Raw genomic sequence first — 144179 nt, 5'->3', positions numbered from 1 at the left:
ATAAATGTAAAAAAAATTCAATATGTTCTTTTGGATTTGCCTCTATTAAAAAAATATCAGTTTTGCTGTCAGTGAAAACGATGCTTTGCAAGCGTTTGTCAGCCACATGGCTGAGTCTTTTCTTGTTACATTTTGAAGTACGGAGCGTGTTCCTTGTCACCTTCAATTTGACATTTCACAGGAACTAGAAACATGAGTCAGGTAGGGAAACATGTTACACATTGTTTTTTCCTCTCTAGCTGACTACCAGTAATCTTAAAAGTCAACAACGTCAGATTTCAATTTTGTTGTTCACTGAATTACCATGCTGTGGATTGAAAAACTGATTTCTACTGCTTTTACTGTTCTAAATCTTTCCTATGTGATGACTAAAAGAAAAAAAAAAACACTTGACTTGCTTCACAGCTGGTTTTTATTTTACCTCTGTTTAAACACAATACATTAAACTTACTGAATTGGGCAAACGGAGCGATCGTCTGCCTAATACAATGTGTATAAACGAAGAAGGAGATCAGCCCTCTTGACTGGCCTTCAACAATTATTTAGCGATTTTTTTGTTAGGTGCCTACTATGTGACATGTAATATGTGAGTCATGGGTTGGTTACAAAAATCAATGACACAAATGTCTGTTCTGAAGGATTTCAATGGACCCCATTGTTTTGAAAATATTAACTATATTATTGCTCATGGTAAAAGAATAAGAATTTCTTCCCCCAAACGTGCTCATTTTTATGTGGGAACTTATTTCTATCTATAAGTTTGTAGGACAAAATACAGGATGTCTTTTTCCAGGTATTTAGTTTGCAAGCTTTAACTTAACCATGTTTGATCAAATCTTTGCTAATATCAACAGCAATGACTTAGTCTCTATAAATGCTCACATGTTCTATCCAATTAACTAAATGCATAATTTGATTTAGATGTGATGTGATTTCTTGTTAATTCATTAGAGCAGAGATGGGAAATTTTCTAGAGAGAGATTATTATGGCCCAAGCCCCCACCAAGAACTTTCGCCTGCAATTCATTGTATAACCACCAGCCAGCAGTAGAGTCAGAAATGCTGAGAAAAACTGAATGCTTGTGTTGGAAATAGTAGTTAATAACGGGAATAGCTAGATTAACAAATTTGAGAAACAAACTGCTAAACTGCTCTACAAAGTAATTGATGTTAAAATAGAAAAATATTCTGAAAGTATTTCATTCATTTAGTTATTCAATAAGTATGTGTTGAACCCCTAATGGGTTTTCCACCACCATCCTAAGGCCTGGGGAGAATGAAGAGCAAGACAGAGACAGTTCCTATTCTCCTGGGGCTTACATTTCAGAGTGTGTGTGTGTGTGTGGGGGGGGGTGCGTTAATTTATGATTATTAAAATAATTAGTAATCGTAAGTAATACAGCAAAGGAAATAAGCAGAGTACTCCAATAGAGCATAGGAGTGGGAGGCCCTCAACTCAGAGGGTGATGTTTAATCTGAGACCTGAACGAAGAGAAAGAGACAACCAGAAATTGGTGATGGAGAGCATCCCACCAGGAATGTCTCATGGAACAGGAAGCAACAGGCGTGTACCCAAAAATCACTTACTATTTATTCAGAGAGCTGCTTGCTTTGCACAAATCTCATCATTTTCCATTATGAGACTACCCCCAACTAATCTTAGCCTTCAGAGAGTTTCTTTACAAAGGTGAGAAAAAGCAGTTTCAAAATTGATAATAGAGGGTATGAAATGATTTATCCAGCATTGGGTGTGATGTTTCTGGTTGTCTTTGCCTCCTGGAAATGTATAATTAGCCTGTGCCCTAAGCAAAGGGCTATCTGTCACCAGTCATTTCAGAGCCCACAGAGTATGACGAGCCACTTCATCATTTTAAAGAGTCGTATTTATACGTCACTGCTAGCCTCTTGCTCAACCAGACACATTACATACAAACTACAGCAGTTCCCATACACAAGCTTCTCTCTGAGTGGACTGTCTTCCTTTCCTACTTGAGAATCTGTTGACTGTCCTGCACAGTGAGGAGAAGGCATTTCTCCAGAACTGGAGCTAAGGCATCTCAACATGGAAACTCCTCTGTTTGTTTTGCATTGCAGCAGTCTAACAACGCTTGATAACTGGATTAGAGAATGTCGTGTTTTATTAATAAAGTACTAAAAAGCAGCAACAGCTAAATGCTCCATTTTGGGTTAAAAATAAAATTTTAGAAACTATTTTACTTCCAGATGACAATACCAAAATATGAAAATTTAATCAGGAATAAAATTAAGAAAAAAAAAAGGACAAGAAAATGAAAGTATATGTTAATTCATGAGATCAAAGCTTTACAGTCAGCAGCGTACAGATTGCAAAAAAGCTGTGTAACTTGTATCACTAGTTCATTGCCTTGTTACCTGTGAGCAGGTATGTTTCCATGGTATTAACATCCACATGAGTTAAAATATCAGCATTTTTCATGCCACCACACAGTGCCCTGGGCCACTGGAGAGATCAAAGTGGGACTAACATAATTAGGTTTAAGAGCTATCCCACAGGGCATCTGAAGATACAGGTATATGTGTCTTATGTGTGCCATTTGTCCTTCAGTTGGCTAGAGACATTATTATAAGAGAGGAACAAAAAATGTGTGTGTATATATATATACTCTCTCTATATACACACACACTCTGGATACACGCACACAATTATACACATACATATGTGTGTGTGTATATTTTTTCCTTAACAAATCTATGCATTGGTTGAATTGAATGGTTTTACCAACATTTTATAAAGAAAAATCGTCCGCTTATTTAAGAAAGACCAAAGAAGGAACTAGTGACACCAACCACCCAAACTTTTAATTTTCTACCTTTGGTTCCAGTTTCAGTGTTGTACTTTAAGAACTGATAAAATGCTAGTAACGTCTCCAAAATCAAGGCTTTGATGGTTATCAAAAATGGAAAAGATAAATAGTTTGTTATCAGTCTCATACAAACCAGCAGGGTGTTCACGGCAGCAAATGTCACTCTATGTCATCACCCATCCCCTCCCCACACCAGTCTTATTTTCAGAGCCACCTGCTAAACCTCATTGTTACATCTCCAAGTAGTTTTACAACAGAAACGGGCGTACAAGTTCTCATTAACTTATTTACTCCTAAAATTCTCATTTTAGAAACACGACACTAATTAGACTCAACAGTGTTATCTACCCTAGGGAGATGAAGTTTAATAACATTGAGAACAAAACAATTTGTGATTAGCTTCTAAATGATTTGGACTGGGCTGTAACTATTCCTTTTCTATTATCGTTGAAATTCATGCTCAGATTCTAATTTTTACTTCTTACATTGTTTATTAGACGAAGATAACACAAACAGAACTTGAAGAAATCCCTAATGTGTCATTTATGAACTTTTGGTTAAAAGCAGTTTAAAATCACTGTGGTCAAATTAAAGAAAAAAAGCATGAGGAAAGGGACAGCTGGTATTTACTGGAATAATAATAGAGTTACCTTACTGAAAAAAGAAAGATGATCAGGCAAGTCACAGAAAGGCCAGGAATGAAGAAATTATTCTAGATTTACATTTGGCATCAGGAACAATTTCTAAGGAACAATAGGTAATTAATTCCTTCAAGAGGGCATCATCCAAATGAATTGGTGTTCGTTCTTGAATCAGTGAGCTGATGATATAAATTCCAGAAAGATAATCTGATGAACATTTCTACCAAAATTAAAAGCAATGTGAAGAAAAAAGAAAGGCATCATGAAGACAAACCGAGCTGTTAGCCAAGATGCTAATGAAAAATCAACATAACTGTCTGCTCTTAGCCAGAGTCAATGCCTTAAATCTTTGTTACATGCATCCCAATGTGATAGTTGTATCCTAAACTTTAAGAACTAAACTTTGTTTAAGTCATGTTTAATCATGTCCTTTTTGTAAATATATTAAATTTAAGGTGGGGAAAAAAGAAAGCAATTTATGCATACTCAATTTGTTTCTTTTTAAGACTCGTATAACAGAATACTAATAATAGTAGACGGGATTCAACAGGCATTATTGACATCCAAATTCAAGAATATCAGGATTTAAGAATCTATGCCACATTGTCAAAAGCTGTGAAGGGTCTGAGGTGTTTCCCTACTCTCAACCTAACAAGTTAGACTGCCACGGGTCCACGGATGCTGACAGAAGACACGTGATACCAGGGTCAGAGATGAGGGATAGTATAATGCTAACAGCAATAACAATAGCGAGATTATCAGCATTTGCACTATTGCCCTGAGTTTCAATTCTGAGAAAGTGAAACAAATAGGGCCAGATGATTCCTGCACATGCGCTGAGCTGTGTTACAGGACAATAACCCTGAGCTTAGAGACCCCACATCTTTTATAATCAGCCATAAGCATGCCCAACCTTCACCCTGGAGAGAAACAATATCTTTATGATGCTGGACATCAACAGCCTGCCCTTTACTCCAGAGGGAGACATTATCTCTAATTTCCGAGGTTATTTGTTGTACAAATATCCTTGAAAGGGCAGTCCAGAGCAAAGGCAGTCAATGCCTGTGTTTCCAAGATGTGCAAAAATTTAAGACACCCACAGAGAATGGGTTCCAACATCCATTCTCCCAAACGTCTCCAATCTTGAAAGTGTTCTCCTCCTCTCTCTTCATATAGCATCCTGTGAATATCCCAGTCAAGTAAACCTTATATGCTGTGTGACAATTTTCTGTTTATTTGGCTTTGTTACCTTCAACTACCACCTATATCTGTCTTCCTCATTTTCAGTAAAAACCCTGACAGCAAGTGGCCCTGATAAATATTTTGAATAAGTTAATTAAAAATGAGTGATGGATTAATAATTGGCAGAAAAAAACCCACAATGGCTAAACTTGCATTCTCCACAGGGGAGGAAATCAATAATTTTTTAAAAAGAAATCCAGGTTATTGATAAGAAATTTAAACTATGAATTGCGTATAGTCTCAATAAAAGTAATTTTTAGTAGAAAGTCTCCAGCGATGAAAGGCAACCAGTACTTTCAATCTGTTTTGATTACAAATATATTAGCAAGGGCTGTGTTCAAAGATGTGAAAGTCTTCAAAGGCAAAATTCAACTTCAAAGCAGCATCCAATGCACGCATAGAGGTGTCTGCTTTAAGCATCTTTCAAGTCTTGGATGAGTTTCATAATATAGTTTCATAATAATAGTCTTTTAAAGTTACTGAATAAAAAAGACAAAGTCTTAAAAATGAATACGTGCTTTGAAATGCCCCACAATGGTATCACAATACAATACAAGTAAAGTACAAAATGGGACATTCCTGCAAAATTTATTAAATAAAAAATACTGAATGATTTGATGAAGGTCAGGAACATCATTTATGTTTTTCCTTCCTTTTATTTTTTAATACCTCAGCAGAAATAACAAGGCAAGTAACCCTAGACAGTTTCTACCCTATAAGACTTTGTTAGTGGTAGCCAATTTACTGCCAAATCCAAGAGTTTTCAACATATACTCCATTGCATAAGAGCAAGCTAAGCCATCTGTTTATAAGCAAACATTACCATCAGTATATTGGCCCAGTTTTGAAGATCGATTAATTTAATTTTCTATGGTTAAACATATCCATTCCATGAAGTTCTTTATTTCTTTATCAGTGACAGTTTTTAGAATGCCACTCCCATTATGGTCAAAGGTAGATCAATGACTTTGGGCTGGGGTTAGGGAGGGTAGTTATTTTCAAGTGTCATTTGCTGTTGGAATGTATTAAAATTGGGCATAATAATTTAAAGAATGATCCTCATAAAACTGTATCCTCTAATGTACAGTACAGAAAATGGAAGAGAGCCCATTTTAAAGACGCCCATGCTAATGTACATAAGTGGTTAGAGACGACATCCCTGACTTGCTCATTATATACTCATCCTCGTCACAGGACCATCGCGTGTATACGTATATCTCTGATTGGAGAGAACTAGGGAAGAGGCTTCACTTTTCCATTTTCTCTTAAAGAAAAAACAAGCAGCATAAAAACAACCCTCCACACCCTAAAAATGATATTTTGTTCATTGTGTGTATTCTGGTGCCCGATTTGGTCCATCTTCAGGAAGAGCTATGGAGAGTGAGATCTGAGCTATTTTAAAAGAACAATCATATTGTCCAAATGGCTCCTAACCAAGTTTAAGTCTTAATTTATGATAAAATTTCCTGAGGAGTCAAAGGACACAACTGCAGGAGAATCCTGGTCCCCACAGACATACTCATCCTTGGATTAGTATCAAGCGCTCCAGGTCTGGACTTATCCAACACTGATGGTGTGGCTCTTCCAGAGACTTTCACAGTCTGTCCTCATGGTCCATTAGACATGTCCTTCTCTTTAACCTAGTCTCCACAGATTGAGTAACTCCTGCCACTCTCCTCTCTACTCTCCAAGGACTATCTGTCAAAGCATATTCAGCTAAATGTGCCTCATCATTCCTCTAGGCTCTTCCCTGCTAGTGTTCAGCGAGAACCAATATTCAGGTGTTTTGATGCTGTGTTGTGCCTCAGAGCCAGGTATGAGGGTAGACTTCGTTTTCCCTTTGCCTTCGTGTTAGAGTACAAGCGATTTGAATGGTGTCTGCCAGTTCTTCTGTACTAATGTGTCAAGCTTTAGAAAATCTAATACTGAATATTGACAGTCATTGCATAAGATAGGCTTGATTTTTGTTCGGGTACAAATATGTGTCATTTTTTCACAGTTATCTATTGAGATTACCAGCAGCTTAATGATAAGAAATAAAATACAAATATTGAAAATGGCCAGTTGATGGAATATCATTCTCATTCCTTGAGTTGAGGGATTAAAGCCTTGGCCTTGTTAAATTCTCTCTGTAAACGCTCCAATACAGTTGGAAGCTTTCGTCCCACCTAGAGTCATTATAATTATCACTACTGTCACACAGTCAGGGCAACAGCCACTTTATTTGCCAAGGCATTTGATTCAGTAAGTACTTCGTCCAAATTAACTTGATGCTTGTTAACCACGATGCCACTGCATTCCACAAATTACCAGCAGCCCATTGCCAATTAGCAAGGATCCTCGTGTTCTCGTCCAAAGGCAAAACCTAATCAATCCCAGAATCCCATCTTTTAGGATTGAATTTCTTGGATAATTCTTGGTGATAAGTACTGCATCAGTTGGCATCAAGTCAGGAAAACAGAATCTACATCAGTTATTTAATCAGAATAAATTTAATATATGGAATTTCTAAACAGATATTGAAGGACTGAAAAAGGAAAAAGGGAATATTGAAAATAAAAGAGACAGTAACTGTAGGAAGCTACATTTAGGAATAAGGAAACCAGAGGAGAGGCTAAAACTATTACTGTCTAGAAGCTTTGAGGATGAGGGGCCTCAAAGTATTAGAACTCAGACCTCTAAGTGGAGATGCAGCCAAGACTTCCAGGATCTCAGAGGTTCCGAGGAGATAACAAATAGAGCTGAGACTCACACCTCTAAGGAGAGGGAACTACTCATCTGGCACTAGTGCCTCTGAGAGGAAAATGTGAGGACAATTCTGTTAGTGCAAATGAAAACCTGGAAACTGGAACTACTTGTTACTAAACAACTGTTGCTCCTGAGAATGGGGTTCGGGGATGGAGCTGCTAGGAGAATTATGCAGAGAAATAGCACAAAAAACAGTAAGGGACAAGTCCCTTCTCCATCCTCCTGCCTTCCTGTCTCCCTTTAGCAACCCCTATTGGCAGATCCTAACAGGGAGTCTGGCTGGCGTTTGCAGAGTTCCAGCACCAATGTCACAGTAAAGAAGTGCAGAATCTAGAAAAGTGGGGTCTTAAAGTGCACATCTTTTTTCTCTTATTTTCTTTTTTTTGCTGAGGAAGATTTGCCCTGAGATAACATCTGCTGCCAATTTTCCTCTATTTTGTATGTGGGCCACTGCCACAACATGGCCGCTGAGTAGTGTAGGTCCTTACCCAAGAACTGAACCCAGGCTGCCAAAGTGGAACATGCTGAATTTAACCACTAGGCCATGGGGGCTGGCCCTAAAGTGGGAATCTTTTTAGATTAAGATAATCTATGGTTTTGATGGAAGAAGGGAAATTTAATGGTGTAAGCCATAACCAAAGTTTTTTGCTCCTTTTAATTTCCTTTAATTTTATGTGCCATAATTGACTCTGCGTATTTATCTCAGCAAAACACATGGAAGAGATGCACTAGAATGAGACCAATAAATGTAGAAACAAAAACATTCTGAGCAGGCTGCAGTAGTCTGCAGTGGCTGGGAGTGTCTTCAGGGAAAGGCGATTCCATATAAGCTAATGATCATCATAAAGATGTTAGAAACAACTGGGATCTCCTGGCTGGGATTTCTAGTATTTGATACAATATGCTTCATATTTTAATAATGCTTCATATTTCAAAAAGAATTTTAATTTATTCAAATCTACAATGTCATTGTTTATTGAGTAAGGAAGTTTAATGTTTGACAGCAAAGAAGTTTGACAACAGAGAAGAAAAAAACATGTTATCAATTTTTCACATGAGCCTCAGTATTTAACCCAGTGCAGAAAAAGGTGAGGACAAAATCAGTCATAACTGGCTTCATCTTTCCCAACCTTAAGTTTGACTGCTTTTCAACATCAAACAGTATTTTTATGTATATTTGACCTTTTTAAATAATAGATTAACATACATAAAGTTTATTATGCAAATGGACTATCTATCTCTTTCATATTCACAGCTCAGGAAATTTCAAAATATTTCAATTAATGAGGAAGTCCCTTCCACTCTGTCAGATTTGTTCAATGCTTTTCTCTGGGATTCTGCCTTACTAAACAAGAAAGACAGTTATGAAATGAAACAATTTTTGAACTAGAGAATACTGCCCCCCCAACTCTCTTGAATGAAATTCCACATATTAAACAGAAAAACAACACTAGGCTGATGGAGAGAACTATAAGTACATTATAATTATTTCAAGTAGCAAAAACTAATAATACATTAAAAGTTACTTTCAAGTTTCAGACTTGAATTTTTACTATTTTAAGTTCTTTTGTGAGTTATTCTCACCCGCTTATTTGGGGGAGGTGTCTCATTCGAGTACTGAGTAAATAATGAGCCAAAATTCTGAGGTATAAGGTTGTATTCTTTGGTCTACACCTATTGACTTTTCCTATCAGCAGGCATTAGCAAAAAATCTGAGACTGAGAAAGCTGGAGAGAGTGAGACGTAAAAATAAATGAACAACATGTGTCAGTTCTATTACGTGAAAAGTACTATCCCAGGAGTTTAAAGCAATAAAAAAAAGTTAAATATTCCTTCTGCTAAAGCCCTTTATCAGAGGGAAAATATGGAATAGACATATTAAAAGGAAGATGAACATGACAGCCATTGAATCATTAAATAGCACTTACCCCACCTTGTAGTGGTCAGATTTGGCAGTTAATTCAATCATAAGCATGTCTATATCTAGGTTAGCACTTATACTATTTAATATAAAATTGAATACAGACCAGTGGCACTTCTTACCAGCCTGCTCCCAACGATAGCTGTGAATTAGATTCTAACCTCAAGGCTAACCAAGTGGGCAGAGAAGCGTTATCATCTGCCACTTGGTGTTAAGTGGTGAGTTTTGAGTGGAGACTGTGCTCTCTTAACTCAGTGGTCAATTACACGTTGAAATAGCTGCAGTGCATTTGCCGGGACCTGCGGATACACCTGTGGCAGACTGGACGCTTCTTCAGAGTGACACACTACAGTGCTACACAGCTAGAAAAACTACCTTAGTAACCAGGAAATCGATCCGCAGTTGCTATGTCATTACCTTTTACATTCAGTGGAAGAAATGATAACCTAATCCTTAAGCTTTAGCTGCTCAGCAAATTATCTTCCTTCTCTGGGCCAACTCTCCTCATCTATAAAAGCAGGTATATGATATTGATGGAGTTAATTAAATCAGTTAAAACATAAAATGTACACTGTGCCTGCTCACCCAAAAAGTATGCAATATATGTTATTTATAAAAACTATTATGTAATAGTAGTTTTTGTTAAGGGATGCTGGTTTTCCATTACCATTTAAAAATTTTTCAATATAAGTTAAAAAGTAAATCAATTTAAATAAAAATATGAATAGTAGTACAAATGGTATGTGGATTTGGCGATTAGGAATTTTCAAGGATAACACATCGATTTCAGTGTTATCCAATGCCACTGTCATTAATGCTATTGAGCATGTATATCCAGGAAGAGATATATGTCATGTTCATCATGAGATGAACCCATGGCCACACAAAAGAGAATATCCAGTAAATTCTCATAAACAGAAGAAAAGCACAGGTACTTTTTAGGCGTCTAAAATATGCCCAGTGTGAGCTAGAAACTTTTCATTGACTATATCTCTTAAACCTAACAACATTCTCACGAGTGTGTAATTGTCACTATTTTAATATAGATATAAAGTGAGGATGATTAAATTGTTGGTTCAAGATTAATCTAAACCACCTTCTTTATGAGACTCCAAAAGTCCATACCTTTCTCATGATTATATTGAATCCCACAATTTACCAAGAAAGGTGTATGCAACATCTCTACTTCTTGAGCCATAAATCCTTATTTAAATTAGTAGTAGCAGTTAGTCAAACAATATGACATTTAAAAATATGCATTATAGCCAAGGTATAGAAACAACCTAAGTGTCTATCAATAGCTGAATGGATAAAGATGTGGTATGTGTGTGTGTGTATATATACACATATGTACATATATGTATATGCATGTACGTGTATGAATATGCATATAGACATGCATACTCACACAATGGAATAGCATTCAGCCATGAGAAAGAACAAAATCCTGCCATTTGCGACAACATGGATGGAGCAGGGCACTTTGCTAAGTAAATTGTCACAAAAGACAAATACTTGTATGTTATCACTTATATGTGGAATCTTTAAAAAGAAAATTCTAACTCATAGAAACAGAGAGTAGAAAAGTGGTTGCGGGGGGCTGGGAGGTGGGGGAAATGGGGAGATGTTAGTCAAAGAGTACAAACTTCTAGTTAAAAGATGAAAACATTCTAGAGATCTAATGCACAGCATCATAATTATAGATAACTGCACTGTTCTATATAATCAAAAGTTGATAAGAGGGTAAATCTTAAATGTTCTTACCACACAAAAGAAACAGTAATTATGTGACGTGCTGGGGGTGTTAGCTAACTCTCCTGTGGGAATCACATTGCAGTATATAAGTGTATCAAATCAACAGGTTGTACATGTTAAACTTACACAATGTTATACATCAACTACATTTCAATAAAGCTGGAAAAAACATGCATTATCTCATTTGGTTTGCATGAGTGCCTAAGTTTAGAGATTCTAGATAATAACTGCCAAGTTATACAATTTTTTTTAAAGCAGAGTAGCAAAGAAGGTGTATATTTATGTTATTTCCCCACTCCTCATAAGTTTTTTTAATCATTCAGGGAATATGATGTTGCGTTTTAAATCTAAATGTTGTATGTTTCCTAGGGATAGATATAGGGAGATTTCAGTATTGAAAACGCATTGAAATAAAACCAGGTCTATGAAGAAAGTTTCTTTCACCTTCAAAATGTGCCGGCTCAAGTCTGTGCTGGAAGCAAGATTGCATTCCGGGACACTTCACCCCGAGGCTCGGAACTGGCGTCAGGACCTGAGCTCCATGTGCTCTCAGAGCTGCGAACGACCTCTGATGAGCAGCTCTCAGATCTTCCAGATGGATTGGGAGCACCTTTGCTTTGGCATGAGGCTCCTTGGCCGCTCCAGAGTGCCAGTGTTAGGGATAAATTGAAGATCTCTAGCCTTGTGATTCACCAGAAGGAATCAAACTAGACCCAAAACTTTTATTAAGTTTTGCGCTCCAAGTGGTTGCCGGCTAATCTTACAGAGAGACTCAGAATCTAATGAGGACCTGGTGGTAGAAATAAATGCTTTTACTGGAAATACTGGTTCTATGTAGTAATAAGAAAGAATAAGAAAAATACAAAGAAATAGTAAGAAAAATTCTTTATTTCCTTTTGCTTATTTTGGTTTCTGTGGCTTTAAATTAGAATACATACAATATGCCTAACATTTTTTGGAGACTCTGCTGCTGGAAGAGATTGAAGAAAAACAAAACTTGTGCCTAATTTTCACGAAAATGATAATGAGATTTTTCCAAAGTATGGAAAATGCTTATATTTTTGGGGCAATAATTAAAAACTAGGACGTAAAAAACTATAAATATCTTATGCAGAACTCTAAGTTTCTCTTGAAATACAATCTGAACATAAGCAAATCAAAAATAATAGATGTTTTAATAAAACAATACTACAGGCAACTAATTCGTGAAGCTGCTGTATTTAATTATTGTTGGTTTCATTTAGAGAAATATATGTTTTCCCAATGTAGAAAAACAGAACACATACAAACACACACACGTGTGCAAACTAGCACCTAAAATCATCTTATTGTCTTTCTCTCACACACATACATACTTTTAAGATAGCGTATAAATAAATACTTAAAAACAGACAGACATACACAAAAGAGGTAATTCATGAAAAAAGTTGACCTCAATTCTTATGGTCCTGTAAAAAATTTGATAAGCCAACAGACTCACAGCCCCCCAGAGGAACAGATAGGTAAACAAAATTAGCAATGTAAGGCCAGAGCTGTAATTGGGACACACTTGTGAAAATGGAGGAGAGAGTGACAGAAGCCAGATTTCAAGACAGATTTTATTATAAAGCAAGAAATTGGCTACAATGGAGCAAGATTCAGCAATAAAACTGTGGAGCACAGGACAGCCTGGTATTTTGACAACCTGGCCACTGCTGTTTGGACCCTTTCCAACACTGCCACCCCAGAGGGAAGAATAGATGAACGCAAGTCTGAAAGAACTGCCTCACTATGTTGAGTGACAGACACCGTGCACCCTTTCAACAAGGAGACACAGAAGGAGAATGATTCTCCTCCTCAATTTACCGTGTCTCCGGTCAATCTCAGCATCGAAAGTCTTGGGAGGTATAAGAATCAGCAGGAATCTGAACCTGCATTTTATATTTTTTGCTCAGAACTGGGGAATCAAAGATTAGCCTGGTGTGGGGAATTAAACAGCAGACTGGCAGCTGTGGGGACTAGCCCACGCCGGTTCTAAAGCTCATATTGGATTCCTGGCGGTGCTAGTGTGGAGAACCTTGAAAATGGCGGCTATCCAATGCAATCTGTTTATTAATTTTAATTGGATTGCATTAGTTCCTGGAGACTAGTAAAGCGTGAGTTTCTATGAAGACATATTTCTAATAGTGCAAAAAACCACAAGTTCCATCCAAACCTTCATGATTTCCCCTCAGGAATTAATATCTTAAGATTGCCTTGCTAAAATAAAAAGGCATTACCGCGGCATGAATGTGGAATTCTCCAAAGTTTAATCTGTATTACTTTGATGTGTAAGATTTAGTAAATTTTCGTAGTTTAGATTGAACTATTATTTTGAAAATACAAAACAAAATAGATTAGGAAGTTATGTAGGAATGTAGGCAAATGATAGATGGGGATCTTCTAGAAAGAGTCCTGTTACTAAAGACTCACTGTTAATGGAACTGTGCTCTAATAATCCTTCATATTTTGATAAAAATACTACTTAAATACTAGAACTTTGAAAAGAATAAATTATGAAACTTTATAACTTAGCCAAAAAAGTTAAGATGATCATAGGATTTAAATAGGCATCAAAAAGTTCTCTAATAAAAAAATAAACCTTCTTTTTTTTGAGGGAGACTCTCCCTGAGCTAACATTCGTTGCCAATCTCCCTCTTTTTCGCTTGAGCAAGATTAGCCCTGAGCTAACATCTGTGCCACTCTTCCCCTGCTTCATGTGTGGCATACCACCACAGCATGGCTGATGAGTGGTGTGGGTCGGTGCCTGGGATTGGAACCCCCAAACCTGGGCCACTGAAGTGCAGCATGTCGAACTTAACCAGTAGTCCATGGGGCTGGCCTCAAGAAATAAACCACTTTTAATGCATGTTTTCCTTTCTTCTTTTTTTCTAAGATCTCAAAAGTCAAGAATCATAGAAACTCCCTGAAAAAGTGTGTATATCTAAGGAGACTGAAAAACTCTGTTTGTGGAAGAATGTAAACCAAAAAAGAACACAGCAACTTTCATACAAAAGCACAGGCACACCCATCAACCCAGACACTCACTCCTTTTCCATCTGTGCATTTTGACTAGGGAATAGGACTGAGAACAGAACAATTTCAAGAACAAATTTAAATAGAGAAAAGATTTACTTTAATGTTCAGAAAAATACATTTCCTTAAAAATAATAAATATGTAAGCAAGGATATGTCAATGGTTTGCTTCTTTCTTTCATAGTATAAGATTGATTTAATCAAAGGGCTATACGCTAATGATGTGCTCATGGCAACTAAAACAGAAGTAACTGAGTGAACAGCAGCTCTCTCACCCAAGCCAATCAAAGGACGTGGGTGGGACCATTTGGGATTATCCTCAACAGACCGACATTCTTTCTTTACCATATAGAAGATAAGATGTGCTCTTCACTTGGCTAGGGGGATAGGAATTGTGTCAGAAGGTGGAAAAGAGGTCACAGAGATGCACTTTGGCAAACAGAAGGGCAGTGAACTCTCCAGGGAGCTGTCCTGTTCCTGGGAAGGAAGGAAGAACATAGACTAGAGGCTTTCAATCTCTTTCCAACTACAGAAAAGTCCAGAAAGCTCTTCAAAAACTATTACAAAATTACCTAGAGGTCATAAAGTATTTCTTTTCACAGAAGTAACTAATATGCCTATAACAGTGTCTAGTGCACAAGAAGGGTTTAATTTATATTTGTTAATTAATGAATAAGTGATTATTGTAAGTCTATATATAGTCTATAGCACATATGTTATTGGTATATATACAACATATACTGTATAGCATGTATGTGGTATTTAAAAAGCATGTCAAGTTGACTTTCTTTAAATCAAATCTATTTAAATTAGATTTATGTCTGGAAGGAACTGCCTTGTCTGAAAAACTACATTAATATGCTCATTATAAATTAGTAATGCAGAGGGGCCAGCCCAGTGGCACAGCGGTTAAATGTGCACGTTCCACTTTGGCAGCCCAAGGTTTGCTGGTTCGGATCCCGGGGGCGGACATTGCACTGCTCGTCAAGCCATGTTGTGGTAGGCATCCCACATATAAAGTAGAGGAAGATGGGCATGGATGTTAGCTCAGGGCCAGTCTTCCTCAGCAAAAAAAGAGGAGGATTGGCAGCAGATGTTAGCTCTGGGTTGATCTTCCTCAAAGTAAATAAATAAATAAATAAATAATAAATTAGTAATGCAGAGGAGGAGGAGTAATAATTTCCATTATAGCCTAAATATCTTAGAGAAATATTTTTCCTAATTATTGCTTATGATAATATTAACATATTTTCTCACAATTTTAGATATGGAGCATAAAATAATAGAATTTCAGAACTAGAAGTGTACACGAAGATCAACTGGTCCAAATCTTTAATTTATAATTAAGAAACAGTTACAGGCCTAAAAGGACAAAATCACATAATTAAAATAAAGATATTAGTAATAAGAATGAGTAAAAAAGGAGGAAGAAAAGGAGGGAAAATTGTGGTTTTCCTTTGTGGACGTTACATGCTATACATAACAGAGCAAGATTTGTTAAGTTCTCTTAATTTTTCAACTACACCAGAACACTGAATGAAGATTTCAAAAAATATTCAGACATATTTCATTCATAGTCTTCAAAAAAAACACTTCCTTTAGAAAAGAGGCCCTCATTTCACTAAGGAAAGCAGAGATTGCATTTCTTTGCTTTTATTTGCATTTCACAACAATATTCTCATCCACAGAAAAAGAAGCGTAACTGAAATATTCCCAAATGCAGACTCTTTTGTGTATTTTGTTAGGATGCATTTTTTTCTCACTCTCTCAGGCAATTCCACCACTAGATATGAAGCAAACTGAAAGATTTCTCCTTTTCTTTCTCATGTCTGCTACCTAAAGTATTTCTGTTTTGTGGCTGTTGCTGTTTTCTTTTGCTTTCAACCTATTAACCGGCCATTCTTGCTTACATTCACTTTATGTTTACTTATATTTACTTTAAACTTTTGTATTAGTTGGAATTCAGATTCAACTGCTAGTGAATGGGACCCAATTATAGTGACTTCAGAAATCAGGTTTATTCTTTCATGCAAAGGAAATCCAAAGGAAGCTGGTCAAAGGCTGTCATTGCAGGTAACTCTGTGAGGTCATTAACTTCGGATTTTTCTATTTTTCTTCCCTGGTATCTTTAGTATGTGGCTCAAAAGCCAAAGGTTACCTCATGCTATAAAATGGCTGCTGGAACTCAGGGCATCAAATCAAATTAAGGACTATAATTACAAATTTTCCTAAGCTACAGGAAGAAATACAGAATTTTGTTGCAGAATTCAGGATTTTATAAGTTATGTATTATCTTGTATCACAGGTATGTAGTAACTAGTCTAGTTAATGAGACTCAGAAAAAAATGTTAAAAAGCAGCATGGTAGAAATAAGATTTAAATAATCTAATTATGCAAAATTATTTTTTCCATTGAACGGGCAAAAAAAAATCACTACATAACATAATTTAAGAAGCTTTTCTTTTTTTGCAAAGACCAACCAATGATTCAAAAATATAAACTAAATAAAAATGAGAAATAGGCTTTAGGCAGACTCAAAGTTCAGGTAGACCCAACAGCTTAAAAAGAAGCAGTCATGTACTCTCTTTTCACAAATGGATTCAAGTGTGAAAAAAGAAATTTAGTCAGAAAAATATAAATTGACATATGAAATTTAGAAATTGGAAAATTTTAGATATCCTTATAAAAAATTAAACAACTTTTAACTCTGGAGAAAACAACCAACTCATGAAAGAAATATAAGAACAAATTTCCTTTGTTCTCTAAGAATTAAGAGCCAATAGATGAGGACACATATAAATTTATTGCAAGCAACGGGCTGTTGGAAGGTTTAGTTTACCATCGTGTTAGGAAACATAAGAACAACCATCAAAAACTGTTCATTATGTCCCTTTGAGGGAAAAATTAGTACGCCAAAAACTCCTTGTCATTTTCCTTAACTGCCAAGTGGCATTGTCTACAAATATAGATAAATGACATACACTCACAAATTTAGAGCCACTCTATACACGGTTAAATCAAGCTTTGTAGAACGGTGTATTCCTTAGAGAAAATGTTAAGATTGTTTGAAAAAACTAAGAATAAAGACAAATTGTAATAATTATAAAAGGAGAGAAGAGAGTAATTTTACTTTAAAGTAAAACATCTGGTTGTATCAGAAAATATAATAAAACAGAAAATGACAAAATTTTGTGTGTGGTCAGCCGCAGAAAACTTGAAGGGAAATCACCTTTATTTTCTCTGTTTTACTAGAACCACTCAAGTAATGGAATTTTATCACAATCCTAAATTCTTTTCAATTTCTAACATGGATCTTCAATTTGAGGACTATTATCAAAAGAGTATTCCTTTCCTCTTTTTGATATAACCTGTAAAAATTTAATAAGCAGGATTTACTCTGCTAATAGAACTGCCAGATAAAATATATTTGAACTTCCTTTAATTTATCTGCACATAATCAGATTATAGCTGATCTAGAAATTAGAATACTTACATTATGTATGAGACAAGAAATGAACAAGGAACTCTCCAAGGTCCCAGAATCCCTATGGGGAAAAGACTAATGGGGCATAGATAGAACAATTGGAGCAAAATCTGTAAGAATCCAGATTGATTCCTCTTACATTAATGTGAATCTTTATTTTTGTATGAATATGAAGAGCTTTAGAATACATTCTCAGGACATTAACTCAGGGCCCACATCAAAGATCCATTGTCTATGAAAACTGATCCCATGTCCAGTAGCCAAAACTTACCCTTCTTGCCTTAGAGCAGTTAAGGTCCTCAACTAAATTAGTCAAAGCATCTTCATGTCTTGTACTAGGAGCATCTTTAAATCCAGCGCTACTATACTTAATGAATCCCTGTGGCTAATGAAAAACACACAACATTTGTTTTTGTTAATTAAGTATAAATGATTATTACTTTTTTCTTCTTGCATCACCATTCTTTTTTGCAATACCCTTAATCAAGCCACTCTATAATCCTTACACAATGAAGAAGAATCTCAGGATTATAATTTCATAGTTCGGGAAGTATTCATGCCCAGGAAAGATTTTTGTTCCTTCCCATACCGAAATCAGTCTTAATGTTTTTCTTCATGGCAATTATGTTAAAAATAAAAAGAATTAATACCAGCCTGGTCAGCATAGTTACTTTTTTGTAGAATTCCATTCCTAACCAGGAACAAAATTGATTCAAATGGTCAAACGTTGGCCCTTTCTAGGATATGTCGACTTGCCATAAATAAAAGGCTAAGTACATACTCTGAAAGTAAACATATTTGGAGTAATAATCATGTGAGACCTTTTGTCATTAACGTAAAGTCAATAATAAAAAAGATGTTATAGAGTCTAGAGGAAATATTTTTAGCAGATTTTCATGCTAAATAGGCTGCTCTGGCTAAATCCTTATGCAAGAAACTTGTGTAGAACATAAACAAATAATAATCAAGAAATCCATCATCGATATGTAAAATGGAGACCCGAAATTCAAAAAATGAACACTGGAAATGATCGGGTTGTAAAAGTCGTGGGGATGTGATCTGGAAAGTTTACAGTAGTCATCTGATTGGGCCAGATAAAACCTCAAATGAACACTTGCCAAAACCCCCCCCGGGAGCAACACAGTAGAGACTAATTGTGCACCCTAAGTAAACACTGTGAGATCATTGCTCACGGGGAATTCATGACTTTTCTGTAACTGACATAATTCAGGAAAAACTAAAGGTGAGACTGAACTGGAACCATGTCCTAAAAGATCCTTTCAGCTTCTTCAAACGGATGTTATATAATTTCTTTCCTCCATGGTTTTGGCAATATCTTCATAAAGGTTTATTACCTAGACTGGCTGGACTGTTTTCCTGTTGAACTACAACCCTCACAAAGGCGAAAACAAAAGTAGATTCTGTGTTTCTTGGCTGGGACATTCAAATTTATCTACCCAGTGATAGAGGAACATATTTTACTGGGACAGTTGTTTATGAACTATGGAAAAACTTGTCACTTACTCCAAAACTTTATTGTCCTTATCGCCCCCAATACTCTGGGAAAGTGGGAAAATTTAAACTAAAATTAGCTCACTGATCAGATGCCATTGAATTCCCACAGCTTAAAATACTACCCTTAGCTCATACAGCTCTGTGGTCTTGCCTCTCAGATATTCCTAGCTTGTCTCTTTATGAATCTGTCACAAGCAGGGCCCTGCAACTAGAAATGCTGCCACTCATACTGAATTCCAACAATTTATCTAATCATTGTAGAGGGATAATCAAATTTAATCAGTCCTACAATTAACAGTTATAGATTGCCTTTCTTCTAAAACCACTAACTGGCCCTCACAGGACCTAAAAACAGGTGAACTAGTGTCCTGCAGGAGACATCAGAGAAGGATTACCCTCAAACCTGCTGGAAACAAGACCTTATCAAGGACTCTTATCTCCAATGCAGAAGTTAAGTGACAAGGGATTAACCCTTGGATACATATTTCTCAACTAAAATGACCACACATTCAACAAGAATTGGAAATCACACACATTAAACATCTTAAAGTGTTGTTCTTTAGAGAACTTTCAGGAACAATCTGTGGGGAGAAGTGAACTCCCAACACAAGACATTTGAAAAACACAGACAAGCACCATGTAGAGCTCCACCCTAGACCATGGAAAAATATTCTTTTGTGTGTCACCCTCTCATTTACTATGCTTTAAAAAAATTATTCGGGGCAGGCCCGGTGGCGCAGTGATTAAGTTCCCTTGTTCCACTTCCACGGCCCAGGGTTCGCTGGTTCAGATCCCGGGTGCAGACCTATGCACCACTTGTCAAGCCATACTGTGGCAGGCATCCCACATATAAAAGTAGAGGAATATGGGCACGGATGTTAGCTCTGGGCCAGTCCTCCTCAGCAAAAAGAGGGGGGTTGGCAGCAGATGTTAGCTCAGGGCTAAGCTTCCTCAAAAAAATTTTTAAAAATTATTCCTTTGGTCATACACGTCCTCTTTACTGTTTTAAGAGTATATGCTTCTGGCTTTGCCTTTTTCTCACATTATCAATAATAATATCTTCCTTAGGTTTAAGCTTTACTAGAAAAAATCACTACCCTAATTTAACTTTCCTGAGCTATTGCTAGTCACCAATATTAAAAATAGTATAAAGTTACGCTTCAGTAACTTTACCAATAATAATATTTTTGACTTAACACACAAATAAATTCTCTATGTAAGGAGAATACACTGATTTATGGCTGCAACAATGACTGTCATGATGACACCAAGAAACAATACATTACAGCTTCAACAAAGGTAATTGCATCTCTTTTGCAGCTTCTGGATTATCTGTGTGGAAGATAAGGCTCTTCAATACCAACTTGGCATTAAAATAATTGTTTTGTGGAGCTAGTAGTTAGATCACTCCAGCACCCTCACAAGGAATCCAAAGGGATAACAAATTTGGGGTGAAATAAACAATAACTGGTGGAACAGATTTCTAAGTATACCAATTTCATCCATACTAATGACCATGGGACCTCAAGCATTTAAAAGGAAAAGGGGATATACAAATGAGTAGGAAAATCGAGATCTTCTTAGTGTCCAGAACTACCTCAGAGGATGAGCAAGAACTTGTTTTTCTAAAAATTGTTAGCGTAGTAAGACTCATAGACAGCGTGCTCCGTGGACCTGCTCTGATGCTGCGGGTTAGGTTGTAGAAATGCTGCATCATAGCTCAGATCTTGTGTCTGTAGTAAACAGAGATCCCCTGACTTCTAATTACCTACCCAATCTTTTTACCCATCAGAGCAAACGGCTGTGTCCTGGAGACTACCTGATTGACAGGAGAATCTTCAAAGAAGTCAATTATTTCCTCTAAAACAAATTTCTTACTCCGTTTGGTAAGAGTTATCCAGGTGGGCTCCCGATTTACCAAATAAAATCTTGCCTCTTGCCTCGCACTAGACTTTTAACATTTGCGTTTGTGAAAAAAAAATGAAGTCACAAATGAGAACCCACAAGTTTAACTTTTACAGAGAGTCAGAATGTCACTGGGAAAAGAAAATTGTTTAATTACTTCATTAAATTTCATAGTTTAAATACTTACATAGCAGATTCTATTTTAAAGTATGCTAAAGTTCTCTCCTGGTACAGTTTCTCCTACTGATCATTATTTTCCTGTGTGAAAAACAGCAATTATAATGAAAGAAAATTTAGTTATCTTTGTGGAAGGATTTTATTGTTACTAGTTTCATGTGAAGTTTTCTCTAGACGGTGTTAAACTTTTAAAGTGGAAAATGATTGCTAATAAACTATAATAATATCCTTCTACATGTTTTATAACAGGAAAGAGATCTGGAGGAACAGAACGGTCACCATTTCAATGGTAACAATTATCCATTCATGGCGGTTAGTGCATATTAAAAGTTGAATTGTGACATTCACTGTAGGGCTTCATGGGAATACGAGCAGCTTAGATATAGGGCTTGGAAACAATCGACTGCATCATGATTACCTATAAAATAGAAGTTAAAGAAATGTAAAAGAAATTGTCTCTTTTTCTTTTATGGAAAATGCCTTTAAAGACTTTTGATATGGTTTGTAAGTTATTTTGTCCTTGAATGAAAGTCAATAATATATTTCAAAATTTGGAGTATGTCTCATGGTCAAAAATCCCTGACCCTTCCAGAGTCCGGTAGCATGCCAACAACTATTTTTTCAAGAGGTATACAATTCTCTAATGCAGATGACACGTTCTAGATCAAAAAACTCTCGTGGTCAACGTGGTGATTATCCCATTAGGTCTTACTACATAGGGCATCCTTTCCCATCATTGATAGCATTAATAACATGGAGTCAGCCATATGGTGCAAGCAGCTGTCCAGACCTGCTGTGCAGTACATCTGGGTCTCTGCTCCACTGAAAACCGGCAGCCTTTCATGTCAGCCACCACATAGGTCGGGGCATACTTCTAAGTGTGAAACATGCTGTCTCCAGAACTCGAAGAAGCCTTCAAGTAGTGGGCTTCCTCCTTTACTGTGGGACTTTCAAGACACAACCATTTGTCCTTTACTCTCCTTGGCTCAAATGGTCAGGTTATCTATAAGTTTCACCACCTATTTATTTATTTTTTTTTTTGAGGAAGATTAGCCCAGAGCTAACTACTGCCAATCCTCCTCTTTTTGCTGAGGAAGACTGGCCCTGAGCTAACATCCATGCCCATCTTCCTCTACTTTACACGTGGGATACCTTCCACAGCATGGCTTTTCACCACCTATTTTTTTAATTAATAGAACTTTTGGATTCATAATGCTTTTATTGACTTGATAAATTTCCTTCTGATATTAAAACAGTAAAATGTATTTCAATGAAAATAAAGGTAGAAAGTTTCTCTATAAAATTGTAAGTGTACATTTCTGCCTTTCATCAGGTTGTTAAGTGTAACCACTTGAACTTTCTTGAAGCCAGTGTGAAACTGATAAACTTGATGTGTGTTAGTTCTCGTTGACACGATAAGAGGAAAGCAAAGAAAATTTTGAAGATGATCAAAATACTTTAGATAAGAAACTGAGTCTAAACTCCAAAGCCTGAGGCGTATTAAAATATTTTTGTTGTGAAATTAGACAATGAAAACAATGAGGTATATAATCTGTAATCACTAAGATTCTGCATTAAACTGCTGATGATTAATGGTGAAAAATAAACTGAGAGAAATTGTATCTTTTGTTAATTACGGTGAACTTGATTGCCTGATGTAGATTCTGAAAATGATTGTGAAGACAAAATATTTGGATAATCTGCAGTAAATTTAATGGTATATTAAATTCATTGATGATTAATGAAAATACTAACTTTTTTAGTAATAATAAAAAAATCAAGACTTTAGCAAGTTTAGTCTACTGGGTTTATGCCACAATTAAGCAGAAACAGTATGAGAATCATTTCTTTGGAAGGAATGATTTGTTCCATATTGCAGTTAAGAAAATGATTAAAGCTCTTTCATTCAGTTGGCAAAGAGATTCTGAAAGCTTTTCAAATTTATTCAACTGCGTTTTGAAACTCCATAGCTACTTCCTGTAATTGCTGACTAGATTTGCATACTAACATGAGAAAACAGTAACAAATTTTAAGTCAAATCATTCAGACTTTAGCTCTAACACTGCTGAATTTCCTATCAAACTTTTTAATAAACTATATATTACATTAAATATAATGTATATAAATATAAAAATATATATAATGTATATATGTATGTATATATGTTTATAAATATATGTAATATAAAAATATATATCATATAATCTATATAAATATAGGATTAAATATATATTTAATATAAAATTTTTAGTGATCACTCAACATCAACAACAATGTTGCTGCCTTTTCCTTAAGATAACATCACTCTTGGGGCTGGCCTCGTGGCCGAGTGGTTAAGTTCGCGCGCTCCGCTGCAGGCGGCCCAGTGTTTCGTCGGTTCGAATCCTGGGCGCGGACATGGCACTGCTCGTCAGACCACGCTGAGGCAGCGTCCCACATGCCACAACTAGAGGAACCCACAACGAAGAATACACAACTATGTACCGGGGGGCTTTGGGGAGAAAAAGGAAAAAATAAAATCTTTAAAAAAAAAAAAAAAAAAAAAAAAAGATAACATCACTCTTTATTTCAGCAGACTGGTCTCCTCCTCCTCCTCATCTGCATCTTTCTTCTTCTTCTAAAATACGCTTGGAGGCATATTATTAACAATAATTCTAGTTTCATGACACTGCCATTATTAGTTCATGCATGGCCTCTTTCCCCTTTCTTTCTTTTTCTTTCTCTCTCTCCCTTTTTCTCTCATTCTTAGAATTTAACACAATGAACATCTGAAACCCACTACCTTACCCAGTACTGGAACATTAACGTTAAATTACGTTTGGTTTCCTACCTTCTCCCATTCTTTTTACTCCAATTTTTGAGGATTATTTAAAGAGAAGAGGGGACAAAAATACAATGCTAAATTTGAAAAAGTATCATAAGAGAGAACATTTAGGAGAAAAGGATGAGAGTGAGATGGGCAGATGAAGAAGAAGAAATGAGAGAGCGTCAGAAAGATAGAACAGGACAGACAGAGCAAATACAAGAAGGCAGAGAGAGGAGCATCTCTTTTCTCCATGCTCCCATTTCCCTCTCAGCAAGTGTTTATTAGAGTGTGAGCCTGAGAAGGAGTGATAGCTGACAAGCCATTTAATCTCCTGGGCCTGGGGATTGGTCATTTTAAAGATCTCTTTCAGCTAAGGTAATCTAACTCTTATCACTTCTAAATTTCTACACCTCATGGAAGGGATTATTTTGCCTGTGTGACCAGCTAACCTGAAAATATTAGTGAAAGGACTTTAAAGTAAACCTTCCCCAAATGTCAGTCTGGTATTTACTAGGTTCACTGAGAAACGATGATATCTTTTAAGGCTCTTCCTAACTTGAATCTTAAGACAGAATTCATTCCTGAAGTAACACCATGTAGTACCCAGCTAGGCTTAGAGATATTTAAACTTAAAATTAATTTTCTTGATTCATGAATACTGAGTGAAATGGAGAGTAAAATGTGTACTCTTTTCTTCATCATTCCTTAATGACAATTATTAATGTATGTTGAAAACTATTAATTGGTGCTGCCACTGAGTGACACTGGTACAGCACTCTTACTCAAGCCATAGGCAAATTCCATACCCTTACTTTCAAACGCTCTTACCTTATTTTTCATCACCTTCTAACATACAATGTAATTTATTAGTTGGTCTATTGTTTATTTCCCACCCTTTTAGAATGAAGGCAGAAATCTTTGTCTGATTACTAATATAGATATTCCAAGCACTTAATAACTTCTCACACGTAGTACGTGCTCCCTATTTATTTATAAAATGAGTGAATGGATTTCATTTAGAAACTATATATATTTCCACTTTATCAAAACCTAATATTTTAATAAAATAATTCCTTTGGATTTTTCTCCATGAAAGAAATAATGTTCTCAACTATATTTTAAGGAGTAAATTCTTCCAGCCTTTCATTACTCATCCTTCATTAACACCTGTTCAAATAAATATCAGGTAGCAATTTATGTTTTTTTTTATTTTTTTTAATTATTTTTATTTAATTATTTATAAATTTAAGTGTTTTTGACTACTATATTCCTTATTCTGTTTCTCTAATCTTGTAAACCATGCTTGGATGTCAAATTTTTATACCCGAATTTGCTCTGCAATGCAATATCTGAGCATGTATTACTTTCTATTTTGCAAGACAGAATCCTTGGAGAGGCAGAGAGGAGGGAAGGAACAGAGGAAAGGAGAGAGAGAAGAAGGGCGGGGGAAGATTTCTTTTAAGAGCAACACCAAGAACTACACAATGAGAACAGGGGTACTATCCTTGGAGTGAGAAATGGATACAGGCTCACAACCCTTCCTTGTCCAAATTCTTTGGAGCCAGATTTATTTCAGAAGTGCAAACGTTTTACTCATTAGGAAAGTAATCCAGTGCATATATTGCTGTTTCGTCACAACTTCAGCTAAGTCTAAGGTAGCTCCCTGTAATCAAGCACATTGATATATCCACAGCAAGATATACTATTACTCCCTTTTAGTGGGGTCAACATTCTATAATATGCAATAAGTACAAATCCATTGTGTATATGCTAATTACAAGTACAGAATTCATTACACTTTATATATATAATATATATATCAAACATTGTTAATTATTTCTTATTATCTCTATGGATGTGTATTGTTTTGTAAAAATCTGCTCAATGATTAAACAGTTCCTCAAAGTTTATTCAATTCAGTGAGAGCAAGAATACTAAAGTAGAAGTTGGAATGACCTGAATTGTTCAGAGCTATGAAAAAGTTAGAGAGCCTCAAGGATTTTGGAATTGATTGGGGAAGATACAATATATACGTTACTGTAATTAAGCAAGGAGGCTTTTAGACTGACGTCGCTCTGATGTCTTGACAGCTTAAGGAGGCAAACTGAAACCGAAGCCAGAATCAATGCACTCAAATCCGAGAAAGCGACGATGAAGAGCAATCAATCGGAAATAGCCAGCCAGCCTTTCCCAAATAAGGCAACGGCTTAACCCACAGCCAATCACATCATCTCCTGGCTTTGCTCCAGCATCTGCTCTGTAAAAACCTCTCCACCAGCTCCAGTTGGTGGAGCGCCCCATCCACTTTCAGTTTGGTGCTGCCTGATTCCACGGTTGCTCAAAAACACTCTTCAAAATTCTAATGTGCCTCAGTTTACCTTTAACATATACATATAGGTGAGTTTAAAAATAAAAGATACTAGGGAATTAAATGCAAAAATGAATGGTACAGATTATAAATGGTATTATTTTCATAGAAGTTGTTTAAGCAATTAAGGAAGTATGATACGGAGAATGTACAAATTGAATTGGATACAGATATTGGGCAACAAATGGAGAGGCAGTGAGAGCAGCACAAAGGGACCGCGTGGTGTGAGTTAGACTGGGCCGGTGTGTTACGTAAAACCAGGACATTTTATCCCAGGTACGTTTATGCTGCTATTTGGACACAGCTGGGTCAAAAAGACCCGGCCGAAATGAAATCACTTGGGGATTTTATGAACAATAATGTATGAAAAAGACATTTTGATCCTCATTCCACACTAACTCATCCCACCACAGGAGACTCTTGCTTCACACAAAATTCTTATTTTTTTTTTGCTTTTATGAAGATGTTACTTTTATAATTACAAAAGACCCAGTTACTAAGTTTATCATTTCTCTTGCACCTAAATTCCATTACTAATCTACCAAATGTATTATTAATTAAAAGAGCATTAACATAATGAATTGTAACAAAAAAAATCAGAAAATATGGGTTATTGAAAACATTCATATGCGCAGAGAACGAGCATTTCTTTTTCAGATAATCAGTTATGGTAAGCAGGGAAGTTATGATCTGTTTTACCTGACAGATATTGCCAAACCTCATAATACTTCTCACTCCAACATCCTCACCCCATAGGTGACCCCTTACTAGCTCATACCCAGGGATAGTATTCAACATATTACTAGTATAAGTTTACAAATTAATATATATATTTTTTACAAAGAGATTTTTAAGATATACTGCACATTACTAAGCCTCTTACTAGGTGGTAAGTTGTAATACAAATTGCCTATCATTAACTTTTAAGTCATTTAATGATTTTTAAAAGATTTTTAAGGTAATCTTTTGTGTGATGGCTGTCACTATCTGAGGTGTGGGGTCGGTGTAGGTAAACACATTAAATTTTTCCAAAGACTTTCCCATTACATTGATAATGATCAGAAAACATGAAGTCTTAATGCAGAGGACAGTTCCCTCATCATCTATGAAATTCTGTTTTTTATTATGTTGAAGCCTCTCTTAGATTCTGCTGAAATAACAGCACTGATACACAAAACATTGTGTATACAGTGTATAAATATACTTGAGAATTTATTATCGCTATTTACCAAGTTACAAAAATCACATCTGTGAGAGCCATTTATAAATAATTGTCTTAATTTTAATAATTTACGTTCCTATTTATATGCATCATTTTGTTAGTTTCAGGACTAAGTAAAATGAAAGAAGCTAAGCATTTGTTATAATGTATATGTTTCTCATTAGGCAATGAATGCATGCATATTCACATAATATTAGTCAGTCTAACAGCTTTTTGTTCAGAATTGTTTTGGCTTTTTGCAAGCATATTGTATTTTTCCACTTTCATATCTTCCAATTTGCTTATAGTTTTCTCTAATTAGTTGTATACATATTCAGCCACTGACTGGATCAAATTGATTTTGAATAACTGAAACATTATGTTTTGTAAAGCAAAATAAAGTGACTTTTTTTGAATGACAGTTGTTAAAGCTTAATTTCTAAAATATATATAACTTTAGAAATTAAGCTTTCTTACATATATAATATATATAATTATATATTATATATATTGTTTCCCCAAAGTTTATTACTCTGATTTCACATTTTGTATTAAAATACAAGGTAAAAAAATTATTTTCAAACCAATTTTGTATCCCTTGATTACATAATTCCCTTTGAGGTACAAACAGTTTTCTACTTTCATTATTTTAATTCTCAGCTCTTTAGATTTATTATTTAATAACCTCTGGCATTTACTTAAGGTGTTATAGAAAATGTATAATTTATCAAGACAGGACTTATGTAATTTTCTTGTTTTACATCTCTTATTGAATGAGCCTAGTTCATTGAACATGGTGTGGGAGCTAGTGCCAAATTAAAAGATTCATTTTTTTATGAAATGTTGGTTAAAACTATAAACTCTCTTCTGTCATTTCATCAGCACAATCTATAAAAATGTAATAATGTTTTCATATGAAAAGTTCTTATTGAAACATTTCTCTTAAGCACCAATAATACAGTTTCATATATTATTTCGGTTATTGTTTATTCTTGCCACAGGAGTTCAAGAAAAATATACGTAGCTTCTGTTCTTCCATTGATTCAAAAGATTTACTTTTATGATACTTTAAAGCAATGCTAATAATCTTACACAAGCTTTACTGTTTTTTTATTCTGTTTTAGTTTTTAATATTTTAATAGAATTCTTGAATTTATAAATTCACAAGAATGCATAAATTGTATTCACACAAGAATCACAACATTTTGTCAGAAAAAAATTAAAATTCCAATAGTTTAGAAGTGGCAGCAACAAGCTGTTTTATGAATAGTAATATACTGATGATTCTCCTAAAGCAGTGTTGCTAGAGAACAAACACCAAAATGATACTGTGCATGGCGACACCACAAACACTCTTGAGATGTAGAACAGAACACGAACACGTACTCTGATGTAGCTATGACAGAAGGACCTTTGTCATGAGCTCTGTGATATCCACATCTGTTACCTTAAGCTACCGTGTTCACATGAGAACGTATGTCATTAATTTTTCTGCTTACTATAGGTTGATATGATTGTATTTAAGCATATGGGTGGATTTATTTCAGCATGAAAGAGCTATGTCAATGGGTAACAACTCTGTTTGTAAATTATTTCCCTAAAGGAAAGGGAGTAGGCTAGTGTATAAGGCTCAGGGATGATTCAACAATGGGGTGACAATGTCTCTTTTGCTCATTAACTGGTAACTTAAAAGGAGAGAAAGGCATATAAATATAGTGGTTTATTTTCCAGCAAAACCAAATTTTCTCCTCAAAATAGCAATATCAAAGTGAATATGTTAAAATGGGCTTGGTGTTAAAATGGCTGTGTCAAAATGTCATATACCCCTAGGAAGTATTAAAAGATAAGATCCAACAGGTAGGTCAGAGCCAAATAGTATATGTCCTTGGAGTGCATTATAATTAAACGGATGGGATAAGAGTAATTACTGGGATTTTGTCAGGGGAATCCTATGGTGGATGTGGTGTCTTGGGAGGATTAATTTAATCAATCCATAGCCAGGATAGTTTAGAGTTTGGAGAGTATAAAGGAAAAGGTCAGTTAATAACCTATTATCATTATCCAGGATTAGAATAAAAAATCATACAGGAGTGGAAATGAGAAGAGCTGTTTCAAAGATTGAAAACATGGGATTAGGAGAATCATCACACATGGGAGACAAAAAATAGCAAGGAATATTAAACACAAAGTTCCAGTTTGTTTTTTCTCATATAAAAAGATATTCAAAGTAGGCAACCCAAGGCTGGTGAAGTGCCTAATGTTCCTGCCAGGGATTTTGGTTCACATCTGCTTTCCGGACAGAAAGAAGACAGAAGGGGAAAGAGTTGGAACAAGGAGCATTGGTACCATTTGTCAGGAAAGGAAAATAATTATACAAATGTTTTCTCAGATTTTCCCCTTAGGTCTCATTTCTTAGAACTATGTCACATGGCCACTGATTGCTGACAACTATGGCCACTGACGACATCAGCTGGCTCCCTTGTCTCTTGGCATCTGTTGGATGCAGCAAGGGCAAGTACCAGCAGGAGACTGAAAGATTTTGGAATACTTATTTCCCAGACTCTCTCAGGTGGGCCACAGTCTGGCAGTGATGAATTCTGCCTGCAGAGGCCACAGCTCATGTCAGGTGGCTCTCTGCTGCAGTGCCAGCTCCCACAAGGATATGTGGCAGTCACTCTCCCCTCTTGACCCCATGGTTTCTTTCATTGGTTTCTCTTACCCCAGCCTACACCTCTGTAAACAGTTCCTTCATTTCTTCAATTATTCCTTTTGTGTGTGCTACTTGTTTCCTATTGAAACTGAGACTAACATATGGGAAAAATAAATAATTTGGATTTCAAAACTGTCTCTAATAGAATTGTGGAAAAAGAAGTCAATAGATATTGGTAGGAAGTCAGCAAATAAAAAACCAGTTGGTAATACAAAAATGAAACAAATTATCAGATTTGTATGAAAAATATGACATAAGAAAAATTTTAAACAGCCAATAAATAATTCTTACATGAAGCTGAATGGCAGGTTTTATGATTTCAAGGAGGTAGATATAAAAGGGATCAGAAAATCCACCATCAATGTGTTTGTTCATGCTTTAAAAAATATTTAAAAGCATATTCTTATCAAATGGACATATTGTGGGCTTTGAAATCAGTTAAAATATGTATAATTGACAATAAGGAAAATAGGATTTCTAAACTGATTAAAATATCAAAATTTTTCTGAAAAACATACTATTGTTCAAATAATATTTCAAAACCATAATCAAGATTTCAAGTTTGGAATTATGATAAAAGGGAGAAATGAGACGAAGGTCATTTTTGAAGAATTTTACAGAATTTATTTGCTATATTGCTTATGACAAATGGCTTAGAGTTTGACTCTCACTCCTGAATATGATAACTAATGAATAATAAAAAAGAATCACCTTGAAAAAGGAAAAGATAACCACAAATAGAATTTAAAACAAAATACACACCCTCCAAGACATTGGAGGAAAAAAAAAGTAATGGAAACAAAGTGTATACATCGTAGGGGAGGAAGAGAATTCCTCTATCCTCAAGGTCCTTCTGGTTGGTCTACAAATTGAACTGACATGAGACGAATTAACAGGAGAAAACCAAAGTTTTATAATATACATACATGGGAGAAGCCCAGGAAAACTGAGCAATTTTCCAGAATGGCCAAAGCCACCACCTTAAATACTATCTGCAGCTAAAGACAAAGGAGGAGGTTGGGGGTGGGGGGAGTCAGTTATGGTAGATCACCAGAAGAAGCACACTAAACAAGAATAAGGTTATTATGCAGATTTAAGTCCTTGCCTTCTGCATTGATAGAGTTTCTGGAGATAAGGTCATCCCCCTCTTCCTGGTACAAAGAGGGAGACATCTGTAGAAATGGAGAGTTCCCTTATAAATGTAAATGTCTCTTACAAAGGGTCACTTCTACTTGGTTTTCAAAACTTTTCCCATTTCTGCAGTTGTTTTAAAAAATAATCAGCCAAGGACCAGGCCCTGTGACCAAGTGGTTAAAGTTCTGCACGCTCTGCTTTGGCGGCCAGGGTTAGTGGGTTGGGATCCTGGGCATGGACCTGCTCCACTTACCAGCCATGCTGTGAGGTATCCCACATACAAAAAATAGAGGAAGCTTGGCACAGATGTTAGCTCAGAGCTAATCTTCCCCAGCAAAAAATAAATAAATAAAAATAAAAATAACCAGCCAAAAATAGTCCTCATGCCAAAGGGACACATCCTGAGGTGGCAAATTCTGCTCCTCTACAACATCAAAAGACAAAAAAAAGGAAACAGAGAAATAAATTGTAAGTGACAGAACTGAGCCCGATAGTCAAGTTATAACAATAGTTGTAAATAAAATAAAACCTCCTAATCAAACAACAAATGAATAAAAAACTCTGACTCTGATGGGATCAAACAGAAAATCCTAGATCATGCAACCACCAAGAGACCCGCTTTAACAGAGTGATGCTAAATAGCAGAGGTAACATTGTAGGCAAATAATATAAGGCAAATGCAAATAAAATTCAAGGCAAAAATCATTAAGTGGCACAAAGTTAGTCATTTCCTCTAAGTAGAAAGAAATGTCTTAATATAATCAGATTTATAGTGAAACTCAGTGATAAATGAAAACAAAAGAAATATATAAATCCTAAACTGTTTAAAATTTGAAGAAGGCATTGACACAAAATCAGAATTTGTATGAAATAAAGTGACTTCTATCATATAGGTTAACATGTAAAATAGTATAGAAATCCGAATATTAAATTTTATGTAATATGAATTATGTCTGTAATATATGAGGATATATGTGTTAACAAAATGCATTCTTGAACTCTTATAAGAAAAGACTAAAAGGAAATACTTGTATTAAGTGACCTCTAGCAACTTTAGAGTTCTAAAAGTGAATCAATTTTTTGCTGCTGTATTCCAAAACTGATACCTTAGTTGGTAAGCTACTCCCTGGCTGCTCATGAATGTTTTTCTTTTTTCCTTTTTTTTGAACCTGCATTATGTCTTTCAAGCCACTAGGGTAACATCTGAAAAATTATCACTTCAGTAACTCCACTTAGAACATACTTTTGGGTCTTACATCTTATATTATACTCTGGGCAACTGCCAGAAAATTACAAGATGTTTTCTTTGTAGTATTTTGTCATTTTAACCATCTAGCCTTGGCTAAAAATCCAAAGAGAAAATGAGAAAAGGGCCAAATCTCTTAACACTGAGGAATTTGTAAAACTCCAGGTAAAAGTTAATTCCCAAAGTTCTCAAAAGAGAGAAAGCACAACAGTTATGTCTTGATATTCAGGTTGTTGAAGAAATAAATGTCTATTGTAAGTTGATTTTATTTTTAATTAGTCAACCAGGTTTGGTTGACTTAAACTGTCCATGAAATAAGATGCATTAGAAAAACTACTGGAAGGCCGAACAAAAATTGCTTTATAAAAATGCACATTTTCATTTTCCGCAAAACTTCTCTCAACTCTTACTTCCTGGGCAGATTTCCTATTTCTTAGCTTTGAAATATTAGGATGAAAATATGCTAGAGCAATGTATCTAAGTCTGGAAATTACTGTGATCCTATAAGAAAACCCAATAAAAAATAAATCAAAAGTTTACATTAAACTTTTATGGCATTAAAAATATATTACATCATATAGGAAAGAAAATTTAGTTAAAACCAATTACGGATTCACTATTTCACTTGATACTTCTCATGACATCACATCTTAAAACAATTTCACTCTCAAATTTCCTAAGGGAGGCTTCAGATTTATTTTCGTGTCATGCTGTCTGGCTCCAGGCACAGAGTAGACCTTGGCTCCTAGATATGCAGCACAACTATGGAGGAAAGCCTTAAAATCTGGTGAAAACTGATGGAAATGGGAAAGAAGATAAAAGGCCAATATTCCACCCATTCAGAACACAGAAGGCCCCAGGAAGGTAAGATAGAAATCAATAGTCATTATAATAGTTAAAAAATATTGAGTATTACATTGAACAAAGTTCTATTACAAGGACTTTGATGTATTAAGGCATTTAATCCCCAGCTCCACCCTTTGAAGTAGGGGCTATGAAATTGAATTCCTACCTTACAGCACACACAAAAGTCCACCAGTGATGGATCCAAATATGAAAACAAAACTATCCAACATTTCAAAGACAATATCAGAGAATACGTTAGTGAGGTACTTTTTACACAAAACACAAAAAGGGCGAAAAAGAATGATAAATTCAAATGCACTGAAATTAAAGATCTAACATTCAGGAAATGTCCCCTTAAAGAGTATGAAAACACCAGACAAAAACTCAGATAGGTTATTTGCAACCCTTAAACTGACAAAAGATTCATATCCAAAATACACAAAAAACTTTCATGCTTCAATAATAAGACAAACAACAAAATTGTTCAAGAACTTAGAGGTTCTTGACAAAAGAGTAAATCCAAACAACCAATGAACATATGAAAGAAAAGAGAGTTACACATCTCATCAGGAAAGCGCAAATTAAACACCCATGAAATACCCTTTAATACCGTCAGTCTGCAAATATGAAAACACTGCAACATCGAGTACTGTGAGGAAATGGGACGAGGCATACTCTTGTCTATTGGTGGTGAGAATACAAATTGCTGCGAGCATTTTGGGCCAACAGTTTTATATTAGCTGGTATAGTTGAATACGCTTGAATGTCCTACAGTCCAGATATTGCATGCATAAACGCCCTAGAGAAATGACACGGTGCATAGGGAGACAGGTTAAATAATCATAATAATAACATTAACAACAACAAAACCACAAATAACACTTGTACAGTATTTATATATACAGAAGCTATTTAAGTGCATCATAAAAGTCATTTAGTCCTCAAAATAATCTTATGAAATAGGAAATTATATATTTCCCATTCTTAATAAGCCACATACATAGGTGACAAAATGCAAAAAAATAAAATAACATAAAATAAAGGGAAAATTTAACACAAACCAAGATAATGGTCATATCTTTAATGGTCGATGTGTGTGTTTTGGAATGGTGGTGTAATGGAACTTCTAACATACCGGAAAATTCTTTTATTCTAGGCAGTGGCTACTTTTACTACTTTATGACTTAATATATACATTTATTTTATACATATGTCCATATAGAATATATACCACATTAAAAAAAAGCATTTTCCATTAACCAGCACTTTCACTTCTGGGTATATACCCTAAAAAACATGCAGAAATGAATACAAGGCTCTTTGTGGCATCATTATTGCAACATTTCCCCAGAAAACAAACGAACAAGCAAACAAAAAACTTGGATATATTTAACATGCTTAACAACATGTATTAGGTCAATCATGGTATAAACAGGTGAAACCTTACAGTTGTTAAAAATGGATCGATACACAGAGCTCCGGTAATGAACTAGATCTTCAGGCATTAATAGAGATAAATATCTGTAATATTGTGATTCATAAGAAATATGTATTTGGTCATTCAGGCACCAAAATATATTTCTCATATATTTAGGCTTCATCCAGAGTTCCTGGCTCACCGTTCCCAAAACGCTTGGAATTTCCTCAGCCATAGAGCAATGGGAGCATCTGTTTTTATAATATTTGCTCTCTTGTCCTCAGTTACGGAAATCACTTCAGAGCCATAAAGGTGAAATGGATGTTATTCATAAAAAGCCCATTTCAGTCACAACTGAGCTGATGTTAATGAGGCAACTTTTGGAAAGCACCTAAAGTTGGAGGCTGGTTGCCAGGGGAACCAACCGTGAATAGAGGATTGGAAGTTTCAGTCCCACCCTCCGATTTCCAGGGGGCGAAGAGGGGCTGGAGATTGAATCAATCATCAATGGCCAATGATTTAATCAATCATGCTCACGTAATGAAGCTTCCATAAAAACCCAAAAGGAGAGGGTTTGCAGAGCTTCCAGACTGGAGAACCAGAACCCACCTACGTACCACTGTGCTGGGCCCAAACTTCCCTAGGACAGAAGCTCCTTTACTTGAGACCTTGCCCTCGGTATCTCTTTATCTGGCTGTTGATTTGTATCCTTTAATATCCTATGTAACAAACCATAACCTAGTGAATAAATAGATATCTGGAGTTCTATGAACACCTTTAGCAAATTAATGGAACTTAAAGAGAGGGTCATAGGAGCCTCTGATTTACAGCCAGTCAGTCAAAAGCAGAGGTAACAACCTGGGTTTGCAATTGGCCTCTGAAGTGGAGGGCAATCTGGTGGGGCTGAGCCCTTCTCAGTGGAATCTGAGGTTATCTCTGGCAGATGATGTCCGAACTGAGTTGAAGCAAGTTGCTTGGTATTTTGGGGGAAATCTCCCACATATACATTGGAAATTGGGTCCAGAACATAAATAATATCAGAAATACAGTATTGACTAAAAAAAGAAGAAGAAATAAAAATTTATATATCAATTCATAGTAGTAATTACCTCTGGAAAGATGCATAGGAGTTGAACAATGAGAGTGGTGTAATGTTTAAGAAAGACATTCATTTGTAAAATTTTATATCTTAAAAAAATCAGAAAGGGATAACAAACAAAGTTTAATTTTTAAACTTTAGGTGGGGAGAATATGAATGTTGGTTTATATGTATGTATTTAATTGCTTTTCTTTCTACACTTTGTTTCAATGTGATCCTGTGCCACCATGGGACTGGGAAAGATCCAAACTCTCATATGGGCTGCAAATAGGTTCAACAAATAAATTTAACAAATAAATTTACTTCATTCTGTATTCCAGGTTCCAGGGATACATGGAGACATCTTTGTCTGGCTGAAAGGCAGGCATAAATCATATAAGTAAGTATTAAGTGCTGAGAAGGCACATACAATTTATTTTAACAGCACAATGGAGGGAGCAGACAGCACTGCTTAAAGAAAATCAGGAATCAGAACTACTTCACACAGATGGTTGCAGTTACTCTGGGATTTAGAGAATAATTAGAAATCTCCAGGTGGTAGAAGAGGGGAAAGAACACTCGTCCTTTTAGCAAAATTCAAGAAGAAAAAGCAAACAAGCAAGCAACCTGGAAGGTCCAAGTATGGCATAAAGGTAGAAAACATTTGCCATGGAAGCATTCATCCTTTACTGGGACTGAACTACCCCTGAAGGAATCAGTTGCCATGGAAGAACTCAGCCTCTGTCAGGATTGGACCACCTCTAATGATAGGCTAAGTTTTTATCTGATTATCAGCCTTTAAATAATATTTACTTCTTGATTATGTCAGGACTGTGTTGTTAAATCTATTTGCAATTACCTGACACTCTACTATATTGTGTCTATTGTGGGTAAAGAGAGATTTTTTTACTTCCCTCTATAATTGAAAAAAAAATCTGTCTAATCTTGACTGTTCTCAAGTTATTTAAGAGGTTTGCCTGCCTACTTGTTAAATTGCAATCTCCTGAGGAGTCCTTATAAAGTCATTAATTATACCATAAAAGCTGTATTCAATTTTCATCACATCTGCAGATACTTCTTCCCCTGTCATTTTGCTGATAATAATCCCTGAACAAGAAATCACCAAGTTATCCACACATTCAGGAGAAACGAAATGTAAGAGCATCTCTCTTGTATTAAACAGCATAACACCAGCTGCTGGAACAAACACCCCGAGATCAGTGGCTTTTCTAGCTCATGTCACGGACGAATGCGAGTCAGTGGCTCTCCGCCAGTGATGGGGATTCAGTTGGTTTCAACTGTGGCTCTGCCACCTTGAAGTCCCTCACTTCCGGTCACAAAGATGAGAGAGAGAAAGAGAGAACATGGGGTTCGGGCAGGCCATTTTAGGGGCCGGGCCATTATTTCTTTCCATATTTTATGGTCCATAACCCAGTCACTTTGCTCGCACATTATTCTTAAGAATGTTGGGGATATTGGGAGATGTGGTCTGATCTGGGAAAGGAAATAGAATTGGTGAGCATCTAGCCAATCTCCACCACACCTGCATAAAGGATAAAAAGGAATAATCTCTCTCTCTCCTACACACACACACACACACACACACACACAGAATGATAGAGTGATTTTGACAGTGCAGGGAATGGAATAGGAGCATTAGTGACTCCTAAATTTATATTGGAAGGGCTTAGGGCTTAGAATATGCAATTTGGATGGAAACAGGTGCCAGAGCTTTTGTGTTCACAGTATGTTTACCCAACAAACACACTTATAAAAAAAAATGTGGATGTGTGTTGAGGTGGGGAGTGGGTGGTAGGGCAAACGTTGTTGGCTGGCTAACCTAATGTCTTTTCCTAATACTTTTTCCCCTTGCCTACCTCCCTAAAGAGATAAAAATGATAAATTCTCCTATATCCACACTCTCTCATAGCTAAGAATGGTCACAGATTACAGTTCTGTTCAATGAGACATAATGAAAATTCTACTAGAATTTTCTGGGGAAGATTTTGTTTGTTTGTTAAATAGTTTGAAGCATCTGTTGCCATCATTTCCTCTCTTCTTTCTGTCCTGAATGTGGATGTAATGTCTTAACACTGGCAGCTGTTTTATTACCATGAGAACGTCAGAGCTGCCACCCCTAACCTTACTGAACCACTGAATCAATACTAGCACCTGCCTTCCTCAAGACTTTTTATTGTCTTGGAAAAAATAAGTCTATGTTTGTTATAGCCATTGCTTGGAATTTTATTATTTGAAGCTCGCAGCATTGCTAGTCACTGGAAAGCTCATGCTTAGCTGAGAATGCAGAGCTCTAGTCCTTCAAGCACGCCTTGGTTCTCCCATCGGTTATGAAAAGAAGAGATGACATGGACTTGAGGCCTGATCCTGGGAAGCTGTGAGAGAACTGGCATGGTGTTAAAGGAAAATTTTTAAATAAAATAGAGAGGTATCTTCTTTTGATTTTCCTGTTTCTCTCTTCCTACACAAATGCATGCACATAACGTTGTGGTTTTGGATACTGTTTAAATGGCCTGAATTCTGGAGTATTAAACATTTAAGTTACAAATCATGAAACGATTAAAATTTAATTCATTTGTGATGAAAATGTTTCTGAAAAATAGTGCATGTATCGCGTTTTCTCCTATTCAATGCTGCTTTGCATGTGAAACTTAAAAACTTCCAAGTGCCCACTGGTTTGGATCTTAGGTAAACTATTGTATGTTTATCTCTAAATTGTCTTAATTGACTAACTTCCGAAAACAACTGTCAGGACATCTGTTGTTCCTCCATTCTGAGGTGCCACTGGGGGTCCCCCAAAAAGGGCAGGTGACGCAGGGATACTTTCTGCTGCATCCTAAGCCCCCACCTCCTCTGGTCCACGTGCTGCTCTCCCTGCTCCCCTTGGCGACTACCTGCTGCCATTTTTCTCATTGGTTTATAACCCCATAGCCATCAGTAAATAAGTCAAAACCACTCTGCTGAGGCCAGTCGTACTACGTCACTTGGTCCTCCTGGGATTGTTAATGCCCATTGGTGAATTTGCTTGTGTCACCATGTTGTCTCTAATTGATGTTGGTTATTTCTCTCAAACCTTCCAGCCTCTAGACTCCAGGTGTTTACTTCCTTTCAAAGTTAATAGGAAACATTTTTCCCTCCCCACACTCAACTCTTCTATGGAGAAAAACTCAGACCACAATGTTGGGCCTTAAGGATGTAGTTGTTCAGGGCCCTTTTGTCTCAGATAACTCAGAAAAAGTAAACTTTATTACAGGTTAAATTATACCCATAACTACTATTTCTCCCTCCCTGCTGTATCTGACACGCTGTGACCATGCTGATTCTTTTCTTTGGGCCCCATTGTCTTTTCTTGCGATATGACTTCCATCAGCAAATTTGTCTCTTCTCCATGGCAACCTTGCCCCTCAGGCTTTCAAGTATTTCTGTCATGTTGCTACCCTAACTGTGGAGAGCAACTAACATGTTTCTCATGACCTAGCTGGGGTCCATATTCCTTGTTCTGGTCCGGTATAGAGGAGATGTCACTGAATTCTGCCAGCGGTATACCTAATTCTTAGTTCTGATCTAGTGTGGAGAACCATTGTATCTATTCAACTTTTAGAATCTCAATATTGCAAAATTCATTATCTCCATTTTAGGATAATACTACTTAAATTCATAAAAGTTAGGTGATTATATCAAGATGATATAGCTGAGTGGAAGGCCCCATATCTGGCTTTCTGGCTCAGATCTCTGCTTTACCAGTCATATTCTCTTTTTCCTTCTGTCTCTCTCTCCATCCTTCTCTCTCTCTTTCTCTCTTCTTTCTACCTTTGCCTCTCTCTCTCCTTCATTACCTCTTCATACACACAAACTGGCTCCAAACTATTACTACCTAGCTGAAAATCTCCAGAGTAGATGCAGATGTACAGACATGCATTTATTCAATTCCAGAAATTTAATTGTCTTAGATTCTCAAGAGTATACATTTACCAAAAATTTAACCTTTCATCCTTAATAAATTGTTACTACTATGTTTGATTTCATTTCATTTGCTTAACCACAAATGTGGAAAAATTAAGAATTAACCTAGATAAAAAATAGTTGCCATTTCAAGAGAAATACAATTATCATTTCAGGAGCTACTTGATATAAGTTAAACAAAAAGAATTGCAATGTAGTTATTTCATTGTACAAAGGCTTTATCACATTAAATTGTGGTTATCTACTGGATATTGGATGATGTCTGTGACTACTCAGGCCATAGAGTATTATTAATCAGAAACAAATTTTATTAGCTCAGACTTAACTTCTTCAGAATATGTAATACAATACAAACCTAACCAGGAAAATTTAACTTATTGCCATGAGTAAATAAGAGCACGTATTGAGCTAGTGAAAACTGTGAAAAAATGATTTTTTAAGAACTATGTAAAATCAACCCCTAAGGCTTAGAATTTTAACATAAGCAAACACTGATTATACTTGTGATTTGAAATCCTCATTACAGATGTCTTCATCAAACATCAAAATTGTTTCACTTAGTTCCAGTTACTACCATCACTCCTACTTTTCCCTTCAAAACGTCCCTCCAAACAGCAGAGGAAAGCAGATGTTGAATGGGAGGGGGGAGAGGGAGGCGGGAGGAGCGCTTCCCTGCGTGTGCTCTGTGCGGTTTGGTTCTAAGGTTGACTGGTACCAGATGGTGCTCCTTTGTTCATGAAGGGAATTTGGAGGATGCAAGGAAATCACCACAGATGAGTGGATTAAGGAAGGAAAAGTGAACCGCAGGCTGCTCTAAAGGACTTTTACATTAGTACAATCGGCGTGAACGAAGTTACTTTCCGTGTGTCGTTCAAAACTGTCCCGCTACATGACCATCGTTATCCTGGAGGAAAGTTACCATGCTTTTGAAGACTTGTCTTGAAGAGAAAAAAAGGTCACCACACATAAAAAAAAAAAAAGTAAATATACTATGGGACCTAAATGTGTATTTGATTAAGAACTAGAATACTACCTACACTAAATTTTTAGACATTTAGAAATAGGGAAGATCAATAAGAAGAATACCTATAGAAGAGAGGGAGAGAACGAGTATGTTGGATGTTAGAAAGTGACTTTGTCGTCGAATAAAAACTAAGTTTTGAAAAGCCATAAGTACTTTGTACTTGAAATTGATAATACTAAGCTTAATTTAACATATTTTATATTTTTACTTTCTGACTTAGATTGGCCTTGCTTCACTATTTCCCCAAATAAAGCACAGGGAACATGTCATTTTTCTAAGAGGACTAGTATTGGCAAATTATGTTTTAAAAAATTAGGGGCTAGCTCCATGGTGCAGCGGTTAGGATTGCACATTTCTGCTTCGGCGGCCTAGGGTTTGCTGGTTCAGATTATAGGTGCAGACCTATGCACCGCTCATCAAGCCATGCTGTGGTGAGCATTTTACATATAAAATAGAGGAAGATTGGCACAGATGTTAGTTCAGGGCCAGTCTTCCTCAGCAAAAGAAAAAGAGGAGGATTGGCAGCAGATGTTAGCACAGGGCTAATCTTCCTCAACAAAACAAATTAGGTGTAATAGCAATTGCTTTATTGAACTGCACAGAAAAAGTAAATGCATATGATGAAAAGCATAAATAATTTATTTGTGGACTTCATTAAAATAAACTGTAGAGATACACATGTTCAAACACATGGAAACATATACACTCTTTAACCTGTCTTTTGTATCAGTCATCTTTAGAATAAAACTGCATGGTAGTGGTATTCTCACTTTACAGATGAGGGAAGTATGGCTGAGAATGGTTAGGTTGCCTGCCCCAAGTCATAGTACAAGTAAACAAACCAAGCATTAAAAGTTAGGAATGCTGATTCCTCAGACCTGGCTCTTTACACAGTGCTGAGCAAATCTGACCCACACTGACATGAATTGCATCACTCCTCTGTGTTGACCACAGCCTTTCTTTCTATACTTGGAGCCATTACATTATTATAACTCCCACTTTATCCCCATAGCCTCCCACCAATCTATGAATTCTTTGTTTCTTCTTAAAAGTTGGTGCCTAGTATATAATGTCTCAATAAATAATTCAATGATGGCTATTGAAAGGGTGAAGCCTCATGTTGTAGTGAATAGGTCTTGACTTCGTACCAGATCCACTTGGGCTTCTAGCCCTGCCAACCATTTATTGGCTTTACGACATGGTCTGAGCTGTTTAGATTTTCTGAGGCACTTTCCTAATTTCTGAAAACAGGATAACAACATATATCTCACTAAACCTATGAAGCTTAAACCATCTAATGTATGCAAAACACCATGCACACAAATGTACATGAGCACGACTTTACTGCTGTGACCCACATATCCAGAAAAGAACTGAGGTATGCAGGAGTGTTTAGACTGCATGAAAGTATCTACGAGAACTTTTATCTGGCTAGACCCCAAAAATATTATATTAACACGCAACTCAATGCAATCGTAAAAGAGTTTAAGGAAGCAATTTAGTTGCAACGTCTGCGTGTGTGTGTAAGTGTGCCTGTGGTGCAGTGACTCCACACTGGGTGTAGAATTTCTCCAACCCATACAAATAAAAAGAATTGGGAAAAGATAAGGTGGTTTATGGCAGAAACATTTATGGGAATTATAGTGTATTTCATATATTTTATAAATATATAGGTATAAGTTACATTCTCCTGTTCACACATACTTATTTAGAGACCTCAGTTTATCTATGTTGTAAGTCAAATTGCCCTGGACATAAGTTGCTCTCAGTTCAACATTTTGGCCTCAAGTTTCAGACAGATAACTATCTTCAGCTTGCTAGAGATGATAAAACAATTTCCTGGACATGTCTTTCAATCCTGGAAAGATTAATAATTAAATATAAGGAAGATAAAAGTAAATAAACTCATGGATTTAATTAACTAATGATAAAATTAGGGATATGATTTTAATCATTGGAACAACATGCATATATTTGGCATTGCAATGCCTGTAATGTTTAATAACAATTGTCATTCTAAATATTCTGTAAGACTGGTCTTGGGATTCCAATTTTAAAATGTCTAGTTAAGTAAACGACCCGAAGTTGTTAGTGCAAGTTAAATGGTCTCACAGTATCTTGACAATGTTTTAAAGAATACTCGCATGGTTAAAAAGAACTCCCAACTCCCTACACCTAAATTATTTTATTTATTAGATGTATAAAGATTCGTTTAAATTTTGAAAAAGTTTTGCTTTTAGTGTCAATATTTGAAATATTTAAAAACAAAATTGAATATATATCTGAAAACACAATTTAAAGTATCTGAAGGACTATAATTACTGTTATAAATGAAATGAATAGAATGAGATTTTGAGCTGAATTTAAACCTGGGCTAAAGGATTTTTCATGATGTGTCACTTTAATAAAACAATGGTAATTTATCTCCCAAATAACTGCAGACCGTCGTTTTATGTATATAAAAGTTTCTTTTAGAAAAAAATCACATTGCTGAAAAGACGCATTTGATAAATATTAGTTTCTTTCCATCTCTAGGTCCTATCACACTATCAAGCTTTGACTGTTTCATATTAAAATTGTTTCATATTATTTAGTAACTAGATGGATAAATGATCAATAACTACAAAAATTCATGAACAGTAAAAATAACATAAATTTTAAAATTAGTTTCCTACACAGAGACTGTGTCTATCAAGATTAGGTTTACAGCTTCAATATATAATTAAATTAATTAATATAAACTGACATTAAAAATTCTTTTCTCTACTGACCATGATGTGAAGTGTAGTTCTGAAGTTAGCTGATTTTGCCTTCTGTATGGCATGCAAAAGAGATTGGAATGTTAAGCTTGCTGCCATGCCAGGGAGAGCCGAGACGGGATGAAGTTTTCTGTAAGGAGACCGCAGGCTGGGGGCCAAGGGAATAATCTCATATTCAATTTTAATTTACCTGCACCATGCTAAAATTCCCCTGAAATACACCCAAAAACTTAGGACAATATTATATCACATCACGATCTTTTATTAATAGTGAACTAGAAAACTGAGAGAAAATTCTATTTTTCAAATAAAGCAGAGAGAAAATATAAGGCTGCAGACATGCAGATATCCCAATGGGATCCTGGGAAAATCCTGAGAAAACCATCAGAAATTCTGAGAGGTCACTGAGATCATAGACATTATATGGCATCAGAAGTCAAATTACATATTTGTGCCTTAAAAAATTAGTAACCCCAGAGAGCTGGATATCTTAAGAACATTTCATTATAGGAACATCCTCACGCAAGCCCAAACATCCAGCTTTAAAAGTGGAATATTTAAATCCTAGGAATATCCATCTTGAAGATAGTGCTGGCATATTAGACCTAGAGATGGAGATAAGAATCATAATACTGAGCTCAAGTCCTGGATTTTTCTAATTATGTGACCTGGGACAAATCTCTGAGCCTCTGCTTCTTTTACTATGAACATTTATCATAATAGCTGACAACATGTCAGCTGCTGTTCTAAGAGCGTTACATGTTCAACTCAACTGACCTTTACAATAACCTCATGGTAAGTTCCATCATTACAACCCTTTATGGTTTCAGGAAACTCGGGTACAGAGATATTAAGTAACTGGCCTGAAGTCACGCATTGTAGAGACTGGATTTGAACTCAGGAAGTTTGGCTCCAACCACATGGAAATTACTCCCTGCTCACCTTGTTGTGAAGATTCATTTATTCTTTACCTCAAACCTTTGCTGAGTTCCTGAGACATGAATGATATATTTTACAAAGGTTAGCATGATTCTATCCTGATCTCAAAAAGCATGTCATTCCAGAGGAGAAAGGTCTTCTGACACACACCTTATACACAGATGACATGTTTTATTGGGAATATACTGTGTAATTTATGGATTCTGGTGTCAAGGAAAACAGGTATTATTAACATATTTATAAATTTTCAAATAATTATGTTTTAATGGTTCCTCTCATCATTTTACATAGTTTAGAGCAACATTCTGTTTATTTATTCGAAAAAATATGTAAAGCAGCTTTAATCAAAATAAATAGTTTGGAACTAAAAGCTATTTGAACAAGTGGTGGAGCACATTATTTGGAAAATTACTTCTTACAGTTCAATTTCCTGGTATATGCCCTGTCTATTTCCTAACATATTTTGAGATAGTTAAAATACTATATAATGTTACCAAATTTTATAACTGACTTTAATAGATTTCTAAGAATTTGTATTTATATTCAAACATAAATTCTGGTTTGTCTTTACCACAACTGGTTTTGATGTTTTGAGTGAATTGGCTGGTTTGTATTTCTAAGGAAATGCCCAGTCTGTTAGGCGGCAGAGGGGAATGCTTCCAACCTACTCTGGTGGTTTCTAGCGGGAAGGGCTTTCACTGTGCACTGGGCACTTGCTCTACTCTTACTTCTCCAGGGGTGAAGTTACCTGATGGTGATCTGAGCGGAGAACTGGCATAGAGCCCACACTCTGTTGGCCCCAAGGGTAAATGCTCTAATCTATTCGTCCAAGCCCAGAGTACTATAAGGGCAGATTCTCATGTCGGTTTCCAGCACCAGCTGGGATTAGATGGGAAACTTTGCCTATATCTGGCCATAAGTATTAGAGAGCCCGTTTTTGCCACCGTCCTCCAACCTAATCGTGCTCAGTAATAAAGCTTCCATTTCAATCTCTAGCTGCCTATTTCTCTGTTCTCTGAATAGAATCAGAATTTAAGCAGACAAGTAGAAGTGCAATGTATTCCCCTCTTCAAAACTTACCAGTCTAGTCAATAATGCTGCCTCCGTGGAGATTAAACTTCAAAGTTTTCAGTATACTTATGTATGGACATCTATACATATGTCATATACATATATGTACATGTGTAAAATATGAAGTTGTGATGTGGAATACCAACGAACTGTCTAAAACATTTACAATACTACAAATTCGGCTACCTATCAGAACAAAATGATGAAAAGAGTCCCTACTATCAAGAATCTAATAATTCATCAGCAATGACAATATTTATGTAATGGTATTACATACAAGATGAAATGTGTGATGATAGACAAGATTACCTACAAGATGAAGTGTATGATGAAATGTATGATGAATGTCCACCTAAGATGTCCGTGTACTAACTCCAGAACCTGTGAATATGTTAGGCTACACAGCCAAGGAGAACTATGGTATCAGACAGAATTAATGCTGCTAATCAGCTGACTTTGAGATGGGGAGATTACTCTGGATTATGTGGGTGGGCCCAATGTAATCATAAGGATCCTTCAAAGTGGAAGAGGCTGACAGAGGAGGGAGAATTAGAGAGACGGCAGTGTGAGAATGACGTGGCCATCATGAAGAAATGGGGCTATGAGCCAAAGAATATGGGTGGCCTCTAGAAGCTTGAAAAGGCAAAGAAAAAGACTTTCCCCTAGAGACTCTAGGAAGAAACAAAGACCTAGAAACACCCTTATTTTAGCTCTGTGCGACCATGTCAGTCTTCTGACCTCTATAACTGACGGATGATAAATTTGTGTGGCTTCAAGTCACCAAGTTTACGATGACTTGTTACCACAGCAATAATAGCCTCATACACATGTGTTTGGTCAAAATTCTATGAAACACAGAAAAGGAAATACCTAGCTCTGCTTGGATGCTTAATGAATATTGGCCAGAATCAAAAGACATTCATGAGCAGAAATTTCCTATCATTTTAAGGTATGATTTTATTCAGATTTCCACAATTATAAGCCTCATTTCTCATTATATATTAAAAGATTTAAATTCAAGTGGTAACAATTTATAGATGGGTAATTTGTGTCACTCATGTATCCTCTGGTTTTCTACATGAGATGATTTTATGTGTAAACTACATGAAAATAAAAGCAATTTGGGAACATCTTTAAAAAAATGTTTAAATAAACATTATGATTTAGCAAACTTTGCCAAGAACTGTCAAAAGAAGCAAGAAACATGAACACTTTTTAATACCAGATGCGAAGCAGTTTCTCCTAGCGTGAAGTCAAAATACATTAGTGACTGTGCCCTGGGGATTATCTCTGTAAAGTGCAGAGACAGACTGAGGAAGTTAATGATGTGTTTGTGTGAGAGTCAACCTAAATGTCTGCATATAAAATACTGGAATAATATTTTCTCGCCGATAGTCACATTTTCAAATTTGGTAAGGTAATATAGTTAGGAGAGCAAATTGTACTTTCAAATCTCCTGTTCAGCACTGCCAACTGATCAGGGCACCAAGTCCAGTTTTGCCCCGTACCACAATGTTTGAATTGTTTACATCATCTATATACTTCCATGCCTAGAAGGAAACACACACACTTCATTCAATGAATCCCGATTTTACACATTTCTGAAAAATTATCACCAAACACAAACAGAGTATTTTGAATTTTATTTTCCCATTAAGGAGCTACACTAGAAAAAGACAAAATCCATTTCTTTTATCAACGTGTAACTTTAATTAAATTTCCAAGAGTAATGGTTGGAATTCACTACCATCAAGGACTGAAAGTAAATTTTAAAAATAAAAAAATCACTTGATGTTAAATAACAGTGAATTCCATGAGCTTACTGAATTTACTTCAAATTCCGTCTTCCAGTCCAGTCAGCCCACCTCTCCCTGACACTGGCCTCTCCGCTATAAGTGCTAGGAAATCAACAGACTGAGGTTGGATAGACGTTGACCTCTATGAGGGTTAGTGTCATCTACCTGATCTAACTTACATAAATCAACAAACAAAATGCAAGCTCATCTGTCACATTAAAAACGCGATCCACATACACAGAATTGATTCAAAACGTGCATACAGGAGTTTCGTATGGGGATTACTACCTCACTTGTAACATTTGGTTAAAGTTGGAGAGCAACAAAAAGTTACAACTGTAATAATATTTCCTATATTAAATACCTATGGGCACAATTTCAATGAAAAATGTATATAGTCTTTGCAGTCCTTTTTTCCTATTGTCTATTTGATCTGATTATTGAAAAGTGATTTTATGTCTGTTGAGTCTAATCATAAAATGGTTCCTGTTTTATCTTTTGTATTCATTTTTCTAGCAATTTTATTTTTTACATTTCATTTTTTATTGTATTTTACAAAAGCATAGATCACTGACAACTGGAAATTAAAAAGCAAAACTGTCCCTAACCACAGATGGTTTGAGAAACACTGCTATAACATTTGCCCTATGTTAAAGATAAGGAAAAGAAGCCAAAGGAAGATTAATAGTTTTTCACAGAAAAATCAAGGTGTATGGTAGCTAGATGCCCAAAGAATGTTAATAAATATCAAACTACAAAGTGGAGTAGTCCCTAGCAAAGTCACATAGTGTGGTGGTTCTTAGCCTTGTCTTGTTAAAAATTTAATTTATAACCAGGAGGAAGACAGACAAAGGGCATGGCTTTAAGATTTGTAGATGGCAGCAAGCTGGGAGTGATAACTAAAGCAATAGAAACAAAATCAAGATTAAAAAATGGTTGTGACCATCTGGTATGCCTTGTAGAAACCTAGACAAAAATTTACAGAAATTGAACAGAAGTCTGGTACCTTTCAAAACGCAGTGGTATAATTTCAGAAAACAGGAAGCTTCTTTTGTAGTAGTTCCTTTAAAAAACCTTGGAGACTTTAATTGGATATATATACACATTGTGATTAGGAGGATGAGTTCCCTAAAAATTCTAACACAGAAAGACACCTGGTTTGCAAAATAGAAAGTTAACACAGATTGTTATATTCTACCACTCTCCTGGCTCAAAGGGCAATTTCAAACTATATTTTTATTTCTGCCTTCGTCACATGTAGAGGCTATTTCTTCCCGTCAGGGTCAGTTCTGTTTGTCCAAGGCCTTAGGTGTGTCCCAGACCTTCAGTGGTGCATTGTCCAATCAGGAAGGGCCATGGGATTCCAGGTGCGAGGCAGAGCCTGGCGGCAAGTTCTTGGCACAGACGAGAGTGTGTCTCTGCAAACATGATGCTCCACCGCTGCGAGGCTGGCTCTGCGGCTCAGCTGCTCTCCAGCAGGAGAGCGAGAAGACGGCTTATTGCCAGATTGGCTTCCCCATCTTTCCCTAGTGGTGTGAATGAAAGTCTGCCTTTACCCACCAAGGAGCTCAGTCCCTCCATTCTTTTCTCTTGGCTTCTCCCCCTATTCTCTTTTCCTTCCCCTTTCCGTTAGAAACAAAACAAAAAACAACACGAAGCACATTCCACAGAGGTATACAGCAGTGGGAGGGAACGTTTGAAAGGGAGGGACAGCGGGTAAACCCTCGCAACAGAATGCTCCATATCTCGGCTTCTCAATTTTAAACGAAAATTTTTAAAGAAAAAAGGTTTCATGATTATATTAATATTAATAATAATTTCACTATTAAAACATCCGTCTATATTATGTAACAGTACGTGACATTGACTTCCTTTCTGAACGGGGCTTTGAAGAAACGTGGAGTGTGCAGCAGGCAACTCCAAGTAATGGCCTCTTCCATGTTTCCATTTCCACATTTCTCAAATGAGGATAATGATTGTAGCACATTCCCTTTGTATCTCCAGACAATTGGCTTAATTTGGATAGAGCTGTCCGAGGGCCCTAAATTAATCTCTACCTCAAAGTGAGTCCCAGTAAATTTGGAGAGCCTCAGACGGTGGCTTCATCTGTGCTCATTACTCATCCCTCAGTTCTGCCTGCTGGTGCTACGTCTGCTGCCGACCACCCGGGGGCATCGCCTCTGCCGTAGGGACACCGGGAGGCCCACGTCCTCCTCTGGTAGAGCACACGGCTACTACATCTGGAACACGGGCAGGCCCCCTTGGTCCCCAATGCATGACGGACGCCTGGATGGAATTTTAACAAGACTGTAGTGAACGCCTGTGGGAAACGGAAGCGAAGCCAGCCTCAGAGTCTCCGAGCTCCCTTAGAGCCACCTGACCTTAAGCGACACGACTCCTCCTTTCTGCTTAGGGAGTGTTCGGACATCTCCAAAGCCACATTACGGCCCAAGAGAATGAGGAAGGCGTTTCTACAACCTGAAGTGACCCAGGATTAACCTTGTCCCAGGATGATGAAAAATGCAAAGCAGTTCCTCCAGCAGAGAGCTTCGTCATGACACCATGCAGAACGGAGCGGCCCAAGGCCCTGAAACAGCCACGGAGTATCTGACAGAACATCTCTGCCAGGAAGGCCAGCGAAACCCTCACGCGTGCTTTTTACCAGAGACCTAAACTCCACATCACCTACAAAGAACTGTATGAAAACAAGGAGAAATATGTAGAAACGGGCATGTGTAAATGACGTTTTAGAAAAAGAAATTTCTCTATTGGAAATAATTTACAGTGTGATCTCTCTGCTGAAAAAACAACTGTAGGCTTGTTGCAGAGAAGACAACTTCACGGCTAGAAGTTTGTTTTTAAGGGCTATTTTCCTTCATTCAGGGCTCTTTTCAAATTCATGGTAGGTATTTATTTTTACTTTTAAGAAGAAAATACAAAACAGAATAGTTATGAAATTCTGATAATATAACTGTCTGTATGAAATGAGATGTATCTTCAGGGTAAATTCCTAGAATTTGGATTGCTGGATCAAAAGGTTTAAAAAGATAGTTTTGTTAGGAATTTCCAAATTCCCCTCACTAAGGATTTTGCTAATTTGCGTTTCTCCTGGATATGCAGCACTTCACATTTCTTTATACTCTTGTTGGCAGAGTGTATTATTATAGCTCCCAATTTTTGCCATTCTGATAGATACGATGATTTTTGTATGCATGTTTTGATTATGAGGAATTTTGAACATATTTCCTTATGTTCAAATTAGCTTTAAATGTGCTTATGGTAAATTGTTTTTTGTTCATTATTATGAGCATTTTGTCTCTTTTTCTGTCATTTTTGATTTCCTTATTGGGGTATTACTCGTTTGTCAGTGATATAGTGAAATACATTCTTTCCATTTTCCATTGTTTTAAATCTTGTTTTGGTGTTTTTGCTATGCATTTTTTTTTTTTTTTTAGTTTTATGCAGTCAAATGTATCAAATTTTCTTTTATTGCATCTGAATTTTTTCTCCCAGTGGATCAAGAAGGCAGATGCAATAGCATTTTTAATGGTTTCCATTCCTTCTTGAATATACAAGCTTTCATCTGTTTCATTTCTTTTCAACCTAAAAAACATCCTTCAGCATTTCCTATGGCTCCAATGGGTTGATCGCACATTTTCTGAGGTTTTGTTCATAACACAGTGTCTTTGATCCTTTTTTTCTGAGACATCTACTGATTATATATAGAATTCTGGGTTGACCTTTCTTTTTTTCCTTCAGCACTATAAAAATGTTGATCCAATATCCCCTAAACTGTATTATTTTTGAAGTCATGAGTCATTTGAAATATTCTTCCATATATATAGATGGTGCCATTTTCCTCTCACTGTTTTTAGATGTTCTCTTTATCTTTGATTTACAATATTTCGACTAGGGTGTGTGTAGGCATAGTTTTTTTCATATTTAACCTGCTTTGAAGTTTCCTGCAGGTCATTGAATATAAATTTATATTTTTTAATAAATTTGAGGAAACCAGTTATTCTTCTCATATTTTTTTCTGTCTCATTCTTTCTCTCCTTTCCTTTGGGACTCCAGATATGAGTATGTTATTGCCCTAAATATTACTAATATTCTGTTTAGTTTTTCAACTATTTCTATAGTCTATGTTCAAGTAAGTTCACAGTCTTCTGCAGTCTCCATTCTGCTGTAACAACATCAAGCATTTTTTATTTGTCTTTTTAAATTTCAAATGTTGCATTTTTCAGCTCTGGAATTCACATTTTTTTTTGTTTGTTGTTTTATTTATTTATTTTTAGTTTTTATTTCTTGACTGAAATTTTCTAATTTTTAGTTATTGCAAAGTAATGTTCCCTTATGTCTTGAAGCATGGTTATAACAGCTGGGATTTTACAATCCTCACCTGCTAATTGCAAAATCTAGATGTTCTCATAATCAGTCTCAAACAGTTATCTTTAATATCGAGATTCATCACATTCCCGTTTTTCTTTATCTATTGTATAAATTTAGATTGTATCCTGTACATGGTGGAAATTATGTTCTGGATAATCTAGATGCTGTTATTTTACCCTAAAGAGACATTTTGTTTAGTTTTTACTAGGCAAATAATTTAGCTGTTCTCAAACTGAAAACTGTCTTTGGAGTAGCAGGTCCAATCTTAGTTCAGTTACTTTATCCGTATGTAGACTGCCAAAACTCTGCCCTTAGCATTTGTGGTTCAGGGATAGGCTACATTTTTAGGCAGAGTTAATGCATAGAATCTGTGCCCCAATTCGTTCCCAATATGTACCCCAATCTGGCCCTCCCCTTTTCCCAGTTTCCTCTTCCACTTTGCAATGAGGTTTTCTATTGACATTTTTGGTACCCTGTGTGGTGCGGATCTGCCCTCAGGTGAGAAGTCGTGAAGATGAGAGAATCCCTAGTGCCATTCCCTTCCTCCAAGGGTGAACTTCTTTCAAGTTTCTGCTACCTTGGGATTATTCTCCAGTGCCTCCCAGTAGTTGTGTGTGTGTTTGTTCATTTATTATTCACTTTTGTATTTTCTCTTCAGAGCTAACAGCTGCTATCTGTGAGTGGGTTGACTCAGTCAGAGCTCACCTGCTCTCCCCACCAGAAGTGAAACAAGCATGTAAACACTGAGTCATAGAAAGCCTTTTCCTGTACCCAGGCTGAAGACAAGGTTCCAAAGTAATCAGATAATTCTACCTAGAAGAGATTTATCCTAATGCTTTCTCTACTATTCATTTTCTCCAAATTCTCACTACCTTTTTAAAAACACTTTTTTAGAATTTACAATCTGTGCTTTTACTTTTTTTCCGCAGGTTTATTGAGATACAATTGGCATATACCATTGTGTAAGTTTAAGGTGGATGAGATGAAGATTTGATATATGTATATACTGAAAAATGAGTACCACAATAAGGTTAGTTAATACATCCATCACCTCACATAGTTAACTTTTTTTCTTATGGTGAGAACTTTTAAGATCTACTCTCTTAGCAACTTTAAATATAGTATTGTTAACTATCGTCACCATACTGTATGTTAGATTCCCAGGACTTACTGAACTTATAACTGGAAGTTTGTACGCTTTGACCACCTTAGCCCATTCCTTCCACCCCCCGCCATTGGCAACCACCAATCTACTCTCTATGAGTTCAATTTTGTAGATTCCACATATAAGTGAGATCATACAGTATTTAAGTGTCTCTGACTTATTTCTCTTAGAATAATAACCTCACGTTTCATCCACGTTGTCACAAATGTCAGGATCTCCTTCTTTCTCATGGCTGAACAACATTCTATCATACATATATATATGTATATATGTATAATATATGTATAATATAATATGTATAAATGTGTATATATGTATAATAGAATGTTGAATCTATATATCTATAATAGAACATATATATACATATGCACACACACACGACATGACATTTTCTTTATCTATTCATCTGTTGAACGTTATGTTGGCTCCATGTGCTGGCTATTGTAAATAACTGTGATGAACCTGGAGGTGAAGCAATCTCTTCAAGATAGTGATTTCGTTTTTCTTTGGTTGTATACCCAGAAGTGGAAATACTGGATATTATGATAGTTCTACTTTTTATTTTTTGAGGAACCTCTATATTGTTTCCATAGCAGCTACACCAATTTACATTCCCATCAACAGTGTACAAGAGTTCTCTTTTCTCCACATCTTTGCCAGCACTTTTTATGTCTTGTCTTTCTGATGATACCCATTCTGACAAGTGTGAGGTGATATCTCGTTGTGGTTTTGATGTGCATTTCCCCGATGCTTAGTGACGTTGACCACCTTCTCACGTACCTGTTGGCCATCTGCATGTCTTCTTTGGAAAAATATCTATTCAGGTCCTTTGCCCATTTTAAAATCAGATTATTTTTCGCTACTGAGTTGTATGAGTTTCTTACATATTTTGGATACTAACCCTTTATCAAATATATAATTTGTAAATAACTTCTCCCATTCTGTAGGTTGCCTTTTCACTTTGCTGATTGTTTCTTTTGCTGTGCAGAAGCTTTTTACTTCGATGTAGTCCCACTTATTTTTTTCTTTTGTTGCTTGTGCTTTCAGCGTCATATTCAAAATATCACATTCAAGATCAATGTCAAGATTTTTCTCTACATTTTATGTTCTTCTTTGAGGAGTTTTATAGTTTCAGGTATTTCATTTAAGTCTCTCATCCATTTCAAGTTAAGTTTGGGGAGTGCTGTAAGATACGAGTCTTGTTTCATTCTTTGGCATGTGAACATCTAGTTTTCCCAGCACCATTTATTAAAGAGACTATCTTCCCCCATTGAGTATCCTTGACTCCCTTGTCAAATAATAGTTGCCCTTATATTCACGGGTTTACTTCCGGGCTCTCAATTCTGTTCCATTGTCTATGTATCTGTTTTTACACCAGTAATATTGTTTTCATTACTACAGCTTTGTAATCTAGTTTGAAATATGGAAGTGTCAGGCCTCCAGCTTTGTTTTTCTTTCTCAAGATTGCTTTGACTATTCAGGGTCTTTTGTGGTTGTATATGAATTTTAGGATTTTTTTTCTATTTCTGTGAAAGATGCCATTGGGATTCTGAAGGGGATTGCATGGAATCCATAAATGGCTTTGGGTATAATGGATATTTTAACAATATTAATTCTTCCAATCTATGAACATGATAAATCCTACCATTTGAGTCTTCTTCAATTTCTTTCATAAGCATTATAGTTTTCAGCGTTCAGATCTTTTACCTCCTTAGTTAAATTTATCCCTAAGTATTTTATTGTTTTAGATGCTATGGTGAGGGGTTGTTTTCTTTACTTCTTTTTCAGATATTTTATTCTTAATGTATAGAAATGCAACTGACTTCTATATGTTGATTTTGAATCCTGCAACTTTACTGAATTTGTTATTTCCAACAGTTTTTTTTGCTAGAGTCTTTCTGATTTTCTATGTAAAAGATCATGTCATCTGCAAACAGAGATAATTTTATTTCTTATTTTCTAATTGGGATGCCTTTTTTTTTTCTTTTTCTTTCTTTCTTTTTTTTTTTTTTTTGGTGAGGAAGATTGGCCCTGAGCTAACATCTGTTGCCAATCTTCCTCTTTTCGTTTGAGGAAGATTATCACAGAGCTAACAATCTGTGCCAATCTTCCTCTATTTTGTATGTGGCATGCCACCATAGATGGCTTGATGAGCAGTGTGTAGGTCCACACCCAGGATCCAGGCCCAAGGACCCTGGGCCACAGAGTGGAGTACACAAACTTAACCACTACACCACTGAGCCAGCCCCACTTTTTATTTATTTTTAATGGCTTATTGCTTCTAATTAATACTATGATGAATAGGAGTAATGAGAGTGGGCACCCTTGTCTTATTCCTGATCTTAGAAGAAAAGCTTTTAATTTTTCCACATTGAGTATGATGTTAGCTGTGGGCTTGTCATATATAGACTTTCTTATGTTGATGTACCTTCCTTCTATACCCAGTTTGTTTAGAGTTTTATCAAGAAAGGAATTGAATTTTGTCACTTGCTTTTTCTGCATCTATTGAGGTTATCATATTTTTATCCCTCATTTTATTAATGTGGCATATCACATTTATTGACTTTCATATGTTAAATGAGCCTTGCTTCTCAGGATGAATCCCAGTTGACCATGGTGTATGATTCTTGTAACGGGCTGTTGAATTTGGTTTGCCAGCATTTTGTTGAGAATTTTTGCATCTATATTCATCAGGGATATTGGCCTGTAGTTTTCTTTTCTTGTAATGTTCTTATCTGGCTTTGGTAATGCTGGCCTTAAAAAATGAATTTGGGAGTTTTCCCTCCTCTTCTATTTTTCAAAAGAGTTTGAGGATTGGTGTTAATTCTTCTTAGATGTTTGGTAGAATTCACTGGTGAAACTATTTGGTCCTGGGCTTTTCTTTGTTGAGAGGTTTTGGATTACTGATTTAATCTTTTTACTCATTAGTGGTCTGTTTAGATTTATATTTTTTTCATGATTCAGGCTTAGTATTTTTTATGTTTCCAGAAATGTATCTACTTCTTCCAAATTATTGGCATGTAATTGTTCATAGTAATTTCTTATAATCCTTTGTATTTTTGTTATCAGTTGTCATTTCTCCTCTTTCATTTCTGCTTTTATTTATTTGAGTCTTTTCTCTTTTTTTCTTGGTAAGTCTAGCTAGGTTTGTCAATTTTGTTTATCTTTTCTGAGAATGAACTCTTAGTTTTGTTAAATTTTTCTGTTGTTTTCCTATTCTCTGTTTCATTGATTTCTGTACTAATCTTTATTATTTGCTTCCTTCTGCTAAATTTGGGCTTAATTTATTCTTCTTTTTCTAGTTCCTTGAGATGTAATGTTAAGTTGTTTATTTGAGATCTTTCTTTTTTCTTAATGTAAGTATTTACATAACTATAATCTTTCCTCTTAGAACTGCATCCCATAAGTTTTGTATGTTGTGTTCCATTTCCACTTGTCTCAAGATAGTTTTTGATATCCTTTTTATTTGGCTGGGAAAGATTCACCTTGAGCTAACATCTGTTACCAATCTTCCTCTCTCTTTTTTTTTGTCCTCCTCAAAGCCCCAGTAAGTAGTTGTATATTCTAATTGTAGGTCCCTCTAGTTCTTCTCTGTGAGCTGCCACCACAGATGGCTACTGACAGACAGGTGGTGTGATTCCACCCCTGGGAACTGAACCCAGGGCGCCAAAGCAGAGCACGCAAAGCTTTAACCAGTGGGCCATCAGGACTGGCTCTTGATATCACTTCTGATTTCTTATTTGATCAATTGGTATTTCAGGGGTGTGTTGTTTAATTTTCATGTATTTGTGAATTTTCCAGCTTTCCTCCTGTTACTAGTTCAGCTCTGCAGATGGGCAGAGCCGCAGGCTGGAATCTCCACTCAGGTACTACTGCAAACAGGAATGCAGTCTTCCAAGATCTCAGTGCCGGTTGCTGTAAGCCGCACCCCTCTTCTCTATCTCTATTTGGTCCCCAGTTTTTGAGCCCCACAAGTTCTTCTAGCTATACCCGTGAGCTGAATATCCACCCTGGGCTCTCTGGGCTGTCTTTTCCCACTGGATAACCTGTAGGCTCAGGGTGCCCTCTTGGTGAGGCAATGTTCCAGCACTGGAGACAGGCAACGAGATGAGTTTCCTCTCTTCTCTTACTCTTCTAATGCTGTCCTTCTCAGTCTCTGGTGCCCAGGCGGGTGTGTCAGCCTCACCCCCAGGTTCTGGGATTTTCACAATGGTATCTTATCTACGGATCATTGCTAGTTGTTCTTCTTGTGAGAGGGACTGAAGTTGGCAATGACCTATGTCACCATTTGTTTTGAGGACTGACTTGTAATGCACTGTAGTTGAGGCTTGGGACACAAATCTGGGGGACTTCCTGTCCTAAGTGGCCTGCTGCCTTGCAGGCGCAAGTTGCCCAGCTGAATTCCGTGATGCAGAGGCTGGAGGCAGCTCTGTCGGCAGAGCCAAAGCTGGAGTCAGAGCCAGAAAGCCTGGTTCTGGCGTTGCAGCTGCCACCACAGGCCACCATATTCTCTCATTAATCTTTAGTACAAAACCAATTTTATTCAATTAAGAAAAAGCATGAATATTTCTGCTGGTAGTTGCAAAAATTCAATCTGGTTTTAACAGTTTCATGTTAATATCTAAAAAGTTACATACTACAATGCCTTATAAATATAATATTTCAGTGACTGTAAGAGATATCATAATTACCAATAGCAAGTAAGCTAGGTTCATCGTTATTCATGTTTATTTGGGCAAAATATTATTTGATCAGTAATAATCTGTGCTCAGGAAGGGATGCATACATCATGACGTCTCTAAATTACTCCATTTGGGAGTTACTTTTACAGTGCTATGAGTGATACAAAGAACTAGGGAACAAAAGTGGCGAAGGTAAGGATGAGACCTGGGATTCATTCTCTTTTGCATTAAGCGTCCCAGTTCTTTACTGAAAGTGAGGGAGTACCGCAAGGATGCTTGTTTCACTGGAGTCTCTTTGAACAGGTATGAATCTCCATGCTGGATGGTCCCTAAAAGCTGTGAATAGTTATCATTAGCATATCAAAAACCTTCCAAAATGTTTGGAAGTCTTTTTTTCTTTTATCTTCAGGTGTTTTCTGGAAAAGGCTGGTAAGGAGTGTATCCTGGGATCCAAGTTTATTTCAAGGTTATTGAAGTAACACAGAAGTGCAGTCAAATGGAAAACTGATAAATAACATCCAGAGGGCACTGCTCGCAAGATAACCCTATAGTTTAAAGAAACTTGAGAAGCGATGATAAAAAAAAAATAAGTTTAAATCTAGTTTGTTGTCAGTGAGAATAAAAATATATTTTGACAGACAACCAACACTTTTATCCAAGCTTAGATTTGTAACCTTCCAATTCACAATGAATATCTATCATTTTGCAGTAGTAAGCTCTCATGTTCAAGAGATATTTAGTCTTTAAGTACACACATTTGTCGCCCAAAATAAAATCATACAAAATAAAATACATTCAAGACCATTTAGGATACTCATGTGATTTTATTCAATAGGGGTAACTTCCAGGATGTCTTCATGTACCAATTTTGTCCTTAACAATATGCCAGTTGGAGAGATCACTTATGTTACGTAGGCATTATTTTCTGCACAGCCAGACTATGAGATCATAAAGAGTCCTTCCAACTCTAAAATTCTTTCTTTCTACTTAAAGACTGTCCACTATGACTGTTGTCTAGGAAATTGAAAACTCCTAACCAGATAAAGCAGCCTTAAGATATACTAATTAATAAACATACACAAAAGAATATAAATGAAACAGTGAACACACATGTTGTCACCATGCAGATTAAGTAAGTAAATATTATTTTATTTCTGGAAACCCCATGTGCCTCTAAGCAAGTTAGCCTTACAGTTAGCAGCTAAAACTTAGACACACACCTGCATACTTACTCTCCTGAAGAAACAGAAGACACACAGCAGGGCTACCACTGAAGTTAGAACCTCAGAGACGGGGGAAGCACAGAAAAGGAAACCATAGAAGGGCAGGGCCAAATTCCGCATATAAACTCCAGTCAGATTTCTGACAGAGACAGAAACTAGGATGGCAGGTAACAGACTCCAGGCAATCCAGATAAGGCTAAAAGGACTGAAGACACATGTCAGCCGCTGTTGACAACAAGAGGCAGAGTTTGTGGTTTGAGTTTAGCCAAGTTAACTTTTTATAACAAAAGGTTAAACATCCCTGTAATTTTAATCCTACAACAACAGGAAAGAAAATCTATGTGGAGAATTAATGGACAAATATGTCCTCTATTGGTGAAAGGCATACATTTACAGATTTAAAAAATTCATCAATCTCAGGGAGAATAAATACAAAGTAAACAGCAAGTAGGGGCATCATAATCAACTGTTCACAATCAAGCTTAAAGAGAAAATCTTCAAAGTAGAGAGAGAAAAAGAACACTTTAAAAGCACATGGGAGCAATGATAGGAATGTCTACTGACTTTTCCTCAAAAAAAACAATGGAAGCCAGAAGACAGCATAAGAACATTTCAAAAGCCTAGAATATTTTTCATCCTAGATTTTTGTTTTCAGTGAAAATATTCTTCAAACATTAAAGCAAAATGAATATATTTTCCAATGAGAGGGTGAGTGAGTGCGAGAGAGAGAAAATGCTTTATCAGTAGATTTGTACTAGAAGAAATTTTAAGGAAGTCCTTCAGGCTGAAGGGAAATTAGCAATGATATACATATTATGAGCTAACTTGGCCTAATTGACAATTATAAAATATTTCACCTAACAGAATCAGCATATTCATTCTTTCCAAGTGTGTAGAGTACATTTATCAAGATCAACAATATTTTAGGCATAAAAGACTTTTCATTAAATATAAAAGGACTGAAATCAAACAAAGCATCTCTAACCACAAATGAAAAAAAATAATAAAATAAAAAAATAGAAAGGAAAATTCTAAATATTTGAAAACTAAACATACACTTCTAAAATTCTCACCGTCACATAATGAATAATAAGGAAAGAATCAAAAAAAAATCTAAAAGCCTGAGAGCACTTAGTCTTAGCCATGTGTGGGTCTGGTGCTGTGTACACCTCTCTTACATGCAACTGACATAGAGCACTCAGAAGTAAACGAGCTATCCATGGAGTGAATTCATCACCATCAGATGCATTCATCACCATACAATCTAACTGGGAAGCTAGGACAGGAGCAGAATCCTCTGCTAAGAATAGAATATGAAACAGTAACTGACAATAGGAATGACAATGGTTGACAACTATATTCTTGACGTACTACTTCCTTTTTCCTCCACAATATCTTAAAAAACCACCGCCACACAGTTCATTTTCTAAGTTTGGTGCTGAGTGCTTACTTTGCTTACTTTTGGCCATTGGATGAGCTAAGAATTAGGTTGGGTTCTTCTCTGGCCATTTTCTTTCTCTGTTTCCTGAAATAATCAGGATCAATTTCCTTATTAATCTTTCACTTTATCTAGCCAAAACTGTCATTTCATATAAATGGTCACTGAAGGGAGAAAAAAACGAAAGGGGAAAAAAGAAGAAAGAAAAGAAGAAAAGAAATGTGTTTCGATTTCTGTAATTTATAAAAAGAAAACTTCACAAAATAAGTCAATTATCTAAGCTCTAAATTACTTCCTCTGACATACATGTTTTGAATTAATGAAATAGACTTACTTGGAACTTAATTTGAACTGGAAGTACTGAATGAAAGACTGTTCACATTTTTTAAGCTTTTAATATTTATTGCCATTTATTATTCATGAAAGTTCTGTGAATAGCAGCAGTGTTTCAAAGCACCTATTTTTAAAATAGAAAATATGCTATTTTTTGGCAAAAAATCCATTTCAACTTATTTTTATAATTTTGAGATTAGTTTTTCATTTGCTTAATAGTCATTTTAACTCAGTTTCTAAATTTTATATTAAATCCTGTGAGAATACTTTACTGATATGTTTTTCTTTGACTTTTCAATTTGTTTCTTCTATTATTTTAAAACAATTATTCTAATAATGAATATCACAGATAAGCATAAGGAAAAGAAAAAAAGCACTCATCTGAAATTTCAATACACAGTGATAACCACTGTTAACATTTGACCCATAATAATCCAGAACTCTGTGTGTGTGTACGAAATATAAGAGTATAGATAATTCACACATATAAACATAAGACTGAACCATCTGAAACTACTGATATCTGATTGTTGTCAGCCTATTAAAACAGCCATTTGACACACTTCAGCCTAAGAGATAGACATAACTTTTAACCAATATCAAAATGAGATAATTTAACAATTGTTTTGTAATCAATTAATTAAAAAATTGTCACAAGGATTTTTTTAATAAGCTACTACACATCTTCAATGATTTTTTGGCACCTTCAGCAAGTTTTCATGTCTTGATATTATAAATGATGCTCTTTTCCCCCGAGTTTTATTCATTTTTACATCGAGAGCAGATCTTTCTAGAGCCGTGGTATCACACTGGGATTCAGGCTTCTTGGATACCCAGTCACTTCAGCTCCCAAGTCCCAAGGTGACTGCAGTCATGTCTGACCCACTCCTTCCATCTCGGTTTGTTTCCCATCTTGGAGGACACATTATATATACATCTTTCCACATTTTTTCTTTTTTGTTTTCCTATGAGATAAGATGCTTGAAATGGAAATTCTGGGTCAGAAGGCAAGCTTTAGTATGGGAAGAGGGGATCTTTCAAATATCTGGCAAATAGAAAATTTATTTTAATGAAGAATATACACTTATATTCCCAAAGCAATAGCCAAGAATTTACTTTTCGCTATAGCCACCAAAATCGATTTTCTTTTTCTTGGCATTTACCAATACTGATTTCTTCTTGATTTCAATGTATGTAATTAATAATGAGATTGATGGTGTTTCTATTTCTTGAACAACTGTATTTTTTGACTTTCTGAATTCCTCTTTATGCACGTAGAAGCTGCTTTGTACTCCCATACTGCATAAACCATGAAATATACAAAAGAAACATAATTTTAACATAACCTCAGTGTTAACACAAGTTGGTGCCTAATGGCTTGAGAAAAGGAATCTTTTTTGGATTGAGAAAAGTTAACTCCTTTACCTATGGCTTGGGACACCAAGATGGTCACTGTGATAACTGTTGATTTGTTTATGGAAGGTGCCCAGGACATTTGTGAAAGTGAAGTGACCTGTAATCAATCCCTCTTTTTCAAAACTTGAAAGTAGAGAGGCTTTGAAAGTTGGTTCAGCATGACGTCAAAAACAATTATGTGTGCAAGAAAGGACAACACAAGTGCTTGGTTTTTGGAGGGGGGGTTGGGCAGGGGATGGGTTATTGCTACATAATATGTACCTAATGTAGACAGCTTTTCTAGACCTAGTAACAATGTTCCAGTAGGTTGTGCTTTTGAGAATGAAATTAAGCAAAAAAAAAAAAAAAGACAAACTAAAATGAACTGGCCTTTTGTGCATGAGTCACCAATGTGAACTGCACAGCAACAGTATAAGCCTGAGATTCTAGCCCCTGTAGACAAGTGCCATTTGTTGAGCTGGGCAGAACCACACATCTATAGTGACACTTTATCCTGGTGAGAAGCAGTGAAAGTTCTGGTCACACGGGGTTATAGCTCTTTCTCCGTTTTATGTCTGCAAGTAGTCCTGAAACCTTTTGATTAAATCCCAAGGATTTTATAACGTTTTTTGCTGTATTTCTTTTTTTCCCCATTTATTTAGTAGTAGGAGGACAGCCCTTAAAGAGAAATAACTTGGAGTTTAAGATATGAATTGTAAAATAAAAGGAAAGCAACAGTATTTGTAGTTTGAATTGGTGAGACATTATGTTTTATGCATGTTTATCACTTTTAACTTCTCTCTTTTGAAGTTGTAATATTCATTTTTTTACTTATAGACATAAAATGTTTTCTACATTACAGATATTAAATCTTTAGTTGTTTATAGTGAAATCGTGTTTTCTAATTTGGTGCTCTTTTTAAATGCTGTTATTGTGGGGTTTGTTGTTTTGTTTTGACATCGAGAAGAGTATAAAATACGCATGCAAATCTCTCAATCTTTTCTTATCCGGTTTCTGGCTTTGCTATAATGATTACTTAGTCCCACCTTCTTTACCCTCAATATTATAAGAGCAATCATTTCCTCACTGTAATTTGAACTGTCTGATTTATATCATTAATCCATTTGAAACCTATTTTATGGTATTAAGGAAAAAATAAACTTGGTTGGTATCATGTATGTCTCTCCCTCTAATTAATGAATTTGAGATTCTAAAAATAGCCACTTCAGAAAGTCATGCTTACCCACTGAAGGGTAAAGTTGAACTACATCTAAAGAAATTAGCAATTAGGTCAATATTTGTAGTTAGAACTAATATTCCTGAGTCTATATGTACCTTCTTAATCGAGACTTGGGTTACAGTTTGATTCCAGTTCAGATCACTTTATCTATTCATCATCTTTATAAACCTGAAAGTGAAAGGACGTGCAGTAAAATGCCAATAGTAGGTATTTCTCATGGGTGGATTTTTGAGTGCTCTTCATATTTTTTCTGTTTTCAAAACTTTCTTCAAATAATACACATAAGTTTAAAATCAGAAATCCCCTCTCCCTCACAATACTTTATTGAGAGTATACAATATCACTCTTAAAAAGTGTTGAAAATGAAGGAAAGAATAAGGACAAAAACTTCTGCAATAATTGAAAGACAGAGGCAGACAAAATAATTCTGGTTGTTAAAGTAAGGCAGAGAGTGCTCAGGTACAGATGGGGGAGTAGACGTGGAAGCTATTTTTCACGGCGGAAATACCTGAAAGATCAAAGAGCGAGATTAGAAGGAAAAATAACTCCAGATACAGTTGATCCTCATTATTTGCAGATCCTCTATTTTTGAATTTGTCTACTCACTAAAATTTATTTGTTCTCCCCAAATCAACAATCATGGCACATGGTTATTTGCAGATATGCACAGAGTGGCACAAAATCAGAGGCCCCCAGCACTCACATACCCAGCTGAGGTTGGGCAAGATGAGGCTGTGCCTTCTTGTCTCAGCTCTCCTACTGTAAGCAAGTGTGCTTTTCAGGGTCGATCGAGTGCCTTACTTTTCACATTCTGGGGGCTTTTCTTGGTGATTTCCCTGTTGGAAATCCTGAAGCATAATGATGAAGTGCTGCCTTGTGTTCCTAGGCATAAGAAGGCTGTGATGTACTTACAGAGGAAATGAGTTGTCGGCCATGAGTTCAATGTTGAAATGAATCATCAATATAAATTAAATAAGATGTCTTTAAACAGAAATATACATAAAAAAGGTTAGGCACTGATCAGTTGACAAAAATGTAGGGAACAGAAACATGAAGGGACCCAGCCGTGCACTTTCCCTAGGAGCAATGGTGCAGCACTCACTAGTTCAGTGTTTGCAGCAATTACATAGACCGTGACTACCACAAAAAACAAGAAACAACTGTAAGTGATTGGAATGTTATCTGCCTAATGCAGCAGATCTCAATCCGGGCCACACAACAGAATCCCCTGGAGAGAGAGCATTTTTAAAAATGCAGATACCTCGGACCACCCCAGGCCAAGGAGAAAGGAACCTGGGGAAGCTAATGCCTCTGCACTGCTGTTTTTAAATCTCTTGAGGTAATTCCAGAAATTTTTCTTTTCTACCAAAATTATAGCTCAGAAACGTGGAAGCTGTTGGATGGGAGGCTCTTTTTGGAAAGATCTTTTAAAATGAGTACATCAGCTGGGATGCTTGTCTTTCCTTTTTCCTGCTTCCTGGGATGCAGTAATGGTGGATGAGCCCTCCTAGCTGTCTTGGCTCATGAGGCAATCTTAGAAATGGCAAGCACATGCTGAGAATGATGGAGAAACATGCTAAGGGTGGAAGGAGCCGTGTCCCTTATCACGGGGGAGCTACATTGACAAGTCCTCGTATTATGTATCTCTGCACCTCTCTCATATGGGAGGTAGAGAAATCGTTATGTAGTAAGCCACTGTTGTCTGTTAGCTGTAGCCAAACTAAATCCTCAACCTTCCACCTCTAATCCTCACAGCCTCCTAACCGTTACCTGCCTTGAGACCATTATAACTAATTTCATTATGCCCTTAATACCTGTTTACTGCTAGTCACCCCAAGAATCCCAAGACTATGACATTATTCTGTTGTCCACACTCTAAAACCAAATGACACTGTTCCAAGCTATTTCTGTCCCTTCTCTGACTCCTGAAACCCTTGCACTGTGCCCCTGGGACGTCAGCCAGCAAAATCCCTTACAGCCTCAATCTCTTCTCTGCACATTCCTTTTCCTCGCTTGTTCCTGCTGCAAGTTGGCTCACACCAGAGGACATTTATTCCTTTGAGCTTCATTCAAGCACTGGCTGTGCTCTCTTCTACTCTCCTCCTGCCTGGTTCTGAAGGTGGAGCAGGTGTCCTTTGGCTTCTTTTTCACCTTCTAGATAATTATTATTCCTCCTCCCAAAAAGCACCCAGTGCTGAGTCTCTGGTCATTAGACTATGCCATTCATTCATTATCCTGCCTGGCATAGTCCTTCTCCAACTCCACCCCATTCCATAACTTTTCATCTCCCGGCTTACTGTTAACCTCTCAACACTTCTCCTGTTATTATTATTTGTAATTTCAATATCCATCAAATGTCCTAGTCTGCTTGCAACAATTCCAGAATTAACATATAGTTTAAGAAATTATTTTCAATGTTCTTTTAATCTCATAATTATACCAGGTTGGTGACATATTTTTTGATCACCTTACACATAGATGTTCCTTCCAAATCTCTGGGCTCTTAGTTCCTGGATGTTCTCATCTCAAATAATCAGATGTCTTTATTCCTTCACTCCTTCTGTCATACTCGAGACCAGTGACTCTCAGTCTGTGCTCCGTGGATCCCTGGGGTCCTTGAGACACTTTCAGACGGTGAGGGAAAACTCATTTTTACAATAATATAAAGAAATTATTTCTCTTTTTAACTCTCAGTTTTTCACAAGTCTACAGTGGAGTTTTCCAGAGCTAATCACATCATGTGATCCAGAAGCACATACGCAAATCCAGCTGTCTTCTAATAAGCCAAACATTCAAGAGATTTGTAAAAACATAAAACAATGACATTCTTCTATTTTTTTTCTTTTGGAAAATATAGTAATTTTTATCAAAGAATTTTGATATCATATATCATGCTATCATGGGTTTACTGCTGTTATTTTTAAATAAACCTATAAATGAATATTAAAAAAATCCTCAGTTCTAATTTTGAGTATGTTAAACATTTATATAAAACAGAGTTTTGTGAGCACTCAATTTTTAAGAGTGCAAAGCGTTTTCAAGCAAAAAAAGTTTTAGAACCACTGCCCTAGATTTTGTTATTAGCAATAATGTCAATGCCTCGATAATCTCAGTTTCAAGGATCCCACTCTTAGAGCATTGGGTCCGATCTTCCCAGCTAGAGCTCCACTCCAACAGTCTCTCACGCCATCAGAATCTAAAATCCTTTGTAACTATGTCTCCTAAGTCTCATTTCCTCATAAGCCTCTTTACTCTGCAATCAGTCCCCCGCATACAACCTCATCTCATATTCTCTTCCCCTGTCATCTCACAATGCAACAACCACAATCTGGTCAATCCAGCTTTCCATTTTTCCACACTTCGTTGTGTGCAGCTGAACCAAGCCGGGAGAAACCGAGTCTCTTACTTTAAATGCAGAGTCATGACGATCAAGGGGACCCTGCAGACTCTTTCTACAATTTCTCCTTCTACCCCTTTCTGCCCTCATTCTCCTAGATGAAAATTTCATACCCTCTTTTCTCTCCTCTAACTTCCAACACCCTCTTCATCCATATTTATTCTCAGCTGTTAACCTTGCTACCTATTTCACAAAGAAGGCAGAAGCAGCCAAAGAATCAGTAGAATAATATATTCAAAGTGCTGTTAACCCAGGACTGCATGTACAGCAAACTTATTTTGCAAGAATGAACGTCAAAAAAGACATATTTCAGGCAAACAAAAATTGAGAAAACATTAAGATATACCGAAAATAGGAAAAAAAAAAAACAGACAGACACAGAAGAAAGGCTTGAACAGCTTGATGGGCTAGAAAGGACAAAAAAAAAGTAAACATATGCATAAATATAAAGAAAAATTGGGTGTAGAAAACAGTAATCTTCAGTTTTAATTTTTCCATACTGTCTCAAAATAAGAGAAACAGGATGCATTGCTTCTAAATCAGTAAAAGAGAGGGAGGAACAATCAATTAAAAATAAATCAAGAAGGGAGAAAATTTAAAAGAAATATAATAGAGATATAAAGTACATACTAATTATTATAAACAAATCTGAACACTTCAATAATCACAATGAATATAAATAGATTAAAGACTTCAGATAATAAAAGACAATGATTCTTAGGCTATGAATAAAAATTCACTATATTCTACTTATAAGAAGTATTCGAAAAAATAAGGCCGCAAAATGTTTGAAAATATCAAGATGAAAAATTACATGCCAGGCTAGTATTAAACAAGAGAAACATTTATGTTATCGAGTATCATAAAAAAAATTCTGTTAGCCAAAAGCAATGCCAGAAATAAAGAGCCTTTACTATATAAAGGCTCAATTCATAAAATTTACAACAAACACTAGATTATATGCACCTAATAATGTGCATATGCATCTAATGACATATACCTTTTATAGTAATTGAAAGATTAGAAAAAACTCATATGGATACACGTTTTGAATATGAAAATTGTCAAGCTAGATACTGCAGGCATTTTTAGAACATCATACGCAAACAGTGAAGAGTATCCATTATTTTACATGACACATGCAGCATTTACGAAAATTTACCAGATACCAGTCCATATCCAGGCAGAGAGACGTACATTTCACAAAATGGGTGCCACACAGTCCATAGTTTCTGACTGCAATGTACTGAAGATAAAAAGTGACAAGAGATCACTTAGAGAAATCCTCTGAAGACAAGAATTAATACTCATGGTTGTATATGAGATCACACTGGAATTCAGAAAATACTTATAAGGGATAATGGAAAAACTACTTATTAAAATGTCTGGACACAAGCAATATGGTTTCAGAGGTAAATCAATTACCTTAAATTAACACGGTAAAAATAATAATATTTTTAAATGAGAATGAAAAACAAAACAAAGTAGCTCTTGACATCCAGGAGCTGGCCTGTCATCATTAGCCAGGCCTGGTGTCCTCCTGTTGAACATAAGTAATTTCAAAAGACAAAGCAACCCTGTGATTATAATGGATCAAGACAAAAACAAGACCACTCTGTAATCATGTCTTTCACAAAAAAATACATAAACACCTTCCAAACCATAGAATACTACACATTGCTCTCTCCCAGCTAAGAGAAGTGATGGCTACTTCTTTACCAATTACAGCTTCAGCCTCTCTCTACTCTTCCCTCCTTCTAGATAAGACTTATTCAGATATCCAATCATAGAATTACCCCCACTTCCTGATAGCAGCTAATTCAGAGCAAAGTTGTACTATTTAAATTCCTCTTACTGTAACAGCCAATAAATCCAGTTTGTTCCTGGTAGTTTTTGGCTGGCGGACATTGACAAAAAAATAATGGGGTATATAATTAAAGATACAAAACACAACAACAGCAAATTAGAGAAAATAAATAAAATAGAATGAAGGAAATATATAAGATCAGGAGCCAAAGTTATACAATAGCAAATAAGCATAAAATAGTAGGCAGGGACAAAAAAAGCTGAAAGTTATAGTCTTTGAAAGACCTCTATAAAAGGCGATTTAATTTATGGCCCATTATTTTTTGTCAATGTCTACCAGCCAAAAACCACCAGAAATAAGGCTCACAAACTCAATATTAACGATGAAAAAAAGGCGTAAGGTGTAAAGCAGAACGCATTATGAGCAAGTTTAGGTCAATAAATGTGAGAAATTAAAAGAAAAAGGCAAATCATTTAAAAATATAACTTGCCAAAATAGACTTCAAAATAAATACATGAGCTAAATAAAACAAGCATATAACCATCAAATAAATTGTACATCAAGTTAAAACGTTATCACAAATGAAACACAATGGCCAGTTATTTTACAGATGAGTTCTAATAAACATTCAATCTTACGCAAACTCTTCTAGAGAGTATAAAAATAGAACATCCTTAACTTATTTTATGTGACAAGTATACCGACTTTAAAATTAGACTAGTATGAAAAAATCACAATTACAAATGCTGATATAAATATCTTAAATTAATTATTAACAAACTCAATCCAGCAACGTATACAAATATAATGAATCATTGCCAGGCTGGTTTTATCATAGCAAATCAAGTTTGGTTTAATCTCAAAAGAAAAAAAAATACTTTTACATAATACACCATATTAACAGATAAGATAAAGAAATATAGGACTATTACAATAAATGCAGGAACAGCATTGAATAAATCTCAGCATGCACTGATGATAAAAAGTTACTTATCAAATATTCCAAATAGGAATAGAGGGAATACCACATCCTGATAAGGTCAATCTATGATACAGCATCCATCTGCTCAGTGGTGAAATGAAGAAGCAATCCATTCACATTAGGAACAGTACAACACTCACGATTACCAAATCCATTCAGTACTTTACAAGGAGGCCCTAACAAATGCAGTAAGAATATTAAACAGTTGTAAGATTAGAAGGAAGGAAATATAATTCTCATTAGTTACAGATTACAAAACCACCTACGTATTTTGAAAGAATTTACAGGCAAATTATTAAATTATTAAGAGGATTTAACAAGGTCCCTGATACAATATAAATATACAAAAGTCAATCACATTTTCTATAGACTAGTAACAGAACATATAATTAAAAATAAATATTATCTGCTGTAATAACAATATACAAAGTGCTCAGACTTAAATCTATCAAAGGATTAACAAGAATTATATAAAAAGAGAGACATATCATGCTCATGAATAGAGACTAATTAATGTAAAGAAGTCAATTCTCCCAAAATTGATGTAATGCACTTACAGTTAGCATGTATTGTTCTTTGTTTGCTTTGAGGAACTGTGCAAACTAATTCTAAAATGCATATGGAAGAACAAAGGCTTAAGAAGGTCTAAGACAAAATGAGGTAAAACAGAAGAAAAGAGATTTGCCTGGCCAGATTTCAAAAAAGACTATATCACAAAAAGACTATCACAAAAAGACTATAGTATTTAAGACAATGTGGTATTGTCATTGGCGTAAACAAATTTGCCAGAATACAGAGCTCAGAAAGAGACTCACACAAAATATAAGGACCTGATAGGCGGTAGAGACGGCATTGCAGGTTAGTGGGAAAGAAAAGGTTATTCAATCTTTTCAGTCTCGGACAACAGGTTATCCACACAGAAGAAACAACTATCTCAGAATAAATACAATTAATATAAGGCAGATTAAATATTTAAATATAAAAGACAAAATGTGTGGCAGACAGACTCTAAACTGACTCCCAATTCTTACATCTGCTGGTATTCATTCCCTTGTGTAATCCCTTCCCCTTGGGTGGGTGGGACCTGTGACCTGCTTCTAACCACAGTTGATCGGGTGTCACTTCCATGATATGCTACGTTGTTAGCAGTGTCTCTATCGATTGATTCTCTCTCATCCCGGCTTTCTGGAAATAAACTGCCACATAAAGAAGCCCACATGGCAAGTGACTGAGGGTGATCCTCAGCCACCAACCAGAAAAGAACTGAGGCTTTTAGTTCAACAACCCACAAGGAACCAAATCTTGCCAACAACCACAGAACTTGGAAGAGGATGCTTCTCCAGGTGAGTCTCAGGTGAGATCCCAGTCCTAGCCAGCAACTGATTGTAGCTATGCTTATGAAAGACCCTGACCAGAGGACCCAGGTAAGCCCTGCCTGGATTCCCAACCCACAGAAACTCTGAGATAACAAATGTGTGTTAAGTCATTAAGTTTGTGGTAATATTGTTATGCAGCAATAAATAACAAATACAAAAATTAAAATGCTTAGAAGAGAATAGAGGAGAACATTTTTAGTGCCAGGACTTTGGGAAAGATTCTTTAATAAGTTGCAAAAAAAAAAACCCATAAATAAAAGGAAAACACTGACATATTCACTTACATTCAAATTAAGAACATCTGTGTGTCAAAATATACCACAAAAGTCATAGTACAAAGACCATGTAAATATAAGCCAAAAACTATTCACAATACACATAACCAAAAAATGGTTAGTATTATTACTATATGGTAAACTTCAATGAATCAATTAAAAAATGAACCCGAGAAAAATGGATTAAAAAACATGAACATAGATTTCATTTCACAAAAGAAACACAAATGGAAAAAATACGGACTACTATATAAGTGTGTGTGTGCGCACACAGTTGTGTATATGCTATGTGTCATTAATAATCAGAGAACCGCAAATGAAAACAAAAATGTGACACTCTTCTACCCTACCAGACAGGAAAATATTAAAAAGTCTGAAAATGTCAAGTGCAGGAGAAAATCTGGAGCAACAGAAACTTTTCTATAACGGTTAGAATGTCAATTTGTAGAGGCAATCTAGAAAAATAGTAATTTGGCATTGTCTAAAATAGTTGAGGATGTGCTTTCTGCCCTAGATATACATACAAGGAAGGAGGGTCGTTGGGGATGGGTGGGAAGGTTCTGGGTACAAACAAAACACAGTAACAAAATTCTTGTATATGTGCATTACAGAACATATATAAGAATTTTTATATACAACGCTTGAATTTGCAAAAATTAGAAATATTCCCGAAATCCATTGACAGGATAACAGATAGATAATGGTATGTTCAGATAACGGCCTATTCATATAGCGGAACACAACAAGTTGAAAATAAGTGATCTTCACCTACAAATATCAACACGCAGTAGACAGACAAAAGAAAAGCAAGCTGCACAGAATATATGCAGTATGTTAAGGCTTACACAAAGTTGGAAAACATGCAAAAATACACAATATGTTGATAAGGAGAGAGACATATGTGGAGGAGCTATAAAGAAAAGTAAGAGAATAAAACACAAAATTCAGGAAGGATGTTTCCTCTGGGATGGCTGGTGGGAGAGGAGGATGTGACAATGGAAGGTCAGATGGGAGGCTTAACTATTAGTATTAATTGTGCATTTCTTAGAGTTGATGGTAGGTATACTCATGTTCATGTTATTAATATATTTTACATCATACATGCTTTGTACCATATTGTAGACTTTGTGAGTATATGAATTTGAAGTCCCAGCTCTAGCCACAGAAACTTATCAGTATCATAGAGGAGGGCTTCTGATTTCCCAGTTGGGCCAACACATCTCTTCAGTGTCAACATATTGCTGTAACTTATTTTGCATATCCACTGCACCTAGAGTCTGATAAGTGGGGGCAGTAGAGCTGGCATACTCAAAGATCAACACAATAGTGTTTTCTAATTCACATACGGTGAACCACAGCAAAGGAGTGGACAGCAACACGCAAGGGAAAACTAATCACAGAAAAGGAATTCCTCTCTATCAAGAGCATGAACCCTACTATCATAGGTCTATGGCACTTGGTCCCAACGCAGAGGTGCATGTTCTCTTGCACTCCTTGCTGGAAGGCTGAGTTTCTGGCTGGAGGCTCTGGAATTTGCTCCTAGGTCCCAATCTATAGTTGTGAAAGAGAGAAAGCATCCAAACTTACAAAGCACCAACCAGAGGATAATGTGCCCCAACGCAAAGAATATGTGTGAATGACAAGTGAAATAAAAGCAAAAGTTATTCTATGTAGACTAGGTAATTTTATATTAATATAATCCTTTGTTACGTATGGTGTCAAGGTGAATAATTATTATATATACACATATAAGTGTAATTTAGACATGCTACTTCTGATTGATTTCCACTTATTCCATCCTAGCCAGTGAAGTAAATGCAGTGTTCACACATAGTCTTAGAGACCCCCAACTTTTATGCATATTTCATGATAAATAAGTGGAAAACATTAAAATAGGTAAAACACAATAGTTACAATGTAGAAGATCACAATGACATATCTACTGAATGATGGTATGAACACAAAGTTATGCTTACTCTTATAAAAATGGCATTTGTAACATGGAATGAAATTTCGAGTAATAGCATCATACTTGAATTGAAAAAGTTTTATATCGCAATAAAAGTCAGAAGTCAATATGATATACTCTGGAAAAACTCAAAACATGGCTCTAGAAATGATGAAGACTGAAACTGAAGTAAGTGCAAGTTTGAATAAAATTTTTCTTGAAATATGAACATACAAAAGCATTTCCCAATTAATATATTAATTGTATAATTGTGATTTTACATGTTTGTGCAACTCAATTAACACATTAAATAGTAGAATAGACGTCTGGTCTATATGTCTTAACTATGTATGCTCAAGTTATCTGAAAATATTTTTAATATCTTGTCATTGAGAAAATGGTGCATCACATTATACATGGGTTTGCCTTTCCTTGGGGCACATACAATAAAAGGATCAAAGTTAGCATATCTCTGCACTCCCTCTCTCTCTCTGGGTATATATATCCAAGAAGACTAGAGAATTGGAGGTGAACACAAAGAGGAAACAAGTACTGTTCTATTCACTTTCACACGTGGTTTTATTTAATTCTTGCATCAACTTTGAGAATTTCACAGATGGGAAAATGGAGATTTAAAATGAAGAAACTTGCTTAAGACCTCACAGCAGGTCAGTATCTACTGACCTAGGGATTTTTATTATTCTATCTAATTTCAAAGCTCATATCAGATACAAAAATGTTGTAAATATAACATTTTTAATAGAAATCTCCTCTTTTGAATTAAGCCAGGAACTGGGGGGTACAAACAAGACTTGTGAAAAACCCACCAGTGCAGTCTGTTGGTTAGAGAAAACCTTATGCTCTTATGGTAATGGGATTCTGCGAAGTTTTTATGTGTGTATACAAGCATGTACCTTTCTGCTCGTGTTCCACAAATGCGGTATTTTAGATAGTCTTATAATGAATGTTGGATAAAAGATAACTGACTGTGTATAATTTCAGTTTATTTTGGTAAATCTACAGAAATAACCACCTGTTCATCAGCACACATAAACCAACTGTTAACTGTGCCATGTTTTGGTTAGCATTGAATTAGCCAGGGCGCTCAGGTTAGTGTTTGAAAATGAGAAGTAAAAACCATCTATTTTGCTTGTGTGGCGTTAATTTTTATTAACTGCATTCTTTATATGCATTTATCTTTTCATGGGTATCTTAGGAAAGCAATTGCACCACTTCTTGGCTGTATTATATGTTCTCATACAGATAAATAAATCCTCCTTCAAAGTTTTGTGAAGTATTGCATTAAGGCATCAAATTAAAATGGCTTGAGATAAGTTATAACAGCCATATTTTAAAATTCCAACAACTTTAAACAAATCTACAACAAAATTAATCTTTTGGAACAAGATAAAGGAATAAATGAATACATAATTAAAACAATAAATAAATAAATACCAATAAAATTGGGATGTAACCTCTCATTGCAGCACAACATGGTTTTAGAACATTATTTGCATTACACAAGGAATAAGATAAGTGTCTTATGCACTTTTCAGAGATAGGTGCCATGTTTTTTTTTTTGTAGGGAAGGATGTGCCAAGCTAATATCTATTGCCAATCTTATTCTTTTTTTTCCTTCTCCCCAGAGCCCCAGTACATGGTTGTATATCTTAATTGTAGTCCTTTTAGTTCTTCTATGTGAGCCACTGCCACAGCATGGCAACTGACAGGTGGATGGTGTAGTTCTGCAACTGGGGAGCAAACCTGGGCCATGGAAGCAGGGAGAGCACCAAACTTTAACCACCAGGCCAGTAGGGCAGGCTTGAAAGGTGCCAGATTTTAATGCAGGGATTAGAATACATTGCTCATTTACTAAATGAGGAAAGTGACAGTGATGGGAGCTGAGCTGACTTCCAAAAAGAGGAATGGAGAACTTCACGGATGTCAAATGAGCAAGAACATTTGCTTTCTTAAGTCATTAAAAATCTATATATCCTAAGTTTGGAAATAGAAAGACAACATATGGGAAAACACCACATATCTAGGACATTTGACAATTTGAGACACGTAGGTGAAATTCAATACCAGTGTTAATATGCTTCAAATAAAAATTACATTGCATCTCAAGAGAGTAAGAGTAATACAGAAATAGTTTAAAGAAATAAAATGGAAAGAGCAATTGCAATGTACTATGAAAAAGATTTGCTCAGATTATAATTTATCCTTTTTTTCCCTAAAGTTTTAACTACATCAGACTTCAAAGAGATTCTTAAATAGCCCATACAATAATTAACACAATTGTCAGAGGAATGATTTTCCTTGTGCACCTTAGTTTCTGTGTTCAGCTTTAGGTTCAGAGTACCTTCCTTCCTTCCTTCCATCCATCCATCCATCCTTCCTTCCTTCCCTCTTTGCTACCTTCCCTTCCTTCCTTCCGGTATTATTTACAAGGTAGAGAAAAGAAAAACAGATTGTTTTATTCCTAAAATGATTCTATTTGAATATATTTGACTGCTAGTCACAGATTTGACAAGAATATTCACTTCCCACTTGGTGCAGGCTCCTTTGTGCTAGGAACATCGTGAAATGCAGAGTATGTTTCTTTATAGTCCCCGTTAGACCGTCAGTTCCATGGAGGCAGGGCTCAAGTGTGTTTTATTCACCAGTGCATTCCCAGAATTGATAGCAGTGCCTGGTAATGTGGATGGAGGTACTTAGAGGGGGGAGGGAGAGGAAAAGAAGATGTCCTTGGCCAGGTGGAGTCCACAAGAAACATACCCAGTTATCCTCCTTACTGTTATTCCTGGCAATGATCAGCATGCACACCAGACCACAGTCACACATTCTTTCCTCTTCAGGCATCCTTTGATATTCAACTACAGAGCAAACTTCTTTGTTATAAATGTGCTGGGGTAGTTGAGTGACTGGAAATGGGGAGAGAGCAAGCATGTACTTTTGTTTTGTTCTGTTCTATTTGCACTTGCCTTTTGGAAAGGCTACTTATTAACGGATGTCCTATGACAACTAGTGAGTCAAAGACTAATTAAGGAAAACACAGGTGGTGATCTCTATCCAAATTTTCCAATAACTCCCTCTAACTTGATAAACTACTTCCTTTCCTCATAACCACCATTTCAGAAAGAAACCACATCTACCGCAGAACAGATAACAGTTCTCAGTGCCTTTCCCGGTTATCGCTACCTGGAACGCCCCTCCTCTCCTTCTCTTCTTCATGAATTCCTGGCTAGTTTTAAAGTCTGGAGAGCTTTTAGGGTCTCCAGTAGGGTCTCCAGAGTCTCTCCAAGTCAACTAGCTTTTGTGTCCTTCCTTCATGCTAATCAATACCTTGACAGCAGATACTCAAAAAGTATGGTGAATAAGTGAATTGACACATGAACTGTAAGTCCACTCAAAATTCCTTCACAAAAACATATTCCCTATAGAGGTAATATGGACTTCAAATTTATCTGTAAAATAAGTGTCATGTAGTGCTGTAGTGAGGATTGTAATGAATACACGAAAACCTTACGGTTCAATGTTTAGCACATATTAAATGACTAATTCATGATAGATCCTTAACCTTCTTTAACAAAAGTTTTCACTCCCAGCCCTGTGCATAATCTACTTAGAATGCCTTAAGTAACCTGCAAGAACCTTCTTTTTAGTGATGTCATGCTTGAATGAAGATCTTACCAGCGGCAGGAGGGGCAGCTGTCGAGCACTGATGCATAGGACAGGGACGTTCTTACCATTTAATAGGCTGGGATGATGCATGTAGAAGAGTAAAATGGACTGAGTCCAAGTCACAGACAGGACTTGGAATTAAGTTAGGGAAGCAGAGGCAAGGCTTGCCCATCACCAAAGGGTGCAAGACTAGTGGCTGAAATTGTGGGACTGTGTATCAATATTCAACTTATCCTGCATTTCCCAACTTCTGCCTTTCCAGCTCCACACAAAATCCCCACAGTTACTCGAAGACCTAAAGAGGGCTATTAAAAATTATCCCAACCATAGACAAGTTGCATTTTGCTTCTTATTTATTTATTAAAGACTTCTGTTACACATGGAGTTCCAATAAACTAGCTTATGATTTTCAGTCTGTTTTCTTTGCTGCATAACTAGATAGGGGTGAAAGAAAACAAAACAAAAAAATCCCATGGTTGGAAGCCTTAGCTGAACCAATCTTTGGAATTACCATCAATTAAACATGTATGTGTTACTTGGACTAAATAAAACATAAGTTCATATAAATTATAGCTCAAGCATCTACAAATCAATCAGAGAATATAAGAACCTATTGTTTGAAGTTTCTATCATCCTTTGCACAAAATTTCAGTCATTTTGTTCTTAAAATATTATTTGGATTTTTCTGCCAACATTAAGGGAAATAATGAAACCAGTTGAGTGCTGGAAAAATTAACGTAGCAGCTATTTTTAGATATATTATAGACCTACTTTGGTGAAGATTTGAATGAGCAGTAAAATAGCTCACATGTTAAATTCCTTGATAGATCTTAGACTGTCAGGTGCCCTTACCTCTGGAAGTGGTGTTATAACATATTGCCTTCTATTGCAATTTTTTCCTAAATTATCAGTGAATATTTTTCTAATTATGATACGAGCTAATCAAGCTAATCAAACATAGCAACTTCAAAACCATTGTTCATGTTTATTCACTTATAGATAACTGAATGTGATATACTTTATATATCAAGAATGGCTAGGATCCTTGATGATGTACCCAAAACTCTGCAGATAAATGATGCTAATCCAAAGTAAGTGACAGAGAGGAGGGGTGGCATTTCTACAGAAGAGGAATTTTTAAGACATGCTAGTGTGTGTGGGGGGGAGGTTGTTTTGAATGCGGTTGCTGAGGATGGTATGGCAGGTCCTCTGCCACATCTGGGAATTTGACATTCTTGCCAGGTATTCACTAATTCTTCTGTTTGTCTAAAAAGACAGCCAACCAAATGTCTAATATTTGGGGTCTAGGCCTAACATGTGCGAATTCTTGTGTCAGATCCTTAAAATTTGTGCCTCTTTGGGTTTCTATAAATTAAACTGAAGCATATTCATAGATTTACCTTCTTTTTCCTGAACAGATTCTCCCATTTCCTATCCTGAAATTTTCATTACAGTAATTTCAAGTCTCTGGTTATAGACTAATTCATCCTAAATGAGTAATTCGCTTTATTTCAAACTTTTGAAAACCAGATTAACTATTACCACTACATTTATTTATGTTACTTTTGTCAGCAAAATTAACACATTCTTTCAAAATTTCGGGATTTATATGCTATTACTTTAATAACAGCTTTTATCCCAATTAAGCCTAAGTTTGGGTAAGTTAATGAAGATAGAGATTGATTTTACAGAGAGGATGTTTTATAAGTGTTTCTTTTAGAAGTGTCACATAGTGATAATCGTTCTTTCATTTTCAAGATGATAAGAATAAAACTAAGTGTAGAGGCTATTTGAAGTTTTCCTAAGCTAACACCCTAAGAATGCAGGACCTGGATGTTGTGGGAGTCAGTCGGGTTAGGTATTGAGATTATAAGGTAGGAGGTCCGGAGCATGAAGATATGCATGCATATCCAATGGATGAGTCATCCTTCACCCATACATATCATTCTCACAGGGGAATCTGCAAATAGAAGTCTTCCCCCTCCAGGAACCTTTCCCTGGGGTTGAGAGTCGGGAAGTAGAGATGGAAACGCACCTTGGCATTGCTACGTAGTGGTGAAAGTTAGGATATACCGTGAAGATGATTTTGTTTGCGTGTCCCGTTATTTAGCTATCCATAACATGGTCCCATATTGTTCCCATATTCATTCACAGAATTCCTATCTCTCTTATTTTCCCCATCTCTCCCCCGATTCCTCCATATGCTCAACCTGGCTCCCTTCTGCCTGCGGGTGTTTCTGTACAACATTAAAAGAAAGGCAGTGGTAGTTCCTACTCTTTCTTGTTTCCTGCACACATCTGTAATTCTTACCTCGATCAGACCTAATGCTACTGCCAACCCTAAGCCTTTTTATTTGATCTAATTCAAGACCACACATCCTGGGAATTGAAAGCCAACACTGAGACTCTGCCCAATAATGGAAATAGTATAATCATCCATGAAGCGATCTTACATGCTTGTTGATAACCCTGAGATAGAAAGAACAATCTTCCTTGAGAAGAATAGTGTAGATTCAGGTCTTCAGTTGCCCTCTCAATCTATATTAACAGAATATGATTTTCATTAATTCTGACATCACAGGGAGGAAGCAGTGAGAGCTTTGGGAAGGAAGCAGATATTGGGGGGCAGAGGAGCAGCCTGCATTCACACTCTGATGGGAGAAAAATGACAACCAAGTGAGGTGCAGCTGCAATGTAACATATCCACAGCTTTATCACTTTGGAGGCACATTTTGACATAATAACAAACTGCTGAGAAAGAACCACTTTTATCTAGGTCAGCATGACAGACTCCCAAGTGTCAGAGAGTGTGGTAGAACCACAGTCTGAAGCATCAGAAAGAAGACTGCAATCTGTACCGGGATTTTCATCAAGTCTCAGCACTGCCTGATAGTTTTCATCCAATACATTGTAATTACTCCACTGGCTTATAATGGCATAGCATTTGGATTTCAGAGCCTACCAAAATAAAATGAACCACATTTTATGACTCCATTTATAATAAGATGCAGATGGTAAAGGAAACAGATGCCTCTGACATCATCTCCCATTTGCCTTCAACTTTTGCAGACACTGGCAGTCTGTAAACTCGTTCAAAGGGATGCAAGATAAGTCAGGCAGTTTTCCAACTCTGTTTCCAGTCTACAGAAACACTGGCAGCAGTGGCACTGCTTTCTTTGAGTCATACAGTGACAATTCCTCAAAAAGAAATTTGATTCTAAGTCTGTGTCAGGCTTTACTGCAAAATTAATCATCCAGGAAAAAAAATCCCCACAAATATTGGGAGTTTAGCAATTAGCAGCTACTGATTGTTTTGCATGACAGTGACAGAAAGGACAGGGTGGGTGTGCTGTGATTGTGAACAGCTGTAGCTTCAAGGAGGCAAAAAAGAGAAGGGAGAGTTTTAAACAGACAAGCAGGTCTAAAGTATTCTACCGGCCCTTGGCACCCAGCTCGTTCAAAGACTGATTCCTTATTAGTTCTAAACAAAAACTTTAAGAAGGCTTTTCAGGTTACTGTTTCTGACTCAAAAAAACATATTCATTCTGTATTTCCAGCTGTTTTTCCAGAAGAAATCCTATATTCTGATAGGAGCTTTCACCATTTCCCAGAGATATCACCAACATTACCTACGGGAAAATAAATTCTTTTTTTGGTGTGAAGATAAATGTGTTAGAAGACCTTTTAAAAAAGATAAGGAACTTTTGTAGTCCATCTTGAAAGCAAAAGATGCTTGAGTAAAGCAACAATCAAGGCCTTTAGCAGTGGTTGAGGTTCCAAGCTACATCAGCACGGTTACAGATGGAGGAGAGTTAGACAAAAACCTTTAAAACCTTCCCATCTCCCCGACTCCCTGTGATATAACTTCATCTACAACTCTGTAGCAGACACATTTTAGCAGAAAAAATTTGAGAAACGAAGGCAAGAGAAGTGGTGACATAAAAATAAATCTTGCTAGACAACTATGGTACCCACTTTTAAAACAATCTCTCTGTGCAAGTAGCAGACAGAAAACATACAGACCCACCTACCCACCCACACATACACACACACAGAGTACAAGAATAAACAAACTCTTCTAATTCATATCCACAAGTTGGGTCAGAAAGTATTAGTGCAAATTTCTGCTGACCTGCAGCATCTAGTCCACAAACTTTGGATATCCTAGATGATCCATCAGTGTCCAGCAGATGCTTTCAATGAGTTTAACTTCATCTCTAGGCAAGTTTTGTTTCCAAACATTAATATTAGTTGGTGATATTTCCCCTTCATAGGGAAGATAGAAAAGGTTCGTGGAGGTGGCAAACAATATTTGGTTTAAACTAGCAGGAGACAAAGGAATTCCAAGAAAGGCAAAAATCCTTTCAGTGGTTTTCTGAGGAAAATGCACAATATCTTCAAACTTGATCAGCTGGTAGCTGGCAGGCAGCAAATCCGTATTTATTCTTAGGGCCGCTGCTGTGTTTGCAAGCCACAAATGAGCCAACAGGGAGACTGCACTTGACGTGGATTTTGATAATTCTTTCCTCAATGATTCATACTCCAAAGCATAGCCCGAATTTAAGTTACATTTGCCTTTACCTCCCTTTATTTTAAACAATTTAGCTAAGTGCCCTGGTACATTCTTCAAAGAGTAAAGACTTGGTTTACTACTGTACAGCATTGAATAAATCCATGCCCGAGGGTCCCTCACTATGTACAATGCCCTCATGGAAGCTCCTAAAACTTCCTGAAAAAAATGAAGCTTTAAGGTCCAGCTCCCGCTGCTTAAACTGAGCACAGGCCGTGCACTTGGGTAATAGACCAGGTGTCTCCTCAAAGCCCTAATGTATTCAGCATCTCTATCAAAGGCGCCTTTCATTCTACTTCTTTGTTCTGGCAAAGACTCTCTCCTTTTCAGTTTTCTTTTTTTGTCCTTATTCATTGTAAAATATTGGGCCAGTTTAGCCCTGCTAGGTTCATGCAGATGGATGTTCTGCAAATGTAATTTTGTGTCTTGGACTAAGGACTGCAACCAGCCTCGGAGTAAACGGAAATGCATGGTGTGGATATCCGATGCCTTCCATTCACAGGCATCCACAAATGAGTCGATTTCAAATTCAGTTTCAGGGATATCAATGTAGGCTGTAGGAACCCTGATGTAGAGAAAATCGCTACTGTTGAAAAAAAGTTGTTTGAGAATTTCAGCTCCTGAACCAGGAAGTGAGGTAATGACAACATCGGGAAGATCAATGTGGTGCCCTTCGGAAGATGAAGACTTCGCACTTGCCTCGGCCTCTGTCCTTGCCCATTTTGCACAGATGGGCTGAGTGCAAGTGCTCCACACATCCAGCAGCTCAATAAACCACAAGGCAATAACAAGTATTAGGATCCACCGCATTAGCTTTCTAAAAGAAAGGTAAAACCGCCACTGAAAAGTTAAAATCACCAAGCTAATGCACAAAATCAACCCAACTGCTATGTTAAATTTAAATCCAAAGGGGAAAATAACTCTATCATGTCTCATGGGCTTTACTATTGCTTGAGTGCCCAAACCAAATCTGGTTATTTGGCCCTGATCAGCCACATTGGCAAAGCCACCAAATCCCAGATAATCAAATCTTGTCTTCAGGTTATGGTAGTCAGTTACAATGGAAACCACCTGTTCAGTATTATTGACATTGAGAGAAATCTGAAGTCCAGAATCAGAATTATCAATAAATCTGCAGCTGGAAACATTGACATATGGCCCATAAAAGACATAAGCAATTCTTGTGATTCTGGATTCCATCTGAAATGTAACATTAACAAACTGAGTCCACCTTTTTTTAAATTCAGCTGCTTGCTCTGCTTCCTGGATACTAGCAATGGGGCTATTGCCATGATGATCAAACCAAAACATTTTATAGTGTGCATCCCACACATCCATCATGGCGCCATTATACCTGCTCATAAACCTATACGGGATGTACTTAAAATCAATATCCAAATTATGAAAGAAGGCACTGACAGATTCTATCGGGGAATCTTCTTGCTTCTCAATGTGATCAACAACTAGCAAAGTTTGAGAATTTAAGAGAAGTAAAGCACGATATACACTTTTCAGCTTCATTGCTGAAGAATACGCAGACACTGCTTCCCCACTCACAAATATCATTTCTCCATGTTGAGAGGCAGTGATGATTTCCCCAGCTGCGTCACCAACCTCCTCACCGGTCCACTTAAGCCACTGCGCACATTCTCCCAGCTGACCTTCCCAGGGATTATTACACTGGCTTGTAGGTGACGGAGCAAACACCAGCACATTGTTAAGGTGGCTCAACTTGGGTCCATAGAGAGCTTCAGAAACAAATACCTGCCCATTGGGGGCAAAAGTAAATGAGTTCTGATCTGGATGTTCATGTCCTGGGTTAAAGCTCCTCCACCCATCAATCCAGGAGTACGGCTGAAAGTGAACTATGTCATACACAGCTCGCCCCCCTAACTTCCCAGATTTAAAAGACACAAAGGTATTGGTCTGTGTATTTGGCAACCCAGCCCCATAAGTGACGACACCCCAGTTAGGGAATATGTGCATTTTTGCAGTACCGTATTCAGCAGGAGGCTGTGGGGTGAGCTGGGGATCATACCAGATGTATTCAGTGTGAAGAGTACTCCACCTCTGTGCAGTGGAGGGGACCATAGGTCCATCTTTAGGTCGGTGCCTTCTAATTTGCTGGGCTAACCAGTTTCCAGCCCCATTCTTTAAGATGAACTTATCCAAAAAAACTAACTGGCTCTCTGGACCATAAAACCAATTATAATTAGAATCTGCTATACCCACAGTTCTTTGGAAGCCTGGTAACAGGGTGGCATAATAGAACCAAAAGTGCATTTTTAACCAGTTATTATCCAAGTTGTTGATATTAAAATGGCGCTGGGCCAGAAAAACATACTGTGTGACTGATTTAGCTGTGTAGCTTCCATAGGCCACACCTTCATCCAAAGAACCATCCACAATATGATTCAATAGAAACATCGTCTTTTCCATCACATCTACTACAACCTGTTTCCACAGATTTACTTTAGACCCTTTATCGACCCCAGTCACCAAGGCCCCAGTGAGTAATGCTATCATATTAGTAGCTTGGTGGTTATGGAGAAGTTGTTTGCCCCATGAGCGGACCTTGGAATACTCATACATTTCCTCAGTAATAATCCATATTTTTTCCAGGTATTTCTGTCTTCGATGACCATCTAATAAGTTATATAAAAAGTCAAAGGCAGTGGCAAAACCTGTTAAGGAATGGCCAACTGGAACCTCATCCCCGGGTGCATTCTCAACTAGCCAGTCTTTGTAGCCAACCATCCTGTCCATATATTCCAAGACAAATTCAAAGGCAACTTTGTCTTCCGGGCATAACAAACAGTACAGTGCTAAAGGAGGCAGATTGTTACCATAAATTTCATTCCACTTGGCAGCAAAATCAGCATGCTTGGGTGGAGGTAGGTAGTATGTTGGGTTGGACAGCATAACTGTCACTGCGTTTCTGATAGCTCTGAAAAGGTGCAAATGGCTTGTGCGAGACTTTTGTCTCATTGCTTGGATTTCTCCTGCATCAAAATATAAACTTGGACGAAGCAGACTTTTCTTCAGCTTTTGGTTGGGTCTGAAATCTTGCACTTTCTGTGTCTTAAACTGATCTATATCATCTGTGAAAACTGCCCAATCAGAGTAATTGCTCACAGATTCCTCAAAAGTAGAGAAAGCAAACATCGCTAATACTAAAAATAAGAAATGTCCTGTAAACATTAACGCCATGATCCATCGGGGAGTTCCTTTCCTTAGGCATACATGTCAAACACAGTGTTCAATGTGTTTCCCATCTGTTAGTAGAAAACATACATTTAAGGCCTCGATAAAACCAAGATTGTAAATCGTATATGCTGTGCAATCCAGCTGACATTCGGCTCATTCAAACCAAGTACAGTTGCCAAAAAGAGAAAACTTATACTGTGTATCTGTGTCCCTGACACAGTTTTGCTTCCCATAAAACTTCAAGGAATGTTAAAACCTCTAATTTTTCTGTATCAGGCAGTAAACAGTGGTATAAAGTTAAACATACTATGAATTCAGGATTTCCTTCTTTTACATAAATCTATCTAACATGAAGTGTCAAAACACACATTTGTTAAAAAAAAAAAAAGAAAAGAAAAAGCACTCCAAAATCCAAATTAAGTCATTCCTAGCATAGGAGGCCATCCCCGATGACAAAATCACCATACGTGTATGACACCTTTGCGTGTCTACCCAGAGAAGTTGATGAAGTACTCAAATTCTTGGTGTGAACTCAGTTGTTATTCCTCTCAACTTTTTACACTTGTTGCTTTGAGAAGTTTTTCTTCCTCCATTTTTTGAAAGAAAAACATCCTCAAAAAGTGTTCAAAGTCCTACTTGGTTTTAAAAAACTCAAAATTCCTGTCCTCATTTCAAATCTGTCTTTTTCAGGCTTGCTTACTCATCAGCCTATTAGGACCCAGAGAAAGCATTTCCATGTCTTCATTTATCAGCTTCGTCTGTCCAACTATAAAAATTTAATCTCTTCAGCCACCCAGGTACTTCTCTTCCAATCATGAAGCAACCACCGACTGGGTGAGAAAACTCCCCTTTCACCAACAGAGACGTCTCTTTTTCTGTTCCTTTTTCATGACACTCCTTTCTGGGGGAAAAATAAAACAAAGAAATTCTCTGAGGCTACAGGTATGCTGAGAGTGGAGATACACTGATGATTTCAATGTTCTACAATCTCTTGATAAAAATTTTAGAATCATCATAAAATCTGTTAAGTACACTCTCAGCGCAAGCGATTGCTTTTCTTACCATACTTTTAAATGCACATATTAGGATAACAATGAATGTTGGCAGACGACAAGCAGCTACAAGATACAACTTTCTCGACAGACAGTATTTATATTCTGCCGAGGGCTTGCGTTAGTTATTTAAACATGTTTTGTTCAAACGCAGTTAACACAAAGGTGAGTCCTGCTATCATGCTTGTTTCGGTCACAAAGGGCTCCGGGACTAAAAAGCAAAAGTTGAGAGGATTCTTTTTGACGCCGGTTGAGGGTTTAGCTTTCACGGGATCAGAAGGTGTCTTTGTAAAGGGAACGGCTGAGACCAGACGCTCTTCGCAAAGGAGAAATCAAGACAATGTGTGGGAGCACGGGAGAGCAGTTCCCGCTCCGATCTCTCACCTGTAGCCTCCTTTTCCATCCTGACAGAAGCCACCAGAGGGAGCTCAGACCCAGACTTAAGGCGCAGCCTCGCCTTTTCCCGTCTCCGGTTTTGAAGAACCTAACCAAGTTTCAGTCTTGGACAAGTCTCCTCTCTGTAGGAAACATTAACGCTAGGAGTTTCCTGATCCGCCCCGCCTGTTGCATTTTTTTATTCCTACGAACATGCGGCCCCCATCCTCCGCTTCCCACCCCCGACCTCTGGCTGTGGTTTGGGGACAAGAGACCCCTAAATGGCCAAGTCCGCTTACCTTCGGCAGATCCGGACGGGGTCTCCCGGCAGCGTTGCGCCCCAATGAAGCGGAGATGGAGAGTTCGAGAAAACTGCTGTGCACAGGAAGCCGGGCCCGCGCGGTCCCCCGCAGGGCTGCCCGCGCCCCCAGCTCGGCGGTCCCCGCGCTCCAACAGGCTGCGGCCCCGCGCTCGGCGCCCGCCCCGCGCTGCGCAGACACGCCCGCCCTCGGGGAACGCCGGACGCTCCTCGGCAGCCCGGGACCGCCGGAGGCCGACCCGCGCGCGGCGGGCGCTCTCGGGGGCGTCGCGTCTAGCGGAGCGCCGGCGTCCCCAGGCCGCGATGCCGCCGCGGCCGCCGCTCCTCCCTGCCAGCTCCGGCCGCGCGGCCCGGGGAGGGCGAGAGACGGCGACGCGGGCCGGGGGCGGGGCGGGAACGAGCCGGGGGCGGGGCCGGGGCGGGGCCTCGGGGCCTGGGAGGGCGAAGAATGGAGACGCGTGCGGTGGGAGGGGCGAGAACCAGGGGGCGTGGTTGGGGCGGGGCCTCGGGGTAGCGGGGCGGGAGGGGAGAGAAGGGGACAGGGAGGTGGCAGCCTGGGCTGCGGGGTAGGGGTCGTGGCGGGAGCGGGATCCAGCACCCGCCGGATCCTAACGCCAGTGCCCTCGCGGGTGTTCCCGGCTGCAGTGGTGGCCGCGCGCTCCCGGACCAGCGGAGCCCGAGGAGAAGGAATTTGGGAGCGCGAGTGTCTGAAGACCTAGCCCGGAGGGCGGAGTCCTCCTGATATTCACCCTTTGGTTATGGGGAGAGCTCTGCTGTCACAGGGCCAGGGGGTGGGAGGAAGACAGAGAAGGTTCTGGGCATGATTACAAATGATGGGAGAAGCGGGGGCGGGCGGGATGACGCTGTGGGGTGTCAGGAATCACCCTTTAGGAAGAGCAAGGGCTGAGGAGGGAAGGAATGAGAGGCAGCCTGGCTGAAGTTGCTGTCATTTAGAAAAGCAAAATCAATATACCAGGTTAATATGAGAATGACTTCAGGAGTGCAGATGCTAAAGATCGGGGGAAAACACAGAAGACTAATCGGCTTTATTGATTGGAATAATTTCTCCAGCAGTTTAAATATGAGAAGGTATGGGACAAACAGATGGAAGGAACCTCTTTCTTATTGAAGAGTTGGAAACTGGAATTCAGTAAAGACCCACAGGCAGAAGAATGTGCCTGTTACTCTGACACGTGTGTGCAGTTCCAGGATTTGGAAATCGCAGAGCAGCTGTGAATCCTGTTGTATTCGACATACTGAACTCACAGATCTGCGATTACACTTCTGCATGGCGTGAGCCAACCCAGGGTCTGACCTCAACTATTAGAAATAACTTAGTAATAATAAGAATATAGTAAAATATTATGTGTGGCAAATGAACAAGTCCATCCCCATTTGGGGATTGGTGAAGTGTTCAGTTTCCTCCTACTCCATCCCGCTATGGTAAAATGGACAGATGTAGCCATTAAAAAATGAGTGTCTTTCTTGGATCGCTTCCCTGTAAAGCCAAACAGTAGACCATGGCTAGCAGAAAAAATTTCAAACCATTTACCTTGCAGGTGAAATGTGACCTCTACCTCCTCATCACTCTTCTATTGTGTCCCTTTGGGAGCCCTACCCCAGTCCAAATGGCCAAACTTGCTTTTGCCATGGCACTTCCATAACTATGCTTATCTTATTCCTTCTCGCACAATGTCCTCTGCCCAACTGCCCCCACTTACTAGTTGAAAGTTTTCTGACTATTGGAGTTCTCTTACCATCCTTGTCTCGGCTCAGATGCTTAAATTCCTCTGTAAATAGCTCCTTGCTTTCCCTAGCCAGAAAAAATTACCCTGGCACTCTGATTTGTACCTATATCCAGCACTTAGATTATGCTTAATGTTTCACCTGGCTGACTCCTGCGCTGTCTTCAGAGCTCTTTCGAATCAGGAGCAGTCACGCAGTCCCCTTTGTTAGTGCTGTATCCGTGTGTGAAATGAACTGACTTTCACATTTGGGCTCGCATAGAGCGTCATCTCCTTCACTGAGGTTCGTTCTGAAACAGGGTCCTCCTCTGAACTCCAGAGACAGAACTTCAGGATTATCCAACGTCTGGATTGTCCCCCTATGTGGTCCACCATGGAGGAAGATGACCCTTGGCTTCTGCCTCGTTTATGGGAGAGAGTAGAGTTGGAGGAAAGAGGAGCCCAATTATAGAGATTCCTATAATTTTCTCCCAAGAGGGGTTTCGGAAACTGCTGAGGACTTAGTGTTAGTAAACACAGTGAGTAAATATGCAGACCATCTCTCAGAACAAAACGGTGGATGGGGTTATTTCATTCTGTGGATCTGAAGTGCCTCATGGCACTAGGGCAAGGAGAATCATGGAGAATTATTATGAGCACAACATCTGCCAGGCGAATATTTTAACTTCCATCTAATCTCTTTTTTCAGATTTGTTAACATCAATGTGATCATTTTCACTTTACAGGCGAATGAATTCAGGTGCAGACGTTGAGCCCTCCGGTTTTGCCCCATGCGTCCGCACTGACACTGTGGGATGCAGCTAACCTCTCAGCCTTTCAGATGAGCTTTCAGGCTAATTCATTTTGAGCAAGTGTCTTCTCACAGTTGTGAGTGCGTTGAAATAACACAGGAGCTACAGCTGAACAATTCAGACCTTTGGCAGAAAGAGTGGTAAGTAAATGACACTATGAAAAATGAAGAGAGTCTTGTTTCCTGTGAACTAAAAATGGATAGCTCCAATTATTGCTCCTTCCACACATGAAGATGGTACAAAGTTAATTATAAATAATGCATCAACCCATAGAAGGGATGAGCTATATGTTATATTATTGTAAATTAAAAACCTTTATGAGTGTGGCAAAAGACGCATGTACCAACAGCTGCTAAGTACAGAATCCTGGAGCAATATTTTATTTTAATATAAGTGAAGAACATTGCAGTCTATCACTCTAGGGATTTCTCGCTATATAAAAAGATCTTAAATCTACATGAGATTTTACTCGTGATTTCAGAGCATTTATGAAAATCTGTTTTCTTTATTTGAATATCTTTCAGTCCTACTCCCAGCCACCCTACTTACAACAGAGGTAGTGCTTTCTAGACTAGATTTCCTAAGGCAGGAGCCTGCCATCCTTCCTCCCTTCCTCTCTTCCTCCCTCCCTCCCTCCTTCTCTTTCTTTCAAGATTTCTTCCTTTCTTTGTTTTCTTTCCGTCCTTTCTTTCTTCCTCCCTTCCTTTCTCTCTCCCTTTCTCCCTCTCTCTCTCTCTTTCTTTCTCTTGTTATAAATTCTTCTACACTTAGCCCAGAGCCTGGCACTTTGTGCTGAGTGTGTGTTGAATGTTGAATGTGAATTATCACCCTCATTCTATAGCAGGAGAGAAAAAGTCATAAACATCTAAAGTGAGTGGCTGAATTCTGGGCAGAATTAGAAGCTCTTTTTTGCCCAACCATGCTGAGAAGTTTGTTACTGCACAATGGGTAGTTGGAGTGATGTCTTGGGGTGACTTAATTCAAGTGACACCTAAGACTGGGAAGTCGGCCAACATTTAAGGAGGATTTCTGCAAGAATTTTATGCCTTAAGATGGGTAAATTCAAGCTCTGAGCCTTTGAACATAAGGTAAATACTACGTGGCCTTACAAAAAGATAAAGTGCCAGTAATAAAGCAAGCTTAGACACTACATAAAGTCTCTCGACTGAAATCTTATTTGCCCACAATCTATTGTTCCAGTTGACTCTTAATAATTGCAGAAAGATGTCTAAGAACTAATTGCTGTGCAATCAACGCTGAGCAGGCACGGATTTCCAAAGCCTAGGCTTGCGCACAGCGCAGGTATTTGAATCTGTGGAGGCCTTTGTTGTTCTCCTCTTAGCATAGCCCTTCCTTGGTATGGTTTTGGCTGTGGGAGCTCAGAAGCAGATTTCTCGAACCACTTACGAAGGCCAGATGTATATTATATTGATCCACACGCACTGTTAGAACTAGTATTTGTCCCAGAGTTGGGGATATAGCAGCTGTGATCATACAGAAGCAGACACCAAACTTAAGCTGCAAATTTTATTGCACAATTGGCCAGCAGTGATAGGCCATGCAAATAATAAAGACAAACCACAGATTTAAAGCAGGCAGTAGAATCTGGAAATACTTTTTCTGCAATTGCTTTGAATACAAAACATCTCAAAATGACAAGGATTTTGCCTGCAGAGTTGCTAATGAAGATGTGGCTGAGAGTTTCCTTGAGTTTGTTTATCCAGCTGTACGAGAGTCTGTATGACAGTAACTGGATTTATAAAAATTTAAAAATACCAAAGCCAGATTCTGAGGAAAGAAGTTTCCCCGTAAGTCCACTAAAACCTTGTGTTCATAAATGGGAAGCTTTATTGCTAGCACATCTGCTTACATACAGTTTTGCTTTTACTGTGAAAGAGAATTTTAGACAAAGTGATGCTCACAAGGGGAGCATAAGATGGAGTCTTCACTCCCTTCCCCCGTCTTCCACCAGTGGTTCTCAACCTGGGGCAGTTTTGCCCCTCGTGGGATATTTGGCAATGCCTGGAGAAATGTTTTGATTGTCGCAACTGGGGAATGGAGGACTGCTGGCATGTAGTAGGAAGAGGTCTGGGATGCTACTCAACATCCTATAATGCCCAGGACAGCCCCACCCCTAACCCCAAACAAAGAATTATCCAGCCCACAATGTCAATACTAATGAGCTTGAGAATCCCTGCCCTTGCCCATGACTCTAAAAATTGATTATGTGCAAATCATTGGTAGTTGTTCAGATCAAGTCCTGAATTATCCCCTGGGCTTTCAATCATCTCCTTGCAGTGGTTCCAGAGCCAGCTCTTAGCTAATTTGTTCATGCATAGCTTTCTGTTGTTTACCAGGTACTGGGTCCGTTTCTCTTCCCTTGTCCAGACACTCCTAAACCCAGCTATCTCACCTCATATAAAGCCTGGGCCAGGCTTCCAGGCACAACTGGCAGTAAATCAGTTACTGCAAAACGGTAAGGGAAAGATGTGATTTTAGAGTTATCAGAAATGCCCTTCTGATGTTAAAAAATCATACCACTTCACACACCTATAGACACACACACACATATGCACACACACACCTTTACTATTATCTGAATTGTTTACTTTAGGACAGTGTTTTTCAAATTAAAATTCTTGGACTACCAGTATCAGCAAGACCAGGGTTTTATTAAAAATGCCATTTTCTTAAATCCATCCCAGCCTTATGGATTAAGAATCTCTGGGCGTGTGACTCACTCATCTGTACCTTAAAAATGCTCCTGAGGTGAGCACCAAATTTCGAGAATCACTGTTTTAGGACAAGAATTCTCCTTCTTTTCTTCACCACACACCTGTGGGTATGTCTCCTAGGGTTCATTTGGCTGTGTGACAAAATCATCCTCAGGCTGGCAGGAGCACAGAGACTAACCAAGGAGAGGAGTTGATGTTGCAGAATAACCCAGAGATATGTGGGAAGCTGTTTTGCAGCTAGTTTAATTATTTTACATGCTAATTGTTTATTTACACATGAGAGAGTGAGAGAAAAATAACACAAAGAGGAGAGAAAAGTTAAAATAATCTGGCAGCAGTGAACCTTGTACTGCACATTTTTGGGGCAAATTGATTCAGTGGAAGGCAGCAGAGAAGTTTATCCTAGGTCCTTGAGGAGTTAACTTGCTGTTCTTTATGGATTCCCCAGAACAGCAAGAGTTTAACTGTGAAGCGAATGTGAGAGGCTGTCTTTGTGTAATGTCAGCCAGTAACCGTCCCTTAGTGCTGTCCCCTCAGTAAGATCCAGCCCACACCGTATTCCTCAGTAGACATCCTCACTGGAAAGCCACTAGAGGGTTAGGTTCCTCTCTCCATCCATCTGAGGCCAGGAAACTTCTCTCTCTGTTTCTGAGCATTCACTTCATTTGTCTCTTTTTCTGAAGATCAGCTTTACCGGATCCTTCATGGTGATATGACTAAACCTGACTACCCCTCAGCACAAGTTTATATCACCTTGAGTGTACCTTCAGGCAGAAATAAGTTATCCTTTTTGAACTCAAAATTCAAAGTCTCAGGAGAGAAACCATGATTATGCATCATGGTCTGGGGTCCATCATGACTCACACAGTGATGGAAAGCAGTTCAAGGTCAAGCAGTTCAAACATTGCTACAGGAAATGACACTTGTGGGTTTAGAGTGTTAATCATCGTAAGAGAACAGAGCTGGCTCATACCTAAAAAGTATGACAAACAAATGACACAACAGAGAGCTGGGCTCCCCCTGAGAGGCATATGGGAAGCACTGGATTTGATTTGGGTAGTTGAGGTGGTAGAGATTGAGGTGGGGGTTGCATAGTAGGAGGTAAGGTGAGAGATTGGAATATGTTGTTCAAAAATACCCACAAGTTGTACAGTGCACACTGACTCCTTTTTCTTATCCCTCTTTGAAAATTGTTCCTTTGGTAGAATTTATTAAATTTACCTGATCGTAAGAATCATCTAGAAACACTTGTCAAAAATATACAATATGAGATCTGAGGCTCTACCCTAGACTTAAGAGGGTAGGAAGGAATTCATATTTTTAAATGTCATTTTGATCATGCAAAATTGGCACGTTACCCTTAGAAATGTAACCTTTTTAACATATGGCCAGCTACTTGAAATAGAATGTAAATTAGTTTCAGATCCAGAAAGCAGAGTTTGATGGGGAGAGAAGAGAGGAGAAAAGGTGTGCTTGAGTGAAGCTGTGGAGCTGTGCTGTCCAATATGGTAGTCATGTGGCTAGTTTAATGAGAACTGATGTAAAGTAAATAAAATTAAAAATTCAATTCCTTAATTGCACTATCCACATTTCCAATGTTCAATAGCCACTTGAGATTAGTAGCTGTAGTATTGCATAACACAGATATAGAGTACTTCCTTTCTTGTAGAAAGTTCTGTTGGACAATATTATAGAGGAAGGAGCCAAGGAGAGAGAAAGATGTTATAATATTTGTTTCAGGGGACCCTGGTCACAGGCCTATGCAGAGGTGGTAGATAATTGTTGTAACTTTGATGATGATGTTGATGTACTAATGCTGATAATAATGATACTTACTGAGCATCTATTATGTGCAAAAGACTTTCTCTTGTGATCCTCCAAACAGCCTAACCACTAACCATGGTCATACTGTCTCAGTAAGTAAAGTATATGGATGAAATCAGCCAGTTGATTGTTGTCATGTGGAATTTAGAGCCCCATTTAGCCAGATAGTGTGATTTTGCAAGGAAAGCCAGAAATCTGGACCTTTATGTGAAATTACCTGATTTTTAAAAAATAGCTTAATTTTTTTTTTGCAAACAGTGTGAAGACCACATAAACTATGTCTGTGAGATAGATTCAGATCATAAATTGCAAGGTTTTCACTTTTGGTTTAGAAGCTGGATGCACCGAAAATTAATTTCCTGATTTTTCCCCATGTTAGCCCAACTCTGCGTCAGTAAGTCAACTTCCCATTTTAATTCTGGGGAGAAAAGGTCCATTCTTTCTTTCAAGTGATCTACTACTACAACCCATCCCAGTCTGGAACAAAGACTGATGACGTATTCAAATAATCATATTTATCTCTGCAGAAGTGTACTAAACTTTATTTCCTTCATGTATTCAGTAAACATTCACTAAGTGCTATGCCAGGCACTGTTTGGGAAATCCCTAGGGGGAAAAAACATTCCTAGCCAAATGGAGCTTATAATCTTGTGGGCAGAAAAGGCTTAACAGGGATGAATTATTACTTCAGTTGTTGTCTGTATTTTAATCATTACTTCAGGAGATTTAAATGTCTTTGAAGGATCCTCTGTATCTTGCTGGCCATTATTTTCAAAAGCACATTTAAATTGATGAGGACAGGAGATTAGTAATGACTCAAGAACTAGGAAATGGATAAAAACCTAAATGTTATAAGAAATCTCAGGGATGTTTGCATTTTTTCAGAGCTGCTCCCCTTCTGTTATAATACCTGGAGTCCAGCCAGGCACAGAGCAAGCTGGCTGACTACACAGAAAGGAATCCTGGAACTTCTCTTGCTGACCTGTTTCCAGACTTTCCAGTACGGCTAGCCAGAGACTTCCTATAGAGAATGAGGGAATTCAAAAACAACAAATGTGATAGTTCAGCTATTTGTCTAGGGACGGTTGGGGATGAGACTGATCCATTTTCCTCACAGCTGGCTGCAAAGCAGGCTATTGAGAAGGCTCAGTATGAAAAACCAGGGCCGTGCTGTTGGCGTACGCCTCATCATGGGCCAGAGCTTTGTAGCATAGGATTCAGTCAAACCCAAAAAGCAAGATGAAAATCATCTCTCTTATTGTTAATCATTTTAGACATAATAAATAGAAAAGAGATGGACGGAGCAATATTTTCCAAAAGTCCTTGATGATAAGAACCACCAAGGGCCCTTAATAATTCCATGCTGGAGATGCAGATTCAGGGGCTGGGATGAAATCAGGAAGTTGGTGGTCTTATGGGGCAAGTCAAGTGATTGTTTCACCAGAGAAGTTTAGGAAATTACCGGAGTAGAGGGATAAAGGGTGATTCTGTCCCTGTAACGGTATCACCCCCAGTCACCTGCGGTGTGTCAGCTTTTATAGGCTGATGGTTACATGCCTAGACTTTGGACTGATATTGTTGAGTTTAAATGGAAGCTCTGAGGCATTTTAAGTTGCTGTGAGACATTGGGCCAGTTACATAACTTTTCTGAAAACAGATGTCCTCATCTGGGAGCATAGAGTTGCAATGTCACTAACTGCACAGGGTAACTGGGAAGTTCAAATGAGAAGAGGCAGATAAAGTCCTTAGGACAGAGCTCTGGGGATGGCTTGATGAGTGCTCTTCACAGTTAAAAAGAAATTTTACATAGTTTGTCTTATTTAATCCTTTTAATAATCATGCGATTAACTCAATTTTGTATACCAAAAAACTGAGGAAAAGAAATTCAGGATAGAAAGTATATCTTAGGAGAGTGTGACAAAAATAGTACCCTGATGTCTAGCATCTTGCTTTCTGAATTTGTCTAATTTTAAAGACTGAGAATATTTTAAGAAAACGTCTAATCCATTTCCTTTATTTTGCTGGTGAAGAATCTGAGTCCCAGTGAAGTAAACTAATTGTTCAGTGTGTGAGAGACAGACCAACAACTGGCACCAGAACTCAGGTTTTTTTAATGCCGATCTGCAGCCTCGCCACTGCATTGTTAATGATGTGATTTATCTCTAAGCAAATCTAATGATGTATACTTTAGACTGCATCTTCTGATGTTAAAAAAAAAAACCCTCCTAAATAACTATTCTATGTGCTTCTTAAAATAGAGCAATTTTTCAAGGAATTATCTGGTGTGCATTTGTACCAAAATTCTGTAAGAAATCTTTTGAAAACATAGATCTCTATGTTCACCAGAGATCCTTTTTAATCAGAAACTTGATAGGGCATGAGAATTTACATTTTTATCAAGTCTACCAATTAAAGTTTGAGAACTAGCTAATTAAACTATTATGTCCTTGAGACCATAGATTGTGTATTTTCCTTCTTTGTATTCCCATCAGTTCCAGCCAGAATTTTAGGCAGACACTTTTTACTCAGTTAACTCTTAGTGAATTGAACTGTGGTGAAATCAAATTATGGTAAAATGTTTTGATTATGTAAAAACCTGTGAAGCACGTGTATGGATGAACCATTTCCAAAGATATCATTTACAAAATTTAATCTGAATTAGAAGCATAATTCTCTTGCCAGATATATTTATCTGTCTGGAGAATAGAGAGAGAGAGAGAAAGAGAGAGAGGAAGAAGAAAATTAGCCTTCAGACAAATGGAATCTGCTTTGATGGGGAGGGAAAAAAGACCAAATATCATGCCAATTTTGAAGAATGTTAGCTTGGATGTTAGTTATCTATTACTGCATAACAAATTATCCCTAAACTTGGCAGCTGGAAACAAGCAAACATTTATTTTCTCAAACAATGAGGATTAACAAAAGGGGAAAGATTAACAGGGTGGTTCTGGCAAGATCTCTCAGGAGGCTGTAGTCAAGATGTCTATGTTTGAACCACACTACCTTGGGTGAGGCATGGTGAGGCCAGACACAGATCAAGAGAGAGAAACCAGAAAGAGTCTCACATTTCCGTTATTCCCAGCTCCCTGGGGAGAACACAGCACTCCACATGAGGATATTCACGGGTAGCACCAGGATGGGTCACAGGGCAGAGGGAGAAACAACTGTGGGCAAGCAACTTCTTTGTGATTTCTGAGGGAAGAAATAGGTGAGGCAGGGTTAACAGGCTTAAGTTTGGCTAGCTTAAATAAATTCAGTGGGTTCTGGGCATAGGGGCTGTCCCTGGTTGTCTAGTACCTACCCTGGGCTGATTAAGGTGGGTATATGGTGGCCAGAAGTATGAGAGCCCTATAAGAGACACAGTTGGGATGTGGACTTAAGTGACTACCCAAGAAGGGGACTACTGGCCTCTAGCCAGGATCTAAAACTGAGTCAAGACAGCATTTTAAAAAACTATGTTATAGTTGGCTAGCGCTGCAGTCTCCTGAGGGCTGTTGGCAAGGAGGGCTCAGTCATTACATGGGCATCTCCGCAAGGTGCTTGATTATCTTCACAACATGGCAGCTGACATCCTCGACTCAGCTATTCGAGAATGAGAGGAGCAAGGAGGAGGGTACATTCTTTTTATGACCTAGACTAAGAGGTCACATCCTGTTGTTTCCCACTTACTCTATCATTAGAAGCAAGACATTTAATCCAGTATACACATTTTAAACCAACACAGCTTGATTGACAAAATCCTCTTGAAAAAGAAGTGAGAGAATATTTTCTCTTAGATTCCTGTTAAGGCAATGCTGACTGGAGGGAAGAATAAACGTTCAATTTATTTTGTATGTGTTTTGGTCAGTATTACGATTTCATTATTTTTTGGTGTAAAAAGTCATGGTTCCAGAAAACAAAGATCAATTCTTTTCATAATTTTCATGCGTGAACATAAAGAAAACTCTAGAATAACACCATGGATTGTCATTATATCAAAATAGTCACTTGAAAGAACAATATGTAAAATTAGTTACATATGCTCAAAAACATTTCATGTTTATTCATTCGTTTATTCAAAAATTATTAATAGAGTTTCTATTATGTGCCAAGCTCTGTGGTAAGCATTGACTATACAGTAGTAAAGAGAGATATGTGGTCCCAGTTCTCATTGAGTTTATGATCTAGTGCAGGGGAGAAAGTTCCACAGAAATATTTGAACTAACGTGTATATAATTAAAAACTGAGCACAACCAGAAGGACCACAACTACAATATAGAACTATGTACGGGGGAGCTTTGGGGAGGAGAAGAAGAAGAAGAAGAAAGAAAGATTGGTAACAGATGTTACCTTAGGTGCCAATCTTTAAAAAAAATAATGACAATAATTAAAAACTGAATTACAATGAAAAATTTGCATGGTACTATGAAAGTGGACAAAGAACGTAGAATAGTGGTTAGAGAAGGTTTCCCGGAGAAAGTGACAGTTAAGCCTTGAGCTGGAATCTGAACAATGAGCTGTGAAGGGGATGAGGAAATCAGACTCTCCATAATCACTTGAACTTTACATCGTATATTCCAGAAGTTAAATAATCTCAACTAGCAAAGAGGTCCTCGACAGTTTACTACCTGAGACAAATGATATTACTCTTTTAAAGATCTTCAATATTTTACTTCCCTGTCCCATTTATAACATTTTTATAAATCTAAAGATTTTACTGGATAAATATCATGGCCTCTTTCAATATATGTTATCAGAATTTCTCACTTTTGCTTCCTGAGTGTCATGGGGTGCTTCCTTCACTGCTGGCCACAAGAAAAATATGAGGAATCTTGGTTATAATAACATGTTCATGGAAACCCATCATTTTTATGGGTTAGGGTACTTAGGTGTGGGGCTCTGGTCCCTGGCTGGTGAACATTCGCCTGTAACTTCCTTGCACTTCAACTATTGTACATGATAATGTCTTTTTTTAAAAAAAACACTGCACCTATGGTGTGTTTTTACAGCAGTGAGTGGGGAGGGCGAGAGGTTTCTTGTGGATGGAATAGCAAGTGAAAATGCCTGTAGTGGGAGTGAGAAGGGCATACAAGAAAAACGGAAAGAATTGTTTATCTGGAGAGGAGGAAGCTCAGCATAATGGGATGTGAAAGAAGACTGGAGATGTGTGAAGCAACTAAACCACGTAAGATCTGATACACAGGCTAATACTCAATCCATCTTGCCCAGGGCAGCCCTGGTTTATATTAGCTTTCTCAACATAATTATTAATAGTATGCCCTATCAATCTAGAAAAATTGGTCTTGGGTTGGATGATACATTTTATGATCACACTATCTGTGTTAAAGATTTTGGTCTTTATCTTAATAACAACAGGAAGCCATTAAGGGTTTTGAACATAGGATAACGTGAATATCAGATATGTGTTTTGCAGGTGTCTATCTGGCTAAACTGAGTAGAACAAATTAGCAAGGGGTCATAGAGTATACAGAGAGACCGTCTGTTGCTATAGTTCTGCAAAATATGGTAGCTTGGGCTAGATTGGGGGCAGTGAAATGGACAAGGTGGCCTGATTCAGTAAATGGCTGTCAACTCTGCATTGTACTCCTTCTGTGTTTCTCTGTTCAACTGATGTTTTCTCCTTCCATGACTAGTAGAAGTCTTTTTCATTCCCTCCTAAACTAGGACTCCACTCCCAATTTCAGACATCTTTATTCTTACTCTCAGCAGAAGAAATTGTTCCCTTTTCTTAGAAACTAAAACCAATGATTGGAACTCCCTCATTGTCCAGCTATAAGCTCTGCAAACCTTTCTTCTTCTCAGATTACAATGTAGGAGGTATCACTCCTTTTACCTAAAGCCAATAAATCCACTTCTGATTTGGATCCGGAAATTGTCTCCTCTCCTCTGCACAGCACTTAATGTTTCCGTTTTCTCACTTCTCACTTTTTAACCCAATCTGTTCTGTTTTTTTTCCCTCACCATTTCCTGAAAGAGTGTTCTCTGAGGACACCAATGAAACCTATGTCACTAGATTCAATAGATCTTTTCCAGGTCTCATCTTACTTCACCTCTCAGCGGCACATGATGTTGCTCACTCTCTCTTCTTGAAACACCACTAACACTGGTAACTTTCCTCATTTCCCCCTCTACCTCTTTAGCAGCTGTGACATGTTGAGGTCTTTGAAGCTCCTGGACCATCTGCTCTTCTTATTCTGTCTTCCCACCTATACCATCTTTTACATGTTCATATCTTTACCTACCATCTATAGATTGTTAATTTTCTACATCTATATATATCCAGGTGAAGATATTCAAATGCCTTCATAATGGTGCCAATTGAATGTCTGAAAAGTGAACCAAAAATTCATATAGCTAAGCTCAAATTTGTGATTTCCTCCTACCCTAAAACTGATCATCTTCCATCACTGTGTTTTGTGGACTGTCACATACATCTAGTGACATGTGTAAGAATGCTAGTCATTTTCATGCCTTCATCTCTCATACTTTGTCTTTCCCCAAGTTCTGTGAATCCTACTCTGAATAGTGCTTAAACTAATGACATTTGCTCTATTTTCTTATTCTCTACAGTAGCAAGGAGTTGTGTGGGTACAATCATGGAGAGAGCAGATTATAAAGTCAATTCAACATTAGATTTTGCTTTGTGACAGTACAAGGAGACTGTGGTATTTACAGCAGTGCTACTGAAGTGATGTACCATTAATCTAGCTGCCTACAGATGGAACTCTGAATATGGCAAACTTATGTATTGATGTTCTGATGTGGCTGACAAATGGCCTTAGAGAGATAGCTGCACAAGTGGAGGGGAAGAAGGGAGGTGTTTTCAGGAAGCAAGATTCTTCTCTTTCCTTTTCCTTTTTTTTTTTTTTTGCATTCACATTTTTATTCATTCTGGCTGGATTCAGAGCTAAAGGTAAACCAGTGAACCAAACAAATAAAGCCCCTGCCCCCATGGAGTCTTATTGTACCTTCAAGTGATACAACACATATACAGATAAACATATATTGTTATGTAATACTAAATGCTAAGAAGAAAATAAAGCAGATAAAGCAACAGATACATTGGAATGCTAATTTAGACCTCTCTGAGGCATGGTATTTGAGCAGAGACCAAAAGAAGTAATAGAACAAGGCAAGAGAATTTCAGGCCAGTGGATCAGCTAGTGGGGACAGGGAGTGCTGAGTGACAGTGAGGAATAGCATGGAAGCCAGTGCACCTAGAGTTCATCTGGGGGATGTGGGGCATGGAGATTTGAAGAAGTAACTGAGTACCAGACAGTGCATGGCCCGTGGCCCCTCATAAGGATATCGGATTGTATTCTTGGTGAGATGGGAAACTATGAGAATATTTTGAGCATGGGACTGGAAAGGTCTGAACTGTGTTTCAAAAGAATTTCTCTGACAACCATTTGGAGAATAGGCTATGGTGAAACAAGAGTGATTTCAGGAAAACGGGAGCAGGGTGTAGAAATTAGTAATTTTCTGTGATGAAAAGATCCCAAACGTGAACACAAGTGGAGACCAGAGAATAAGTTCATTGGCATGTGGTGCTCAGGAGCTGAGAGGTCATGGAATTTTTATCCACATGGTTGTTGGCAGGAATTGGGATAGGATATTCCACAGATGAGGAGGAATCACAGTGAGGTCCTTGATGATGAGGATGAGGAGGGGCAGAATCTGATAAGAACTGAACAGCATGATTTCATAGGGAAAGGTGTTTTTCGAGAGTATGAGCTATAAGCCTGGAGTCAATTATAGATCTTACCTGAGGTTGCATCAAGAGATCAGGCGCATACTCAGTAATAGTATTTCAGAAGTAAACAAAAAGAGGAGACACTTAAATGATGAATGACATTGAAACATGATGAACACGTCTCCCTGCTAGAAAGAGGAAGAGAGTTGGGACCATTGAGATGCTAAGTGCTAAACCACTGGTTAAAAATAATTCCTGTTATGTAACTACTTTATGAAGTACATTTACTAATTTTTTACAGGAATTAGTACATTTAAATTAAATTAAATATTACGAGTATTTTTTTTTCCTTTAGAAAGGGAAAAAGAATCCTCATGTAAAAGAATCTTCCTTAGAGGATGTTGCGAATATGAGAAAAATATTAGACTCAGAGCATCAAGAAACTAACTCAAATCTGTTTTCTCTAAAGGAGAGATAACCATTTAGGTTTAATAACTACTTTTGCTCTGTAATTAATGCTACTTTTAAAAAGTGAAGTTCAACCTCATGTAGATTAGCTTTTATTGTTTCCCTTGAAATCAGTTTTAATACTATCCTTAATGTCATTTAAAGTCAGCATTTATGTTATTTGCTCGTAGATTTAATATGGCTCTCCTGTTGTCAACTAGTACACCATTTAAAGGGACAGGAACACCAATATAACAGAAAGAGATGAAGACCACCAATGTTTTCTTAACTTTATGGAAAGCAAGTTGACTTACCCTGCAGTAAGTTATCAGTAGAGCAGTTGCCAAAACCTAGTCCCCTGTGTTATGAGAGGCAATCTGGATCCTGACTTAGAGTTCCGGCTAATGAGAGTCTCTCCATGGTGAGGTCGACAGGACGGAACAAAAGGTCATGTGTGAATCCTAAATTTTGAAATTATTTTTCATATATTTCTTGTTTATATTCTCCTTTTGGCAACTTAAAAAACTTCTCTTATCTTTCATGGAAGAGTAAAGAACAGTTACCTTAGCAAGAACTTTACACTCACAGGGAACCATTTCTTTTGAGCTATGTGGTTAGTTACAGAGTTCCTATGCTACATGAAAAACAGTGCGCTTCTTGAACTGAAGATACGTTCTTATCCTTCTTCCTTCTGACTGGTCTTCTGTGTTATAAAGCAATTTAAAATCAGGAATTAAAAACTTTTAAATATATAGTTTAGAAAGAAGGTCTTAGGGGATTTAAAAATGGGTCCAAATGGTCACTTTTTTCCCATCCATTTAGTTAACTTAATTTCTGTTACTCTTTCCAGATGCCATATCTTTGCCTTTCATGCTTGTACTATGAATATTATTATTCGATGTGCATTTAATTTGGACTCATTTTTGCTTCTTAAGTATGTATTATTTTTTAAAGCATGAAATCCAATAGCTTTAAATATTTCATTCCAGTTTTTTGTAATTGCTGTTTAAATTTTAAAACCTTTTGTATTATACAATCAAAAGACAAAGGGAAAAAATAATTTCCTTGTTTTCTACACATATATTCTTTCTTTCTTTTCTTTTTTTTTTTTAAAGATTTTATTTTTTCCTTTTTCTCCCCAAAGCCCCCCAGTACATAGTTGTATATTTCTCGTTGTGGGTTCTTCTAGTTGTGGTACGTGGGACGCTGCCTCAGCGTGGTCTGACGAGCAGTGCCATGTCCGCGCCCAGGATTCGAACCAACGAAACACCAGGCCGCCTGCAGCGGAGCGCGCGAACTTGACCACTCGGCCACGGGGCCAGCCCTATTCTTTCTTTTTTTAAAAAAGACTTTTAATCTGTAATATAACTGAATTACATGACCTTTATATTGTTGATTTAATTAAATCACTTGCCCTTGTCAGGATCTAAGAGTTTCTGATATTAGTGGAATTAAATAGATTTTTAAAAGTCAAGTGAGTTAGAAAGAAATCAAATAATTCTTCAAAGGCCCTTGAAGAAAACTATACCCATACATATTTTCTGTTTCAAATTAAACAAAATGCTTTCCTTTTAAGACTATCATGTTATTCTGCAACCATATAGATTATTTGGAAGCTAAAGGAAAGAGCTTTATGTAAATATATTTCATTTTTTAAAAGTGCTGTGTAGAATTCTACTATGTAGCTGGTATTGTATAACTATTGCTTTCAAACTTTGAACAGATAATGGCTTGAAAGGAAAATAGTCTAAAATTAAAATTTACAAAATATGACTCATGCAAATGTTACATTTTACTTAATCAAAAATAAAATTATAGGGCCAGCCCCATGGCCGAGTGGTTAAGTTTGCAAGCTCCGCTTTGGCAGCCCAGGGTTTCGCTGGTTCGGATCCTGGATGCTGACATTGCACCACTCATCAGGCCATGTTGAGGTGGCATCCCACATGCCACAACTAGAAGGACCCATAACTGAAATATACAACTATGTACCGGAGGGATTTAGGGAGAAAAAGCAATTAAAGTGTGGCAACAGTTGTTAGCTCAGGTGCCAATCTTTAAAAAAATAAATAAATAAAAATAAAAATAAATAAAAAAATAAAATTAAGGGCTGGCCTGGTAGTGTAGTGGTTAAGTTCAAGCACTCTGCTTTGGTGGCCTGGGGTTTACAGGTTTGGATCTCAGGAGTGGACCTACGCACAGCTCATCAAGCCATGCTGTGGTGGCATCCCACACACGAAAAAATAGAGGAAGATGGGCACAGATGTTAGTTCTGGGCCAATCTTCCTCACCAAAAAAGTTAATTAATTAATTCAATTAAGCTCCTATAAATATTTTGTAATCTATCCATTGTTAAATAATACAAGGATACTTTTCAATAAACAGTTTTATATCACAATTATTTAGAATCTTTTACTTTACAAAAAAAGTTGACTTACTCATGTTACCCCAAATGCTAAGACCTTAGTTTTATGATATATGTAAAAATACAGGAGTACAGAAAATATTTTATGAACACCATAGGGAACTGGAATTTTGTTCAAGATACCATGAAGATCTGGAACTTGGACTTGGACATATTGACTATCCTGACCTCCATTTACTGTTTTTCTACCATTGTTATTCTATGAGTCTGCTTCTATGGCTCTTGGCACTAGCGACTAAGTCAGTCCCTCTTTATTGGCTCATACTAGATAAACTCCCAACCACTGGATTTCACTGAGCCATTACGTATAGGAACCCCTGTGGCCAATGTTCTCATGAGAGCCCTATTCTAACTATGCTGACCTGTCAAATGTGACCAAGTGGGCAGAGTTCTGTGATCAAAACCATGATGACTTGTTTGAGGTCCCCCTTGGAAAGGGCCTGGATAAGCAAAATTTGTGCATGACTTGTGGTATACAGTAGCCCTAGCCCTTTTGCTGATTCTTGATCCTAAAATTTTAGAGCAGGAAGGAACCTTGGTGATAATAGAAGCCAACCCTTTATTTTGTTTTGGGGAAATGATCACTGTTCCACTTGTTGATCCTACCATCTTTGCAGAATTCAAAAACTCTAAACTGTTATTATTCCAAAGGCTGCCCTTGCAATATAAAGAATGAAAAAGAGATTATGAAAAATAGAGAAGTTCAGGAATAATAGCAGTGGTAGACTTTTAACCAAGCGATTGTTAGGGATTAAGGAGAATCCGTGCATGACCTAAACACCACATTAGACACTGGGGTGAGAGCAGCAGCAAAGGAAGACAGGACTGAGACCCTCGGAGACCCTCAGGTTCAGCTCCAGGCAAATGTGCTTCTGGACACAGCTCCAGACTCGCTCTGATGCCATCTATAGCCTGACCCAGTTAATGCTATTAGAGGTGGATGTATTATAGGAAATTGTTCTTTTGGAGCTAATCGAATTCTAAAGGGAGGTCATGCTAATTATTACAATTTATGAGATTCTAGAATCATTGTGAAGTTGGTAATGTTTTTTTATAGCAGATCCATTTCTGAGCAAGGCAAATCAATTTGCTGAGTGAGATTAAAGAAGGAATGGGAAAAAAGATTAATTGCCATCCTATTTATGTAGCAATATTTCTTCTTTCCTTTTTTTTTTTCTTTAAATAGTGCCAGAACATCCATTTGAAATGAGAAGTGAGGAACAAATTGGCAATTTTGCATCAACAATGTCAACTTGTGGGGTTTTCTTTTTCCACTAAATTGACTGGATGTTTTTGTAGTCTGGAGAAACTGTCTATATGACAATACATATTCTAGTCAGATCAGTTCAAACAAAACTATAGTCCATGCAGATGTCTGATGTGGTGGCAAAAGAGCACGTGACTGAGTTGATTTAACAAATACTTATTGCACGGCTGACATGTTCCGGACAATGTAGTAGATTTGTTATTGGTAGAGTTAGAGTAGAGATTCTGAAAATGAGTAAGCATGGTTGCTATCTTTAAAATGACACAGTTTATTCAAGAAAGAGAAATATAAATAAATAATTACAATATATGGTAATAATGTTATGTTACCAAGCTGGACCCAAAGTGCTGAGTTGACCGTTGTGTTTGGGGCATTAAATATAGGTGTTAAACATGAGGAAGAAGGACACAAAGGCAGTAATTACAAACACTGAAATTAATAGTAGTTTTTCAGCATTTATAAGCACAGTAATATAGTCTACCAAATGATAAATTCATCAAGAAAATCTATAATTGCTGCCAGCGAAATTTATAAAACACAGCCCCAAACTGAAAATCATTCTTAAGGATAGAGTATGGATCAGCCACAGAAATGTTTAGATTAAGGGGAAAAAAATGTTCAAAACTTGTTATTTGGAGACCGAAAGAAATTGAATAAGCATGACTTGTTCACTCATTTACTCACTCATTTTTCATTCATTTAATCTTGATAAAGCACTTTAGAACCTCATATATTTTCAGGGATCAGACAAATAATTAAATTTTCTAAGTGATAAGAGCACACACTCCATAAAATTATATTATTTTTCAAGTCCTTTGCTGGCCAAACTGGACAGGCAATATTTGACCAGTGGGCTGGCAGTTTTTATCCTCTGATACAGAATCTAGAAAGTTAAATAATATAAATGTGATAAAAAAGGAAATCTAGCAAACGGCCATATACAAAGACTCAGTTTTATCAATGAGAATAATGAAAGAGAAGGCGTTGATATTGGTGAGTGTACGGATTTTTAGAAAAAGTTGAAATCTAAAGTGTCCATGGGCATGTTTACAATGAGGTCAGATTGTGTGCTGAAAATATCTTGGGAATAGCAGATAAAGGTATGAGATTAAATACAAATGTTTAATTTACTCTCCCTAGATACTTTATTAAAGTTTAGAAATGGAAATTTTTTGAAACACAAGATGTGGAGAAGTAAAGAAAAGATAAGCAAAACATAATTTTTGAATCTGTAAACCAGAGTGATGATTTACCAGACCTGAGAAAGCTGTCACTTAAGTCACAGTGGAAGAACTGAGAACAGACAGCGTTTACGTGGGAGACTCCTGAAAATACCAAGACTCTGAGACACCAGGTACCTGAGGGAATGGCAGCAAGGGTTTCAACGTGAGGAGGATTAGTTGTTTAAGATGCTGATTAGCTGTTTAAGAAAGGGTTAGTTGAAACCTGTTTCAGCAAATTACCTTTGCCAATGAGGACGTGGTATTTTGAACAAGAGACTTCTATATGATAGAGCCAAAAACAGTTCATTCAGTTCTGCAGAGAGTCTCACTGCTTCTTGGCTCCAATGAAGATAAAACAGTTAATGAGATTTAAACAAAAATATTTTGATTTTAACATGTCCCTGTCAGACACTTTCCTAAAAGTATTATAAGTTACTTTTTTCTGTGTTAAAATTTGTTAAAGTTTCCACAATTTCACATATATTAATAATTGGATGATGGATTTCCTTTGCATGTATTCACAATGGTAGAAATAGATAATAATGATATTTTTTGCCTAATGAACTTTGAAAGCACATTTATTCGCACCTCTATTCAATAAATGTTTACTGTACAACATGTCAGGAACTGGCTGATTTTTGGAGATATCAAGACATACAAAACATGGACCAGGTTTTCATTGTTTTCAGCCTAACCAGGAAGGCAAACCCCCGACAATAACTACTATAAAAAATGGAAAAATCTATTTTGGATGTGTATGTACTTCAGGAACCCTGAAGGAAGATAATTAATTCTGCTCGGCAAAGAATTCACAAGAGTGATCTTTCCATGCCCTCCAGTCTCTACCCACATCTGCCCACATGCCCCACGTTTCTAACCACACCAGTAATTGACCCGATCATTTGCCTTTGTTCATCCTGCTGCTGTGTTTGGAATGTACCTTTCACTGACTTCTTAGTGGGATGATGTCCCAGTCCTCTTTCAAAGCTCAGATTAAATATGTCCTGAAAAATAACAATAAACACACCCAGAGACACAACTGTAGTGGAACAAGTTGGGTTTCGTATAGCTCACAGCTCAGGAGAATCAGCACCCTGAGGAAGCATGGGATGTGCCAGTAAGAGGGTGTGAGAAAGAACCTGTAATAGGGTTTGAGCTTTGATGGAGTGCTTGGAGGAAGATCTAAGGAAGCACGTTTGGCTCTAGATTGGATGCTTTCATGAAATGGGGCAATTATATCTCAATAAATCCTACCGTTTGGAGAGGAGACTAGAGCAAGGCCAAAGCTTTATTTAGTAAAGAAGCAATAGTCACTCATTTTGGCCAAGAGAGGGGCTATTTCACATTTTGTGTCAGGAATCTTGTTTTTTCTCTCTGTTTAGGTAAAATTATGAAGTGGCCTTTTTTTGACTCACTTTTATCCTGGTCTCAGAGTAACCTTGTCTAAGGTTGGTATTATGAGATTATGTCCGCCAGCAGAATAACATGGCCTATGCCCAGGAGAAGGAAGTGAAAGACACAGTCCAAGCATAGGAATAAGTTGAACAAGTAAATATTCAGGTCAATCACAGGGATGCTTAGAAGCATGGGTTGGGGTACGTGTGGATGGAAATGCTCTGCAAAAGTAGAGTGGCATATGACTGAGAAGGCCTTTGGATCCTGATCAGAGGTCTATATTCTGTAGATAATCAGGAGCCCAAACAAAGCTGAAGAACGTGTTTGTATACTCCATCCGTGCAGTTTGTATGTAGAAAAGATATCTAGGCAAATACTTCATCACAAAATACGCAATTTAGGCATAATTTAAATGTGAGTTTGGTATTCAGTAGGCGTTCTATGTTTGCATGCAACACCTGTGTGCTTGTGGCACTATGTCTTAATTTTAGTGATAAAGATGCTAAGAATCTGATATTTTACTTATGCAATGGTTCAACTGAAATTTCATATTTCAAGATGAAGAAAAAGGTTATGTTTGTTTAATCAAAGCGTTATGCAGAAAGGTCTTCTGCATATTTTTGTAAAATTTAGGATCTATCAAGTACTTTCATGTCAAGTATCTCGTTTTGGGGTTTTTTTGTTGTTGTTGTTGTGGAAGATTCACCCTGAGTTAACATCTGCTGCCAATCTTCTTCTTTTTTTCTTTTTTGCTTGAGGAGATTTACCCTGAGCTAACATCTGTCCCAGTCTTCCTCTATTTCGTATGTGGGTGGCTGCCACAGCATGGCCACTGATGAGTGTTGTAGGTCTGTGCCCAGGATCCAAATCCAGGCCAAGGCATAGCACATCAAATTCAACCACTCTACACAGGGCTGGCCCCACACATCAAGGATCTCGTCTGATTGACACAACATTGCCCTAAGGTAAAAAGAGCGGGACTTTTGCTCCCATTTCACAGATGAGGAGCTTGAGATTTGGGAACCGAGTGACTGCTCAAGGCCACACCCTTGGTACGTAACAGCATGAACAGGGCCTGGGTCTTGAGACAGTGCAATAATTTTCATACCCCTTGGCACTAACTTTCTACTAAAGGACGTATTGTTCTCTTAAACAGTGAGTGTTGTCTTTTCTCTCCTCCTAAAAAAAGCATACTATTATTCCAGAAATCTTTCAAATTTACTCTTCATGCTTAGATTTTGGTGAGGAGACACACATTTAACATAGTGATTGCAGTTGGAACCCCACGAGATGAGAAACACAGTAGTGTGGGGAAGTCAGAGATGACTTCCTGCAGGAGGTGAGATGAATGCTAAGCCTGGAAAAGCGTGCAGGAATCAGCCAGGTGAAACAGTAGTGAGGGCAATGCAGACAGCATGAGAGCTGGGACTGAGCCGTGAAGTCACTTGTAGTCTTGAGGAGACACAGGTTGTTTGCTGAACCTGGATTTCCAACTGTGAGAAGAGCAAGTTGAAGCTGAAAAGGTAGGAATAGACCGAGTCATGGAGACTCTTTTCACCAGTGCTTCTCAAACTTAAGGATGCACTGAGTTTGCTAAAGCACAGGCCCAGCTTTCTGAGCTCACCCGTAATTTCCATGTGAGCATATTACGTTAGTTGTTTCTTAGCTGGTCTAGGATGGACCAAGAATTGGCATTTCTAATAGCTCCCAGTTGGCTCAGATGCTGCCTTTCCATGGACAATGCAACTTTACATCATGCTAAGAAACAAACAGACTTTGTCCCACAGATCAGTGGTTCTCAAACTTGGCACGCATCAGAGTGGCCTACCGGCTTCTGAAAACACTTGTTGGGCCTACGCCCAGGGTAGGTACTTCAGTGAGGCAGCCTGGGTGGGACCGACAATTTGCATTTCTAACAGGTTTCCAGGTGACACTGATATTACTAATCTCAGAAACACACTTTGAGAACTACAGCTAGGTAGGATGCAAGATTTTGAACAATTTTAACCCTATTCATGTTTTAGATATTTCTGTCTGGCTTCAGGGTAGAGATCAGTGTTGTCCAGCGAAAGAATGGACGGAATAGAGAATTTTAGGAGGCACAAGACACATGGAGAGCTAACGTTCTGTCATTAGTGGTGAAGGGAACTACGTATATTCAATAAAAAATTAAGATGTAGGAGTCTTCCTTAGGGAGAGGGATGATGAAAATCAAAATCCTAGGATTCTGATGAAAATATGAAGGCAAAGGTCATGCATACTAAGTGAAGAAAATAATTTTAGAGGAAGACTTGGTTTCTGGGGAAAAAGTAAATTTCAGTTTGGTGATATAAAGGGAAAGATTAATATGTCTATGAAACTAACATGTTCACTCAAAATATTTTTGTAATTTCAAAAATATAAACTATCTAGATTTAACGTCTATATTTACAGGAAAGAAATCATCCCTACTGTTTATATTTGGGATTTTTTTTTTTACTTTGAAAAAAATCAGTTAGCATTTTGCCTATGTTTGCCTGTAAGATAATTAAATCAGATAAAATGCATGCCTGAGGAAAAAGTAGTTTATGGAACCCAGGAACTTTGTGGAACCCCAACATGGAAGTGTGGGAGACAAACACTGCACGATACAGTAAGGGGCAGATACTTAGTCTCCTTGATGAGCTATTTTATATACTGACATGGTAACTTCCTGGCAGTTCCTCTAAACTAGGTCTAGGGGCTCAGAGAAGTGGGGAGAAGGTGTTGCCAAAATCTGCATTAGTCTCTGCTCTGTTACTTGTTCCTTACAAAATGCATCGAGCTGGGGAAACATAAAGAGCATCAGTCTCCTGTTAACACTGCAGAAAGAAAGATTCTTGTTCAGGAATGTCTGCCTCTGTCTGTCTCTGTGTGCGTCTCTCTCTCTCTCTTTCTACAGCCCTCGCCCTCTTTTTCTCCCCTCTCTTCCTCCCTCTCCCCCATATTGTGCTAGGGGAAGATAAGAAGTTACAGATTCTGAAGCCTTTAAAAAAAATACTTAATGTTATTGTTTATCAAAATGCTAATAAATGTCTTTTTTTTCAAACCTTAAACATCTAGCCTTTAAAAATTAAATTTGCATACGTATTCTTGAATAAATGGAGTACATGTGGTGGAGGCCATTCCAAATGTGTGTGTGTGTGTGTCTTACCAGAAGGATTCCTAAAAGATTGCGATTCATTTTCCCTGAATTCTGTCTTCTGGTGCATTAGTTCCCTTGATCTGCAGGGCTGAGAACAAGACTCAGGACCACAATGCAGCTGGCTGCTCTCCCCAGAGGAATTACTGCTCCGTCTCTCTTTATGTTAAACTGTGTTATAGGTTACAATTTCAGTCCTCCTGGCAGAGTGTTTTTCTACATGTAATTTCCACAGAAATTTAAAATAGAAAAGAAACACAAAAAACTTAATTTTTATTCTCAATTTATATCTTTAAAATGTCAGTTGTTTTTGCTTGCATATAGACCTTTGAGATTCATTGTCGTTAATGATGTCTAAGAGTAAATGATAATGCATATATTAGAGAAGTACATGTTTTTCTAAAGAATCAGTCTTATGTCTGTTTAAAAGTCTTATAATAGTTTTGTAAGATACTTACTATCTATGCGCATAGAAAATACAGCCAAATGTTACTGGATACTCTGTGAAATTTCTTTTCTCTATAGAATATTGAAGTAAGAGGTAGATATATTAGTCATCATTTAGATCAATATCTATTAAACATCTACCAGGTGTGCGTAATGTTGAAGTATAAAATGACCCATTTTGAAGTTGTCCAGCTTGAAGTGCTGAATCACGTGATAAAAACAGCCATACAATTTCATGGAAACTGAATATTCTCATTTTATTCTAAATGAGCCTCACTAACTTTGACTAAATTGATTCATTAATTTAAACTAACAATCTGAGTGAATATTTTTTCACTGTTGAGTGGAACAGATTTTAGATTAAGTAGTCCTAATCATTCACTCATGCATGTCAAACAACGTAAATCAGATCATATATAACATTTGTTATTGAATCGCCAATTATAACTACTACCCAATCTGAATATTGCATTATGGATTGTTTTCTGATGTTTCAGTATTGCCAAATGGCTAACTTTTATATTGATTTGGCAATTTTTAAATAAGAATTAAATGAATAAGAAAACATGGACAATTATGAATTACATAACGAATTTAATATCAGAACTATTTTGAAAAATCACTTTTATATTTAAAACATATACTTTTATTTTATATAAAAAGTATTCAATTAACTGTAGTTTATAGTGACAGAAAATTCACTTTAAAATCATAATTGTTAATTATGAATATTAAAATTAAGAGGAGTGTACACTACTTAAACATGATTTATACTTCATAGAATTTACATAGAAGATAGAGATTACAAGAAATTAATCTTACATATCCCAATAAGATTGAAGGCATTGATGTAATAGAAAATATGTTTTTCACAACTTTTTTGACCCGCCACACTCTTATCTGGACAAAAAAACGAAGAATCGTTTTGAGAATATAAAAACTGAGGAGCTAAAATTGACTATCAATTTCAACATACTTGTTGCTACACAGATTCCTTGAGTAAGGAAATAACATGTTCCTTGTGTCAAATTGGTAGCAGTTTTGCTCCTGTAGATGTCTGTGACTCTCTGGCTATGTCGTAACTGAGTCTGCGGGGACTTTGGTTTTCTCAGCATCCTACAGAATCCGATACTGATCCACACAGTATATCATCTTGATATGGAGTTCATGAAACCCGAGGTTTCAGGAACCCGTTTGTAGCTACCCTCCAAAGTTAAAGACAAGATGCAAATCCTTCTAATCCTTACCACTTACAATGGTGCATGAAGATTGGTGGGTCACACTGAATCTTGGAAAAGCATTATGTCGCCATTTGTGTGTACTGCTCCAAGCCATTTATCAAGGCATTATTATTATTTTCATTGTTGGAGCATAGAAGGGGACTGTTGGAAAATTTATGGATGGATTGTAGCAAACATTTTTAAGTTTGAGCTGCCTAAAGTATGTTGAAATCTTTCTTTGTATTTTGAGATTTCCATAGATTTCCTGCAGAGAATCTAAGAAACTACGTTTCCCAATTTCTCCTGCCAGTAGAGTTTACACATGTGACTTAGGTTATACCAAACTAACATTCTCTTAGGAAACTTAGATTTGCTAGCAAACATATGAGGAAGTAGGATGTGAGGCATCCTTCTGGTGTGAGTGGTTTCAGGGGCAGCAAGCTCCTGTGGTGACGGTGACAGCACACATTCCATCATGTACTTCCTTCCTGTAGATTCTGCTTTCCTTGTCCTTTCCAGACAGAAGTGCTCAAGGGTAAAAGCAGTTAAGCTTAATTTCTTTTTACAGTTACATTCTAACTACTCTGTGCAGTCCAGCCCATCCGAATCAAAGAGTAAGCTTTCCACAACCATGGTGATATTGTTTAAAAGTGAAAAAATATCTAAAGTCTTTCAGGGAAAAAATAAAACAGATATTTAAAAGACACAAACATCATGATATCTCACAGTGCAGTGGGAAGAAAATGGTCATGTATGACCTTGTGCGTGTTCTCTAACCTCCGTCAGCCACGGTTTTCTCAGCTGTGACAATAAATGGAGCCATCAATAAATACTTAGGGTAATTATGTAAGGTAAAGCCCAAATAGAGGTGCTTAGCAATGATCTTGGCAAAGACTGCACATTCTGTAAATGTTAATTCCCTTTTCTTACCCCTTAGGGTCAATTAATAGTCTAAACATCTGTTACAGTAGATTAATTGACATAAATGATTGGACAACAAACAGTATGTAAATTGGGGTTAGCCCCGTGGCACAGCAGTTATGTTTGCACATTTTGCTCCAGACACCTGGGTTTCACCGGTTCGGATCCTGGGTGTGGACCTACACACCACTTGTCAAGCCACACCGACGCAAGCATCACACATATAAAAGTAGAGGAAGATGGGTACGGATCTTAGCTCAGGGCCAGTCTTCCTCAGCAAACAGAGGAGGATTGGCAGCAGATGTTAGCTCAGGGCTAATCTTCCTCAAAAAAAAAAAAAAAAGAGTATGTAAATTTTTAAAAATAACATGAGCTATGACATTTCTTCTGACCATACAAAAAAGGGGAAGAGACTTCAGTATACTAAAATCCTGGTTTTCCTATCAATGTACTGTATCACTTTTGGTTAGTCACATACTTCACAGGCCCTGAGTTTTCTCTTCTGAGAAGTGAAGCATTTGGGTCATCTCGTCCCAAAGTCCCCTTTAGCTTTATGGAATTATATTAATTAATAAGAAAGATAAATTTCTCTATAGTTACTTGGATTTACTTCTCAGAATATGAAGGTATAATTTAATTCTTATATTTGTTTTGTATTCTTTAAAACCTGATTTCTGTTTTATGAGATTTTAAAAATCAAATTTACGTAGTGTAGCTCAGAAGTAGGTAATCCATCTATTCTGTGTTATTCTGAGCTAGCCTGAAGTTAAAACAAAAGAGTCTTCATTTTTCCTACTACTTACATAGAGTAATATCACCATATGGCTATTTTGTAATGGTTTTTTTCAGGTTTCTTACACAGTGAAATCGTTAGAAATATGATGAAAGTTACTTTTCTTTCCTCGTGCATTCAAGTAGTGATTCCTTCAGCAAGTGTTTGAAGAGTAACTCCCCAGTATCCACCTTGCTTTAGATTTGGGGGCAGCCTTGCTTTCTCCATCAAGTAGAAGAAAGCTAGCAGACTTCTTGTCTAACCTCTCTCAAGGCGCTGTCTGCGTCTGCCATTTTCCATATGTCGTTGCCTCTGGCCCAGAGAATCTTTGGATAAACCATGATCTACGCTCTTTCTCAATCACAGCTCCTCTGGGGGTTCATTCGTCATCTCCTCACTCTCTACTGGAGCCTAGTAGTGAGTCTGTTAAGAATCCAGATTCAAATTCAGCCTCCACCACTATTAGTGGTGTGAACTATTATTTATTTAGAACTTTGAGCCTCTGTTTCCTCAGCTGTAGAATATGATGATAATGTAGCCTCTCTGAGGAGGCATTAAATGAGATAATTGTAAAGTGCTTAGTAAAAGGCTTTCAATACATGTTGGCCATCATTTTATCTTTGACCTCTCCCTCTCTACCAAACCTGTAACCTAACACGTAAGCATAGAGTCTCTTCCACCATAAAAATTATATCCCTTTGCCTTCTGTTTTTTATTTGGATACTGCCATAAATTGCTCCTTTTATTCTTTACTAAGCTTATTAAGAGTTTACATTTGCTGGCTTCACCCAATCTATCACAAAGTCCTACTGATTTTACCCCAAAACCGTTTCTAAAACTCACCCCCTCCTCTCTATGTCACTGCCATAATTCACGCTTTTATTATCTCTCACCTATTCGGTGCCAAGACTCTCATACCTGCTTTGGAATAGAAGTGCAGTGTTATCCTAAAGAAATATATAATTTGGCAAAAGACAGACGTCTTAAGAAAATGAAGATATGACCATATATATCTACAATGTTAACATTTTTTAATGAATTACAATGTTTGATGACCTTCTATTACTTGAGAATGTATTTTTGTGTATGAAGAAGATTGGCCCTGAGCTAACACCTGTACCAGTCTTTCTCTGTTTTGTGTGGGATGCTGCCACAGCATAGATTGAAGAGCGGTGCTAGGTCCATGCCTGAGATCCGAACCTGCAAACCCCGGGGCGCCAAGCAGAACACGTGAATGTAACCACTACACTACCACCACCGGGCCAGCCCCTATTACTTGATAATTTTGAAAAAGGAAACATGACGAGAGATTCAAATGCTGGGGATCATTCCATCTTACGTGTTTATTTACTGAGCCAGGAGGCAAACATGGATGGTCTGATAGCACTCTTCACTAGGTGGACAGATCATTTCCAAACATTTTAATGCAATTTGCCCTAGAACTAGGGATGTTTATTTTATTTTAATTTTTCTGCATCTCATAATGTTTATTTATTTAATAAACAGATCATTTATTTGGGAATAAAATATGCCTCTTTTGTGACTTTTCTCCATAGCATATTGTGGTGAAGACAAAAACTGGCTAGCGTTCACCAGAGGAGATTAATGAACAGATTAATAAATTATGATCCTATTAGTTCTGCTGTAAAGAATAATATTAATTTTTTTTTAAATAATGTAATTTTGTGAAATTTTCTTTTTTTAAAGATTGGTATCTGAGCTAATATCTGTTGTCAATCTTCTTTTTTTACGTCTTCTGCTTCTCACCAGTAACCCCCCAGTACATAGTTGTGTATTCTAGTTGTAGATCCTTCTGGTTGTGCTGCTGCCTTAGCATGGCCTGATGAGTGGTGCCATGTCCAAGCCCAGGATCCGAACCAGCGAAACCCTGGGCTGCCAAAGGGGATCGCATGAACTGAACCATTCGGCCATGGGGTCAGCCCCTAATTAATTTATTTTGAAGAGAAAATTCTGTATCTTTTGTAACATTAGTGGCTGCTTCAATGTCAGGTGGATATTTAGTTTTTCATGCTTTGCATTTTTTTTAAATGTCTTATCAGAATCATGATTTTATTTCTATTTATTGGTTCAAAAAAAATTCCTAAAATTAGTGTTCTATATTCACTGCCTCTATTTTCCCCCACCTGTGCGTTAAGCCTTTGAAATACAACTTTATCTTCCAACACTTTAGTAAAATGGCTCTGTTGTATTAAATTAAGTCATTTAAATTCTCCTGACTTTCTTTGTTAATATGATGCCACATCTCCCTGATCTTGTCCTATCTATCCTCCTATTACTTTTTGATTCCTTGATGTTGGTTTATTTTCTTCCTCATGTTCTCAAAATCAGGGTCAAAGAGGAGACTAATCAATTATTTTCAAACAAAATTTCAACATTTCTAAACTTTAATTCACAATGTATCCTACCAAAGGCCGTATCTTTTCAATTCTTCAGTAAAGAAGGTCCAATCTTGGAATTGCACACTACCACAAAATAGATACAAAATGATTAAATAATGAATTCCCAGTAACTTCAGGCAAGGATGGAGGGGGAATGAGTCATTTGGATGTGCAGGGGGTGATCCAGAGCACAGGGACTTGTGCTCCGTGCAGAGTCAAGGTCGGGCCCATTTTGGAAGCTGTTCTTGACAAGAAGCCAGGAAGCATACACTCATCCCATCAACAAAATACCATTCAAGGACAATACTGAAGGAACTGAAGCGAGGACAATAAACAATGCGAAGAAACAAATGGAGGTTTTCAGGGAGATGACAGGCTGCCGAGGAAGATGCAGAGTAGAAATTTGAAACACGCTACAAATACAAAGAAGCTATTCCTGGGTCATGAGTGACTGGCAGCAGTCACCGACTGTGCGGGGATTCTGCTCATACTGTATCTTAAAGGAGAGAAGCACTTAGAAGTTAAAAATACAGCTGATGCCAACTATAAAGGGTATCTGCCAATTACAGCCAAAAACACTGAGAATTTTCAGTAATTAATAACAAATAGTGTTTTCATTTGATAGTTGCAAACAACAGAAGCTACTCTAGCAAGATTGAAAAAAAAGAGTTTTTTTTAAAAGGAAATTGAGGAATTCACAGAATTTTCAGGAGGGGCAAAGAGGCAGGCTTGGTGCTACTTAGTGGAAAATTGGAGCCAGGAACTATGCCCAACCCCAAAGTGACACTCTTCTAGTAAAAACACCATCACTACCACTTGACAAGGCTACGGACTGAATTATCAGAAGCTCTGCCACAGCTCCTGAAGAACTAAATATCGCACCACTGTGCTTGCCCAGGGAGCAGTCTGCCTACTCGTGGCCGTCACTTCATGCTGCCCCCTTCCACATCCAATTCTCATTTGAGTGCACCTAGTTGGTAAAACCCAAATAACATGCTCTCTCTCTACCAACAAGGAAGTGTGGAAATTTAGTATTTGGATATTGACTTTGGGAGAGTGGATGCACAATGTACGAAACTATCAAAATATTGAGGGGAGGTTCAAAAAATTTTGGACCATCAGGCATAACAGATGGTCACCTAATTCCTGACACAGGGATATGACCATTCTTGTGACAGGTGTCCATAAAGGGCCACCAAGTGGACGGAAGGCAGACTAGATAGGAATGATGGGAGAAGTCAAGATAAACTAGACTACTGGTCCTGAGACTTTAGTGTCCATGGAAATCACCTGGACGGCTTGTTGAAACACGGATTACTCAACCCCAGCCCATAGATCCAGATTCCGGTCTGGGGTGGATGGGAGAGTCTACAGTTCTAACAAGCTCCCAGACAATCTTGATAGTGATAATCCCAGGACCACACTGAGAACAGCTGGACTCCTAGACCATCAATATTTCCTTTAGTAACAGCTGGTCAGTGTTTTCACAAATTCAGTCTTAATGTTGAATTGAAAGTCAGGAGCAAAAGCACAATATAAATTATTAGTAATTTTATATATTTTAAATAAATATACTTAAAACAGTGTATTTTTTTCATTCTGATCATTATGCCTGTTTGTTTCTAATAGGCTTTCATTTTACAGCAGTTTTAGGTTTATAGAAAAACTGAGCAGAAAATAGAGTTCTCATGGGTTCCCTGCTATATTTTTCTAAAGACAAATTTTTTAGAGCAGTTTTAGGCTCACAGCAAAATTGAGAAGGTACAGAGATTTCCTGTCTACCTACTGCCCCCACACATGCATAGCCTCCCCCATTATCAACATCTCTCACCTTTTTTGTTTGATTGTGGCACATTTGTTACAATTGGTAGACCTGCATTGATATATTATCACCCAAAGTCCATAGTTTCTCTTAGGGTTCACTCTTGGTGTACACTCTTGTACATTCTATGGGTTTGGACAAATGTATAATGACATGTATCCATCATTATAGAATCACAGAGAATCCTGTGTTCTTCACTCCTCCCAACCCCATCCAAACAACCATTAATGTTTTTACTGTCTCCATAGTTTTGCCTTTTCCAGAATGTCATAAGGAATCATACAGTAGATAGCCTTTTCGGATTGACTTCTTTCACTTACTAATATGCAGTTAAGGTTCCTCTATATCATTTCATGGTTTGATAGCTCATTTCTTTTTAGTGCTGAGTAATATTCCACTATCTGAACATACCACATGTTATTTATCCTATTCACCTACCGAAGGACGTTTTAGTTGCTTCCAAGTTCTGGCAATTATGAATAAAGCTGCAGTAAATATCCATGCGCAGGTTTTTGTGTGGATATGAGTTTTCAAGTCCTTTCAGTAAATACCAAGGAACATGATTGCTGGATTTTGTGGTAAGAGTAGTTCAGTTTTGTAAGAACCTGCCAAACTGTCTTCCAAAGTGGCTGCATCGTTTTGCATTCCCACCAGCAATGAATGAGCGTTCCTATTGCTCCACATCCTCACCAGCATTTGGTGGTGTCAGAGTTCTAGATTTTGGCCATTCTAATTGGTGTGCTAGAGGTATCTCATTGTTGTTTTAATTTGCATTTCCTTGACAACATACGATGTGGAGCGTGTATTATTTTTCAATTAAACCTATTATTATCTATGTGAATTCCGGGGTTAGAGAGCTCCTTCAAGGAAGGCTAAAGGTATGTATCTGTGCCAGATGTGTGCGTCCTGACAGTAGCTCTCAGAATTCAGGAGCATAGCAAGATACAGACCAGATATGTATTTCTCTTGGGTACATTGTATGTCACAGAATAAAACTGAGATAATTTTATTTAGTGTAGGTTTTAGTAACTCATAAGAAAAGAAATTGGAGCCAGCATGCAAGTGTTAATTTTACAGATCTTATGAATTTTGGAAACCATGTTATTGGGGGAGCAGAAATATTTAAAGACAGTGTACCAGATGGAAATGAATATGCTCTATTTTCATTTTACATTTTGTAAATAAAAGCTCATATATCTATCTGAGATTCCCTAATGAAAATGAAACATTTCTATTGAGACACAATTTGCCTAATAGACTCAGAAATCTGTGTCTAGGGACTAAAGTGAGAATATGATATAAGAGAAAATATCCTCAGTAGTTAACTATTATCCTTATTATTATTATTTTTCTTCCCTCTAGCTTATGCAGTTGTTCAGAAAGAAAAAAAAAAATTATGATGAGTATGTCTGCCTACGCTCTGATTGGCATTGTCACCTGTTATTGTAATTGCCCTTTCTATGCTCCTAAACAGTAATAAAGCTTCAAAGTCATATATGACTACACACCAATGAATATAATTTTTCCTATTTTTTCATAGACTTTTCCTGCCTTTAATTTCTCTTGAGTTGAATGCAATTGTTTCAAAGCCAAGAAATCTCCCATTTAAAAATTTTGCTCAGTAAATTTTGCAGTTTAAAAGTTACTTTGTTCACAAGTTTGAGGGGAAAATGCAATTACTTAAAGCACAGAATTCTTGATCAAATATAGTTCTAACTGGATACATTTGAGTTTTCAATTAGGTTCATAGGCATAATAAATTATGCATTCATATTACCTATAATGCTGAATTTCTGCACCTTGAGATAATGGTTAGTCCCTGGTGATAATTACACAACAGATGGTTTTTTCTGAAGCAGAACAACACATATCATGCCATTTAACCATGAAGAAAATGAAGAGAGGGGTTATAAAAATAAATGGAGATAGGCATCTGATTAAGTGATGGTGCATAGCAATACGTTGAGTCAGACACAAGCAAACATTCGTTTTCTCCCCCCATAAATTTGGCTGATTTTTATAGCAACATCATAAGTGAGGATTTAAAGAAACCTGTCCTGAACGTGTCTATCTTCATATGCAATGTGTACTTGTGAAAATCAAATATTTTGTTTTAATCTGCTTTCGGCACAGTTTTCAAAATATGATCTTAGCTATTTTAGGTTACTGAAGCATGAACAATGCCTTTCAAATGGAGGAGACTCAAAGATCTTGTTTTATTTATCTGGAAAAGCCAAATGCTCTCTTTTAACAGCTTTATTGAGATATAATTCAAATATCGTAAAATTCAACCTTTAAAGTATCCGATTCAGTGGTTTTATATTCATATTGTCATGCAACCGTCACTACTGTCAATCATTTCCACACCCACAGAGAAAGTTTCTACCCATTAGTAGTCCCTCCTCATGCCCCGTGTCCGTTCAACACTTCTCTCCTCCCAGCTTTAGGCGAGCAATCATATACTTTCTGTCTCTCTAAATTTACCTCTTTCATATACTGCATATAAATGGAATCATACAATGTGTGTTCTTTTTTGTTTTGAGGAAGATTGTCGCTAAGCTAACATCTGTTGCCAATCTCCCTCTACTTTATACGTGGGATGCCTCCGTAGCGTGGCTGGTGAGTGGAGTAGGTCCACACCCAGGATCCGGACCTGCAAACCCCAGGCTGCCAAAGCAGAGCGCGTGGAACTTTAACCACTCCGCCTCAGGGCTGGCCCCCAATATATGTTCTTTTTTGGCTAGCTCCTTGCACTTAGCGTAATATTTTCAAGGTTCATCCATGTGGTAGCATGTCTCAATGCTTCATTTATTTTTATGACCTAATAATGCTCCGTTGTATGGATAAATCAAGTTTTGCTTACCTATTCCTTAGTTGATGGACAATTTGAGCTATTATGTCTCGTACTACTATGAACATTAGTGTCAAGCCTTTGTGTGGACATAAGTTTTCAATTCTCTTGGGTATACAGCTTGGACTAGAACTTCTGGATCTTATGGTAACTGTAGTTTAAAATTTAAGGAAATGCCAAATTTTTTTCAAAAGCTTCTGCACCATTTTATATTCTCACTAGCAGTGTATGAGGGTTCCAATTTCTCCTTATCCTTGCTAACACTTGTTATTGACTGTCTTTTCCATTTAACCATCTTAGTAGGGATGAAGTGGTATCTCGTAGTTTTAATTCTCATTTTCCTAATGACTAATGACGTTGACCATCTTTCCATGTGCTTATTGTGTATCATGCTTGTACGTTGTATATTGTGCTTATTTGTATAACTTCTTTGGACAACTGTCTCTTCAAAAGCTTTGGCTATTTTCTAATTGGATTATTTGGCTTTCTATTGCTGGATTGTAAGAGTTCTTTGTATATTCTAGAAACATGTCCCTTATCAAATATATGATTGCAAATATTTTCTCTCATTCTGTATGCTGTTTTTGTACTTAATGGTATTTTTTGAAGCAAAAAATTTTTAATTTTGATGAAGCCAAACTATCCACTTTTTTCTCCTATTGCTTCTGCCTTTTGGTATTGTTTCTAAAAAACCATTGTCTGACTCAAGGCCACAAATATTTACTCCTATGTTTTCTTTTAAGAATTGTATAATTTTAGCCCTTATGTTTAAGTCAATGATTCATTTTGAGTTATTTGCATGAACACATACAGTAATTCTTTTGCTTGTGGATATCCCATTATCTCAGCACCATTTATCAAAAGACTGTTCACATTTCCTGTTGAATTGGCAATTGTATCATGATAAGTGGAAGTATGAGGCTCTATATTGGAGTTTATATGCAGAGAATACTAAAAATATAAGCTAGGTAGAATAGATGGCAGGCTGTGCACAGTCTTGTTGATTTTGTTTCAGGGTCCAATCCTTTCCTCTCCCCTGTTTCATTTTGTATTGCAGCAGAACTGGGCCTTAGCTACGTGCTTCCCAGGCTCCCATGGCTACATATAGTCAAAGGTAACAACAGAAGACCATGAGATGGGAGAAAGGGACCAGCTCTCACTCGATCCTGGGCAGCACTTCTGGCAGCAGTTACATCTTCTCCGTGCTCTGGGTCTTGATGGACAGAAGGGCCCTCATTTCAAATTCTTCTTGTTTCTAAGAGCACTGGAACCACTCCCTTAGTTCCAGTAATAGCTTTGTCTTTGCAGCCCAGGGACACCAGCAGCTCCTTGCTTTTGTTAATCTCTGGGTCACCTCCTTGTCCCTAACTTGGAGTTTTAGCTCTTCCATGACATATGTAAGCAATACCTTAATACTGAAATCCTTCTGCTTGAAAATTTAGAGTAGTCATCTTTTCTTGTTTATATCCTGAACATGTTGCATCTGCCAGAAGTGAGAGCAAAGGGCTAAGCTAGAAATGACATATTTCCTTATATGTCTTATCTGATTTCCTATCCCACTTTGTGCCCCTTATCAAGACAGAGCCATACAAGTTTTATCTCAGGCTCAAAGGGACCTACAGAATTTGGTGTTGATTTTGTCCCGGGTTTGGGGATTGGATGAAGTCCACTTTAAGACTGAGAAAACTCATATCTGTGTCAAGTCTTAGTTCAATTTCCACTTCATCTTTGCATCTTCCATGTTCCTAATATGAGCCCTCCCTAACCCAGAACAAGCCCACGAACTGTCCCACCTTGCATGCCAGTTCGGATACCCAACTGCTTTGTATATCCATTGCTTGTCCCGAGACCTAGACTGTTATGAAGTTTTTCTGTTAGGATAACATCTTAAAGTTACCAGTACTTCTAATTCAACTCAAACTAATTTAATTTAATTCAATTCTATTTAAAACACATTTTAAAGAATCTAACATCCTCCAGGCTTTGCACTGAGCTCTGGGAGGGGGACAGTTACTGCTCATAAAGGACCCACAGAGTAGTGAGAGAGGTAAACAAAGTAAAATTACAAAAATATTGTACACTATACCAGGCATAAATAGAAGATCTTATGCTATAGGAAGTTTCAACACCTAGTGATAGCTACTTGTCTCTTAACAAAGCATTATCAATATGGATTTTTATTTTCCAACATCAAAATATGCTGGTTTTGAAACTTAAGTTGCAATGATATGTGTAGGTTCTATTTATAATATGCATGATACATATGTGAATTTATGCAAGAAATGGCAACTTCACATGCTAGCTAGCCAACTTTTGGCTCTTTATGCAAACTTAATGTAGGTATACAAAATGATTTTCTTCATTTTTACTAATTTAAAATGTTTATTAAATTATTTTTAATTTTAATTTTTACATTTGATTTCTATAGTCATTATCTGAGAAACATAAATATTAAAAATACCATAATTTATTCACTATAAAATCATTTAGGTTAATATTTTTGTATAAAAATGATGAAAGGGAATAGTGATTATTATAATTATCATCATAAAATCACAATTTGATATTAGAGTTCAAATTATAAAATTACTGCTTTTATCCTAAGGCTATAAATTTTAATACAGGAACATTATTATTCTATTTTATCTTCCTTTTGATACTTTTAACACTTCATAATTTATGCTAATTATAGCTTTAAAGTTTGGTAGATATTATCTTTCTTTCTTTTCTCTTTTTTAATGAGAAGAAATAGGTAATAGTAGGCAGCCTCAAAAATAGTCATTGACATTTGATTTTTTATTTTTCATCCTTAGAAACATCTTTATTACAAGTGTTCTTATACACTTCTCTATATGCGTCACAGAAGGTGTAACTTTTGTTCACTGAATAACACTGTTCTCAATGCAGCAAGCAAGTAGCATTCTTAGAAACGTCTTTATTCCAAGTGTTCTTAAACACTTCTCTACATACATTTCAGAATGGGTATAACAATTGACTTACTTTTCAATACACCCTCCAAATTATGCTTCTGGAAATATGCTAGAAAAGTAATTTAGAAAAAATGAAATTTGTCGTTAATTTTCCCATCAATCTAGCCTGCTAAGATTTAGAGAAACTGTTATTTTTTTTCAATGGTAGAACTCTTTGATATATTTAAACATATTTGATTTTATACCTTTAAGTATAACCATTAAAAATAGAAGCAAAGGAAACCTAACAGCAGGTCTTGCTAGTATTTTCCTCACTGGACTTTAATAATAATAGTACATTTCGAAATCCCACTAGGTTTTATTTTTTAAATAGACCAAATGATCATTTCACATTTGAATTTGTAGTTGATTAGAAATGCATTCAATGATTCCTTTGGTGAATGGGCTCGGAAGAGATCAGGAAATAACTGCTTTAGATGTGTTAGTACATGTTTCACTTAACTCAATAATAGGTTTATAAACCATTAATTTTATGTTGCAATCAAGTCTTACAAGACGCTCAAAGATTTTAAAGAGGTGTTAACACTGCATTTAAGCCGTGTCTGATCCCACCTCTGCCACTACATGGCCGCTTTCCCTCATCAAATCGTGTCTTTTTATTTTTTGATTCTCAATTCCCTTACCTTAAATGAAAGATTGTGCGAGAAATTTAATTTTTTTATTTTTTGCATCCTTTTGGATTCCACTAGAATCAGCTGTGCTAATAAATTATTGGATAAATAAAGAAACCTCTGGAACAGAGAATCTTTAGGTAATTTTCTAAGCTGGATTGCTCAAAGTCATACATTTATACATTAACAATCCTGAGTAAAATCTATGCTCAGTGACCTTTGCTTCCACCATACTCTTCAGACTACATTTTTCCCATTATGTGCTATCTCTGTCTGTGAGCAACATTTCTCCTTTAGTTATTTTTAATTAGATTTATTTGACTCTTTACACTTCAGCTTCAAATGATAATTCTTACTATGACTAGAAGTGTTTTACTTACCTATCTCTTATATGACATAGAAAATTGTTAAGTGGCCAGCCTCATGGCATAGTGGTTCATGAGTTTGGATCCTGGATGTGGACTTACATCATTTGTCAGCCATGCTGTGGTGGTGACCCTCATACAAAATGGAGGAAGATTGGCAGCGATGTTAGCTCAGGGCAAACTTCCACAGCAAAAAAAAAAAAAAGTTTTAATTATTCTTTGAGCTATTCAGTCTTTCAAAGAATATTTCCTAATCATCACATATATCTGAGGTACTGGAGAAAAAATTCTGAAGTAAAATAAAGATAGTTTTTGCAGGCATGGAGCTTACAGCCTAATTAAGTGTAATTACCAATAATTCTATGAATAGGAGATGAACAATACTTTGAGGCTATGTAAACCATTCTGGGGAGGTCAAAGACTAGGGGAGTGACATCCCCGAGGAGTGATAATTGAGCTAAATGCTAAAGGAAGAAGAGGAGTTAACTAGAGAAAGAAGAGGAAAAGTCATTGCAGGAAGGGGGAGTGGAAGCCAAAAGATCAGGGGCTTGAAAATGCCTTGTATGGTTGGAGCACAGAGAATAAGGACAATTTTGCACATCATTATGCCATTAATGCAGTCCGGGGTCAGATCCCTGAGGGCCTGGTAGGACATGCTCAATATTTTGGTCTTTGAGAGTAACGGAAGTGATTGCATAGGGAGGCACTTGATAAGACTTGAACTTGCAGAAGGTCAGCTTGACTGAGCTAGATGGATGCAAGTGTTTCCCACTGTCTAGGTGGGAAATAATGATGACTCTAATAGTGGCAGTTTACATGGATGTAGGCAAATAAATTCTAGGAATAATCAGGAAGTAAATTTTACGGTACTTGGCGTTAGATTGGATATCAGAAGCAACCAAACGAGGGATGTGAAGAGTACTCCCCAGTTCCCCCGTTAATGAGTGCCGTTCATTACACGAGGGCATGGGGAGGAAGACTAGTGCTAACTAGTACAAAATTAGTACTCCTCTGTGCTTCTTCAGAAAATGAGTGCCCATCCATTTGGTGATTATTTAAATCTAATTTTATTAAAGATTTTACTTTTGTAAACACGAAGATTAGGGTAGTGTTCCTAAGTGCTGCATGATGCTTTGCAGTTATTCACAGTTCAAGAATACTTATCAACTATGTCAGAGAGATGATTAGAAGAGTTAAGAAGTCTAGCTTTGGAGTCTGATATGCATAACAGTGATTTCCTAAAGGTGGCACAACTAATAAGTGATCTATGTGGGATTTGTGTATAATATATATGTATACTTAGTGGCAAGCAGGCCATGGCTTCTTTTGTATTTTCTTCTATAGCCTGGAAACTTAACTTTTTCCAGTACTTTATGGAGCTACATGTTGTTTTTATCTGTATCAGCTAATAGCTTTCCCTTGGAATGCTCTCTCTCTTTCCAGTCTCATTCTTAGAGCTGTGTGTTGGGCTCTGTGGTAGGCTAAATAATGGTCCCCAAAGATATCCGTGCCTTAAACCCCAGAATACAGATATATCTGTGTCTCTAAATATATTTATTTATTTGAAATGTTGACATTTTAAGTGTTAATGCTGAAATTTTGGTGAACTCATGGTCCACTTTATAATGTATCACAAACATTTATTCCATACAGTTAAATCTTCTGTAACACTATTTAAATGATTGTCTAATATTCCTTTATTTGAATATACCATAATTTACTTTTCTACTTCACCATTTTTAAACGTTTTGTTTGCTCCTGTTTCTTATTGTGAAAAAATGTTATGATGAGAAAACTTAGAGCTAAATCTTTAGATATAGCTGTAATTGTTTAATCAAGGCACATTCCTAGAAGGGATATTGCTGGCTCAAAAAGTTTGCGCAATTTTCACACAATCAGTGTAAATTGCTAATTTGCATTCCAGAAAGATAGCGGTTTATTTTCCAACAGCATAAAATCCATTATTTTGCTATACCTTTACAAAGTATTATGAAAAAAAGACACTATTTATTAGTGTACTCTGCATTTTTTGACGACTGATAAGAACACTGAGTTTGGTTTCTTTTTTGGTAAATATCTTTTTTTGATTGTTTGTTTGGTGAGGAAGATTGGCCCTGAACTAACATCTCTTGCCAGGCTTCCTCTTTGTGCTTGAGGGAGATTGTCGCTGAGCTAATATCTGTGCCAATCCTCCTCTATTTTTTTTAACGTGGGACATGGCCACAGCATGGTTTGATGAGTGGTTTGTAAGTCCACACCCAGGACACACCCAGGATCCGAACTTGCGAACACTGGGCCGCCGAAGTGGAGACCACACCAGGTCTCCATGGCCCAACCACTACACCACTGGACCTGCCCAGTAAATATATTTTTATATAATGGACTAATCTTTGGGAAAAAAAAGTCATAAGAAATGTTTCACTTCCCTTTTGCTGCAGTGGAAAGTCCAAACTCATTATTCTGTTCAAAACAATCCATGCTATAGACCCAACAAATCTCTTCATTTGTGTCTTTCACTCTACTTCAGCTATTTTGAGCTACTAGTCATACCCCAAATATACAAGGGCTCCCTGCCTTTCCTCATTCTACTTCCACCGCCTGGACTTTTCCTTTATCTTCAAGTTGAGTATCTCGTCACCGTTCTAACCAAGCTAGAAGAGCCAAAGGGTAGGCTGCTCTCTCAGCCTTGTTTCACATCTCCTCCTGAAACTGAGCACTGCTTACCTTACAAATGCCTCCTCCTTTGCCCTGTACATCGACCAGATCAGCCAAAATATTTTTCCATAAATCTCTTTTTTTATTTAAATACATTTTCCTGAAGCAATCATATTATTTTATCTAGATTCCCTCTCAGAGAAATACTTCCATAGAAACAAAATCCAGGACATGTGGATAATACCTATAAGAGTGTTTATCACAGCATTATTCATAGAGTCAAAAAATTAAAAATGAGAACAGTCCATTAATAAATCTGTTGAATAAATTGGCCCATTCAGGCAACGGAAGATTAATCAGGCATTACAAATAATGCATTAGAACTTTTCCAGCTGACCTGGTGGGTGGGGGCCTTCCATAATGCGAACTTCCATAAAGTGAGAAAATGGGAGGCAGCAAAGTGCACATGCAGTATACTCTCACAGTTACAAAACAGTCACAAAAGATAACCTTCTCCACAGCCAGTACATTTTTTTATGTATTTGCGCATGTGCTGGGGAATATGAGGAAGGCCCTAAAGAACAGGTGTTTGAAATTGATTAGATGTTTGGTGGGAAACAGGGCAGCTATAAATAGGCAGGTGGTGGTCGGACAGAAGAAGAGAAGGAAGTTCCGACTTTGAGTTTTCCTGTAGTTCCCACAGCATCTAACATACAAAAAAAGGGAGGGGCCGCTGGTGGCACAGTGGTTAAGTTCGCACCTTCCGCTTTGGCGGCCTGGGGTTCGCTGGTTCGGATCCCAGGTGTGGACATGGCACTGCTTGGCGTGCCATGCTGTGGTAGCCGTCCCACATATAAAGTAGAGGAAGATGGGCACAGGGCCAGTCTTCCTCAGGAAAAAGAGGAGGATTAGCAGCAGTTAGCTCAGGGCTAATCATCCTCAAAAAAAAAAAAAAAAAAAGGAAAAGTATATGTGGCATAGTATTTAGGTTAACTATAGAATGGAAAGCTCTATCCACAATATTATAAATGTCTGTGTATTGAATATGCCCACAGGAAAGTAGTGGGTGGTGACAAGGATAAGTGTAACCTAATTTGATTTTAAAATATAAATTGCATAAAATGTATTCTTATATCTTGCTTATGTCAAATGAACATGTATAATGAGTGAATTATTTTCTAAAGAAAAAATAAGTATAATAATACTTTGTGGAAAAGACATCCCTTAGGGGCCAATTAACTTTCCTGTGTTCTGTGCTGGAAAATTCTACCCCAAGACTGGGACAGTCTTGACTATCTCATTGCCATTAGGCACAGGGGAGGATTTGTGAAAGGAAACAACTCAAAAGCAATCCTTCACATAACATGAAGAAGAGAAGAAAGAGGAGGAAGGAGAGAAAGAAAAAAGAAAACGAAAGCAATCTACCATGATAAAGATGAGAATGAATGACTATTAATTGCATAAGATGTGCCAGCCAGTGTCTTTGAGAGGAAGGTGTATTATCTAATTTAATCCCCCTCCCAAATGAGTGTGCATTAATACTACTATCTTACCTATTTTGTAGATAAACTAACAGAACTACTGACTTTACGTAACTTGCCACATGCTTCCTATAGTCAGTAAGGATTAGAACAGGGTGCCCAGGCTGTTGACCCTGAAGTGAAGTTAACCCTCGTGCCATGCCAGTACTGTCTGCATCCCCTTCCGCTTCTTCTGTATTTTCTTAAACTGGCTTATTTTATTTTTGAAGTTTTATGCCTTTGAATTTTTCTGTAGCCCCCACAACACATGTGCACACACATGAGAGCACGCGTGCACACACCCACGCCCACACACCATATATTCCACACCCTCCTCCCTCACCCTCAGCAATAACTAGACTCAACACTTTGGGATATATTCTTTCAATCTCTTTTTTTAAAATCAGTGAGTAGTCAGAGTTGATTGGCTTTCTTTGTAACCAGCTCTCATAGCGCAGGAAGCCAGGCCCTGGGCGTCTCGGAGAACTGTAGACACATGCAGAGGGAGACCTGTACTTAGGCAAAGCCCAGAGTTTTACGTCCTTCCAAGGGAATACAGTCCCTAGGAGAGCTTTGTAGAGAAGGGACCCTGGTAGTCAGAAGACTGCATGAGAGCACGTGGTACTTGTGGGCGGTTGGACCCCTATCAGTGGGAGAAAAGAGATAGCCAATATGTGAGTAAACAAGGGGAGTGCAATCATTCTGCACATTTGCCAAAGGTTAATGCTCACTTTTACCCAGACTGAATCTTCACCTACTATTAAGCAACTGAATTGACAGACCCAAACGTGAAAAAACAAAACTAATAAAACTGGATAGTATCTTTGTCCAGGAGTCCTTTTATTTTATTTTATTTTTTGGTGAGGAAGATTGGCCCTGAGCTAACATCTGTGCCAACTTTCCTCTATCTTGTATGTGGGATGTCTCCATAGCATGGCTTCATGAGCAGTGTGTGGGTCCACACCCAGGATCCTAACCCGTGTACCCCATGCTGCCAAGCAGAGTACGTGAACTTAACCACTACACCCCTGGGCTGGCCCCTCAGGAGTCCTTTTGATAAGTTTTTGAGGTTTAGAATTTCTACATGAAGAAGAAGAGAAATCAAACTTTCTTTTTCTATACCACTCTGTCCAATCTTAAGGAAATGTATGCAAAATAATGTCTATTTTTCCAAGGTCAGGAAGACAAATGGAGAAACTTTACAAATAAGGCTCTTAATTCCTTGTTCAAAAGCAATAATTAATTTCAAATTATTTAGTGTAACTCGTATCAAGTTTCTCAGTGGCACTATAGGTCTCTTTTATCTCTCGGGAATATCACACTTCTTTTGACAGAATCTGTTGCTTTCAAAAAAATAATTTTTGGGCAGTGTAGCTGTTAGTCATCATTTTGACTATTTTCTTTTAGTCCCACCTGTGTTCACTTGTGGGATATCATTTCTTCTACGTTCAAAATGTGTCTCATTCATCTACTAACTACTCCCCGTCCTTCCTTCCAGAAACTCTGGGAAGCTACAGTAGCCGTCCAACTCTCTTCCCCCTCTCTCTTCTTGCTCTGTTCTGAGCGTACTTTCCAAGAGCAGGCCGCCAGATTAATTTCCTGCAGACCAGCACTTATTATGCAACTCCCTTGTTCAAAACTATTTGATGTCTCCCCATTGCCTATAAAATGATGCTCATATACATTATTCATTCTCCCATGCTCTGAACCCAACAACCTAATTAAGTGATTTTCTCATTATTTGCCATTATATCGCAGAGACCCTAGTCCTTCTAAACTACAAGCCATTTTGAATCAAAAGTGAAATTTTTCTATGTGCTTTTTCTCCTGCTGTTCTCTTTGTCTGGAAGATCTTTTCTTTTTTTTTTCTTTGAGGACAATCAGCCCTGAGCTAACATCTGCTTCCAATCCTTCTCTTTTTCCTGAGGAAGACTGGCCCTGAGCTAACATCTGTGCCCATCTTCCTCTACTTTATGTGTGGGACACCTACAACAGCATGGCTTGCCAAGCAGTGCCATGTCTGCACCCAGGATCCGAACCAGCGAACCCTGGGCCGCCAAAGTGGAATGTGCGCACTTACCCACTGTGCCACCTGGCCGGCCCCTGGAACATCTTTTTTATCAAACTGTAATTCAAACTACTTCTCTCTAACTCAAATCCCATATTTAACATGAACTTTAATTTATATTTTTAAACTGAAAAGTACAAAATCCTCCTTTGAATGCCCACGAGCCTTAATCCGGACTTCTTAGAGTACGAAGGTTTAGTTAGCAATGTAATTACTATCTATTTCTGTATACATTATTCAGAAATGTATTATAGTTTTTTATGTTTCTATATTTTATCCCAGAGCTTGAAGACAATACAGTTTACATGTTTTCTTCATTTATGTATCCCTTAGAATCACCAGCAAAATTTTGTGTGCACATAGTCAATATTTGGTGAGAAACTGAGTGACTCAATCAGGTGAGCACACTTTCTTGTAACTACACTGGTCGCAGCGTATCAAATAGTTTAATGAAAAGCAAAGAAAACCAATTTTCACGGGCTTTGATACAACAGGCGAAACACAGAAGTCCGCTGTTCCGTAATCGCTCTGCTAGTTTTCTGATCGTTAGCCCGGGAAGAACAATCTCCTCAAACAAGGACCGAAGAGTTTTTACCTCAGCGCTTTGCTGCCGTGGCTGCTTGGATGAGGCGCAAGATCGCAGGCCCACGTTGACTGGAATCCTTCCTGACAGAGTGACGACCCCATGCTGGTGGCTGTGACGACCGTGACGTCTGATGTTCCTGAGTCTGACCCACTGCTTCACTATCACTTAATCAACTCTGCCTCTTACACACTCACCACCTACACTGACCCCTCGTGCTGCCTGGGTTTGGTACTTGCAAGCCCGTTTTCTGTTTTTTTGTTTTGTTTTTTTTTTCAATAGGAAGATAAGTGATTGCTTTTGAGCAAGGCAGGTATTAACACATTCAGAGAGGACATTTTTTCCCGCGTATGGAACTAGAAAACTTGGCGAGATTTTGTTCTGGAGTTTGTGTTAAGTTTTTGCACCATCAGTTCTCCAAACCTCAAGTCACAGTGAGGAGAGAAATACAACTAAAGAGAGATGGGGATTTGGAGGACTGGTGTAGGGAACAGGCAGACGTGGATGGTAGAGGGACGCAGCCTTACGGAGAGGTTCTTTCTTCCCAAATAGCTTAGTTTCTTTTTCTAATCAATGAAGGAAGTTATTGGCCTTGATATTATGTTTCCTCTTTCCTCCCTCTGTGTCAAGAGACACTGAAGAATGTTCTGGAATTATTGAAAACTTTAGAGCGTATTGTTTGATTATTCTTCCTGAAGTTCAGTTTTACCCTAGTCCAGGGACTAGCAGAGATTTATGGGCCCTGGGTGCTAGAGGCAGGTCACATAAAGACTTCTATCCTGCTCCCACCTTCCCCTCCTTCCTCTTGCCCTCCTTTCTTTCTATCAATTAAAATTTGTGTTCCTTTCATATGTACCTAGTCCTTTGCTGGCCATGTGGAACATAAAATGAAAGAGATGCTCTTTGATTTAAAAAAATTACAGCCTGGAAGGGAAAAATAACCTGCCAGGTAATTACCTGTTAAAAATAAGTTACAATTAGGCTGTTGGCAACTCAGATGAAGGTGTTGTCTGAGAAACAATCCCTAGGGGCTTGAGCTTGTTTACCAAGTGAGAACAAGGGGAGAATGTAAGAGTTCACAGTCTTTTTCAGCAGAGGTTACTTTAAGATCATTCAGGATAGAGAGATATATGTATACATATACTTATAAAATACGTATGCATATAATATATACTCATTTGAAATGTATATGCATGTGGAGCCACATACTTCTGTGTGTACATGCAGTTTCCTGTATATGTATATAATGTGTATGTGTGTGTACAAGCCATATAAAGCTAAGTAGAAGATCTGGCTAAATATTACCATCAGATAAGAGAGGGATTTTTTAATTGGTACCCTCATGGTCAACAGTATTCTAAATGTCATGTCTTCATAAAGGATATTATTGTAACAAATCAGCTATGGTAGTAAGTGTTTTCTCATTTAAAAAGGTGAGTGGCCATTGATCATGGCAATTCCTTTAGTCTAGTTCAAATTCCAGAGAATGCTGGGTGGAATGGCATCATTAAAAATGTACGTTAACATCTGGTATTTTGATTTCTAAAAATGGTCAGATGCTGACATTGGTCTTGAGTTACAAGAAATTTTGTGCTTTAATGAATAAGACTTCTGAACAGTCTCTGCTTCTTTGTTAGTTTCTATGAATTTTTTAGAAGAGATTCATTACGTACATGATAACTTTTAAGTTAGTCTTTGTTACAAAATTAAGTATATTTTCCTCTTCCTATTCTAATTCAACTTTCTTTGTCTTTTTGCTTCTTAGTGTAAAATTCTCCTGGAATCCACGTCACATCAGAGGGACTTGGAACTATTCTGTCTGCATTGTTTATCACGCACTGATTGTTAGCATTGATTAGACCATAGAATTGGTCTTTCTCCAACTGTCAGCCCCAGGATCCTCACAAGCTGGGTTGCACGTGAAGCAAAATGTCCTGCCCAACTAGAAGAAGACAACCGTTCCATCTAGGGTATAGCACTGCGTTATCCATATTGAATTTGATTTTGTTTTACCTCATTCTTATTTATGTTTAATTCATAAATTTATGACCTTCTACCATGGCTAATGTTTTATCATGTTATTCATATTAATGTACTTTCTTATGTTTTATTTAAGCTTTTTGTTACTCTTATAAAAAGGCAATTATGCTGGATTTTCTAATGTAATTTGTTTCAATTCCAAATCCTTTGTAGCTCTTGAAAACATAAGCAAAGAGGCTCTAAACCTAACATATGTAACCAAATGATGCCTACAATTTGCCAAAATTAATACATCATCATGCTGGAATTTGGCTGCTGTAGCCAAGAACTTTACTCTCTTTTTATAACATAATTTCCTTTTATGGTTCCATGTTTACTCTCTGATTTTTTTCTTAAATCATCCAAGTAGGTTCTTTTTAATTGTCAGAAAAAAGGATTTAATTCTTCCTCTAATTGAGCTTAAGATTTTGCTATAAATTTGACATATTGCTTTCTAAATAGGAATTTACTTGGTTAGCTCAGTTATATTTTGTGTATTATAGGACAGGTGTTCCCATGATTACTGGTACAGAGAAGAAAATCTGTACCCAAAAGATAAATTATTTAATTTGTTCTCATATTTTTTAGTGGAATCTTAGCAAAATTTTGTTTTGTGAAACCCATCATATGATATTTACTTATCCCTCACTCTAAAAAGTTCCTAAAATTTTGAATGCAAAAGACCTATCACATTTGCATTGTCTAAACTACCAATGGAAGTTGCATTATTAAGGTACATTTATTTTTCAAAATTGTATACATTTTACAATAAATTTTGTGTTTAAACAAAAGTTTCTCTTGGTATAGCAATGATTTTTTTTTAAATAATCGTTACATTTAAAAATGGTATCAAAACCAAAATAGTGACCTTTTGAACATAAACTCCTTTTTATATATGATAATGAATATGTGTATGTGGCTTTAAGTCCAGTCGCATTTGAAACGTGCTACTCCCATGCTCCTCTCTCATTAGCCTTCTTCAATATATTTTCACTTTAATCATTTTGCAATAGTACTGAAATGTTGCAAATTTTCACAGGAAAATCAAGATTTCATTGACCCAGCTAACTTTTCAAAAGCCTTTTAACAAGAATCAGGTAATTCACGATTTGTTTTGATCCCCCTATAAAATTAAATGGCACTAAAGTCACGTGACTTTGTTCCTTGGTATGTTTAAGAATATACTCATTTTTGTGTGTGTACATATGTGCACACATAAATACATGCACACGCATACAACTAAGTATGTGCATCTATTTACTGTCTAACTAATGTATACGATAAGGTGAAGAACAGAACATGAAAAACCTTCCTGGTTAACAATATGTGCCGTAATCATGATTTCAATTACTTTCTTTGAGTTATATCAAATAACTTTATTCCTTATTAAGGACAAATCCAAACTCTCTGTTTAGGACTGTGTGTTGTAAAATCTAAGTTTTAAGTGTGGCCTTAACATCTTTGAGCCTCACAGAGCCAGAAAGGCCTAGTCGTGAGTTCCTTGCTCTCACCAGATAAGCCCCAACTCAGCAGGAAAGGCTCCCCATCCAGCTAGTTCCCCTAACAGCTGGGCCAGCTGCACTCCACCTGGTTCCCAACCAAATGGATTTCACTTCCCTGCCTGCCCACAAAGTATTTAAACAAACCAATTTGATCCTCCTGAGGGAACCAAAGTTCACCTCATCCTCTTGTTACTAGAAAGCCTGAAGCCTGCAGCCCCTCCTGGTTCATTTTGCTCCCAAGTGCAACACCCACATGGCCCTCCATGGCATGTGGTGTCCTCCTCACAAAGGCTGTGAGTACGTGTGATTAAGAAGCTATTGCCAATCCCATCTGTCCGGTGTCAGGTGTTGCAGGTTCAGCTCTCTTGTACTGCTTAGGGTTCAAGATCTCTCCTTAACCAATGGGATGAAAAGCAGATGATCAGGACAGACCAAGATTTGAGCCTCTATGTATTTTTAAAAACCTAAGCTTCAGTAGAGGGCGACCTTACCTTCACAAGGAAGTGACGCAAATGCTCACAGGTAATCTTAAGGCATTTTCTGCCCTCTGGGACTTCTATGGGATGTACCATTACATATACAATCCCAGTACAGACTGGATGGTCAAAGTCTTAAATTCCTATTGTCTGAGACATAAGCACAAAATTTTTCATCTGTAAAAATGTAACGTAGGCTGATTTTGATTATCTGTCATAACCATAAAAATCATCTCATCAAAGTCTCTTTGGCTATTTAAATTGAAGCCAACCAAATAATCTGAGAAATCTCTCAAGGCATCTAGGTACACCATCAAGCCCTGTGTGATTAAGTGCTGTCACTTGATTTCTGGGGTTGCTGTCTGTGCCAGTTAAATTTTGGAGGATGTACAAAACAATGATTAATTAATTTCAGAATAATTGATCAGGAGCCAATTTTTCCTATAGCAATTTATATTATAAGTATTGGGGAAAATAAATAAAAGAAAATCTCCTGCTAACGCAGTGAATCCTCTCCACAAAGGTAGAAAAGAATGAAACACTTTTATTATTGAATAACCGTTAAACCAGGCTGTGATACACATGACAGGAACTCCGATAAAGAGACTGCAAAGACAGAAAGAAATTCACCCTTTTATATGGCCAGACAGATACAACCCATTACACAGACTTTCTCGAGATAAATTATTATATCATCAATTATGATGAGTTGCCAGCACCACTGCACGTAGCTCATCCTAGATTCCCCTGGCAATTGGGGTGGCCACTGTGTTGCCTAATTGCCTTTATCCAAAGGAAAAATAAAATGTCTCCTATCTCTATGGAAAGCAGGTTGTTACAACTTGGAGCCAGGTACATAGGTTAAACTTCCACAGAGACAGGCAGAGTGGGACATTGGGTTTTTTGATATTTTTTTTTATTGAACTATAGTTGACATATAATCTTATATTAGTTTCAGGTGTACAATGTAGTGATTTGACATTTATATACCTTACAACATGACCATCTCAACAAATCTTGTAACCATCTGATACCATAAGAACTTATTACAATATTCTTGACTATATTCTCTATGTTGTACATTATATCCCTGTGACTTATTCGTCTTATAACTGCAAGTTTGTGCCTCTTAATCCCCTTCATCTATTTTGCCCATCCCCGCACTACCCTCCCCTCTGGCAACCAGTAGTTTATTATTTATATCTGTGAGTTTGTTTCTGTTTTGTTTTGTTTGTTCATTTGTTTTGTTTTTCAGATTCCACATATAAGTAAAATCAGGGTGTATATATCTTTCCCTGTCTGACTTATTTCACTTAGCATAATACCCTCTAGGTCCATTCATGTTGTCACAAATAGCAATATTTCATTCTTTTTTATGGCTAACTAATATTCAGTTGTGTGTATGTGTATGTATATATGTACATACACACCACATATTCTTTATCCATTCATCTATCAGTGGACACTTCAGTGGCTTCCATATCTTGGCATTATTAATAATGCTGCAATGAATATAGGGGTACATATATCTTTTCAAATTAGTGTTTTCATTTTCTTCAGATAAATACCCAAAAGTGGAATTGGTGGATTGTATAGTAGTTTTATTTCTAATTTTTTGAGGAATTGCCATAATGTTTTCTAATGTGGCTGCTCCAATTTACCTTCCCACGGTCAGCGAACAAGGGCTCCTTTCCTCACATCCTTGCCAACACAAAAACAAGCACAGGTATCAATGGAACAGAATAGAGAGCCCAGAAATAAACCCAGACTTACATGGTCAATTAATACACAACAAAGGAGGTGAGAATATACAATGGGGAAAAGACAGTCTCATAAATGTTATTGGGAAAACTGGACAGATACATGCAAATGAAATTAGATCATACTCTTACACATATACAAAAATAAACTCAAAATGGATTAAAGACTTAAATGTAAGACCTGAAGCTATAAAATTCCCAGAAGAAAACATAGGCAGTCAGCTCTTTGACATTGGTCTTAGCGATATCTTTTTGGATCTGTTTCCTCAAGCAAAGGCAACAAAAGCAAAAATAAACAAATGAGACTACATCAAACTAAAAAGCTTTTGCACAGCAAAAGAAACTATCAACAAAATTAAAAGGCAACCTATTGAAGGAGAGAACGTATTTGCAAATGATATGTGGGATGAGGGGCTAATATCAAAAATATATAAAGAACTCATAAAACTCACTATCAAAACAACAAAAAATTGATTAAAAATGAATAGAGGGGCCAGCCCCAAGGAGTAGTGGTTAAGTTTGGCATACTCTCCTTCAGCAGCCTGGGTTTGCAGGTTTGGATCCCAGCCGCAGACCTACATCATTCATCAGCCATGCTGACGTGGTGACCCACATATAAAGTGAAGGAGTATTGGCACAGATATTAGCTCAGGGCAAATCTTCCTCAGGAAAAAACAAAAAAAAAACAGAGGAAGGTTGGCAACAGATGTTAGCTTGGAGCTAATCTTTCTCAGCAAAAAAAAAAGAATAGACATTTTTCCAAAGAAGACACACAGCTGGCCAACAGACACATGAAAAGATATTCAACATCACTAATCATCAGGGAAATGCAAATCAAAATCACAAGGAGATATCCACCTCACTCCCTTCAGAATGGCTGTTATCAAAAAGACAATAAATAAGCGTTTTCCTTAATGTTTACATTTCAAAGACATGGCTTCAAGGCACTTGAGAGAAAACATTCCTGGGTTATAAAACAGGCAAGAGACCTATTTAGCTTTTTGAAAAGGGTTACATGCATCTCCGAAGGACAAAGAATTTACAATTATAAATTTTCTAAAGAAAATTCTCTAAGCAAATGGAGAATTGGAAAGTCTCTTTCCCTTTTGGCACCAGAGAAGATTTTTTTTTTAACTGTTTTTATCCTAATAAAGGGTAACACAAGGATATGGTTTCTGTGTACCATTTCTTAAGTATAATAGAAGGGAATGCTGTTTCTTTCATATAGTAGATGGCAGAGGGGGGCAACCAACCAAAGTAGTATCTAATCAAATATAGAGAGAGAAAAATATCCTCCTTTGCCATCTGGGAATTGTTATCTGCTTTCCCAAGATATTATTTTTACCAACTCTGAACTTGGTAAGAGCCTTAAGATGTAGCTTCAGTCTAATCATAAATATCACTAGATATATTGATCCAAAGCAATTTATTGTGTAATTGAAAAGAGGCCATTGTTTTAGTAAGATTAGGTAATGCTCTTGTATAAAAGATATGCTGAAATTCCACTAGCTGCAAACCACGTCATTTTTTCTTCATATTGATCTCCATTGCAGTTTGTCTCAGGGGATCAGTTTTACATTGCGACTCAGGAACTCAAGATCATGGAGACCCCACAATATTGTAACTGCACTACCTGGAATATGTGGTCTCCTTATTTGTGCGTCAGAAGAGATAGCTAAAGGATCACATGCCTACCCTTAATCTCTTTAGTTTAGAAGTGAACGCATCGCTTCTGACCACAGTCTATTGGCCAGCACTTGCCTTTCCGTGTGGCCCCATCTGACTCCTGACTGGGCAGTATGATAGCACAGCCTGGATGTTGGTCTCTGTTCAGCCCCTTCTCAGTTACCTTGTTCCCAGGAAAAGAGTCACATAGCCTTGTCCAGCATTAGTCCTCCTTCCCTATGTCTGCCTGTATACAATGACAGCTTGATGGGGGTGAGGGAAAAAGGTCCTGCCTCCTTCCAATTCCAACATCTCTGAAGAGCCATCACAGCTCCAAAGCCTCATAGGATGGCTGAAGCCATTGTGCATCATCTCTCTCTCTCCACTCGCCCCTTTGCCACAGGAGCTGATCCTGAGAGCATTTCTCAACAAATTTTCTGCAAGCAAATCTTTGATGCAGAGTCTGCTTCCCAGGGAACTTGACCTGTGGGCCACCACCTATGTTATAATCATCAGAGGGCTTGTTAAAAATGCAAATGACTGTTGCATTTATCCCAGGCCTGTTGAATTAGACTATCAAGGGTTGGAGGCTGGGAATCTGCATTATTAAAAATCACCCCAGAAAATTGTTTTCCTTGTTAAAATGACACTAACAATGACAGTTCTAATTACTTTGATTATCTGCAAAATTGAATAGTTGAAGTGTGTGCGTGGGGGGGCATATTCAGAGAATTAAAAAACCTTATGTACGCTCTTCTGTCAAAATCACTTGTGTTAAAATAGAAAAATGTCTACAAGTGAATTCATATGGAATAAACAAACCGCTTGCAGAGACAAAGATTTTAAATCTAAAGACTATAAAATGTTGGACTGTTATCAATTACATGAGCCAAATTAACATATTTTAAAATAATTTACATCTCACATCCCTGATGCCTGAAGTGTGCCCCCTTAACCGCTCCTTTCCTGAAGTGAGTTTCGGGAATTGTAAATCCAAATGGCCAAATTACCACTGCTGAGCTGAGAAGTCAAATAAGTTTTCGAAGCCATTACTCTTCCCTGAGACAGACTTATTGACGTGGATATGTAACTAAAGTCTTTCTTTCACATTAGAGATAAATTAATTTTTTCATTTTCCTTCACTTTGCTGTTCAGATCTAAATAGGGACTCAAAAGTTCTCCACATATAATTAACCCATTAAACATTGCTTTGCTGAGAGACATAGTTGCAGGAAGCAAAAGAAAAATGTGTGCTCCATAAATATTTATCAAAATATCCTTCCATGTTTTAAACTCAGTAGAAAAAGATAATAGAAACCCTACAATCAACAGACATGACTATATACAAAGATGTACACTGTTCATTCTGTTCATACACATTGTTGACATTCATAATCCTGCCTGGCAAGTCCAGGGACTGTGGGCTGGTTGAAGACACTCCCACTGCAAAGTAACTCAGAGTTAGATGACTGTTCCATCGCACCATGGTGTCAATTGTAAAACAAATGATCTGTTTTTATTTACAATTTTTATATTTTATTTATCATTGACTGTTGCATTAATTTCAAATTTAAAAATAAAGCATTCCATTTTTATTTTCTTGATTACTGTGTTTTCTGATGTCCCCTAAAATTTTGTGTCTGAGATGAGTGTCTCAGTCCCCTCACCCCCATCTCAGCCCTACTGCCAGGGGTCATTACCTTTATATTCTGGCACTCACTGAGGAGCCCCTGATGGCTGATGTTTGTCTTATTTAAAAGCCATAGTGATATGGTAGAAAGAATGCTGAATTACGAGTGAGAAAACCTGGGTAATGGTTCCACCTCTGTAATTTTTTAGCCATGTGAACTTGGAAAACCATGGAGTCATTTGTCTTTAGCTTTTGTGTATTTGTACAATGGGAATAATTATAACTTGCTTATCAACCTCACAGTATACTTGGAGAATTATGTGAGTTAAGATATGTGAAAGCACTCTGAAAAAAATATGTTTTTTTGCATGTGAATAATGACAATGAAACTGTGCATGCTGCTTACTGATGAACGTGTAAATGAAAAGTGCACTCCAGCTAGCTAGCCCAATGGCTGCTAACTCAAGTGTCTTTTTCCTCATCTCCATTATTACTTCCTCCTCTAAATCCATACTTTCTTAATCCTCTTGTCCTTGGCCAATAATAAGCCAGGATTTGGGTGGTAGCGTTAGAGCTGTGTTTCCGCCAGTGTGCTTCTGGAACCAGCACAAACCATCACCTGGAAGCTCTTAGAGATGCAAATACTCACACATCATCCAATAAACTCAGGATTGCTATCAGCAACTTGTGTTTCAAAAAGCCCTCCAGGTGATTGGCAGCCTGCTGGGTTTTGAGAACCCTGGACTAGACTAAAGGAACGGAGGAGAGGACCGGCAGTTTGCCAAGCTATTTCTCCAGAGCCAGAACTTCTGGAACTTTGATTCTGTTAAGAATTTTCAAAAAATTACTCTTTGCCTTGACCATTATTCCCTTCATCATTAATTCCCAGGCCACGGCTTATTTCTTCCATTTTTTCCAGCTTTATTGAGATATAATAGACAAATAAAATTGTAAGATATTTAAAGTGTACAATATAAGGATCTGATATATATATATTATATATATATAAAATGAAAGCATTCCCCTCTATTTTTTTTTATCTTGTCATTTAATGCTCTTTTTTTTCTCTAAAAATTGGTGTTACACAAAAATCATCTAGCGTGCTTGAGTAAAAGCACTTGTTCCTGGCTCCTATCTGGAAACAGGAATCTTTAACAGGAACACCTAAACTACAAGCAATTTCTGCACCACAATTTGAGTCACGCAGTTAATCAAGTTTTTAAAAGTACACGTATACAGCTATAACTTAATCAGCTGCCATTCATCAATGAGTAATCAAACTCTAGTTTTGCTTAACGTGTTTGTTCCATAAGTATTTAAATTCTTAGTGACAAGATTAACAGGTTAAACACTGAAGATTGAACACAAGCTATTATCTTTCTTTCCTCCCCAAACTCCACTGAAACAAAAGTAAGTAAACAGCAGAGACATAATCCCATAAAGCAAGGAAAATGAAAAAGTTGACTGTTTGGGTTTTGGAGTATCCGTTCTCTCTCTCTTCCTAACTGCAGTTCAGAACCACTGGGAGATGGTTGCAGGACAGGGATCAGCCTTCTGATGGGAAAAAAAAAAGTCATGTTGGAGGAGAGGGTTTAGCAGTGCAACTAAAAGAGCTTGCTCAGTCTCCTGTGAGCTGAATGGGCACCCAGACTGCAGGCTCCTGCAGAGATGAAACCCAGCTCCAGGATGCTTAGCAGGTCACCTAGAAAGCAGACAGGAGAAGGGTATGCCACCTCAGCTGTTAGGGAGAAGGGGCAGAGCCCAGGATTCCCATTAGATAGATCGCATCTTCTTCTGAGGGGAGAAGTGAAGTCTCCCTCAAGAGAGCAGTGCTGTAACTCTAATGGGTGGTGGTGTTATCCTAGAGGTGTTACCTCACTCAGCTTGACGACCTGAATCCAATGGGAAAGAGCCCATTGAGAAAACACATTCTCCAGCAATATACTGTCTTAGCCTTAAACCATTGGGTTTTACTATTGCTCTAATGTCTTCCAGAAGATGACTTTGTCCCTCATGATAGGAAGTTGATGGTGGATCAAAATAGTCCTGCTTCTATCTTTCATGAGGTAGATCCAGCAAAATTAACCACTCTAAGATAATTGGTGGATGATTCAATTTTGCTCACAGAAAACTCTGAAATGGGTCAGGAGAGTACATTAAGCATACAAAATGCACATTAACTCCAAGGTTGCTCTATCTTCAGGCTGAAATTTCACTCACTGTTCTATTCCCAAATCATACCCAGCCATATTGCCAGTAACATCAAAGTATTAGTTTCTATAATAAAAAGCCAACAACATAAAAACATCCCACATTTGAACATAAGTTCCCTCTGTTACCAAATTCTAAGAGTGGTTAAAATCCAAAGACTAAATTCTCATGTACTAACCACTTTTTTCTCAAAGTGACATAGCCCAGAATTGCACTGCAAAAGATAAATAAATTTGGATTTCCATCTTTTACGTATCATGAAAACAGGAGGAGTGCTAGTGTGGGCTTATAGCACGTTTGTCCCCAATTCTGCATTTAGATATCACGTTGGTGAAATCTTCCAAGGTGGGAATATTTACAGCATAGAAATTATCAAATGCTATAAACCAGGAGTTTTTCCTTTTTCTTTTTCTTCCTAACAGCGAGTTTACCAATACACAATTAATTTATAAAACTATAGTATCATCTAAAT

General features: G+C 37.3%; 2 protein-coding genes across 3 annotated transcripts; both read right to left on the bottom strand.

Annotated features, from left to right (window-relative positions):
• Positions 1 to 36395: 36395 nt before the first annotated feature.
• Positions 36396 to 85655, bottom strand: DSEL (dermatan sulfate epimerase like). Of its 2 annotated transcripts, none has more exons than XM_044774851.2 (2): positions 81128 to 85655; positions 36396 to 64034 (listed from the first exon to the last, which is right to left on the bottom strand). In XM_044774851.2, exon 1 carries the CDS (start codon positions 84773 to 84775, stop codon positions 81137 to 81139), a length of 3639 nt encoding a protein of 1212 aa, XP_044630786.2. In that variant the 5' UTR covers positions 84776 to 85655; the 3' UTR covers positions 36396 to 64034; positions 81128 to 81136. The 2 variants fall into 2 exon arrangements, with proteins under 2 accessions (XP_044630786.2, XP_044630784.2); XM_044774849.2 differs by lacking the exon at positions 36396 to 64034 and adding an exon at positions 70681 to 72914.
• LOC106846329 (dermatan sulfate epimerase like) lies at positions 81160 to 87808 on the bottom strand. The gene is made up of 3 exons (XM_070514497.1): positions 87704 to 87808; positions 86499 to 87233; positions 81160 to 85673 (listed from the first exon to the last, which is right to left on the bottom strand). Exons 1-3 carry the CDS (start codon positions 87806 to 87808, stop codon positions 85659 to 85661), a joined length of 855 nt encoding a protein of 284 aa, XP_070370598.1. The 3' UTR covers positions 81160 to 85658.
• Between the last annotated feature and the right edge of the window lie 56371 nt (positions 87809 to 144179).

Source organism: Equus asinus, chromosome 7, assembly GCF_041296235.1.
Source record: "Equus asinus isolate D_3611 breed Donkey chromosome 7, EquAss-T2T_v2, whole genome shotgun sequence".
Classification (NCBI taxonomy): domain Eukaryota; kingdom Metazoa; phylum Chordata; class Mammalia; order Perissodactyla; family Equidae; genus Equus; species Equus asinus.
This window is presented reverse-complemented; position numbering and strand designations above follow the sequence as displayed.

Excerpts from the sequence above, each read along its gene's own strand:
- DSEL (XM_044774851.2), bottom strand. The coding sequence starts at position 84,775 with ATGGCGTTAATGTTTACAGGACATTTCTTATTTTTAGTATTAGCGATG.
- LOC106846329 (XM_070514497.1), bottom strand. The coding sequence starts at position 87,808 with ATGCAGAAGTGTAATCGCAGATCTGTGAGTTCAGTATGTCGAATACAA. Across the intron at positions 87,234-87,703 it reads AACTGCACACACGTGTCAGA|GTCTTCAGACACTCGCGCTC; the intron begins GTAACAGGCACA and ends CCTCCGGGCTAG.